The 143439-nt window shown below is 44.5% G+C and overlaps 2 protein-coding genes, 1 long non-coding RNA gene and 1 pseudogene across 6 annotated transcripts; 3 read left to right on the forward strand and 1 right to left on the reverse strand.

Annotated features, from left to right (window-relative positions):
* The first annotated feature begins 5583 nt into the window (after positions 1-5583).
* CEP78 (centrosomal protein 78) lies at positions 5584-61001 on the forward strand. 3 transcript variants are annotated; one of them, XM_084772278.1, is made up of 15 exons: positions 5584-5953; positions 8888-9060; positions 9152-9224; positions 10059-10162; positions 12293-12467; positions 14027-14140; positions 15531-15595; positions 15860-15971; positions 20812-20947; positions 21268-21313; positions 22422-22550; positions 29488-29565; positions 30964-31130; positions 32099-32267; positions 60706-61001. In XM_084772278.1, the coding sequence occupies exons 1-15, from the start codon at positions 5701-5703 to the stop codon at positions 60841-60843; spliced, it is 1932 nt and encodes a 643-aa protein (XP_084628404.1). In that variant the 5' UTR covers positions 5584-5700; the 3' UTR covers positions 60844-61001. The 3 variants fall into 3 exon arrangements, with proteins under 3 accessions (XP_084628404.1, XP_084628402.1, XP_084628403.1); XM_084772276.1 differs by lacking the exon at positions 60706-61001 and adding an exon at positions 32967-33588; XM_084772277.1 differs by lacking the exon at positions 60706-61001 and adding an exon at positions 32967-33588 and having other exon boundaries at positions 12293-12419.
* Positions 61002-63273: 2272 nt separating this feature from the next.
* PSAT1 (phosphoserine aminotransferase 1) lies at positions 63274-86872 on the forward strand. The gene is made up of 9 exons (XM_084800538.1): positions 63274-63447; positions 67655-67715; positions 69145-69214; positions 70799-71004; positions 71988-72160; positions 77048-77217; positions 81986-82114; positions 84749-84886; positions 85901-86872. Exons 1-9 carry the CDS (start codon positions 63388-63390, stop codon positions 86004-86006), a joined length of 1113 nt encoding a protein of 370 aa, XP_084656664.1. The 5' UTR covers positions 63274-63387; the 3' UTR covers positions 86007-86872.
* A 637-nt stretch (positions 86873-87509) lies between these two features.
* Positions 87510-111014, reverse strand: LOC311608193. The gene is made up of 3 exons (XR_014782869.1): positions 110570-111014; positions 110112-110177; positions 87510-90956 (listed from the first exon to the last, which is right to left on the reverse strand). It is a non-coding gene; the product is annotated as an uncharacterized lncRNA (long non-coding RNA).
* Positions 111015-119375: 8361 nt separating this feature from the next.
* Positions 119376-120844, forward strand: LOC311590419 (histone-binding protein RBBP4-like; annotated as a pseudogene). The gene has a single exon. The product of its transcript is annotated as a histone-binding protein RBBP4-like (transcript).
* Positions 120845-143439: the final 22595 nt, after the last annotated feature.

The following is a 143439-nucleotide window of genomic DNA, read 5'->3' on the forward strand; positions in this document are numbered from 1 at the left end:
TATCTGTGGGCTTCACACTGAAGACTGTCATGAGGTTCCTAAGAACAATAGGAAGTCACAGCAGACTAGAGAAAGGTGCTAGTGTGGAACACAGATTGAAAACTGCTTACAGTTAGGGGGAAAACAAGACAAGAAATCTGTGCCTTGTCAGAACAGGAACTGTCTTCTTGGGGTGAGAGAGCCGAGATGTGGAATGGAGCAGATTGTGAAGAGTAGGTGGAGGCTTGGGGTGACTGTTGTGAACAGTCATAAGGAAAGGGGTGGCAATAAGAAATGTGACCACATGCCAGTTAAAATAAGATGCCTACAATACAGTCCAGGGTGAACTTCTGTGACTGATCCAATGAAACTAATAAAACAAGATTGTGGAAAGTCAGAGATAAGCAACAACATTCACAATGTGTTTCAACAGAAACCTAGGCTAGCTATTTTGCTGGCTAGTTTTTGTTTTGTTTTGTTTTAAAGATTTATTTTGCATACAGCATTCTGCCTGAAAGCCAGAAGAGGGCACCATAGATGGTTATGAGCCACCACGTGGTTGCTGGGAATTGAACTCGGGACCTCTAGAAGAGCAGCAGAGGGTGCTCTTAACCACTGAGCCATCTCTCCAGCCCTTGTTGGCTAGTTTTATGTCAAGTTGATACAATCTAGAGTCATCGGGAAGAGAGATCCTCAATTTAGGAAATGCCCCAACCAAATGGGCATGTACTAAGGCTGTGTTGGATTTTCTTGATTGATGATACGTATTAAGCCCTTGTCTCAGAACAAACAAACAAACCAGAAAACTCCAAGCAGAAGTGGGAGCTGATTGTGAGCCTGGAGAACATGCCAGTACACAGTGTTCCTTAAAGTCTCTGCTTCAGTTCCTGCCCTCACTCCCCTCAGCTATGGGCAGTAAGTTGAAATAAACCCCTTCGTTCCCTAAGTTGATATTGTTCTGTCACAGCAATAGAAAGCAAACCAGGACACCATAGCATCTCCGGGATCCTCTGACAAGTCAGCATCAAGTCTGGCCCAAGACAAAGTGCCTCGGCTTCCTGAAGGTGTTTGATTTAAGAGTGGTATGCTGCTGGGCAGTACCAGGGATAAGCTCTTCTGGAAGTCCAGTGAGTGAAAGCTGACCAAAATACAGTAAAGTAACATTATCTTGTCTCTTATTCACTGTGCTCTGTGCCCAGATGATCATGACATCAACTGCTCCTGACTTCCTAACTATATTAGTTGGGGTTTCTATTGCTGTGATTAAACCATCATGACAAAAGTAAGGGAGGAAAGGGCTTATTTCCTCTTACAGCTTGTAGTCCATCATTCAAGGATGACAGGGCAGGCGTGGGTGCAGAGGCCATGGAGGGATGCTGCTTAGTGCCGTGCTCCTCACAGCGTGCTCAGCCTGCTTTCTTATAGAACCCAGAACCACCAGCCTAGGGGGTGGTACTTCCCCACCTCCCACATCAGGCACTAATTAGAAATATGCTGCATGGATGTGTCTACAGGCTTATTTGAAGAAGGCACTTTCTCAATTTAGGTTCCCTCTTCCCATATGACTCTAAATGGTGTCAAGTTGACAAAACAAACAAACAAAAACAAACCAACCCAAAAACGTAATAGCACATACAAAGAAGCAGCTTCCACTAACAGAGTACAGAGAAGATTGCCACCGGAGATGACACAAGTACAATCACTATTAAGCAAGCCACTGTCTTAGGGCTACTACTGATGCAATGAAACACCATGGCCGAAAGCAACTTGAGGAGGAGAATACTTAAGTGGTTTACACGTCTAGATCAGATCAGAGATCATAATTGAAGGAAGTCAGGACAGGAACTCAAATAAGGCAGGAACCTGGAGGTAGGAGCTGATGCCGAGGCCATGCAGAGGTGCTGATTACTGGCTTGCTGTCCATGGGTTGTTTAGCATGCTTTCTTATAGAAGCCAGGACCACCAGCCCAGGAGTGGTACCACCCACAACGGGCTGGGCCCTCCCACATCAATCACTAACTAAGAAAATCTCTTGGAGGCATTTTTCCAACTGGGGTTCCCTTCTCTCAAATGACTCTTGCCTCTGTCAAGTTGACATAAAACTAGCCAGCACAGCCATAATCTAACCAAAGAAGAGAAGAGTCAAGAAAGATTTCAAGAAGACCTCATCACACTGAAGATTAGTAAGCCTGGGAAAATTAATTTCAAATTAAAATGTTAAATCATTGATTAGTAAGATAAGTCCTACTCAAGCTATGTTTCCACAAGAGCCTGATAATGACTTGCAGAAAGCTAGAGAATGTCATTCTAATAATTAGAGTTGTCATCATTTCCCAGTACCAATTCTGTGCTAGGCAGGCATGACTGAGATGTGGTTCTTGCCTTGGAGGGGATATAGACTGAGGAGGAAGTACATCTAAATAGGCTAATAACTGCTTGTAGCAACTGCTGTGATACAAGCATGCCTGCGAACAGAGCAGGGGACACTACACAAGAGGGTTGGGGTGAGCAGAATTAAGGAAAAGAGCTTCCCAGGGATGGTGCCACCAGGCCAATGCTGGGCAATAGAGGGTGTCTTCACTAAGGTTTTACTGCTATGAATAGACACCATGACCACAGAAACTCTTATAAAGAAAAAGATTTAACTGGGTTCTATTCAGAGGTTTGGTCCATTGTCATCTTGGTGGGAAGCATGGCGGCATGCAGGCAGACATGATGCTGGAGAAGGAGCTGAGAGTTCTATATCTGGATCCAAAGGCAGCAGCAAGAGAGAGTAACACTGGGCTTGGCTTGAGCATCTGAAACCTCAAAGGCCACACCCAGCAACACACTTTCTCCAACAAGTGTACACTTACTCCAACAAGGTTACACCGCCTAACAAAACCATTCCCTATAGGGGCCATTTTCATTCAAACCACTTGGGGGGGGAGCGGGGGATGAAGCTATCCCACTAAACAGAGGAGCAGTATGTGCACAAGCGCAACAGGAAGGAAAGCATATTGAAAACTTCCAGCAGTGCTTTTTGTTCAGAGAAGACATACAGGGAGGAATGCAGCAAGAAACAAAACAACAAATATTCCAATGATGAGAGCATCTAACTGCTAAGCTAAAGAACACAGAGCTGAGAAGTCTCTGGTTTTCTACTTAGGATAGGCAAACAAGAAGAGAAGAGAAACTGAGACGAGACTGCTAGAGCATTAAAAATTAACTTCAAGAAGAACAGGGAGAGGGAGTCTTAAGAGAGTGATGGACAGTTACATTAAAAAAATATGGGCTTGGCGATGGGGGCGCATGCCATTAATCCCAGCGCTCGGGAGGCAGAGGCAGGCAGATCACTGAGTTCGAGGCCAGCCTGGTCTACAAAGTGAGTCTAGGACAGCCAAGGCTACACAGAGAAACCCTGTCTTGAAAAACAACAACAACAACAACAACAACAACAACAACAACAACAAAATTCCTCTATGCTCGCACACACAGTCCTACACAGCAAGGGAAATGAAGTGGAGTGCCCTGCGTCGACATGGATGAGCCTAGCAAAGAGAACAGTAATGAGGAGAAAACTTGATAGAAGGTCATGCATAAATGGCAGAAATATTAAGACACGCACTGCAGGGGGGCACAGTTGTCTCAGTGTTGGAGAAGACACTGTGGGATGGGAAGAATTGGGGTTTCCCATAGAAATGGTGATGTTTTGTCATCCCACACTAGCTGGTGGAGAAATGACGTCACTATTTTAATTTAAATATTGTACACACACACACACACACACACACACACACACACACAAGTCACTGGCCATCGATAAGGAGTTTTAATGGAGTGAGTGCCTGGGTGGTGTTTATGGTGTTGGTAAAAGTCATAGAACTCAGCTGGTAGGAGAGGAGTGTTATGAATGTTATTGTTCTAGAGACTGGATACAAATATAGGACATCAGGCCAGTTCTCAGGATGTTTGCTAACTTCACAATTCTTGGTCTTACACATCTGTAAAGCAGATAGGTAACAGTATATACCTTATTGGAAAAAGTAGAACCCTCTATATTTAAACCGATTAACGGAGTTTAGTGGTACCTTCCTATAATCCTGGCACTCAGGAAGCTGAAAGAGGGTGACAAAATCCAGACTAGGCTAGGTTACATAGCAAGACATTGTCAAAAATAAAATAAACAGTGCATAAAAGAACCAAAAAGTACTGGTTACTGGTGTCAGCCACAATCTTCATCATCCATGCAAAAGGAAGAAAAGCCAAGATAAAGTCGTGCATTTATGGAACACTTCTCAATTTGCCAACAGACACGCTAAAAACTACAACATTGATACAGAAGATTTAACTGTGGACATGTAGCCAGTCACTCATAACATTTCAAGTATATAGTATGCCCTATAAACAGCAGATCAAACTCAGACCTCAGAAAAATTTAACTTCTTTAAAAAGTATTTCAGAGATATAGTTTAGCACTTAAAGAGCACTTCCTGCTCTTCCAGAGGAGCTGGGTTCCATTCTCAGCATGTAGGCTAGGCAGTTCGCAGCCACCTGTAACTCCAGCTCCAGGGGATCTGATGCCCTCTTCTGGCCTCAAGAAACACTTGCACACACGGCATACATTCACACACACACATATACGAATAAAAATAAAAACAAGTCTTCTTTGTTTGTGGTTTTGGTTTTTTTCAAGACAGGGTTTCTCTGTATAGCCTGTCCTGGACTCTTTATAGAACAGGCTGGCCTTGCACTCACAGAGATCTGCCTGCCTCTGCCTCCCAGAGTAAAAAGAAGTATTTTTTTAAAAAAAAGTAACTGAAATGGGGATGGAGAGACATTCTGATGCCTTCTGGCCTCTCTGGGCACTTGCACACAGACGGCATACAGGCACATACCCATAAATGAATCCTTAAAAGGACAGAAACAGACTGCTCTTACCCAGAGTTCATTTTAAGGTATAATTAAATAACATGACAATGCCTAGGCATATGACTTGGAACTTAACCATGGCTGAGTGAATCCTAAGTTCACTTTCAATAGCTATTATGCCGAACATTAGTGACTCTGGTAAAGTCACAAATGATCTCTTTGTGATACAGGAGTCGTCTCAAGTACATTTAGAGAACTGACATTGAAAACCACCAATAGAGTTCCAAGCCAGCCTGGTCTACAAGGTGAATTCTAAGATAGCCCAGGGCTGTTACACAAAGAAACCCTCTTTCATACAAATAGATAGATAGATTGAAAAAGAAAAAAGAAAGAGAAAAGAAAGGAAAGGAGCCAGCATCAATGGATAATACTAAGCTAAGCTCTAGTTTTGTCTACAACGGAAGCCTCCTGGTTTGCATACGGACTTGGGAAATTCCTCCTGTGAATTCTCTCAGTGAGGAAGCACAAGCAGTTGGGTGCTTCGAAGAATCTTCTCGAGGCCAAGCCCGGGTTCTCAGGCGCATCCCTCCTGGGCACCTTATTTGCGGTACCCATCAGGAGCGCCTTCACTGTAGAGGACACATCCCAGCCTCTCAAGCGGACCCGGCGCAGGGCCTGGCGCGACCTGGTGGGCGTGGCCTGCACTCTGACGCACAGCGAACGTGCCGACGCACAGCGCCGTGTGCGCACGCCTCCCGCGGGGTCTCGCGGGCGACTGGAAAGGCAGAGCAGGCGCCAACCGCCCCGGGCGAGGCGGGAGGCGGGAGGGGGCGCGGGGCAGCTGGTAGAGGTCCCCGGGGCTGCGCGGTCATGATCGACTCTGTGAAGCTCCGGCGCGACTGCGCGGCCGACTTCTTCTCGCACTATGAGTACCTGTGCGCGCTGCAGGACTCGGTGCCGCTGCCCGCCGTGCGCGCCTGCCTGCGGGACGGCGTGCTGGACTTCAACGCCGACCGGCTGCGCGCGGTGGACTGGGCGCCGCTGCTCAGCACGCTCAGGGTGAACCGCGACCTGCCTCTGGTGGCCATCAAAAGCTCCTTCCAGCCGTGGCTCGGGGAGACAGGTCTGTGGCCCGGAAGGTGCGAGGGTTTTTGTCAGAAGAGGGAGCCCGGTGCAGCGTAAGCCTTGTGAGGCGGCCTCACCTAGCACCCAGCCACAAAGGAGTATTGGCCGTTGTCTCACTTGCAGGTTGCTGCCTCGAGCGGTTGGTTGTCTGGAGGAGTAGTCTAGATACGGCGTATGGCTCCCGATTGCCCCTTATCACAGGGAGAATGGCCAGCTATGCTCCCTGAAGGAAATATGCAGGATAATTTAGCTAATGGTTTAACCCACTCATGCTTTTGCCCCTGCCCTCTTCTTTTTAGGGCTTTAAATTTACAATCTCCCCTCACTCTTAATTGCAAGCGTAATACAGAAAAGGTGCGGTTGTAAAATAGAAAGGAAAAGAATATATATAACAAAACAAAAGTCTCCTTCAGGGACGTCTTTTAGGATTTTAAGAAAAATGTGTGTGAGTGTTTTGCCTTCGTGTATGTATGTGCACTGCGTGTACTCAGTGTCTGCGGAGTCTAGAAAAGGGGTCGGAACCCCTGGAGCTAGGATTGCACGCTGTTGTGAGCCACCGGATGAGTGCCTGGGAACTGAACTCGCATCCTTTTCAAGAACAGCAAGTATGCCTAACCGCTGAGCCATCTTTCCAGACCAAGGGACTTTTATTTTTAGCATCTCGTTGTAAACAGTTAATTCTGGTTATTTGCAGATAACGTGCGTAACTCCCCCCCAAACAAGTCATTGTGGTTCTATGGTCAATCATGAATATTTGCTTAGCTGCCAAAAATTTTATCATCCAATATGTATGTTCCTTACCGATCTGTGCATTTGTATGGCTGTGTATCTTAACTGTCGCCACATGTACACACACACACACACAGAAACCAGAAGAGGATGTTGGGTGTCCTCTGATCCCTCTCCACCCATTATTTTGAGATAGGGTCTCTTGAAAGTCCTGCTCCTGAGGCCTAGTTTATGTGGGTGCTGAGACCTGAACTCCAGACTTCACGATTGTACAGCAAATGAACTTTAACAGCTGAGCCATCTTTCCAGCAGCTAACCAATTTTTCACATCCTCTTTTATTTTTAGATTTGCAAATAATTGTGTGTATATGCGTGTGTGTGTGCATGCATGTTTGCATGTGTAGGCACATGTTCTTATGTACATGAGGCTAGAGGTTGAGAATGGATATTTTCCTCTATTGCTTTCCAATTTGTTGAAAACCAAGGCAGGGTTTTTTTTTGTTTTGTTTTTCTTTTTTCTGAACTCAGGGGACTTGCTGATTCCATTGTCTAGCTAGCTAGTTTGCCCCAGGGATCTCTCGTTGCTTCCCAGAGATTACAGGCTTTTACCTTGCTGGGGTTCCAAATTTGGTTCCTTGCATTTTCCCTTGCAAGCACTTTTATCAGTTTGGCCATCTCAGCCCCTAATTTATTTATTTCCTTTCTTCCTTCCTTCTTTCCTTCCTTCCTTCCTTCTCCTCCTCCTTTCTTTTTTAAAGAGTAATATGATGTAAGAAAAACAGGGTTGGTCACAACCTAGGGTTTGAATTTCTTATTTTAAACTCTTAATTCTCACACATATAAAAAGACATCGAAACAAGCCTGTCAGATGAGCATGGTGGTGCACACCTTTAATCCTAGCACTCGGGGAGGTAGAGGCAGGCTGATAAGAGAGTCTAGGACAGCCAAGGGTACACAGAGAAACCTTGTCTTGAAAAACTAAAACAAAAAACAAAGAAAGAAAAGAAAAAGAAGCAAACCTTGTTTCTTGACTTCTTAGAATTAAAGCATGTTTTTCATGTTAAGTGTCTGCAAGTGAATAGCCTGAGAGGGAAGGTGTGATGAAGCTGGGGCATGGTGATGATGATGATGGTGATGATGATGATGATGGTGGTGGTGGTGGTGATGATGATGATGATGATGGTGGTGGTGGTGGTGATGATGATGATGATGATGGTGATGGTGATGATGATGATGATGGTGATGATGATGATGATGATGGTGATGATGATGATGGTGGTGGTGATGATGATGATGATTTGAAAGCCCAGCCCTTTGCTAGGTCTGAGATAAGTATTTTGTACCTCTGAAGAATCCCTTGATTGCCATATTAATGACCCAGATTAAAGGGGAAATGAAGGTAGGTGCCTTAGAATCGAGGCAAGCGTGCCTGATCTTGCCTAGTATTTTATGTTGACTGTAAGAAGGCGGCCAGTGGACCATTAACCTTCAGACATTCTTCACAGCACTTCCCTGCCATGTATTCAGTGGGTCTAGGCTGTAGAATTTAACCTCCTAGACGCCACTGGTTTACCTCTCAGCTGTGTTTTGCCTGTTATGTTGAAGAAGCTCCTGGCTGGCTTTGCTCAGCCCGCGGTCTCGCTTAGCACAAGACTAGCACACACTGGCTGCAGTTTTTGCCTTCTTTACAGAGGCCCTGGAAAACGAGCTGTACTCCAGCCAGGCCTGCTGAAAGGGGTGCTTTTCCTAAATTGTGTGATTCAGGTACCTGTCTGTGTTCATTCCCTTTGTCTAATTGGTCCAACAGTTTTTCTAGCTCTGGTCCTCATCATTTGTGTTATAAAAGCCAGCTCTTGCAGACTTGCCTCAGCCTCTGAATTTCTCTCTTTTCTATCCTGAAAGGTCTAGCCCTCACACCTGCAGTATTTATACTGTCCAGCAGGTGTCAGGCTTGGATCCCTTTGCACAGTCAACTCCCACTCCCTCTTTCTGCTATATGCAAATTGAAGGTTTTCTTGAAGCCAACCCTTAGGTACTACTTTCTTGCCTCCATAAGAAACTCATACCATACATGGTTTGTGTTTCTATATCTCATGTGGTTTGAAATTTCTCTTTAAGGACATGGATCTGTGCCTTAGCATGAGGAGTTTAATACTAAGGTTGTTTGGCTGACATCACTGATTTGACAATGAATTTGTCTTAGGTTTGGATACACACAGAGTTTGCAGAAATCGAGTTCCTGCAGTAAGATTCAAAGACATGAGCTTCCAGTTGTGTAAGGCTCTTAAAGGCTGTTTAAGTACATCAATTGTGCTGAGAAATCTGGAGCTAAATGGGCTGCTGCTCAGAGAGAAAGATTTGACCAGTCTAACAAAGGTAAGCCTTGTTCATGTGTCCCACAGACATTTGACAGCTGGTTTTGGTGGGAAAATACTCAACATATATTTTACTTTTTCCCCCTGATAAGGGATTGAGTAAATCGGCCTCTTTGGTGCACCTGTCTCTTGCGAATTGTCCAATTGGAGATGGAGGTTTAGCAAGTGAGTCAAGTCATTACCTCTTGTCCTGTGGGGATCGGTCTCCTGTCTGTGTGTGTGCTGTGACGATGACCCTGTCTACCTTTTGGGGCTGCTGCTTCCCCTGAGCTGCCTCCTTCCTATGGCTGCTCAGATGCTGCCTGTTCTACTGGGAAGCTTATGCTTAATACTGCTGAGCTCTACTTAAGGTGATACGCCATAAAACATTTTTGTAGTGTTTGCTTATAGTCTATGGTTTTCCTTTGAGAAATATTTGTGGGAGCTGGGTGTACTGCTGCATGCCTTTAATCCTGCAGAGGCAGCTCTCTGTGAGTTCTAGGAAAGCTGGGCTCCACTCCAAAGACAGACAGAGAGAGAGAGGGGGGGGGGGGAAGAAAAATATTTGTGAGAAGGGCAATAGTAGGATGTAAAGAGAAGTTTAAGTCATCAGCATCTCCAAGTAAAAACAGCTGTAAATATAATTGTGGTTTGTTTTGTTTTGTTGTTTTCAGACATGGCCTTACTATGTAGCTCTGACTGTCCTGGAACTCACTGTGTAGACTAGGCTGGTCTCGAACTCACTGCACCCAGCTTTATAATGCAGTTGTAATGTCCATATATCAATAGGCAATATTTAAAGTATTCAATTTGGGCAAATCAGTAGAATTAAGCCTGTGCTATAATCTAGAACAGTACTTTGTTACTGACAAATTGCAACCAACCTATTAGTGGCCAGGAGGGTTGTAAGGTTTTAGGGATACATCTCTACACCAGCATAGCCTGAGACAGTGACTACACCAAGACTGCCCACATGGACAGGCGCTTAGTCTTACTGTGTTTCTTTTTTCTTTTTCTTAGTTATTTGTCAAGGTATAAAGAACTCTGTCACTCTCAAGACCGTCAACTTCACAGGATGTAACCTGACGTGGCAAGGAGCCAGTCATATGGCCAAGATCTTAAAGGTGACCATACGTTCAGACTTGAGTGAGCGATGTGACTGGTGCACGTTAGTACTCTGGTGTGGGGTGGCAGGGATTTTTGTGCTATCCGTACAGAGACTGCAGTTTTAGTTTCATCGCATGGCGTGACCATTGCTTGTTTGGCTTGGGATTCTGACCCTTAAGGATCCACTCTAAATGTTAGAAATACGACTTTAAAGTGTCATACTTCATGAATACTACTTCTTTGTTATTTTAGTTGTTGAAAATGTTGCAGCACCAAAAGACACTTTATACTATTACAGTATCCAGTTACTGACGTCAGCCTAACTACTGTAATTTATAAAATAAAACTAGAACATTCTTTATAGTTCTTAGAACTACTGTGTTAGGGCTAAAGTCACCTAACAGTTTGACATGAAGCCTTTTTGTGACTTTGTGGTCCAGGCTGTGCTTAGACTTACTGTATCACCCATGCTGGCCTAGAGCTTGCATCAATACCCTCCCTACGGCATCCCAAATGCTAGTTTACAGATGTTTGTCACCTCAGCTGGCTCATTTTTATAGTTGGTGGCACAGATGAAAGATAGAACTAATGCCCGTAGACCAAATCTAGCCTATTACATGTTTTTGGCAATTAAGGATGCTGAAGACCACAACCCTACCTAGTTGTGTGCATGTAACTGGCTACTTTTGTCTTACATCAGAAGAGCTAAGCAGTTGGCAAAGGAAACTGACCCACGTGGGGAGGTGAAAATATTTACTTTTGGAGCTTTACAGACTATACCTCCAAATAGTGGTTAAGAGCATAGGTTCTATTTTCTGGTATGGTGATTCAATCTTGTGAGGTTTTTGTCATCGTTTTGGCATGTGCATGCATGTGTGTGTGTGTGTGTGTGCCTGTCTGTCTGTCTAGGGTTGTTTGTTTTTATACTGGGGGTTGAACTAAGGCCTCACACTTTAGGCAGGTGCTCTGCCACTGAGCTATATCCCAGCAGTGTTTGATGTTTTTGTTTTGAGACTGGTTCTCTGTAAGTTCCCTGGGCTGGCCTTGAACTCACTCTAGAGCCCTGTCAGACTTTGGGCTTGAGATGTTTCTTCCTCACCCCATTGTGTAGCTGGGATTATAGCCCTCACCACTGGCCTAGCTAAGTTTGTGGATGCTGAAACCAGATGGCCTAAAATACGGCCCTAACCCATGGGTGATATGCTGCACCTGTCACTTCACTCTGAGGCTCTCATGTGCGCTCTTCCCTTTGCAGTGTCTGCCATTGCTTGTTGCTTTTATGTGGTTGTTCTTAATTGAAAAGCAGCATCAACATTACTCGTTTTAATGTCATTTCATAGCTGCTTTGCTTTTTTGATGGTCAAGCATTTAATGTCAGTGTCCCATGTTGGCAAAACTTACCTAGTAAATATAGAGAATTGGTTATAGTCTTAAAGGCTACAACTGCAATTAAAAATGAAATCTTTTTTTTTCTAAGGCATGTCCGACTCTTATTTTAGGACTCTAAAGATAGTATATATGTGTGAGCCATTTGGGTAAAAGATGATCTTACATCTTCTGACTATATCTTCTTATCATCTAAAAGTTGTACCTGTTGGCCTGACAGTTCAGTAGTAGAGCACTTCTTTGCATGCCCAAGGCTCTGGGTTTACTCCTCCATATCACACACACATACACACACACATGCACACACACATGCGCACACACACTCACACACGCTTGCATAACCCCCACCACCTGCATACACAGATTCTGTTATTTTTGTGTACATAAAATACTTACAACTTATATAGCTTTATATAGCTTATTAATAACCATGATACATGTTAAATGTTTAAATTGTATTGGAGACCTCTAGACGGCAGGATAGAGTTTAGAAATGTAGCAATGTTAAACTAGTTCTTTAGTGTGGCAGAAAAGGAAAATAAAATCCCTGAAAGTTTGGTGACTCGCCAGCTTACTTACCTGTTAACAGCTGTCACTGGTGGCTGTTCTCACAGCTCTAGCCTCACTCTGGCATCTTCTGAGGGCAGACTGCTGCCATATTTGTACTTAGTGGGTGTGGTCTATAATGAGCCATGCCTAGTTTCCCTTTAGGTTTCCCATTTCCTTCTCCAGCATCTGATTCCAAGCTGTTACTTTTGAAGTACCAGACCATGAGAAGGCATGAAGAAACCTGGGCTGAGAGCCTTCGCTACAGGAGACCCGATCTTGACTGCATGGCTGGCTTAAGGCGCATCACACTGAATTGCAACACACTGATCGGTGACCAAGGTGCAAGTGCTTTCGCAGACTCTCTTAGTGAGGATTTATGGCTTCGAGGTTAGTTAAATGAGCGAGGGAAATTGGATCCTCTAGTAGCTTTTATTGTACTTTTAACCTAAGGTCACGTATTCTCCACGGAAAGCAGTGGTACTTGTGATCAAAACATCTAGAAGTAACTACTGTTCGTTTTGACATATTTCAACCTTAAAAAAAATAGCTCGCTCTGTACACGTAGAGATTATAGCCATAATTCTAGCAAACTTGCTGTTTTGTAACCCTACTGTTTTTATTTACAGGTATGTGTTGGGGGGGGCGAGTTTGGTTAGTTGGTTGGATCAAGAGGTATCTTAGTTTGGGCAGCTATAGAATGCTGCAGAATGGTGGCTTAAAGAGCAGGAGCCTGTTTCTCCTAGTTCTGGGGCCTGCGGAGTCCAGTCAGGCACTGGCAGATCACCAGCTTGTGCAAGGCTGCCAAAGCACAGCATAGTGTGCTTTCTATTGCTCTGATCAAAGACTTACTGTCTTAGTTACTGTTGCTGTGAGTACACCGTGACCAAGGCCATGCTTAGAGAAGAAAGCACTCAGCGTGGAGCTGGCTTACAGTTTCAGAGGCTTAGTCCATTATCAGCGTGGTGGGGCGCGTGGCAGCACACAGGCAGACATGGTGCTGGAGCAGTAGCTCAGAGGTCTATATCCTGACCTGCAGGCAGCAGGGGGAAAGAGACTGGGCCTGCCATGGGCTTTTGAAACCTTGAAGCCCGCCCCCAGTGACACAGGCACACATACGCCCGCACAGGGCCACAGCTCCCCCTGGTGACTAAGCATTCAAATCTTTGAGCCTGTGCGGCCGTTCTTACTCATACCACCGCACTTCCCCAAACAACTCGGGGAAGAAAGTTTGTCGTTCTTGTTTTGTTTTGTTTCACCTTATAGCTTACAGTCCTTTGTAGGAGAAGTCAGGGCAGGAACTCTCCTTGTATTTAACGATACAATGTTTTGTCTGTACATATGTCTGTGTACCACAGTCATACCTACTTGCCCACAGGAGCCAGAAAAGAGCACTGGATCTCCTGAGACTGTAGTTAGAGTTGGGAGCTTCCATGAGTGTTGGGATGGAACCAGGCCCCCTGGAAGAGCAGCAGTACTCTTAGCCATTTCGCAGCCCTTCTTTTCTGGCTGTGAGCCTATCCTTTAATGGCTGAGCCGTCTCTCCAGCTTCCCCTTCTCCACTTTAAAGTATAGTTTTCTGAGATTCCTTTGGAATTCAGCCTTTTGAGTCCAAAAATTAAGCGCAGCATTTACATTGCCATTAGCATCCTTGCTAATCATGAACTCTGACAGTTGTTGTGATATTTTTTTCTCATACTGTAGGGAGTTACTCTTTTGCATGGGGGTAAGGTAAAGCCACTGTAGCACATCATAAAAGGGTTATTATTATTACTATTATTATTACTACTGCTTTTATTGTATATTCTTTTCTGACCTTTTTTTTTAATGCCCAAGATTTAAAAACTGCCATGACTAGTCTTGTTCAGGAATGTCCTAAACATGAATGAGAATTGTCTATATGTTAAACTATTGGAGTCAGTAGGTGACCTGTTGTCTTTCATCAAAAGCCCTTGACCTGCAGCAGTGTGGCCTCACCAGTGAAGGGGCCAAGGCTTTACTGGAGGCCCTGGAAACCAACATAACCCTGGTCGTTCTGGATGTAAGAAAGAATCCACTTATTGGTATGTTGTCTCTTTAAAAATTAACAAATGACATAACAAATCTGTATATTGAAAATTTTAAAAACTTAATGTGTTTATTTTCTAGTTTTGTAATTCTATGTTTTAAATGAATTATGCTTTGAAATTATTTAATTGAGTTATGCTTTGAAATTGTTCAAGTGGCTACCTATCCTAAGTGAACCCAGATAATAAGACTGATTTATCCAGCTCACTCCCCTACCTCCACCTGAATTTCTGGGTTCTTGGAAAGAACATTCCGTTTGCTTGCTAGTTTGTAATGAAAATTTAGATTTTGTATGATCATAGTCCAAACTCTGATCCAGATACTAAGCATATATGTAATAGTGTACCAGCTAGACAAAGTCAATCAGGGAGTTCAAGTGTAGATGTGTATGTATAATTCAAGAAGACTGATGGGGCGCTCCCCTGGAGGACTGACACTTCAGTGGATAGCCCAGTGAAGAGAAGACCGCATGCTGCAGAACAAGGAAGCACTGAGTGTATAGTACAAGATGGTGGGATGGTTGGAGGATTTGAAGAAAAAGAATGAGGCAGAGGCTGGAGAGATGGCTCAGTGGTTAGAGCACTTAGTGCAGTTGCAGAAGACTCGGCGTTGGTTGGTTCTCAGCTCCCACGTCAAATTACTTAGAACCACTTGTAAGTCCAGGACCAAGAGATCCAGTGCCCTCTTCTGGCCTCCACAGGCACCTGTATGCACAGGGTGCTCAAACAGTCAAGGAGACAGACACACGAACAAATAAATGAATAAATAGTGAATAAATTTTGTGCTGTGTGGCCAAACAGGAGCCAGAGACTTGATACTGTAAAGTCTTCAATGCCAGGTAACGGCAGAGCTATTCTAAGAAAGCTGAGGTAGAAAAGGGATAACCTGAGTAATACTTCAGCCAGGTGACCTTTGTGTGGCAGATATTACTGGAGCTGGGAAGAAGAGAAACGGCCATCTAGGAGGCTAACACAGAGCTCCAAGCCAGAGGGCACAGTGGCTTAGCTCACAATGGAAGGCTAGAGGCTGACAGAAGGTGTGCCCACAGGTGTCGGCCGTGAAGGAAGCATAGTTTTCAGATGTCTAGGAAAGGTGGTGGTGCAGCGCTGAGCAAGGGCGGCTGGAGAGGAGTGTTGCCGAGACTTAGGTTTGGCCTTTTGGGTGATGGTGGGATCGTTAAACTTTTGGTTTCCATGCAGAGGTTTCAAAGCCACGTCAGACGTAGAGTGCTGGTAAGCAAAGTCATACAGGAAACTAAGCTCTCGAAGAGGAGGAGAGTTCAGAAGCGGAAGTGTGTGTCGTCTGTTGTGTGGAAGAGCAGTGGTTGGTTTGCTAACCGGTCAGTCACTGGGAAGAGCCTTGAGCAGTCTCTCTCTCCTACTTTAGATCACTCTATGATGAAAGCAATTATCAAAAAGGTTCTCCACAATGGAAGGAGTGCACAGTCAGAGGTATGACTGGTTTCTGTCTCATGGGAAGAATTTCTCTGTAATTACAGTTTCTTTTGCTTTTAGTAAAACTGTTGATACTTTTCTCATGTCTGAAGTAAAATCAGGTGGCTTTTCTGTTTTGTAAAATATTATATCATTATTTAATTTGAGATCTGAGAACTGAAAATTACAAAGGTTTATTAGTGTACAATATTTTCCTCATGTCCAGTTAAAGTGGAGCCCTGTTGTTACCTGTGGCTGATGTTCCCTGGCTCTCTCTTCCAGTATCAGTGGATAACGTCCCCATCAGTGAAGGAACCGCCCAAAACTGCTAAGCATAAAAAGAAAACAATCGTCCTAGGAAGCAGTCGGAAAGGAAAGGCTACCATTAGAATTGGTAAGTGTCTCAGTCTGTCTTTGCTTTTTAGTGGCACCAAAACTTACACCTTCCATGTGTTAGGATGTTAATATTGAAGTCTCATCTCTTGGTCAATAGCCAGTGTTGATTGCAGCTATTCTGAAGCCTAGACTATACTTATTCTAATTCAGGTTACAAAAATTCATGGCGTGTAGAAATAGTAAATGAATCATTTGGAACGATTGCAAACATTTCTAGGTTTTTTTGTAAATTAATAGTCATTGTTGTTTGTTTTATATATATAAAACAAATATTCATCATCTTGACTATTTCCTGAATGGTGATTATTTTTCATAATTTGCAGTTGAAATCTGGAATGCCCTTTGATGCAGGTTTAGCAAACAGTGTTGGGGACTGAACCCTATGCATGAGAGGCAAGTGCTCTACCACTGAGCCACATTCACAGCTTGGTTGTTTTTGTTTTTGTTTTTTAAGTGACCGAACAAGTAACACATTTCAGTGATCTAAAAGCCGTAATATAAAACAGTGTTGAAGACAAGCTTTTAGCCCTAGAGCTGTAACGCTTTAGGAAAGCCTGCCTTTTTTGAGATTTGTTCTTGCTGTGTTGCTAGATTGACTGGGACTCTGATTCTCTTATCTCAAACTCCTTAGATGTGAATGCAGGGAAACAGCCACATGCTCAGACAGAAAAGCCTTTTTGTCTTAGGTAGTGTTTCTCTTGTGTGACAAAACACCATGACCAAAAGCAATTGAGAAGGAAAGGGCTTATTCTGGCTTACACTTGCACACGCAGTCCATCATCCAGGCAGGCAGGGCAGGGACTTAAGATGGCAGCGTGGAGGCTGGAGCTGCTGCAGAGGCCGTGGTGGTGGGGAGGGAGTGTAGTGCTGCTTATAGCCTTGCTCACCCTGCTTTCCTAGATGCCCTGGGACCACCCACCCAGGGGTGGTGCCACCACAGTGAGGTGGCCCTCCCCCATCAATATCAATCATTAATTAAGAACATGGTTTTTGGTAGGGGCATTTTCTCAGTTGATGTTGCCCCTTCCCAAATGATTCTGACTTTCGTCAAGTTGACATAAAACTAGCCAGCCAGCACATTCTTTAGTGCGTTATAGTATATAAATAAATGTATAAGTACTAGTTAATCTAAAATTTAGGCTGTCTGTTAGTTTTGTGATTGGGTACATATGGAAAGGTTCTTTTTATTAAAGAAGCATTTAGGGGTTGGCAGGTAGGTAAAGGTACTTCACCTGCCTTCAAGCCAGACCAACCTGGGTTCCACCGTCAGAACCCACATGATAGGAGAGAACCAACTCCTACACACACACACACACACACACACACACACACACACAGACACATAGACACATAGACACACACACACACAAACACTTACTCACTGTGACACATATACTCACACAATAGATGAGAATGTGATGAAAACTAACATTTTGTAACATAAACTTAAGATTCTTCTAAATATACGCATTTTATGTAATTTGGATCTGATATCTTTATATTTCTAAAAGTGTCCTTAGAGGATCTTCCTCTGGCTGATTTTAAACTTGCAGTGACTCTCCTGTCTCTGTCTCCTAAGTGCTGGGATTATACGCTCAAACGTGACAATAAATTATGTTCGAAACACTTTGTCTTAGTCTTGGCCCAGGATAGTTTTGAATTCACTGTGTAGCCACAGGTGACCATAAACTTGGGATCCTCCTGCTTTTGCCTCCAGAGTGCTGGGGTTACAGACTAGCATGATGCCCATTTTTACATGGTGATGAATATGAATGCAACTTAGAGCCTCATACATGCTGGGCAAGCATTCTTAACAGCTGAGCTTCAGTCCAGCCCAGAACACATTACCTTTAGCACAAATAACTGTTTTGTGATAAGAGGGAACAACAGTGGAAAAAATCCAGGTCTAATAAAAAAAGGGCATATATATATATATATATATATATATATATATATATATATATATATATATACACATATGTGTGTGTGTGTGTGTGTGTATGTATGTACATATATAATACATATAAAATGGATGCTTGGGACATAATGGTGTTGAACTTGTATACTTAAAGGTGGATCATACAGAGATTTTTAGTTATGTATTTAGTATAGTTTTAGAAAAGTATGCTTGAAGATTTTCTTCAGGTTTTACATAATGACATTAGCATGACAGTAGAACAGTTAAAGACCACCTCCAGGTCTATTATCCTGGGGAAAACCATATTTTCCTTTTTGCTGTTTTCTACAAAGTTGCACATGGCCCAGATGTGATTGGTGTCCTTTTACTGCATTCTGTGATCCTATATTGCAGGCTGTACTTTTTAATGAGCTCATAGGCTTTCACTGAGGTAATGGGTCAATATTTTAAGTTGTTGAAATACTGAGAAAAAATATTAAATAACTTTACAGACCAGCTGTACCTCCCACTTGGGAGTTCTTTGGTTTTCATCTTCTGCAGTGTCCTGTGCTGTACAGGACTCTGAGCCTGTCTCCTGCTTGGAAAGAGACTGTCTGTCCTAAATGATGTTCCCTTTACTAAGCATGAGATTTTCCCTCCTGTGCCTCTAATAGAGCAGAAACAATCTAAAAAGCCTCACTGTAAACACCCAGAGAAGTGCAGTTTCTTGTTTTATTAAAAGATAGATGTGGAGCCGGGCATGGTGGCATACACCTTTAATCCCAGCACTTGAGGGCAGAGGCAGGTGGATCTCTGTGAGTTTGAAGCCAGCCTGGTCTACAAAGTGAGTCCAGAACAGATAAGGCTACACAGAGAAACCCTGTCTCGAAAAGCAAAACACAAAACAAGCAAACAAAAGGTATATGTGGGCTTTGTGTGACAGTGCACACCTTTAATTTCAGTGTTTAGGAGGCAAAGGCAGGTAAATAAATGAGTTTGGGGCCAGCCTGGTGTACATAGTGAGTTCGGGGTCAGTCAGAGCTACAAAGTGAGACCCTCTTTCAAAAAAGAAGTCTATTTTCTTTAAGCAGTTTATTTATAGCAAATCGTAATGAGTATCCCGAACAGTAGCTGAATGCTTGCTGAGTCGAGGAAGCTGATCAGAACAGTGATTCAGCATCAAATAGAGCGTGTGGATGGGGACTTGGGGTATCATGCTATTTATTACCTAAAGTTTACGTTGTAAGTAGTGTTTCAGTTGGTGCTTGATACAATATTGTAAAGTGAACAGAATGGATGCGCAGTCTGTGCATTTCTGTTATTTTAGGAGTGACATGTGGTCAGGCATTACACAATTAGAAGAGCAAGTATGTACTTCTTAGGCTTGCCGGAGAGAGTGGAGCTGTGACTGCAGTTTACAGGCCACAGAGTAAGAGGAATTTTATTGCTTGGCTTTTTTGCTATTTGCCTCTATTATTTGGAGACAGTGGAGGTCAGCTGACCAGGGTCTTGCTGTGTAGAGTAGTGAGGACAGAGCTTGCATGTTAATTGTATCAGTTATGTTGGGTGTATGTAGTCAAGTATGATGAGACCTTTACTACAGCTTTTTTTTTTCAAGATACATACAAATTACTTTTGTTTTCATTAGAAATATGTTAATATAGCTGGGTGGTGCATGCCTTTAATCCCCACACTCAGGAGACAGAGGCAGGTGGATCTCTGAGTTTAAGGCCAGCCTGGTCTACAGAGTGATTCGGATAGTCAAGGCTACACAGAGAAATCCTGTCTTGGATTAAAAAAAGAAGTTAACATTTTTTGGAAATCAAAGAAATGATGTGTGCATACTGCTGTAGACTGGAATGTTTGTTCTGTAAAGATAATTGACTTACAAAGTGGAGGCACTTGGGAGGACGAGCCAGGAGGATCAGAAGCCCGAGGGCATCTTCAGCTACCTAGCAAGTCTGAGGTTAGCCTGAGCCACACCAGACACTGCCTTAACAATAATAAGAATAAAGTAAACAATGCAGTAGCACAGGATGAACAGGGTTTCTGTAATTTCATATTTACACTAATGTATGCAGAAAATGGCACAGGACTGTGTGAGTCACACTCTAACATACTTGGGCTGATGAGGTGGCTCAGCGAGTGAAGGCAGTGCCACTAACCCTAATGACCTGAGTTCAGTTCTCAGGACCCATGTGGTAGAAGTAGATTACTGACTCCTACAAGTTGGCCTCTGATTGCCACCTGCATGCCACAACACAATACAAATCAGTGTAATTTTTAAAACTTAGCTTTAAGTGAAAAAATGACCTATATTACAGCATGTGGTTTTTTGGAAACAGGATCTTACTAAGACTGGCCTTAAATCTTCATCTCTAGGGCTGTGATTAGGTAGAAGTGTTTTAGTAAACCTTTGTTATTTGTTCTCAATGATACTAGACATCTTGAATGTGAACTTCAGTAGAAGATTTATCCTAATAAAGTGTTAATATATGGATTTAGCTGTTATAAGTAGTTCATGTTTAACTCTTGGTGTTGACTTTAAGTAAGCCCCTCGTTTTATCCTTTTGTTTGATACAGTGGTGTGTGTGTGTGTGTGTGTGTGTGTGTGTGTGTGTGTGTGTTTCTCTAAACTCATGGGAGGACTGAAAGTCATCAAACTGAGGACAATATCCACTCAGCAGCTTTCAGCCCTTTGGCAGGGATTCCTGTAATCCACACACTTGGAAGGGGGAGTCAGGAGGGTTGTAAGTTCAAGTGTAGCCTGAACTATACGGGGAAGGCCAATTTCAAAAAGCAAGGTTTATAAATCACTCGTACTGTAATGGTCTTGGCATCATAGTCAGTTGCTTGTTTGTGTGCTGTTGGAAGCATGCAGATGGTAACCTGTGGAGCTTTAGTGCACCCTGGTTTACTTTTATCTCTTCCTTGGACCTAGGGGTAGCTACAAAGAAACCTGTGAGCAACGGGAGAAAACACGGGCTCAGTAAAGATTGCTATGCTCCGGAACCTCTGCCACCAGGCGTGTCTGGTTTCTTGCCCTGGCGCACGGCAGAACGTGCAAAAAGAAACAGGTGAGGTATTCTTTCTTGGGTCTTAGTCCTGACAGCTGCCATTTGGGAACTTGTATAACATAATTCTCCTGTTGACTCTGTAAGTGGAAGGGGGCCCCAAGGAAAGACAAGAAAAAAAGACTTAATATGTACGGGGGAGCCGAATGTGTATAAGTGGCTTGTCACAAAGCCAGTGTGCTCGTTCTGTTGGTTTTTTCTCATAGCTTATTTTGAGATATTCAGTACTCTGGTTTTATATGAACAGTGTACATAATACAAATAGGTTTGCATATGTAGTATGCAAACAACAAAACATAACTTAATTGTTGATATCCTTTTAGGGGTTTTCCATTAATCAAAACTCGTGATATATCTAATCACCTCAAGGTACGTACTTGTCATATTTCTAACATATAGGGGATAAGAGTTGGAAAATAGTGAGTCATTTGAAAGGATGTATGTAAAGCTTTTCCAATTCCTGTTCCTGTTCCACAGTGCAGGTCTAGGTATGTGATATATGCTAGGAACCTTTGTGGTTTCTCTGTAGATACCCCTTTGCTCCAGGCAACATATAAGCTGTTACTCACAATAGGTTTGACCATTGTTTCTTACTACTGTAGGCCTGGTTACTCAAAAATGTTCAGATTTTTAAGAAATGTTGCTTTTGGCACATGCATGCGTTAACACACACACACACATACCTCACATTCCACACATTAAAGTCAGGGCCACAGTCCCTGTCCCACTGCCTCCGTTTTGGAGCGTGCTGCATCCTCCTGTAGGCGTTCATGGAGGCTGCAGGTTCCCTAAGAGGGGAAGGAGAGAGTCTCATGTACCACCCTGGGTGTCAGCGCTACACCCAGAAATGTTAGGATGCCATCTTGTTCTGTCACCAAGGCTTTGCATATCCCTCAGAGTTGTCCCTGCACTGTTGCAGTCTGTGCATTTTCACTTACATTATGACCACGGCAGTTTTTAGCTAGAGGGAACCTCATCAAAACGTGACATGAAAATCACTCTCTCACTACACTAGTTGGGCTGCAGGTTGAAGAGAAGATGAGGTTTTACATTGGGTTACTACCAGTTGTGGCTATGTCTATGATTTAATTTTCAAACTGCTTTAGTATTTAATAGTTATAGTTAAGATGATTGACTTTAAATTATATTCTGTTCATTCTTTTCCTCCTAAAAATTATTCTTCCATACACTTCATGTCTCACATTAGAGAATAAACTTATCATGTTCGTTATAAGAATTGACCTGAAAAAAAGATTGGCAGTTCCAACCAGTAACCAGTCATATGTAGTATAGGATTTTGCAGTAACAAGCAAGAATAAGTTAGTGGCATTTCTGTTACTGGTTGTTTTAGGCTAAGGAACAGTGAGATACATTTATAGATAATAACAATATTTCAAACAGATTGATTTGATTACATGTCCTCTGGTGTGTAGTATTTGGCTTATGATATTAATAAGTCATGTCCTCTTTATTTAAGCAATCAGATTTCCCTGTGACTGTGACAGTAGAGAGTCCTTCATCTTCAGAAACTGATGAGGTTGAAGATTCTTCAGAAAGTGTCCATGAAGTGCCTCAGAAAACCAACATAAGACAAGAAACATTACAGGTACACAGCTACACCTCTCAGGGTGCAGAGACCAGTTCAAAGTGCAGTTGCTTCTTGGTGAAAGAAAGCCCAGGCAGCTCGTTGGAGTCCTGTTTGGCCTCTGTTCTAACTCTTACTTTACTCAGTGGTGAAGAGGAACAAGGTGAGATGAGAGTATGTGTGTACTCTACAAAATAAAAATAAAAACACAGGGCCAAGTTTTCCTCTTCTTAGAAAGTTAACTGTAAGGAGAACTTTAATGGTCATAAATTAAACTTAACGAAATTGAGTACTGTCATACAGCTGATTCAATGTTATGTGTGTGTGCACGTATACACGTGTACAATATATATATGCATGTGGAGGCCTGAGGACAATCTTAACTGTAATTTCTCAGCTGTCATCCACATTCGGTTTGCTGTTTGAGGGGGTTGTTTGGTTTTGAAACAAAGTCTTTTTCTTGCCCAGAATTTGCCAGTTAGGCTTGGCTGCGTGGCCAGTGAGCCTGAGATCTGCACACTTGCCTCCTGGGTGCTGGGATTGTGAGTGTGCACCACCACAGCCAGCCTCTTATGCTCTGAGGGTCACTTTAGGGCCTGACTTTGACTGGGCTATCTCCTCGGTCCTACGCCATTACTTTAAAGGCCAGGAAATTGACAATGTTAGCTGAACTCTTTTATCATGAGGGAAATACAACTTTGTTTTTAGTAAAAGTAAAATTGGAAAGAGGTTCTTTTGTTTTGAGATAGAGCCTTATGTAGCTCACGCTGTCCTTGAAGTCACTGTTCTTTAGGCTGGCCTTGGGTTCCTGGCTGCCTTCTCCTAGCCGCCCACATAAGCTACCATACCTGGCTTTGGAAAAACTTTTGCTACTGATATTCCTCATTCACAATATTAAAAATTTAAGAAACTACACTGTAGGCGCTGTTTTTTAACTCTTATTTCATTTGGTGTATCTTATACCTCTACCTCCCTTCCAACCGCCCCCCCCCCCCCCCCGACCCTAGGTAGGACAGAAAGAAGGTTAGCGGGGAGAGAGGGCAGGGTTGTCTTTAGATTTAGTTCTGACTGGTAGGGTCTTCGGATTCTTTGGGAAAATGCCAATCTCAGTTGTCAAGGTAACAACAGTAAATGCAGCAGGACAAACAAGCAACCTTCTTCCTCCTCCATCCATCTCCTTGAAGAGGCCTCTTCCATTCTCTAGGCTATCTGTCTCAGAGTCCTCAGACTTCTACTAACTCCAGCTGACAAAGACCACGCCCCTCTCCTAGCCACACAAGGCAATTATCAGCTGTGGACAAACTAAGGCAGTCCTATATCTCACACTTTGGGTTAAAACAAAAACCTATTTCTATAACATAACTGAGTTTTTAAAGAAATCAAAACTTCCACTACACTACACTTTATTTTAAAACTTGGCATCTAATGTCATTCCATTTCTCTTTTTGGGTAGGCAAAAAAGAAAACTAACTTATGTAGCAGATTTTTATACCTTAAAAATTAGTTTGTTTGGGCTTTAAATCAGAGCTGATTTGTAGTAAGTTCTTGGGAGACCTTGTCTTTTAGGAAGGTTGTCTTTTCTTGTGTGGTATGTGATCCGCACGAAACTAGGGGAAGCTGCTGGCACTTGGGTTTGAACTCAGTATACATGCTACCCCTGAGCTACATCACTAGCCCAACAGTGGCTGCTTAAAACTAGTACTGTCTTAGGATAGAACTTGTAAATCTAGAAGAAGCTGTCCATTTGTTATTTATCTCTTCATTGGTTTGGATACGCAAAATCAAGGTCAGGGCTTGTGTGTGGTTAGGGCCCAGATGTCTAGTTCACAGATGTCACCTTCTCAAAATGTCATTACATGGTTGAAGGGCAGTTACCTGTTTTTTAAATATGATTACAGCCATCAGTATTTGATTTTTTAAAATGTTAGAGCCAGCTAGGGGATACAGCTTAACGGCAAGCATATGTGGCCCTGGGTTCAGCCCCAAGCATTACCCACCCCAGAAGATAAATTGTGCAGCTTTATTTTTTTTAATAAAAATTCATAATACTTACACAGAAAATTCTTAAAGTAATCACTTAAATTATAGACTCTTAAGAGAAAGCCCGTGTGGACCATTTGGGAACACTTTTCATCTTGTAAGTGCAGTGCCTATGGTTTGTAAAATGCCTGAGTGATTTATTGGTAAGATGCAGAGAAAAGTACAAGATTTGGAGCATTGAACCTTCATCGTTGTTTTCAGTGTGTTGTGTTGGTTTCGTTCACCAGGAATGTGAGAGAGGTTGGTTGTTTCACAGAGTTGTTCTGTTTTTTCTTGTTTGTTTGAAGTGCTGGAGGCCATACTTTATGTATGCTAGGCAAGCTTTCTACTACTGATCCGTGACCTAGCCCAGGAGGTACTACATCAGCAGTGTCTACAGCCACTGAGGAAGGCCAGGGTTAGGAAGTGCCGCTGGGGAGTCTCATACTCAAGGTCTACTGAGGACCTCTTAGCATCTCTTCATTTTGAGAATCAGCTAAAGTATATAAGCCACAGTAAAGGCAGGAGGAGCAATTCTCACTTAACTAAAAGAAGATGGTGGAAAGAAACATATCCAATCCAGTACAGCGTGGGAAATTGTCACTTAGAGTAAGTGCTGGGGCAGCCTGCAACTTCAGGGAACCTAACCTGTGCTCCACTGTGCAAATAGAAATGTAACATATAGCAGTTGCTCCCTGGTGGTCCACGGGTGGTGCTGGGCAGTGTAGTGCTCGGGGGTCACTCCATGCCTCAGGTGTTGTCTGCCCTAGGAGGACATTGAATGTGCACGTGGGGACACACTGATTATGAGCCTGTCTATCCTAATTGAATTTCTATGTTCATTCATTTTGCACTGATGGACTATATATTCCAAGTGCTCTCTTAGTTTGTATGTGTTAATTCAGACAATCATCATGTATTCTACAGATGAGTAAACAAGACCTAGAGTTATAGAATTGCCAGCTAATGGGCCAGGACTTTGCCCCAGAGAATCTTCAGATTTTAGGGGGAAAAAAATTAAAAAACAAAAACAAAATGTAACTACTAACGGGTAAGCAAAGAAATGGAGATTAAAGCCAGGCGTGATTGATGCATGTATGTAATCCCAGCACTCATGGAGGCAGAGGCAGGTAGCTCTCTGTGAGTTCAAGGCCAACTTGATCTACAAAGTGAGTCCAGGTTAGCCAAGGCTATACAGAGAAACCCTGTCTTCAAAAACCAAAATCTGAAACAAAACAAAACAAAACAAAATTGGAGGAAGAGGACAGCTTCCTTCATTCTTTGTTGCCTGCTTACTTTGTGCTAGGCACAGGAGGTAATGAGTTAAATGCTTAATAAAACATGTTTCTTCCCTTCACATGTCTTGCAGTTTACATGGGAAAAATGAACCAGTAGTCATGATATACCAGAGTAAGTGACAGGTTGTCTCAGTTACGGTTTCTTTTGCTGCAACAAAAGACTATAACCAAAAAGTAGGTTGGTGAGGAAAGGGTTTATTCAGCTTACACTTCCACATTGTCATTCGTCATGAAGAGGAATTCAGAAGAGGAACTCAGAGGAGGCTGGAACCTGGAGCCAGGAGCTGGTGCAAGGGTCTTGGAGGGGCACTGCTTACTGGCTTGCTTCACATGGCTTGCTCAGCCTGCTTTCTTATAGAACCCAGGACCACTAGCCCAGGGAGAGCACCCCCACAGTGGCCTGGGCCCTCTTTCATTGATTACTAATTGAGAAAATGCCTTGCAGATGGATCTCATGGAGGCATTTTGTCAATTGAGGCTCTTTCTTTGATGACTCTAGCTTGTGTCAAGTTGACATAAAACCAGCCAGTACATAGGCCTTGTTGCTGGTAGCAATGTCAAGTCCTAGGCATGTGTCAGAAAGCTGTTAGGACACAGGTATTTCAGGGCCCTAAAAATGTTCATGTGATGTGTGCATCTAAACCAGGAGACTGAGACAGAAGGATGGGGTTTGAGGCCAGACTGCACTACTTAATGAGCCACTATCTCAAGAAGAGGGCTGAGCGAGGAACACTTCTTACAAATGTGACATTGATTCCTCCCACTAGGGGGAGAAGCTGATTCATGTCATTGCACTTAGCTGTGCTGTGGAGAGTCAAGCATGGAGCTAGCTCTGCTGTGAAAAGGACTACAGAGCAACGCTGTAGTTACAGCGATGTGGCAAGATTGTTGTCCATGATGGGGTGGAACTTTGCAGTGATGCCACTGTTACGGAGTCACCCATGCCCCTTTTAAGGAACCCTTCATTTGTGCCATGTAAGTGGCCCAGTAAATTCATTGGCTTGCAAAGAAAAGATGAAGTGTAGTCTCCTTTCTCCAGCTATGGTATGTTAAACCATTATGTGAATCAGAAATACAGTAGTTTGCAATGTCTTTCCCATAGGGCTTGATTAGTTTTAACATTAAAGAATTTGATTATGCTCTTGAGATGGCTCAGTAGTTGAAGATTTCTACTGCCTTGCAGGCCATTAAATGCACTAGCATTTTATTTTTAGAAAAGCTTAGTCTTGGACCTGCAAAGAGGGTTCAGCAGATAAGAGCATGAAGTGCTTTTACAGTGCTTGAGTTTGGTTCCTGTCCCCTTTATCTGGTGGCTCCCAACCCACCTGTAACTCCAGTTCCAGAGGATTCAGTGCCCTCTACAGGTACTGCACACACATGCAGAAATCCATCCTCACATGCACATAATAAAAGCTTTTTTAAAAAGACCAGTCTTTAAGCATTTGGTAATATTCAGGCATATATTCTGAGTGTAAAAGTAAACAATTTGTTGAATGGAAAACAACTTTGTTCACACACACTTAGATATTTTGTATTTCTGTTTTTCTTAAAAATATAACATTACTTCTTAAGAGCTTTTTAATAAATTTTATGTGTACGAATTTTTTTTTTGCAGTCATGGATGTGTGTGTACCACATGTGTGTCTAGTGTCCAACAAGGCCAGAAAAGGGATCAGATCCCCATGGGAACAGTTGTGAGGTGCTACGTGGGTGCTAGTAATTTAGCTACTGAGCTATCCTAGTGCTCCAATCTAAAATTTTAAATTAAAATTCTGTGTTTAAGTAAGTGTTCAGAAGTCTTTAAAATATAAACCCAGGGACTGGAGAGCTGGATCCATGTTTAAACCACCTGTCATTAAAGCTTAAGGTCAGGGTTTGGATCAGACCTCATGTAAACGTGTATAAGTCTAGTGTGAGAATGCAAAGGTGGACCCCTCAGAGCACGCTGGCTAGCAAGACCACCTGTGTTTGCGAGATCTGCCCTGGATTAAGGGACTCTGCCACAAGGAAAGGTAGAGCAAGCAATGAAGGGCACTTCCTAACATCAACCTCTGGCCCCCATGTGCACCTACACACACACACACACACACACACACACACACACACACACACACACAGAGAGAGATATAAAGCCAAGTATTGGGACACACACCTGTAATCCCAGGACTTGTAAGGCTAAGAGAGGACGATCCATGAGTTTGAGACCAGCCTGGCCTTTACAGTGTGACCCTGTCTCAGAAGAACTAGCTAAATATAAATATATTATGATGTTTTAATAAATACATATTTGGTTTACTATTATTTAGTCAACTAATTAAAAATAGTGGTTTATGACAATAGTAGTTGTTTTATTCCTAAGCCTGAAAATTGAATAATTTGTTGCTACAAGTTTGATGGCTTAATACATTACCATTTATGAGCTCACGGTTCTAAAGTAAACATCCAGGCAGGAACCTCTGCTCAGTGTCACGAAACTGGACCGTGGTAAGTGCCAGTCTGGGGCCATTTGGACTGCTGTAAGGAATCCTTTTCCAGGTGTGCTGATGTAGGCATAAGTCAGCTCTTTAGGGCCCATTTTCTTGCTGCTTGTCAGTTGGGGGACCCTCTCATCTTCTGTGGACCACTTCCTCTTCTGAGGTGGCAATGGAGAGCTTCTCTGGTGTCTTAACTCCTTTGTACTAAAAATCTTTTTCATGAGGAGCCTGATACCTTTAAATAGGTTCCCTACTTATGTCATACCCACCCTATGCTACGGTCATCTGCTGTGAAGGCCTTAATTATCCCCTCACAGCAGTCCCTGCTTTAGGGGGACACTCTCGCAGTAAGGAGTCTTAGGGACTACTTCAGGATTTTATCTAGGGCACATGGTCCCACCCCCACTGTCAAGGACCATAGCGCCCCAGTTTCTGAAAATGATGAGTGGGTTTGCTTATGGTCACGATAGATACTGGTTTTGGTAATGAGCAAGGTCAGCCCTTGTGCAACCAAGACTGCTCTGAGTTCAAAGCCAGCGCACGCCGCCCATGGAGGGTGTGTTGCTCCGCTTCCTCTGCCATAGCCACTACTCCTGTTTTTCTTGCAGAGGGCTGATGGTTAAGTTAGAGAGTGCCTAGAAAACCAAGAACAATGCTTGGTATATAGGAACGTGCTTTAAAAGTGTGAAATTTTTAAGTATGCATTTTTGTTGCAGTTACATGATTCAGGTATGTTGAGAATGTTACAGAGTTTTCTATTATTAGGAATGCACAAGTAAGAATAAAGTTTTCCTTTCATGGCTTTAATTTCTTTTTTTTTTTTTCTTTTTTCCTCCTTTATTAATTTATTCTTGTTACATCTCAATGGTTATCCCATGGCTTTAATTTCTTCTTGGTGATTCAGTAACTCCATTATAAGCATATACTTTTTTATGGTAAGCACTGATGTAAGGGATGTGGGATGTATGAATCGGTAATGCACTAATTTGGTACATTTTAGTAATTAACTGCACTAGGTGTTGTGTGTACAAGTACTGACTATGTCATACCGCTGCCTGAGGCTACTTCTAGCTCTGCCCCTCAGCTCTCAGTGGCCTTGTGTAGCTGGAGAGTTGGGAGGTCAGAGTGTGCCTTAATTATCGTGTTTATGCCATTTCTTCCTGCTAGGACAAACTGGAAGAATGCCTAAAGCAGCTGAAGGAGGAAAGAGTGATCCGGCTCAAGGCTGACAAGCGAGTCAATGAGGTAAGTAAGTCTTTTCCTTATATTTTGAGAGTTATTTGTTGGTTTTGTTTTGGTTTCAAGTTGTTCTGTAATCATAAACTTTAAAATACTTCAGAATGATAAGGTATAGTGTGTCATGAACTGAGTTGCATTCATCTAGTGTTATTTTACTCTATTCAAAAAAGTATATTTTTTAAAAAGTAAGAAGTAGCTTGCTCCTCCCCCTGTCCTTTGACTGCCATGTATGAAACCAATTTACTAGTCTTACACTGTGTATGTACCGTGAGTGGTGGTCAGGCTGCCTTCTTACAGGGAATTAGGAAAACAAATAATCTAAAAGTCTAAGGCGGTGGGCATTGTGGTGCAGGGCTTAGTACTGGTGCTTGGAAGGCAAAGGCTAGGGGAGTATGCCTGGCCAGACTCGGTTTTTTAAGAATTAGAAGTCCAAGAAAATGAAAAGCTCCTAAGAATGCCATGGGAGGTAAAAGTCTGTGCGGTGAGCACTGAACTAGACTATTAGGCTGATTTGCATAAAACTGACAAGCTTTACAAGTAGTGTTTTGGGGTCTTTTTTTTTTTTTAACTACAAAGTGAGTGTAAGGAAGAACCTTCAAGCCGTATGTATGATATTAAAGGACATTTGTTTATTCATTAAGTATTGAACACTGGATGACATAAGGCAAAAGTATATTATGTTTGCTTTGCCCTTCTGAGAAATACCAGGGTTGGGTTTGATGTGTTGCCTGAGTAGATGAAGAAAGCAAGAAGCTACAGAGAACTGCTCAGGAACGTGGAGAGTGGTAGCTGTGCACTTAAGATGTTAACGTAATCACAACATACCTGGGGGCCAGCAAGATGGTTCAGTGGGTAAAGGCACTTACTGCCAAGCCCAGCAGCCTGAGGTGGGTCCCTAGTTCCTACATGATGGTAGGAGGGAGCTGACTCCCAAGAGTCACTTGTCCTCTTGAGGCAGGCGGATCTCTGTGAGTTCGAAGCTAGCCTGGTCTACAAAGCGAGTCCAGGATAGCCAAGGCTACACAGAGAAACCCTGTCTTGAAAAACAAAACAAAACAAAAAACAAAAGATGAATCTTAGGTGGCTAGTTCTCTGCTGTACAATGGTCCAATATGAATTTAAACAGTTAAGGATGTGATCTTTGGAAAAATCATTAGTAAAACAGAAACTATTTTCATCTACTTGTTATATAGGAAATCTTACCAAGTGTCTCCAGATGGAGATTATTATGTGTCATGGTTATTGTGGTTATTGCTTGCATCGATTGAGGATTAGATTAGTTAATCAAATGCCAAAAAATGTAGTAAGTTAATTACTTTTTTTAATGTTTCAGTTTAGGTATTGGAAACTTGTCATTAGATAACTGTGAGGAAAATCACACTGTGCATTCTTGATCTTTTGTAGCTAGAACATGAAAATGCCCAGCTAAGAAATATAAATTCTTCCCTGTCCGAAGCCCTTCATGCACAGTCGGTGACAAGCATGATCCTGGATGATGAAGGAGTCTTGGGCAGCATTGAGAATTCTTTCCAGAAGTTTCACGCTTTCTTGGATCTCCTTAAAGATGCTGGGTATATCCGGAGGGTGGGCATTTTTCCTTCAATGGCTTTAATGGTAGTTGCTGAGGAACTCGACATTTCTTAGCTTCCACAAGGCATATTTTTAACATGTGATTACCAACAGTACATTTGATTTGCTTTTTAATAGAGAATTCCTTTTAAAGAAATAGACAATGGTCAACCGACCTCATTAGAAAGACCATCCCAAAAGAGTAACATAAAGAATACTTGTTGGTCCTGGGAAAGACTAAGTTAATGACATTGGGCGTATGAATTGTATACAGTTTTGTCTGCTATAAGTATGTCCTTTAACATGTTGTTTAAAGTCTGTTAAAGATCATTTTTATTTAAAATATTTAGACTATATTTCCTGCCATTTATTCATTTTGCTTGTTAAATGAGGTTGAGGTAAGTTCCCATCCCTCGGCCTTAGGATGTAGTTGATCTCCAGGGTTGTTGTGGACACAGGATTAGGTCACGGTTCTCACCTAAGAACAATAGTCACTCTTATCTACATGAAAGTTTTGAGCCCAGCTTGGCCTACAGGAGTCTCAAGACCAAAGCACAGTATGCTAAGAGCGAGCGCTGAAGGCGGCTGATGGAGCAGTGCACTCAGTGCGCAGGCTGGCCTAGAAAGGAGTGCATATTTGGAAGCCAAGGAAAGAGGGCATGGACATGGTAGAGGTTGAAGCTGTGGGAACAGTATTTAAAATGAAGCAGTGATGGGTGCTATGGAAAGTCAAGTGATATTTGATATATTATTGAGGGGAATGGGTGCTGAAAGGATTGGGCGATCTGATCCAGTGGTCTCAGATGGGTGGAAATCGGCAATAGGGATGGGGCTGTTGAGTGAAGTAGGCATTTGGTTGCTAAGATTTTAAATCTAGGTGTTCATTTGTGCATGTATTTCATGCTTGTAGTGTGGGTGAAGTTAAGTTGTTCTAAGTGGTGGCCTTTTCCTCCTTTCTTCCTGTCTGCAGGCTTGGGCAGCTTGCCACTATGGCTGGTATAGATCAGTCAGATTTTCACCTATTAGGTCGTCCCCAGATGAGTTCTACGGTTAGTGCACCTGCGGAAGAACAGATAGCACTTGAAGAAGAAAAACCAGACTGGAAACAGAGTGCCACAGAACAAATGCAGAATATCCAAGTAAGTGGACCCCACAGGCTGTGGTTCAAGCTACTAGCAAGGAGTTGCTCAGGCCAGAGAAAGTAATGGCAGTCTGTCTCTGGCAGCGTTAGCTTGTATCTGTCTCCAGTAGCCGCATTATTGTCGGTAAGAAAATGGTTTGGGCATGGTGACACACACTGTTAATCCTAGCCCTTGGGAGGCAGGGACAAGCAGGCAGGTCTCTGTGAGTTTAAAGCCAGCCTGGTGTACATAATGAAATTCCAGACTAGCCAAGGCTACACAGTGAGGCCTTATCTCACTATGATATATATATATCAATTTTGAGTCACATGGCATTGTATAATTAGGAAAATGAATGGCCATAACATCTTAATGGAGAACTAACTGCTTAATAAGATCACAGATACAGGGCTGGAGAGAGGGGCTGGCTATGGCTAAGAGCTATGGCTCTTCCAGAGGACTTGAGTAGAGTCCCTAGCACCTAGGACTATAGCTCCATGGGATCCTATTCCCATCTTCTAGTCATGCACACAGACAGACAGACAGACACACATACTCACACATACATACACACACACACACACACACACACACACACACACACACACACATAGAGACACTCTAAAAATAGTAAAAGTAAACTTGGGGGAAAAAATGACGATTTTAACTCTTTACTGGCTCACTTTGTTCACGTAAGCTTTGCTGTTTTCCTTGTAGTTCCAGAAGATTACAAGTGATGCTAGGATTCCTTTACTTCTCGACACCTTCCAGGGTCCAGTTTCTACACAAGAGGCATTGGTAGCTTCCAGAGACAACCTGGGGGTCGCAGCCCCTGAGCAGCAGGAGGGATCTGCAGCAGGATGCCTTGCTAGAACAGGCTCTCCGTTAGCAGAAGGGATATCTGGAGGCAGGAGCCAAAGAGAAGAGGCAATGTTGTCTAAACACAGCAGGTCTTCTTCAGATAAGGGGCCCACGAGTGAGCACTCCAGAAAGCACTCCTCTGAGAAACACTCTGGGAAGGACCTGCTTTCCGACTTGGATGCTGCTGGAAACTCAAAAAGCAAAGGAACTGGGGGGAAAAGGTCTTTGCTTAATGAGCCAATTAAAAGTGAATCTTTGAAAAAATGTATTTCTGTCAAGAAAGAAAATAGAATAGTGACTATCTCATCCAAGACTATCAAAAGTAAACCCAGTCCTCTAGAACATTCTGGAAGTGATACTATTGGGTCTGATTGTGAATTTCAGGAAAGTGTCCATTTGTCAGCACACCTGACATAGGTATAACCTTTTGAAATTATGATTTTGCCTTCAAATTTTAATAAATTTTCTTATGCTTTTATTATAATGTGTGAAATCTTAAAATACAGGGCCAGAAAGACTATAGGGCAATTTATACTTATTTAAAAATCATATTTTTTCTTTTCACTTACATAATCCATTTGACACATATTTATGGATGGTCTAGTTTATAAGACAGTTTCTGGGTGTGATGGCTTCCAGAAAATAAGAAAGTAAACCTTTTATCCTATGGAACTGCTATTGTGTGGAGGGGGAAAAGCAGTAAACCGGGGATGGGAGAGTAGAGGGGGAGAAACCACACACACACACACACACACACACACACACACACACACACACACACACACACACGGCTGGAAAGGGATTAGACTGACTTAATTGAATGGCTGCAACATTTAGTTAAGTGTAGAAGGAGGAGTCGAGTGGCCAGAAACCCCCTTGGCATATCGTAATTCCTAGCCAAAGCAGCGCACATCTTCCTGTGGTGTTTGCAACAGCTTTGGTGAGGGCATACTAGGCCATTTTAAAAATGAATGTGAAGAAACAGTGTGTGAATGGCCCAAAGTTGTAACAACTTAGAGATAGGTGACCCAGTTGAAGTGTTGACTGGATCCAATGTGCTGGATCATTTAATCATCCTGTTTCCCTGTTAGGAACAAGACAGCTCAAGGAAGATGCCAGAGAAAAGCCATTGGACACTAGTTTTGAGAGCAGGGCTGTCAGAGGCACACCTGTGCCCTGTGCCACCTAGGCTGCGTATGTAAGATCATGAACTTACCTCCAGTCTAACTGTCCCTCCCTGGGGGAAAAACAGATAAATCCTTTAATAAAAAACAGAGTGGGAGGTGAGAAAAACCCTGTGCGGTTGTTAAGGAGGCTATGAGTTGGTTAATCACGGGGAAGAGCGGCACAAAATGTAGTCTGCTCTTCGGCAGACTGAAGACACACAAGCAGGTGTCTTAGTGCAGTACCATACTCTGCAGCGGTGATGCTGAGAATTTAGCTGTGGAGGAAGGAAGAGGCCTAAAGAGAATAGACGTTGTATCTGTCTAACATGAACCTTACATCCTTAGTAAAGTTGGCAGACTGGTTAGATTCTGGTGACTAGGGAAATGAAGAGAGGAGGTACCTAAGACAGAGGTTGCCGCATAGGCAAGGGTACAGAACCACATGTGTTGTGCTTGGGAAACTACAGATAAAAGTGTTAGCTCCCTGGCACCATGCAGGCAGTGGCCAGGAGACCTCAGGAACTCTTAGAGTCCCTGCTGCCTGGGGGTAGGAAAAGTGAACAAAACCCAAAATTACATGTGTGGATTGCCTTGTATTTTTAGCCTTTTAGTGCTTGGGATCTTAGGGTTAAACTGAGGCCTCACATGCAAGGTTTACATTTTACATCCTCGGCCTTACTATGCCAGCACAGGTGAGTTTTCTTGCTTTTCTTTAATCCTGAGTGCTGGGATTAAAGGCATGTGCCGCTTGTCTGGCTATGAATTTGTCTTGTTTTATTTTAGTTGGAGCTATTTTATTTTGATTTTTGGTGTTTTTGTTTGTTTGTTTGTTTGTTTGTTTGTTTGGTGTGTGTGTGTGTGTGTGTGTGTGTGTGTCTATCTGTGTTGTCTGTCTGTCTACAAACGTGTTCTGGAATGGAGCCAGGGTTTATATAGTACAGTATGTACATACTCTACCACTCACCTGTGCAACGATCCTCTCCTGCCCCTCATCCTGCTGAGATTATAAGTCTATACCAACACACCTGTAGTTTGGTTTTGCTTTTTCAGTTTTCTTTGTTGAAAAAAAGATTTTAGATGTTTTTATTATGTGTTTGAATGTTTTGCCTGCATGCGTGTATGTGCATGAGTGATATTCACAGAGGTCAGAAGAAGACTGTGGTTCCTCTGGAACTGGAGTTGTGAATGTGGTGAGCCACCATATGTGTGCTGGAAACAACCCAGGTCCTTAACTTCTGAGCCATCCTTTAATTGTGTTTTGAAGTTGTCTTGGTGTGTATCCCTGGCTGTCCTTAACTTTGAGGCAGTTCTCTGCCATTTGAATACTGGGTGTAGAGGCAGGAGCTACCACATCTAGCCTTTTATTTTGTTTTTCTTATTTACAGTTTTTAATGGAGTAGAATTTAATAATTTAAAGCTTTTATTTTGTGGGGGGTGGCGGTTGTGGTGGTGGTGTTGGTGTGTGTGTGTGTTTGTGTGTCTGTCCATCCATCCTAGGGTGTCCATGTGCCATGCCCTGTGTGTGGCAGTCAGGACAACTTTGTGGAATCTGTGCACTACTATCTTTACATGGGTTCCAGGGACCAAACAGGTTGTCATGCTCACAATGATAAATGCTTTTACATGGTGAGCCATCTCATCTGCCCTAAAATAATTTAAAAACATTATATAATGTGTGTATGCTTTTAAAAAATTGTCAGGTGCTAAAGAGGTGGCCCAGTGGTTAAGAACACTTGCCACTCTTTCAGGGGACCTAGCTTTGACTCCCAGTACCCACATGGCAGTTCATAGCTGTCTAACTCCAGTTCCAGGGCAACAGATGCCCACGTGGTGCACAGGCAATAAAAGTAGGCAAAACACTAACAGTTTTCTTTTTTAGATTGTCATCATAGAGAACAATTCCCAGGTATGGCCTTACTGTCAAATTCTACACTTTGATCTCCTTGTGTGCTCACTCTAACAGCATATAACCATTTTTACATATTTTTCAAGATGACCTTTTCTGATTTTTATCTGTTTCTCAGACTTATTACTAGTCTAAGAGTTTCCAATGATGTCATGAGGTGAGTGGCCTCAAGATCTGTATCATCTGCTCAGTCTGATTTCATGAAATGGGGGAGGCAGTGTCATGCAGCTCACAATGACCTTGAACTTGCTTTGCACAGGCTAAAGTTGAGCTCATGGCCATCTTCCAGCCTCCACCTCCTAAGTTAGGTTCAGTTTAAAAGACAGAAGCCGGGGATCACAAGGGAGCTCTGGTGGGGCTAGGTACCATTCTTCATCTTCCCCTTCATCTCCGTCTGTCCTGGGTGAAGCAGCTGTTGTAGGGCATCATCGCCCATTGCCCCAGGCCCAGAGCTCCAGGTCCTGCTGTGCACAGGCCAGGGTTTGAGAGGCTGCAGCAATTTTTCAGTTCTTCCTTTCCTTTCCTTTTACTGTTCTCTTTGGTCTTTCGTGGATCTGAAATAATTCTATTAGATTTTACTATTCCTGAAACTAAGATGCTGAGGTCCCCACCGTCCTTTGAGATTGTTTCTGCTCTCTGAAGTAGAACCTAATGTGTGGCTTAGATTTTTTTTTTCTTTATTCCATTTCTTCTGTTTGCTTTTTAATTTTACATCTGTCTAAATTACAAAACATCTATTGCTAGAATTCAGACATTAAGAACATGATTTATTCATGTGTTGTGGCTTTGCTTGAATCATTCACAAGCGTGTGTAGAGTTATGGAGGTGATTTAAAGAGGAGACACAAAATAAAGGCAGGAACACTAGACCTTTGTTTCCCTTTTTTATATATTACATCCCAACTGCAATTTTCCCTTCCCCCTTTCCTTCCTGTTGTCCCCCCAACCCCCCACCCCACCCCAGACACACAAGATCCACTCCTGCTCTCACAAGAGGGCAGGCCTTCCAGGGATATCAACCCAACATGGCATATCAAGTTACAACGAGACTAGGCACACATCCTCATCAAGGCTAGACAAGGCATCCTAGTAGGAGGAAAAGGGTCCCGAAAGCAGGCAAAAGAGTCAGAGATGTTGTTGGGCTCCCACAAGAACACCAAGCCACACAATCATAACATATGCAGAGGACCTGGAACAGGCCCATACACAACTCCCTGGTTGTCAGTTCAGTCTCTGTGAGCCCTGTGAGCCTTGCTTAGTTGATTCTGTGGGCCATTTTCTTGGAACACCAGACTTTTATTCTGCCAGGGAACAAGCTCCCTAAACAAAGACCCCTCCACTACCCTTGTTTGGCGCTCCTGTTCTCTGTTGTTTTGTCATCAAGGAGCTCAGGTTAAACAGTTGAAAGCCATTGGCAAGGCTTCCAAACAAACTTCCTAGTTCAGCCTGCTGCGAGCCACAGACCTCAGCGTGAAAAGGGCAAAGTAGAGAGGGAATTTTTCTAGCCTTAAGACAGGAAAGAATGTTATTTTCTTACCTCCTGGCCAGCTCTGCCAAGTGTGTTACCAGTGATCAGAATCTGGGCTTGGTGTTCACAGGTTCTTGGTCTCTTATTCAAGAATAAAACAAATAAAACAATGAAAGCCTATATAGCCTGCAAAATAGCAAAGCCAAGAACAGATTCAAATACAGAGATCTGTCTCCCTGTGTTCCCCCACTCCCACAGCCTCCAGTGCTGGGATTACAGATGTGTGCAACCGCCACTCCCAGACCAAATACATTACAAAAAAGCCATGGAGTAAAGATACTCAAGGTCTCCAATTACTGTTTGGAGCTTTCTTTTGTAGGGTTTTAAAGAAAGGAGTTTGGTTATTAAGAACATGGTTTGGATAATTCTCTTACTTTGATTAACAGCCCTATCCCATAATGCATCTGCATTTAATCGTAAACACCCTCCCCCCAATTATTCACAGTCATAAGATGGCAAGTAGGGGGCTCTCCCTAAAAGTTCACTTTGAGACATAGTTTTGCATATACCCAGTTATAGCTGAATTGGCCGTCATACCCTGGACCAGGATGCATTGGGAATAAGCTTGAATTGGCACTGTCTGAGACTGAGCTGATGAGGTAGCTCACTGAGTAGATGATTCAGTCCCTAGAACCTACATGGTTCTGCGAGTTGTCCTCTGGTCACGTGTGCTGTGGCATGCCCCACTGCCAAGTAGGTGTTATAGATACGGCTCAGCAGTTTAGAGCACTTGCTGCTCTTGCAGAGCCACCTACGTCTAGTTCTGACACCCTCTTCCAGTCTAGGGACACTTCATGTATGTGGTGCATATATATAGAGAGATGGATAAAACACTCATAAAGCTTAAAATAATTGAACCCACCCTTGGAAGTGTGCCAGGTTTGTCGACCACTAAGGAGAGGAGAAACTTTCTCCATTGTTTGGAGTCGGTGGGTGTGCAGCACAGTGCAAAGGCTATAGTGCTGACAGGTTTCTACTTGCCTTACTCAGATGAACATGTATGGATAATGCGTTCATGTAAGGCTCTCAGGCCACATATGTTATTAATAACAATATGTGTTGTGCTTGCACAACCTATACATGCCTGAAAGTGACCATGCTATGTGTCTTAGGATTTCTATCACTGCAATGAAACACCATGACCAAAAAGAAAGTTGGGGAGGAAAGGGTTTATTTGGCTTACACTTCCATATTGCTGCTATTCATCATCTAAGGAAGTCAGGACAGGAACTCAAGCAGGGCAGGAACCTGGAGGCAAGAGCTGATGCAGAGGCCACTGAGGGGTGCTACTTACTGGCTTACTCCTCATGGTTTGCTCAACCTGCTTTCTTATAGAACCCAGGACCACCAGCCCAGGGAATGGACTACCCACAATGGGCTGGGCCCTCCCCATCAATCATTAATTTTAAAAATGCTTTACGGTTTGATCTTTGTTTGTTTGTTTGTTTGTTTTTTTGGGAGACAGAGTTTCTCTGTGTAGCATTGGCTATCCTGGACCCACTTTGTAGACCAGGCTGTCCTTGAATTTACAGAGATCCACCTGCCTCTGCCTCTCTGAGTGCTGGAATTAATACAGTTGGATCTTATGGAGGCTATTTCTCAACTGAGGCTCCTTCCTCTCTGATGACCCTAGTTTGTGTCAAGTTGACATAAACTAACCAGTACACTATGCAAAGGGGGAGTTTTGTTATTGGCAGGCTGTTGTATTGTTTTTGAAGCAAGTTGTACTTTATTACTTTTAGTTACTGTTACATTTATTTTAATGTATGTGTGTACCGTGGTACCATATGTATAGAGGTCCCTGAATTTCCAACATGATCATGGTGGATAATTTTGGCCTGTGCCGGTATTTTGTTTGTTAATATTTTATTGAGTCTATGTTGCTGTTGTTGTGTCTTCACCTTGTTTGGGCATTGAAGTAATACTGGCTTCATAGAATGAGTTTAGAGGTACCCCCTTCTGTTTTGTTGCTTTTTTTAAAAAAATAATTTAAGAAGGACTGGCTGTAGATCTTCTTTCAAAATCTATAGGCTGGCTACTCTTCATTATGCTAAAAAAAAAAAGAGTCTGTACAATTTGTATATCAAGAAAAGACTGTCCATACTTTTACTGGGTCTCAAAGGCATACACCTACTCTGACTGTCTTAGAGACACAATTTTAGCTTCTGTCCCTAGTCTATATTTGTCTCAGGTTTTTACCTGGCTAACAGACTCCATCCAGAGATCACCTGTGGCTTACAAGCTGCTGGGTCTGGACCTGCTGGAAGCTAATGTAAACCAGCCCCACAGATATGACTGCTCCCTGTCTCTTCTACTAGATCGGCTAAACAGATGCTTCTGATAAGTGCCCCATTACTAGCTTTTCACCCTTCCTAGGCCCTGATAACAGCACCCCTAATGTCAGCAGGAAGAAGTTTCAAAAGAGAATAATCTCACCGTTTTCTCACTTTGTAGACTGAAATGCTAAGCCAAGGGCAACTCTCTGGCACTTACTGACATACAAGAAAATAGGCCCTTAGTTCTGTGCCTCCCAGTCATGCTTTGTGCCCCTTATATAATAGACTTTATTTCGTGTTTGTCCATGACCACATTAATGCTATCAAAATTATGTTTTTGAGGACACAAAACAATCCCTTGTATTCTAGGCAAAAGTCATAAAATCAAATATTTGATTTAGGTAAGTGAGAAGGGGGAATGTGGAGTCTGACAAACTCCATTCTGTTAAAGGGCTACCAGACTCCATTGTATCACAAAAGACCTCTGACTCTAGCTCACAAAGAACTCCCTGGATGAGGTCAAGCTGACTAAGAGCCAATGTTTATGTTCTAAGGAAAAAAATTGTTTATACCTCCAGGTCTGGGTAAGAGTCCCTGCACCAGGTTACTTTAACCACAAAGTGAACCCAACCTTGCATTTCTTAAGTGCTCACCTAGCAAGCAACAGCCAATCATCTCGCTTTGGGAAAGCACCCGGAGTCCAAATATACTTTCTGCTTGTCAAGCTGACCACAAATAGTCTGGCACATAACAACAGCCTATTAGGGGCAGACATATTTGTCTGTCTGTTATGCCCAGATCACAAGATCCTCAAAGAGCCCTCAGGAGCCACGTCTGATGCAAACACACAAGGGTCTTTATTACAAGCTCGAGCTCCAGCCTACACTGTCGCCAACACAGCGGTTCTTGGTGTTCTGAGCCAGGGAGAGAAGGGTTTTTATAGAATGCAGCAAGCAAGCAAGCAAGCAAGCAAGCAAGCAGAGGGGTTTCCAGCTTGACAAACATCTCATTGGTTGACATTTGTGGGGGAATGTTGCCCTTTAAACTGATTGGTTTGAGTCCAGTGCCAAACCACAAATGGCTAACTTGTAGAAAATCTGAGGAAGCATCTGGAATTTTTGATACTTTACTGTTTCCAGGTGATTGGTTACTTGTGTTTGTCCTGAGTGTACATTTTGTGTTTTTTCCTGGAACTGGAGTTCAGGGCTAGGTCGCCCTAGTACAGGATGGAGGTTTTAAGCAAAATGGAGTCACTTTGGTCTGTCATATTCAAATGTCATCCTGTAAAACTCATTTCTTTGTCTAAAGCCTATAAGAAAAAAAAAACCCACACATTTTCTAAGCTCAGGGCTCTCCCTTCCAGTCCACTGCATAGATTAGGGAGTGAGTGCCTGCCCAGGCTTGAATAAATGACCCCTGTGCACTTTCATTAGAAGTGGTTCCTGGTAGTCTTTGGGGATCTCTCAACCTGGGCATACTGAACTCAGATCTGTTTGCCTCTGTCTCCTGGATTAAAGGCATGTTTGTGTTCCAGCCAGATCATACAGATCTAGAAGATTTTTTGTATGTTATCTCTTGCCAGCCAGGTCACATAAACCTAGAAGGTCTTTGGATGTGATCTCTTGGCAGAACCGCCATGTTCTTAATTAACATTCTACAACTTCCCCCTTTCTGTTTAAGCTAAAAATGGTATACAGTTTAAACTTTACAATAGAAATAATTACCAATCCCACAGTCTTAACAGTCAGAATATCCATTTGAAGATCCACTCAGCTACTGATTTGATAATCATCCATAATTGCAGTCCTGATCATCTGTCCTTCAGCAACAGTCCATCTCACCATCAAAGTTTCCAGTCTGCCAGTCTGATGAACTATCTGTCCCCTCTTCATCGGTTTTTTTAAGCCAGCTCCATGCAGGGGGCTCTGCTTTCTGCAGCATCTGCGTTGCTGTCTTTCTGCTTCTCTTCCATGACTTTGATTTGTAAGACTGTCTGTCTCTGTCTCTGTGTCTCTGTCTGTCTCTGTGTCTCTGTGTCGCTGTCTGTGTGTCTGTGTGTCTGTCTGTCTGTCTGTCTGTCTGTCTGTCTCTCTCTCTCTCTCTCTCTCTCTCTCTCTCTCTCGGCAGGGTTTCTTTTTGTAGACCAGGCTGGCTTCTAACTCACAGAGATCCACCTGCTTCTCCTTCCCTGAGTGCTGAGATTAAAGGCATGTACCGCCACACTCAGTTTACAACCCAATGTCTTTTAGCTAATCTTATTACCCTTTTCTGTTTCTCAAGATACAATTAGATTTTTATGAATCCACACATAAACTAGACATTAAAGTATTCTATTCTTATAGTCCCTGCTCCATGCCAATGAGTTGGCCTTAGTTGCACCGAACCAGGCTTTTTACCCATTATCAGTGGGCTGTCTACCTTGATCGTCAATTTCATTATGTACCATAGGTTCATAATTAAGCATTTTCTGTTCTCTTAGTTCCTCTGGCTCTGGTTTCTCATGTTTTTGTATTATCATAGCTAATTTTTGTTATATGACTATTATTTTCAACCATTTTTGAAAGGAAAATACAAAGATTGCACTTGACATAGTGAGGGGTTCACTCCATTGGTCACAATAGCAATGAGTGGTACAGTGGCTTTACCAAGCAACATTTCTATATCCTCAGCTCCTACCCTTGTTCTCAAGGGACCTGAAATGGAGTTTCTCATTGTTAATGCAGGAAAAGTCTGTCTATATAATGAAAGTTGTCTTTTGGGGTGGATTACTGTGATTCACTGTCTGAGAGGCTCCTGTGGGTTCCTTGCTCTGGGATAGATGGTCCCACTGCTCTGAGTCTCCCGAGTCTTTCTGAACTCAAACAACTGAATCTTCTTTTGAAGATGATCCCAGGTGAATTTCTCTTCTGCAGCTTTCTGTCCAATGTCCTCTGTTTCTGGTACATTTGTGGGCTTTCTTCTTCAATCATGTTGGGTTTTCTTACCAACAACATTGAGCACCATATGTAAAAGTAATTTTATTTTCCTGGCTCAATTGTTGTCTGGGAGGCTTACTGCCTCCTTCTGCTAATTTAGGCCTAGTCCTGGAAGCTTATGGCCTCTGTATAATCTATCCTAAGCTCAGAGTGTTTTCAGACACTGAGACTTATTGCTTAATAAGCTCAACCTTATTTGTTCTTTCTTAGCTCCTGGTTAGTTGGCTCAACTTAGCTGTTCTGGCTCAAACTCTTCTCCCAGCTGACTTACTTAACGTGTTTTGTCTCTCAGCCCGAAATTGCTCTGCTTGGCCTCAAACTAACTCAGCAATGTGCTCTACTCTTCTGGCTTCTCATTTTCCAGCTTGATACGTCTTGAAACTAGCCTGTGTCTTTTCACTAGAGAGTTGAGGCCATTTATATTTAATGTTATTATTGAAAGATGTGTGTTGATTGCCATCATTTTTGCTGCTTATGTTCTTATTTGTGCTTTCCATCTTATTAACTATAGCTTTATTTGGTATCTTTCTAGAGTCTCTTGTCTGTGCTTATTTCTCTCTTCAATTCAAAGTATGGCATCCAGTACTCTCTTTAGGGATGTTTTGGTGGGTATGAAACTTTTAGGCTTTTTGTGTCATAGAAAATTTTTATTTCTCCTTTTATTACAGCAGATAGTTTTGCTAGGTATAGCACCATGTACTATAGACTAACAAACTCCCCAGTACCAGACATGAGAAGTCTGCATTTGAACTGTTGGTTAGGGTAGTCCAAGCAACTCCAAAACAGTATAGGCTATTTCTGTTGCCGTTTGTTGCCTCTGAGAGGTTGAAAGCAACCCCCCATTGCTGAAGACACCACACACTTCAAATATAAGACTCAGAAGATTTGAGCTGGATCGGACCTGAAAGCCTCTTTCATGCAGTCTAATTTTCATAGTACCAGAAAGTACTATGTAAGCTGTCAAGGGATAGACATAATCCATATTCCTATACAGCTGTGATGCTTATGAACTACAACAATGACCAGCATGACAAGATGCCCTTAAAGTTGCAATAGTGGTACACACATCTTGGTGATAACCAACAGCTGTTAAATTGAACTTCATGCCCACTCAACAGGAAGGAAATCATGCCCAATACTAGAAACCTAGCCAGCTACCTGGGACCAGTGCAGTCAGGGATCTTAGAAGACAACCCACTATTTCAACTTTACTAGTCCAACATAGTTCCTAACTGCTTTTATAAAATGTATTCTTATGCCTACAGATAGGTGTAGCTCTCACCCCTCATCAAAGCAACATCTCTTTGGAGCAGATGAAAAAAATCATAACTGAGGATCCAGATATGGTGGCATATACCTTTAATCCCAGCACTTGGGAGGCAGAGACAGGTGGATCACTGTGAGTTCGAGGACAGCCTGGTCTACAAAGTGAGTCCAGGACAGCCAAGGCTTACCAGAGAAACCCTGTCTCGAAAAACAAAAAACAAAAAAACAAAAAACAAAACAACAACAGAAAAGAAAGAAAGAAAAAAGGAAAAAAAAAAGAAAAATCACAACTGGTCATAACTACTGGTCATAATGCAGAGATACATAGATTATAGGAAGCCCAGCTGCAAAGACCACATCTACAAGGCATTGCCTATACCTAAGGCTCAGGAAATATCTCTAAAGAGACTCCAAAGCTTGGAAGAGCCAGAGGACAAGGAAATCTGCTATGAGATTGTATCTCCTGGAAATGACAGGTAGGCTACACCCATGGTACTTCAACTACGTGCTTGCCAAAACAAGACCTGAACAGGGAAAGAGGAAATCTCACTGAATCCCATCCCTAGAATTCCCTAGACAAAGAAATACAGGCAGCTAATGACTGCTGAGAGACGGAGAACTGGCTTCTCCCAGGGCTTTCAGTAATTATCTAAGATCCATGACAACCTCCAGTTTGTTCCAGGATATTTGATCACACTGTGAACCCAAACATTGTGAACTGGAAAAACCTGTTTTGTTGTGGTGGTATGGTTCAGCCCTAGTATACACCTTTAACCCAAGAGCTTTCTGTAAACAAGATCTAAATAAAGTCAACCATAGGTCAAGAGGTGGAGCAGGCAACCAGTTGACAGGGAGTGAACATAAGAAAACAGAGGAAAGAGGGGCATTGAGTCAAAAGGTATTTAAGACAGTGTGGAGAAGGAGTAGGGGCTTTTCTCTACTTGGACATTGGCTGAGTAGGAAGGTCAGCTGGGTGCTTTGTCTGCCTCTCTAAGCTAGTAGACTTTTACCTCAATATCTGGCTCCTGAGTCTGTCTGTCTTTCTTTCTTTCTCTCTTTCTTTCTTTCTCTCTTTCTTTTTCTTTTCTTTTTTCTGAGACAGGGTTTCTCTTGTAGTCCTGGCTGTCTTGGACTTGCTTTGTAGATCAGGCTGGCTTTGGACTTACAGAGCTGATCTGCTAGGACACTACTGAACCACGAGAGAGCAGAGCTGGTCTGCTGAGACACTGTTGAGCCATGAGGTGAAGCTCGGCAGGGAACTGTTGAGCTGATGTATACCAACCTTGGCCATGTACTACTCTGCAGAAGATAAAGCATGAGCTTCAAAGTGTTCCTAAACAGACTAAACTGACAGTGCCACAATCAACTATATCTATCAGCTTGCATGCTTATGGCTCAAGCCCGTTTACATCTATCAAATGTATACTTTTGCCTGTGTGCCCAGAAAATAGCAAAAAATATACTGAGTGATTGGCAGGGCTTTCTCTGGCTGGAGGCAGCTATGTTGAGAGGGTAGAAATGAATTACTCAACAGTTGATTTATTTTATTTTATTTTTATTTTTATTTTTTGTTTGTTTTTCGAGACAGTGTTTCTCTGTGTAGCTTTTGGCTGTCCTGGACTCACTCTGCAGACCAGGCTGGTCTCAAACTCACAGAGGTCTGCCTGCCTCTGCCTCCCTGAGTGCTGAGATTACAGGTGTGTGCCACGAGCTGGTTGATTTCTTTTTAATGAGCTTGTTTTTATGTCTGACAAGTAAATTTGTAATTTCCCCTCATAGAAAATTTGCAAAATGTAAATATATAATCTGTTATTGTTATTCTCTGTGTTCAGCCTTTATGTTTCTCCTAGGCCCTTATCTATCTGAACAGAAATTAGCTTAAACCCTTTAAGAACAGCCAGGTAGTGGTGGCACACACCTTCAGCCCCAACACTCAGGCGGTAGGTGGATCTCTGAGTTTCAGGCCAACCTGATCTATAGAGCTAGTTCCAAGACAGCCAAGGCTACACAGAGAAACCTTGTCATGAGAAAAACCAAACCAAAACCAAAACCAAAACACAAATAAACAAAATCCTTTAAGAATTTTGGATCTAGCCGGGTGTGGTGGCACACACCTTTAATCCCAGCACTCAGGGGGGTAGAGGCAGGGGAATAACTGTGAGTTGGAGGATAGCCTGATCTACAAAGCAATAACGTGTGTGGCATGTATTTGCTCACATCAGGCCATTGCGGTATTGCTGGCTTGCGTCAGTTGGAGAAGTTTTATGCTGCCTTCTGAGTGTGTTGTGTAATCTCTGGGGAGCTTGACGGACTGTCCTACTCCCAAACATGTAAGGTGGGACACTGATTTGGGCAAGAGCTTTTAAATTAGAGCATGGCAGCCTTGAGTAGACTCGACCCATACTCTCTTCAGACACACTTCAGAGCCCTCAGAATCCACTCACTGACCTCACGAGGATTCTACACGGGGAGCAGCCTCTCGGAGGACCTGCTCACGGTCATGCAGTCAGCACCTGACCCGGGCAGGACAGCTGCGCCATGCTGTGCAGCTCCTGCTCTTCAGAGATGCCAGCATAGATCAGCAGCTGAGTGTCAGCATCCTCAGAGTTTGGGGAGCTAAGCTTCTCCACTCCTTCCCAGACTCCTGCTTTTCCTCCCCTGGTGGAGTGGCTCAGTCAGGCTGGTGGTGGTGGAAGAAGCAAAGGCCTTAATTAAACTCAAGGCTTCTCCATTTCTGCTCCTTGCTGTCCCCGGGGCAGCCTACAGTCTTCTCCTTTTTGCCTTTTTTTTCCTCTAGCAAAGTCACTAGTGATTTTTCTGTCTCTGTTGCAAGGCGGGATGTGCGAGGTCTGCCGTTGCCACCTAAGGAAACTCCATTAGTTGAGGGAAGAACGGGAAGACCGTCCTGGAGGAGGTTTCCAGTTTAGCTGACAATTTTCCCAAGTGCTGAAGGTCAGACGGGATCTGGAAGTCCAGTTGAGATTTGGGGCGACTCCAGATAACAGCTGTGTACTGCATACTCCAGTCAAAATGCATTCAACTTTTAAAAATATACAAAGATCCAAAGAGCATAGGTGTGGGGGCACACATCTGTAATCCCAGCCCTCGGGAAGGAGGCTGAGGCAGATGGATCTGCGTGAGTTCGAGGCCAGCCTGGTCTACAAATCAAGTCCAAGACTGCCAAGGCTACACAGAGAAACCCTGTCTTGAAAAAAACAAAAAAACAAAAACCCGTTTGGATCTATAGTGTTACTGGTTTTTGTTTGTTTGTCTTTTTTAACTGTAGCCCACAGTAAAAAGCCATGCTTTCTGCAGAGTGAAAGGTAGTGAAGGCTGGGGCTGTAGCTCAGCGCAGTGCTTACCTAGGCATAAGCATTTGATCCTGCCCTCCCTGTCTGTGTACACAGGAATGGAAAATTCCATCCAGCACGGCTGTGCATCCAGTGACTCACACAGTCAGGAGCTGTTCTAGTGTATGTCTTTAGAGGAAATCTGTTCACAGCTTACTGTTTCACAATCCGCCACAGGTCACGTCCTGCTGTTTGAAAAGAGAGTTTCCCACGTCTACTCTATGGACGCTGACAAGGCTGTTCCTCCTGCACAAGTTTCTTCCATTCTGTGGGCAAAAGGCATTGCTGTGCTGCTGTCCTGCCTGCCAAGCCTATGCTCTTGAGCTCTGTAACTCTCGGCAGGCCATTTTCGTTACATTGTCTTTTAAAATCCTTTCGTGGACGGAAAGCTTGAGCTTTCATGCCTAAGAGCTTTCAACTCCTGTTTGGACAAGACGAAGAAGAGTAAGAAGGCTGTGTGATGGAAGGCACTCACAGGGCATGCCCCAGTGCCCCACAGGCTCAGAATGTACAGAGTATACATTTTAAAGAATGAAAACACCCCCCCCTCCCATGACCTAATCATTAACTTTGTTCAGGAAGGCCTTTGGAGATAGGTTATTTGTTCAGTGTTTTAGAAAGATAGCCCCCATGACCTCTGACATTCAGGGGAGGCATTTATCTCTTAAAAAAAAAAAAAGCAGAAATCCTCCATAACAGCTTAGCAAAAGATCATCAGTGCTGAGGATCTCCCCACCCCCACCCCCACAGGCTGTTCTGGCCTCGCTTTGTAGACCAGGCTGGCCTCGAACTCACAGAGATCCACCTATCTCTGCCTCCCGAGTGCTGGGATTAAAGGCGTGTGCCATCACACCTGGCTCTGTGCCCAGGATCTTGATAAAATTTGAGTCAGGCCCGGGAATATTAAAATCAACTTGCCTACCGGTCAGGTCTGATTCCTTTGCCAAAAGTTCTTGTACCTGACTCTGCCACGCTGAACAGCACACGGGAGACAGCTTCTCCCTCTATGTCATGTCCCACTAACCTAGAGGAAAATATTCTCTTTGTTTTGAAGAAAAAAAAAAATGAAAAACAACAGGGCTGTTAGCAGGCTTCAGGGAAGCAACAGAGGCAGGAAAGGGCTGGGTTGACTTCCAGGCTTGCGGCTTCTCTGAGTGGCCCTAGGCACTCTTTCTCCCCCAGCAATGCACAGCAGAGCTGTGATCAGAGGCCAAGGCTGGGAGGGATGACCTGGCCGCAGCTGCTGCTTCTGATTAAGGGGAGAAAACAGCTCACCTGGAGAACCTATTGTTCAGTGGATGGACACCTGGGCTCTCTCTGTGGTAGCAGTAGTAGTAGTCGTAGGTGTACTGTGGATCCAACATTACTGTAAACCAACATTAAGACCTTTTATTTTGAGAAAGGATAAGCAGGCTACCAAGATGAGACCTGAGAGGCTGTGACCATATGGTGGGGGAGGAGGTCCCCTTCTGTCACAGACCTAGGGGAGGGAAATAGGCTGAAAGAAGGAGAGGCGGAGGACCAGGAGGATACAAGTGAAGGGATAACAATTGAGATGTAATCTGAATAAATTAATAAGAAAGACCTTTTATTTTATGTTCAAGTAGATCTGAATAAATTAATTTAAAAAAGTCTTTTTATGTTCAAGTAGAACTTCCAGATCTAAGACCTTCATCCGCCCTTGATTATTTTTTTAACGCCTCTCAAGTGATTGCTTTTATTTTTTTTAAGGACCCCAATTAATTCTTTACACAACCCTGAGATGAATCATTCTATAATTCGCAAAGATCATGATCATTTACAGGTTTTTTATTTCCATGTTTGGTTATGGCTTGAGAGCCATGATTTTTCTATACAATAAAAAGATTCTTAGTAGAGGAATTCTACTTCAGAACATGGCTGCTTGGGCAAGAGATCACATCCAAAGACCTCCCAGGTCTGTTTGATCCAGCTGGAATACAGACACTCCTTTAATCCCAGGAGACAGAGGCAAGCAGATCTCTGAGTTCAAGACCAGCTTGGTACAGAGCAAGTTCCAAGTAGAAAAAGGCTTAGGTCCAGGCATGGTGACACACACCTTGAATCCCAACACTTGGAGACAGGCATGCAGATCGCTGAGCTCTGGTCAGGCAGTTCAGATGATAGTGAGACTCCTGGCTTTCCTCCTCTGGTGGAGTGACTCAGTCAGGCTGCTGGTGGTGGGAGAAGCAAAGGCCTTAATTAAGGCCAAGGCCTCTCCATTTCTGCTCCTTGCTGTCCCCGGGCAGCCTACAGTCCTGTGCCTTTTGAATTTTTTTCTTTTTTCCCTAGCAAAGTCACTAGTGCTTTTTCTGTCTTTGCTGCAAGGCGGGGCATGCCAGATCTGCCATTGCCACCTAAGGAAACTCCCCATTAGTTGAGGAAGAACAAGAAGATCATCCTGAGTCTGTGTGTGCTGGTCCCGCCTTTCCTTGCTGTGTTCCGATGCTTCCATTTTGGAACTAGGTTACTCTAGCCCATTATATTTTGGAAATATATCATTATTTTTTACAGGTTTGTTTATTTTTATTTCATGAGCATGCACAAGTCTGTGTACCATATGCATGCAGTACCCATGGAGTCTAGACGGTATCGTTAGATCTTTTGGAACTGGAATGACAGTAGGTTTTTAGCCTCGAGAATGCTGGCAAACTGGAAAGTCTAGTTTTCTTAGAAAAGGAGAGGTGAATTTTTTTTTTCTTACTGACTTTTTCAAGCCAGAAAAATAAAACCAACAAATCTCAGATGTTCAGGTGACGAAATGGAAAGTACATTAAACATTTATTTACTTAGCGTGTGTAGATGAGGACGGCTGGGTGCCGCAGTGCTCCTGTCGAGGTTAGAGAGCAAATTGCACAAGCCGCTTCTCTCCTGTCATGTGTGGGGTCTGGAGATGGGGCTTAGGTTGCCAGGCTTTGAGGCAAATGCCTTTCGCTGCTGGGCCACCTGGCCACCCCGGGTGGTTATTTGTTTATTTATATTTGAGACAGGGTCTCTTGTGGGCTCTTCTAGCAGGCCTGGCCTCGAATTTCTGATCTTCCTTCTTCTGTCTGCCAAGTCCTGGGATTACAGATGTGTACCAGCAGTTTCAGCTAAGATGCATTTTTATTTTTAAATTAATTTTATGTTTAACTTTTATTTATTTTTATTTTTTAATTAATTAATTATTAATTCACTTTATATCCCAGTTGCAGCTCCCTCCCTCCTTTCCTCCTGGTCCCACCCTCCTTCCCTCCCCCCCACGTACTCCCTTCTCTACCTCAGAAAACGGAGGCCCTCCTAACTATCCCAGCAGCTCAAGTCGAATAAGATGTGGTTTTTTCAAATAAGATGTATTTTTAAAGCACTAGGAACAGATAAGAACGTTCTTGCATGATTTATGTTTTCTAGTAATATATTGTACTCTGAATTCAGCCACATAAGGTTATATGTAATTTAGAGGCATAAATATTTCAAATAAGACCTTTTTGCTTTTGTACCATTACCTTGCACCTCGGCTCAGTAAAACACGTTAAGTGCTGATTTTCTGTTGGGACTTGTAGCTCGGATTAGGTAACCTCTTCACATGGATAATGAATTTAAATGTCTGGGAGGTGGTGCAAATTGCTAAAAGTCCTCAAGATTCAGAGATGGGGTCCTGGTCAGAGCTGTGTAAAGAATGAGGAAAAGCAAAGTATACACATGATATAGTCCCTCCAGCCCTGGGTTCTTTCCCTGTAGACAACATCCCCTTTGAGGGCTAGACTACTCCAACCTCTTTCTGATACTGTAGTTCAGTGGGCAGTGCCTACCCTGTCACTAAGCACTGTTGGGTGCTGGAGTGAGTGAGTGACTCTAAGGCATTGGAGTCCTTCCAAGATGATTTCCAATCCAGAAACAAGGAAGAAGAGTCACTGAGTGACAAAGATGGTGCAATCACTGACGCTGGTTGGCCCTTGGAGCAACTTCCAGAATGTGTGACTGAAACGGTCTGACGACAGTAAGAAGGATTGCATTTAGGATTTTTATTTAGCTAGTCCCTCTGCTCAGCCTCACCTTAATCCACCTAGACTGAGGTTTGGTTTTGTGAATATCGTTTTCTATTACTTTCCGTTAAGAGTCTAGGAGTGCACCTCAGGGCTCTGAGCACAGGCTAGCCAGAACACCGATGAATAAAGAAATAGAAAATAGTAATAATGAAAATAAAGAGTGTCAAAAAAGTGTTCTCCTTGCCCACTTTTGAAGGACAAGCATTCCATTGAGAAGTAGAGTCACAGCTCCCTACAGCAGGGAAGAGTTCTGAAGATAGGTTTCCCAAGAAAATAGGTTGCCTGCCATACCCTTAGGCAGTTACCCATTTGTCAGCAATCACAGAAAGACTGGAGATCAGGGGAAATGCCATCATTAAACCTGGTGATAACCACATGAGCAGAAGTGGGAATCAGTTTGGAATAAAAAGACTTCACAGATCTACAGAGAGAAATAGCAAGCCTTAGCAAAGCTGCAGAGGGCTCAGCAGATCAGAGCCCATGGCTATCAAGACTGCAGGGTTTTGTCGGGACCAGAGGGAGGCCTCGGGAAGCCTCTTCCACACCTGGATCCTTCTACACCTAGCTTCTGTTGGAAAGGATGCACTGAGCAAATGACTACGGTCAGGCAGCAGAGTGAGGCAGCTGTCCTGTCATCCCATGCTGGTTCAACGGCTTCCTCTGCGCATGCCCTTCTTAGACCTTATCTGATCATACAGGTTCAGCTTGTGTTCTGCTGAACTGGCTTCCTGCCTGGGAGAGCTGAAATGGCTTTGCTGACAGCTTTAAACCATTTTTGAAAGCAAGGCAGTGTGCATAATGAAGGGCCGTGTTTGCTAGAACAGAAATACCACGATCTTATGTCCCTTCTTTGGTTCAATGACTAGAGGCTTGGACCCTGGGCATGTCCTCAATTTGGGGGGCTAGGGATGTAGCTCAGCAGTGCAGAGCTTGCCAAATAAACATGAGTTCTTGACTTAATCCTCAGCACTAGAAACAAAGCAAAACAGAACAAAACACACTTAATTTGAGGTCACCTTTTCCTTCTATGGTATACAAGAAATGCTCTGGTGAGACCACAGGGCAGGCCTGTCTACTTTGCAGTTCCAAATTATCCCTTTGGGACACTTTCTAAAGTGAAGAAATTGGCCTAAATCCCTGTATTTGTGACCTGAATTAGTTCAACATCAAATGCTACACTTACAGTTATATACAGTACACAATGAAAGAAACTATTTCAGGGCTGGCTAGATGGCTCAGAGGACAATGCATTTGCTGTGCAAAGCTGACGATCTGAGTTCAATCCCAAGAAACCACAAAAAGATGGAGGGAGGGTCACATATGTTTCTGCGACACACACCTGCTACCTCAATAACAGTGAGTAAAATGTATTAAAATGAAAAGATTGATGGTTTGGCACTTGAAAATAGTCCTGTATTGCTTGAGGCTTTTTACTTGATTTTTCATAAGCATCTTCATCCATATGTGACTTCAGAGTTCTGAATATACCCAGGATGAAAGTGAGAAAAGGGAAGGGAAGAAATAGAATGCATGCAATCATACCTGTTCCTGAATTATACATGGTCAATAAGTCAGGTAAATAAATGAATAAATGGATAATATCCATTATTCATCTAACTTTCCAAGAACCTTTATTTGAAGATTTGAGCACCTAACACCAACTACAGGTAGCGTTCTCTGTCACCTAAGTGTGACCACTGTCATACAGTTAAAGGACGCTAGAACATACGGAGCTAGTCTTTATTTTATTTTATTTTTTAAATTCCCCCTTCCATTTCTAACACCTGCGGGCCTCCTCCCAGATCTTCATCCTGTCTTCTGGGAATGGCTTCGTGCTGACTCACAGCAGAATGTGACAGTTCCCCTTCAGTGCTCCAGTGCAAGGCTGGGAGAGGGGAGCTGTCAGACCAAGTGGGTAGATGTCTCTAAATGCCACTCCAAGACCCCAGCCAGCTCATCCCTTCTCTCCTTACAGTACACATCCCGTCTTCAACCCGTACCATCTAGAGAAGTCGGCTGTAAACTTTGCATGGTCATGCATCGTCAGAGATCATGACTGGACCCTCGTGCAAGTTGACTGAAGTGAATTCTTTGGCAGAGCCCTGCGTGTAGCATCACCATCAGTGAGTTCACCATCCTACAGGTCCAGCCCCCCTGGCAATATGCTAATTCTGGGTGAAATACTGAGCCTCAGCAGAAATGAGGAAGTGCCTGGGCAGCCATGGGCTGCAAAGGGCTACCCTGGGCTCTTCAGGTTCTTGGCTGATCTTAAACTTAGTTGTCACCTCAGGCTTTTAAATAACCAAGCTATGAATGTTTCCTAAATTCTAAAGAAATAATTTAGAATAGTTTGAACTGACAACTTCTCACTGTAATGAAGACTATTTTTTTTTCACTTATTTCTATAGAAAGAAAAAAGAGTTGGAGTATAGCTCAGTGGTAAGTGCTTATTTTGTATGAACAAAGCCCTGGTTTAACTCTCAGAATCACAATAAGTAAGTAAATAAACACGCTTCCTCCTATCCTGTTCACCCACTCAAGAAACACCAGGCTCTGGGTGGTGATGGTGCATGCCTTTAGCCCTAGCACTTGGGAGACAGAGGCAGGCAGATCTCTGAGTTCAAGGCCAGCCTAGTCTACGGAGTGAATTCCAGGACAACCAGCTAGGGATTCACAGAGAAACACCAGGCTTCTAGTATGTAAACTGCTGTGTACTCAGGTGTAAAGAAGCCAGTGTAGCTCGCCTCCCCGCAACTTACATGCCATGATAAGGTGGGTAGTAAGAAGTTATGAGAGAAGTACGTAAGAGCTAAGCTAAAGAGTTCAGGCCAAGTACAATGAGGAGTCTGGTTGCTTGCCTAAAGGCTTTAGGAGCCATTGGAGTGCTTTAAGGAGAATTACATGGTCTACTCCTTGGAATCTGGAAAGTTGACTGTGGTTGCTGGTTGGATATGTAAAGGAAAAATAAACGTAAGACCAAGCCCAGAAGGAACTCAGCCTGGGCAGGCGTGGTGGGAAGAGAGAGGTCGCTAGAGTGGAGGAGACTCATATAGAGAAGAATGGCTATAAGGCTAAGGATGCCCAAGACCTCCTTGAGAGCCAGGCGTGATGGTGCTGGTCTGTAATTTTAGCACTTTGGAGGAGAAAATAGGAAGCTTAGGAATTCAACGTCATCTTCTCCTACATCATGAATGTAAGGTCATCTTGGGCTACATGAGACCCTGTCTCAAACAAATAGAAAACAAAATCTTGGAAACCTTCCTGAATGGAGCTTCAAGTGGACCTCCCTCTGCCTTAGGATGATTACCCAATAGATCCAATGTTCTCAAGTTCATCCCTTCATTCACTCCATTGTAAGCCTGCCCAGGGCTGGTCACCTTGCTTGATAAACCAAATGGAAGAACCTCGGACCCTCAAGAGCTTCCTTCCACCAGACAGAGAGGTAGACAAATGTTGCATGAGGAGAGATGATTCATGTTAGGAGAGAAAGAAGGCTCGGGGTGATGAGGTGGGGCGGGGGGTTGGAGGGAAAAGGAGGGGGAAGGGGAGGCTTAAGCAGGGTATTGCACAGGCCTCCCTGAACCTAAGGCAGAACACACACACACACACACACACACACACACACACACACACACACACACACACTGATTCTACATAAAAATGCCAAAAGGCAGGGGCCATACCTGATATTTTCTTTGCACTTAGTGGGAATGTGGTATTTGCTGAATCAACACACCAAATTAAATGAACAAATCTGATTGCGTTTATTGCTGTTTTGGCTTGGGACCATAAATTTGAGTAGAAACTGTAACTTCAAGGATGTAGGCAAAACATACATACATATAAAATAAAGTAAATCAATCTAAAATATAAATGCTTTAAAATTGTGTGTGTGTGTGTGTGTGTGTGTGTGTGTGTGTAATGTATGTTCGTTTGTGCGTATACTTGTGGCAGTCAGCGGAAGCCTTTAGCAATCAGTTCTTTCCCTTCACTGGCATGGAAATCAGGCTGTCAGGCCTGTGAGCCAAGCATCTTTATCCCCTGAACCATCGCACTGACCCAATTGTCTATATTTTAGTAGCAGCATCATTAGTATTCAGTCTGTGTCACAATGATGAGAAGGCAATACTATATTCATTTAAGATCTCATATAGAGCACATTTCCACCATACTGAAAAATACTCACACATAATATTATTGAAATCACCATCATCATCATCATCACCATCACCATCATCATCATGATGCAATACTGGGGAGTGACCCCAGGGAGTTTTACATTTAAGCTAAGTACTCCACCACTGAGCTACATCCCCAGATCTTCTTACTTTCATTTTGAGACAAGGCCTCACTAAATTGCCTGGGCTGATCATAAGTTTACCCTTAGTGCTGGCAGCTGGCAGGCCTTGAATTTAGAATCCTGCCATTATGGTTCTGTGACACCATGGCTTTGTTATTACTGGGCTTTTCTTTTTACAACTTCACACATGAACAGCATACAAAGCACAGTGCTTTTTAACAATGATACAGGAGCATGTCCCATCCGTACTCTGTGACATATTTAACTAGCCATCCGACATTCTCCCATCCCTGCTGCTGATCGTCCTTAATTTCATTTTTATAATTACAGACATGCAGGGCATCCCTGGCAGCGTTGGATCTTTCTTTAAATTCTTCTCAAGATTTATTTTTATTTTACATGTAAGGGTGTTTTCCTTCATGTATGTCTGTGCATCACATGTGGGCAGTGCCCCAGGAGAGCAGCAGAGCACACCGGATGCTCCACAACTTGAAGTTACAGATGGTTGTGAGTCACCATGTGGGTGCTGGGAATCGAACCCAGATCCTCTGCAAGAGCAGCCAATGCTCTTAATCACTGAGCCAGCTCATCTTTTATCTTTGGGTTTTTCTTACCTTTTTTTTTTAATCTTTATTAATCCCTGACACTTTTCAGTATCAAACATAACTTTTGGCTGTCAGCGTAGCCTTTGACGCTTGAGCCATTCCTCTAGGCCCAAACATAACTCAAGAAATACAAGTAAAGAGCAACCCACTGTTTATTTCTGTGGTAGTGTAAGTGGTCTTTGGAGATGGGCGTGACAAATCCGAAGAGGAAGCGGGGATTTTTCAAATCTTGAAATGGATTTCACCCACATTATGTGTAGATTTGCTGTATCTCTTTGCTTTGTCTACGTATTTTCCTGGCCCCACAAATAAACAGAGCAAAACAACCAATAAATGATTAACTCTACAAAAGTCATCCTATAGCTAGGGCTGGGTAGTTGTCTACAGTGGGCATATTCAGACTTGTAGAGGCAGGAGGACCATGAGTTTGAAGTGAACTTATGCTACATAGTGAAACTTTGCCTAAAAATGAAGAGTAAAGTATGAACACATCTTCATGTTTGTTTGTTTTTTTAAACACCCTGCTGTGGGGGCTGGAGAGGTGGCTCAGCTGTTACAAGTACTTGTTGCTTTCCCTGAGTTTGTTTCCCAGCACCAAGGTTAGGCTGCTCACAACAACCTTAACTGTAACTCTAGGGTATCTGACGCCCTCTTCTGGCCTCAGTGGGCACCTGACTCTCCCCCATCCCCCTGCCCCCCCCCCCACCGTCACCCACACACACACTTAAAATAAACCTTGATGCTAACAACAGAAAGATAAAAGGAAGGAAGAAGAAAGGAAGAAGAAAGGAAGGAATGAAGGAAAGAAAGTAAAGAAAGAAAGAACCTAAATAATATGCAAATTAGGAGACTTCACATAAAAACCTGGTGTTCTTTCTTTTCTTTCACTCCGGACAGTAGCTTGTACAATCTTCTTTGCCCACCTGGTAACAACCAGATGAATCACAACTCTAGCTCCCAGATATATAACAGTCTGTTAATTGGGATAGCTGGTGCCACTATCTCAAAGAACGCTTTTATCATCAGAGACACCACTCAAAAGGAGCTGGCCAAAACCCAAACCAAACACCAAAACCAAAACCAAAACCAAAAAAAAAAAAAACCAACCAAAAAAACCTAAACCCCCAAACCAAAAAACATCTGAGCAAGCTGGGTGTGGTGGCATACACCTTTAATTCCATCACTCAGGAGGCAGAGACAGGCAGATCTCTTTGAGTTTGAGGCTAACCTGGTCTAAAGAGAGAGTTCCAGGACAGTCAAGGCTATTACACAGAGAAACCCTGTCTCAAAAAACAAAACAAAACAAACAAAACAAAACAAAATCTCAAAAGGAACTGGCTCTTATGTGTGTTCCATGGTGTGTTATGGAAAAGGACAGGTGCATTTAGGAAAACAAATATGTGACCAAGTCTGTCACTCAAAGCAAAGGGCCACACGAACTATTTGCCTTAATAACCAAAGGAAGCTGCAGTACTCCAGACAGTTCTGGGCAGCCACTTCCTGATGATGACTCCATTCTGTGCATGAGGAGTACAGATCCGTGGTGGTCACTATGAACCCTGCCACAGATGGCCATATGTCACAGACATGAGGACAAGTCGAAGAGGCTTTGCTTGACAAGGTTCCAGAGACCTCTGGCTGTCCAGCATGATCTCTAGACATCCAGAACAGCTGTTGAGCCTTTGTTTGACAAAGTTCCAAAGATTTCTAGCTGATCACCACTGCCCTTAAACAGTGTGTATGGTCCAGGTGTAATGTGTAAAATCTGCCTTTTTTCTCCTAAAACTGCTGTTTTCTCTTTGTTTCTTAGCCCTAAGGAAATTCATACAGGGAAAACTTTTTTCCCACAGAGAATGTTGAAAGAGGGCATTTGGCCAAAGGCTTGAGACAATGATAGAGTTTTTGTTCTGACTGTGAGCACAAAGGAGAAACTGCATGAAAGAAAGTTAAGACTTTGGCATAGCAGTACCTGGATAGATACTGTTACCTGTAGAAATGTTTCTTTAGAATCTGCTTTGAGAGCAATAGAAGGTGGGCTTGGAACGTAATGTTTTACAGATAGTTTACGATAAAGGACCCCTCAGTAGTGAGCCTAGGATTGGATAGGTTTGGGACTGGGAGGAAATCAATTTTTTTCTTTATTAGAGAACATTTAGCTCAAGCTATGTTGCTATGACAATCTTGTAAACACAATGGCTTTAGCCTGGGGAAATTTATGATTAAACTTTCCCCAGTATTGTTTAAGAAATAATAATCAGGTTATGCTGACCATTGCTTGGAAATTGATGATTTTTGCTGTATGCTTTATTGTAGGTTATACAGAACTGTTTGTATTTCCATGTTAGATTGTTCTCTTTGTTGATTTTTGAATGCCTTATTGATTGTAAAAGATGAGAAAAATTATGATGTGCTCTGTAATGAAAAAATTAAACTTTATTTTAATAAAATACTGGGCTTGGCCCAAGGAGAATGGCAAGCAAGTAACAGACATGAGAGGGTAAGCTAGAGTGAGGCATGATGGCAAGAGAGCTAGAGAGATGGGGACAGTAAGAAGAGAGCTAGAAAGATGAGGAACAACGAGCAAGGTGTCAGTCAGACAGCAAGACAGAGACGGAGACAGACAGAGAGCCAGAAAATAAAGTTCTCCTGGGCTTTAAGACCCTCAGCTTGTACCACATATTCCTAAATCTCCAAGTATTTTTTTTTTTCCTCTGTTCCTCAACCTCTCCTCAAAAACTGGTTCCTCTAGCTAGTTGTTCAACCAACAGTTGGTTTCCCTTAACCAACCTGCTCAATCCTCCCTACTGCAGACCCAGCTCTCTTCTCTCCTCTTCATTGTTCCTGGAGCAGGTCTTGCGGAGCAGCAGCCATATATACTTAGTTTGCCCCCAGTCCTTCTCTCATTTTTTTTTTTTTTTTTTGGTTTTTCGAGACAGAGTTTCTCTGTGTAGCCTTGGCTGTCCTAGACTCACTATGTAGACCAGGCTGTCCTTGAACTCACAGCAATCCACGTGCCTCTGCCTCCCAAGTGCTGGGATTAAAGGCGTGCGCCACCACGCCCTGCTCCCTCTCTCATTCTTATTCCTGTGTGGTATGTATTTGTGGCTCAAATGCCTCTGCCCTAAGGGTGGTGGATAGACTTTGAAGAAAGATAGAAGGGGGCAGATTTTACTTACAACAAAAAAGACACATGTTGTACAGGGAAACATTTAAATTTTAAAACATTTAAGTGTTAGAAGACTGATTGAGGTTTTCCTGGGGTGGAAGGAAGGCACACAAATCAGTGTGGGATCAGATTCCAGGAAATAAAGTCTTGGAAAAGGCAGGCCCCTGGGGAGGAATGGCTACTTAGCATATCTTAGCATATGGAATGTTAACCAACTGTGTGCCTTATAAGGCCCAAGAGTGGTAGGAAACTAAGAGAGAGAGCGGGCATATAAAACTGGACAGGAAGCCGGGCGTGGTGGCGCACGCCTTTAATCCCCGCACTCGGGAGGCAGAGGTAGGCGGATCGCTGTGAGTTCGAGGCCAGCCTGGTCTACAAAGTGAGTCCAGGACGGCCAAGGCTACACAGAGAGACCCTGTCTCCAAAAACAAAAACAAAACAAACAAACAAACAAAAAACTGGACAGGAGAGGTAACAGCCATGTTTCCTGGAGGCAGAGGGGAAAAAATGATTGTGTGGTCATTTTTTTCCTGTCAGTGGGCGGGATATGAGCCCAGCATTGCACCAGCCTGAAGAATCCCTTCTCACTTAGTGACCTCTGGTCAGATAAAGCCAGAGTGTGCAGCAGCAAAACAATTCAGGACAAGTAAGAGAGAAGCAGTGAGTGAGTTTATTAACTAGTTACACAAAGAGACACGCTGAAGACAGGGATGTGGGCTTCCAAATAGATAGTCACACTTCGGCGTCTTTGCAGTGACTAAATATCTGACTCTGTGGCTTTAAATTGCATCGGTCACAGGTTGTGACTTACAATCAAGTTTAAAGATTGAGCAAAACTTAGAACTTTTAGTAAAAAATTAAGTAAACATAGGAGCTAGTTTAGTTATTTCTCTTAAAGGATTTCCTTTTGGTAATGGAAGTGTAAGGTTTTTTTGGGGGGGGGAGGTGCTGAGATTTGGAGGTGAGCAGTCACAGACATTCTGTATTACACATTTATTTACTTATTTTGCAGGGAGGTGCGGGTGCCATTGATCAGGTCATCAGGCTTGGTGGCAAGCATCGTTACCCACTGAGCCATCTCACTGGCCCTGCCGAGAAACGTTCTACCTCTAAGCAAGCTGATGCTGAGCACTTAAGCAGGGCGTCATGACAGCTAGGCAAGAGCTCTGCCCCTGAGCTCATCTCCAGCCCTGGTTGGTTGCTTGTTTTTAATACCCTTATTTGGGACGTCTTTAGAAAATCCCACTTTTTCTCTGTTGGCAATTTTGGCTTTGCCAACTGTGTAGAATAAAAAAAAAAAACACTTAGTTTTTATTTTATGTGTGTGGGTGTTTTGTTTGCACTGAGGAGGTGGTGTTTGCACTGAGGTGGGTATCAGGTCTCCTGGGATGGAGTTACAGATGGTTATGAGCCACCCTGTGGGTACTGGGAATTAAAACCAGGTCCTCAAGAAGAGAAGCCAGTTCTCTTTTTGTTTGTTTGTTTGTGTTTTGAGACAGGGTTTCTCTGTGTAGCCTTGGCTCTCCTGAAACTCTCTTTGTAGAGCAGGCTAGCCTGGAATTCATGGAATTCCTCCTGCCTCTGCCTCCCTGAATGCCGGGATTACAGGCGTGCGCCACTGCAAACGGCTCAGCCAGTCTCTTAACCACTGAGTTATGTCTCCAGGTCTGCATTGAGTTTCTTGATCCTCATTCAACAAACCCCAGTGTGGATGACTTCGAATTCTTCCTGTCTTTTTATCCTGCCTCATGCCCATTCACTCTCTGGGGCTAGGCTTGAGTTTAGAACTCAGAGAAGACTGAAGGCAAACACTGGTCTAGCAGATTAACTGCAGGAGTGTGTGTGAGTGTAAGTGTGTGTATGTATGAGTGTGTGAAGGTGTGAGTGTGTGTGTGTGTATGCGTGTGTGGTATTGTCTAAACCACTCTATTACATAAGATAGTGGGTATGTGATGAATCTTACTTTAAGGGTTGCTACTGACACTATCTGGTCAGTTACATACGTACTTTTCATTTTTCCTTTCCCTTTTTTGAGACAGAGTGTCCCCGTGTAGCCCTGGCTGTCCTGGAACATGTTGTTCTATACATCAGACTGTGCTTGAATTCAAGATAGCCCTACCTCTACCTCCAGAGTACTGAGATTAAAGATACCACCCATCTCCAGATATGCAATTTTCTAAATTAAGGTGCTGAAAAAAGGCTCTCTTCAGCTTTTTCTAACAATTTTGCTTTACTATACTCAGACTTAAAGTAGTGTTTCTGTTCTTAGCCGGTCCCTCCTACATCCTATAGTAAACAAACACGAGCCCAAATTCCCAAAGGCTGGATTGCAAACCTGTCAAACTGAGTGTTACAGATGCTGTGGTTGGTGTTAGCACGCAGTAGGCCTGCCATCCACTGCACAAAAGAACCTGGGAAAATGTTTTCAAAGAACCTGGGAAAACATTTTCATTGTAAGGAAATCTGGGTTAAACTGCAAAGTGTATGTGTGTGTGTTGGGGGGGGGGGGGAAGCTTTAAAACTGTTCTGAACTTCAAAAGAACTATCTTTGCATAGAAGGGGCCTTCTTGTTCCAGAATCTCAAGTGAGCCTCCAGCGTAACTCTTTTGAAAAGAGAACTTGTGTGGAAAAGTTTAAACAGATTTGGCTCTGTGCCCAGCTGGGCTCAGGGCCACATTCCTCTGGTCCGGGCTGCATTCGGCTTATTATTCTCCCGTTGATACCTCCTCACAGATTGAGGAGCTCTGGGCCAAGAGAGAGCCAAAATTCAGGTTCTTGCTCCTCGGTTCATGAAAGAGACAATGAGAGAATAGAGAGTCAGCAATTTGAAATAGGCTCTCCAGGATGGGGAGAGGGTGGGGCGGCGGGGAGGAGTGGGATGGGAGGGCAGGGGGTGGGGCGGCAGGGATGGGATGGGAGGGCAGGCGTGGGAATGGGAGACTGCCCACAAAGTTCCTAGCCACCTCTGTCCTTTTGAGGTGCAGCGAGCTGGAGCCCACGTGCAAACATAAAAGCTTTTAATGGTGTTTTTTTTTTTTTTTTTTTGAGACAGGGCCCCTCTGTGTAGTCCCTGGCTGGCTTCCAAGTAGCTATCCTTCTGCCTTTGTTACCCGCGTGCTGTGATTATCGGGTGCCCCGGGTCATAATCCTATGGCCTCACCCTCCAAGCCTTTCTTCACCGTGCACATCCTACTTTGGGTGGCCTGTCTCTACACTGCAGTATCTCTGAGGGTCCTAGGAAACTCTGGTGGATAATGGGGACTGGCTCTGGAACAAATGCAGGAGAGCCCGGCCCAGCAGGGGTTGTTGTTGGTGGACCATGTGCAATGCGTTTGCTCGCCGCCACCTCGCAGTTAGCAGGGCCGGGGGCTCATCGCCCAGAGGTGCACGAAGGCGGCAAGCGCCCCGCCACGCGGGCGGCTGGTGCAATCCCCCCCGCTCGCTTGCGTTGACGGCTAAGGCGGGTTGAAATTCTAAACTCCAGGAGGAGCAATTGATCACAGGCTCGGATGGTGAGCGCGGCCAATGGGGAGGCGAGCTTCTGGGTGAGAGCCAATCAGTGCTCCGCAGGAGACAGCGGACCAATGGGGTGCCGACTCTGCGGGTCGAAGCCCGCCCCACCCGTGCATAGGAAGACGCGGGCAGTTCGTGTGGTCTCTGCTCCAGCTACTTCCCTGGCTGTCGCCTCAGCATCATGGACGCTGCCAAGCAAGTGATTAACTTTGGGCCCGGGCCTGCCAAGCTGCCACACTCGGTAAGATGGCGAGGGTTCGTTCGGGATCGCTGGCGTCGGGATGCTAGGTGTCGGGATGCAGCTGTCGAGATACAGACAACGGTGTGCGGGGTGTCGGGATGTCTATCGAGATGTAGCCGCCGAGGCCAAAGTGGGCTCCTGTGCAGAGACTCGGGCGTGAATTCGGCGGCGCGCACCTGCAGCCTCATGCCAGGCCTCCGGGCGAGGTGGCCGCACTGGCTCAGCGTGCACGAGAGCGCGTGGGAGTGTGAATGAATGGGCGATCGGCTGGAGGGCCAGGGGGCGAGCAGGTCTGCTTCCGGGGAGCGCAGGCTAAAGCTCTGGGTGCTTGGGAACACAGTCCTCAGAACTCTGGGAATTGAAAGCTGCGGGCTTCGCCCCCCTCGAATTCCACTCAGCCCCCAAGCCTTTCTCTTGGAAACCTGCTTGTCACTCTCGGGCTGTGAAAGGCTTTGGTCTGTTTGGCCAAGTTCCATTTGCTTGATCGGGATGCCATCCCGTCCCGTCCTACGCGGCTTCCTCCCGCACCCCAGCTGTGCGGAATGAGATGCCTCTCATGGCCTGGAGCCCGAGGACCAGCTGCCCAAGCTGCTATCTGATAACGGGTTGCCACAGTGCGCGGGCATGGCCAGGACTTGCACAATTATCTCTTGTTGAATCCTGGCGATCTCCCCGGAACACCGCGGACTCTGTGGGATAGAAACAGGATCTTACAGTGTGAGAGGGGCACTTTGTAGGGACAGCCGCGCAAGCCGAGAACGGGGCTGTGGCCATTGCAGTTCATTTTCCATGACGTTCTGGAGTCCACCCCCACCCCCACCCCGCTCTGTTTTGGAGCGGGCTGTTTTTTGCCAGGTAGGATAAGGCAACATCTTAGTGCAGCCTAGTCCAGAATTTACTTTGTACTGCAGCCTGCTTTTGAACTATTCCTGTTTCCACCTCCCAAGAGAGGGTGTCTTAATTAAGGTTACTATTGCTGTGATGAAACACCATGACCAAAAGCAACTTGCGGAGGAAAGGGTTTATATCATTCAAAATTCCCAATAACAGTTCATTATCAAAAGCGTTGAGGGCGGGACCTGGAGGCAGGACCTGATGCAGAGGCCATGGAGGGGTGCTGTTTATTGCCTTGTTCTCCACGAATTTCTCAGCTTTTCTTCTAGAACCCAGGATCACCAACCTGCAATGGACTGGACCCTCCCTCATCAATTACTAATTAAGAAAATGCCCTACAGGTTGGCCAACAGCCCGATCTTAGGCAGACATTTTCTCAGTTGAGGGTCCCTTTACATAGATGACTGTAGTTGTGTCCAGTTGACATAAAACTAGCCAGCACTTTGAGACTACGGGCATGAGCTATTTCAATTTAGGATTTTTGTTTGGTTTTGTTTTGTTTTGTTTTTCGAGACAGGGTTTCTCTGTGTAGTCTTGGCTGTCCTGGATTTGCTTTGTAGACCAGGCTGGCCTCAAACTCATAGAGATCCACCTGCCTCTTCCTCCTGATTGCTGGTATTAAATTTGTGCACCCTCCCACCTGGTGTTTTTGTTTGTTTTTCGAGACAAGATTTCTCTGTAGCCTTGGCTGTCCTGGACTCGCTTTGTAGATCAGGCTGGCCTCAAACTCACAGAGATTCCCCCTGTGCTGGGATTAAAGGCATGTACCACCACATCTGGCACAGGAATCTTCTTGATTTAGTTGAATTATGAAGATTAAAGAAGCTTTCAAATAATTTGTGACTGTCATCCATAAAGAAAAATGAAAGTTATAAAATGCTATACTTGGGGCTGGAGAAATGGCTCAGTGGTCTAGCTTTTGGCTAGAAATATTTTTTAGAATAGTGATTTTAGTTATATAACATTTTATATTTTTAAAAATTATAGGTATGCATGTGTGTCTGTGTGGGTGTGCACATGAGTTTTCAGGTGCCTGAGGAGGCAAGAAGACTTAGAGGTAGTTGTGAGCCAACTGATGTGGGTTCTGGAGAGCAAACTCCAGATTCTTGGAAGAGCAAGAAGAATGTGCTCTTAATAGCTGAGCTATCTCTTTAGTCCTGCTAGTAAATTTATAGATGTGTTTTTAAGCAATGTGCTTAGAAAAATGCAGGGCTGGGGAGATGGCTCAGCAATTCAGAGTGGAGGACCCAAGTTAGGTTCTAGAAACCACTTTGGTCGGTTCACATCTGCTTGTAATTCCAGCTCCAGGGAATTGGATGCCTTCTGGCTTCTGAGAGTACACACAAATAAATTAGTAATCAAAAATTCATACACACAAACCAAGAATCTATTGCACTGTTTCTTCTCTCTGTCTCTGTCTCTGTCTCTCTTTCTCTTTGAGATAGGGTTTTGAGATAGGGTTTATTTGTGTAATAACCCTAGCTATCCTGGATGTGTAGACCAGGCTGCCCTCGAACTCACAGAGATCCACCTGGCTCTGCCACTCTAGTGCCGGGATTAAAGGTGTGTGCCAGCACCACCTGGCTGCAGGTGTTTCTTTTATTATATGAATATATTTACTCAAATATTTTTATAAATGTACACACATATATAATGTATATATTAAAAGATATATACATATATAATGATATATGTGTGTGATGTATATATCCCACACACAAATAGCATAGTACACTATTTCAACATATAACTTAATGATATCTTGGGTTTATTTTTGTTTTTGTTTTTGTTTTTTGTTTTGTTTTTAAGTTAGATTGCCAGGGTAGGATTTGGACCCTCTTTAGTCTTCCCCTAGTTAGGGTTGCAGAACTCCCATCTAGGCCAATTCTTAGCTAGTATCTCGTTTTGTTTGGTTGAGATAAGGTCTCATTATATAGCTTAGCTGATCTGTAACATTACTTAGACTAGGCTGGCTTCAAACTCACAGATATCTGCTTGCCTCTGCTTCCCAAGTGCTGGGAATAAAGGTGTGCTCTACCACACTGGGCCTTAGCTAGTGTCTTTATTTAGAGACAGGATCTCTTAAGAGAGCTGTGGCTGTCCTGGAACTTACTATGTAGACCAGACTGGCCTTGAACTCACAGAGATCCACCTACCTCTGCCTTCTGAGTGCTGAGATTAAAGGCGTAGGCCACCGCACCTTGCCTGAGCTTTTCTTTATTATGGACATCTGTAAGGATTCATTTCTTGTCTCAGCAATGTTCAACATATTGTTATGTAAGCAAACCGTGACCTCTCATAGAGTTTCAATGCTGATTTTTAAAAAATTTTCTGAATTAGATGAGAACGTATATCCATCCTATTTTCTCTCTCTCCCTCCACACTTCCTTCTGTCTCTCCTTCTGATTCCTTTCTTTCCTTTCCCTCTCCTGATTTTCTTTCTTTTGGTGTTTGGGATTGAACCAAGGGCCTCCAGTGTGTCCAACACCTTATACCACCGAGCTACATCTCTAGCTTCTGTTCTCCATTTCATTATAGGGGAATTGATATTGCTAATTTGACTTAATAAGAGAAATTTATGTGGATGATGTGTTTCCCAATTAATTGCATATCAATAGATCCCAATGGCCCTTCAAAGGCTGCTCTATCAGAATGGACTAGTTGTATGCAAAGTGAAGATGCATACACACAAACCAACTAAAAGAAACCCTTCTTTCACCGGGGGTTGAATACATCTCTTGCTCCTTCCTTTTTCCTCCACATATCCCCCCCCCCCCCCGCCCGCTTTGCTGCGAATTAAACCCAGGGATCCTATGTGCTAGGCAGCTGCTCTATCATTGATCCTCATGCAGCATAGCCCCAGCTCCTAGAGTTTATTCTAATTCATGGTAGGTTTCTGTCCATGCCACCTATCAGAACCTGGCGCTTCCCCAACCCCATGAAACACTAACCTGCCTGTATGATTTGAACAGAACTAGAATTTTGTTTCTGTTAGTCCCTGAACTGTGACCTTTATGTCTAATAAGTCAGCTTCAAGGGAGTGGTAAAGGGGATTTGTAGGGGGGGGCAAGTTTCTAGGGAACTGGTAAATTAATGCTTTGGGAAAGTATCTTGGATCAACCATGTTGTCTGATTTCAGGCCCAGCTTGTGTAAGTTGTAGGGGTGAGGCTCTGGGAAGTGAGGGAGGGGGCTATAGGCGGGACCAGAAGCCTGGTTCCCATGGGCCTCTGCTTAGCTGACAGCCTCCACCCCCCAGGTGTGTGTGACAAGGGGAAGATGTGCACAGCTTATTGAAATCTTTTCTTTTCCTAGGTATTGTTAGAGATTCAGAAACAGCTACTAGACTACAAAGGACTTGGCATCAGTGTGCTTGGTAAGATTTACTTTTGGATTCTGTTCCTGGGATCAGTTTAAACAGGAACAAAAATATGCCTACGGCTCAGGCTTTACCCTGTATAGTCTTCCTGTCGACTGTTACAGGCACATTTGACTCTAATGTCTTGGTGGAGTAAAGACTGGACACAGCCTGAGTGGTGATGAGAAGTTAGACATGGCTCACCGGTCCATAATTGGTTTTTAGTGATCACAGATGTGAGATTTAGTGGAGACTAGACATTTACATACAGGGGGCACCAAGCATTTGTAATATTGCTTCACATTCAATGTAAAGTTGTTTTTTTTTTTTATTATACTTATATAAAAACCTGTAGAAGAGCTGGGCATGGTGGCATAAGCTTGTAACCCCAGCAGCTTGGGGTGGCAGAGGCAGGTGGATCTCTGTGAGTTTGAGGCTACCCTGGTCTACAAAGTGAGTCCAGGAGAACCAGGGCTACACAGAGAAACCCTGCTTCGAAAAACAAAAACAAAAAACAAAACAAAAGCCGTAGAAGTTTAAAATTCACAAGTTTCTATGAAGATCTTGCTTAATAATTTCTTTATTAGACTTTTGCTCCTGTGTTGTTTAGGAAAAGAACCTCCCAGCTCTAATTTTATATTTATCTATATATTTTTCCTGCACATTCTACAGGTTGCACTACATGAAGAGACTCTAGGGTCAGCTGTCTGCCTTTTTGTGTTAACATTTGTTTCTGTGTGTTTGAGACATACACTTAGGTTTCTTGTTGCTTGTTTGCTCTTTTTTGTGTTTTTTCCTATATTTTTGAGACACGGTCTCTTTATGTAATCCTGTTTGTCTTGGAACTCACTATGTTGACCAGGCTGGCCTCAAACTCCTAGAGATCCTCTTATCTCTGCCTCCCAAGTGCAGGGTCTCATACTACAGTCTACCCTGGCCTTGACAGTGGCAATCCCCCTGCCTGAGTCTCCTGAATGCTGAGGTTATAGGAGAAACGTTACTTCATTACAGGGGAATTAGCAAAGCATGTTTCACTGCTTCTTTTCCTAGACAGAGTCTTGCTGTTACCTCAGGTTGGCCTTGACTCAATCCCCGGCCTCCTGCACGCTGGGACTGTGGGATGGTGTGGACGCACTGCTGCTCCTGCAGAGCCCTGCGTCTTCAGCTCGGGAGAAACAGGTAGAGCAGGGGCTCACAAGAACCTAATGGTCAGTTAATGTGCTACTTGAAAAACCAGTGTGCCGTGACTGCAGGACTGAACTGTTCGCAGTCTCAACACCAGTGAGAGTCGCCCCTTATGATAAGGAGCAGGTGCTGCCATCTGAACTCACAGCTTTCCTTATCTTATTTCTCCATAAATTCCACAAGCATTTTTTTGTTTGGCGTTGTACTCAATTTTATTTTTGTTTTCTTTTGTTTTTGTTTTTGTTTTTCTTTGCTTCCACAGAAATGAGTCACAGGTCATCAGATTTTGCCAAGATTATTAACAACACGGAGAATCTTGTGAGGGAATTGCTGTAAGTTTTGAAAAATATTTATTTAAAAATTTTTTTTTTGGTTTTATGTGTTATGTATGCCTGAGTATATATATATGTACATTATGTGGAAGCCTTCAGAGGTCAGAGTAAGTGGTAGATCCTCTAAAACTGGAAGTACAGACTATTGTGAGCCACCATGTGGGTGCTGGGGACGGAACCTGGGTTCTCTGCAGGAGTGGGAATTGTTCTCAACCAGTCAGCCAGATCTCCAACCCCATATTACTGTAAGTTTCTTAAATGACCAACTTGTTAGCTTTGCTCTGTATGCCATAAACCTGGGTGTTTATTACATTCTTTTCTGTGCTATCCACTCTGACAGAATGTTCAGAATGTCCATAATTATCTTCTGAGTACTCTCAAATTTATTATTATCATTGCATAAAACGACAATGAAATGTTCGCTATTGTCAGCATAACTAATTTAATGGTAGGCCTCCTGTCACTTTAAGAGTCACTTAGATGGGGTAGATATTAAAATTTAAGGGCAGCTCAGGTCCACTGAATTAGAATGGAGAAACCGTTCAACATGTCTGCTTGGCTTCTCCCACTCCTGTCTTCCTATTGGCTTCTGTGTCACAGTCACAGACCAGTGCCCAGCCCCCTCTGTTGTGCACTGAAGCTGGAATTCTGTCCTCTGCCTGTTCGTCTCTAAGCTGTGACTATTGTGAGGCCTGGGATCTGTGCAGCCAGCCTGATGATCTTTTTCACCCTGGAGTCAGAGCAGTTTGTTCTTAGTCCTGACTTGTGTTTGTTTTTTTCTTACTCAGCTAGACCTAGAGTTATCAAAGATGGACACCTCTCAGTGATGCCTGACTCAGTATGGTTACAGGTGATGGACCCAATTCCCTGACTTAAGCAAAAATGGAAAAGTTTATCTTGTGTAGGCAAAGGAGGATATAGGAGCCCTGTTGGCACCAGGAGGCTCTTTCTGCCCTGCTCACCTGTGTGCTAGCTTTGCCAGGAGGGCACCTGCATTTGCAAAGACTAGCACCCCTTTCATGTAATAGAAAAAAGTCATTGTCTGTGATTTGAGCAAAGATCTCAGCCAGATCCCACTGGCCAGCTTTGCTCACTGCTCATCTCTTGAGTTGGGGTTGGCCATAGTTGAATTCTGAGGGTTGGGCAGCAGAAGTAGGATTCCCTAAAGAAAGCAGGGCATTACTAGGAAAAGGAAGAAGTCACTATAGGCTTCTACCATCGTCACCAACGAGTGTCAGAGAAACCAGTAAGTAAATGACTAAATTGAGTTAGGCAGAGTAATAGTGAGATGTCACTGTATTTCCTTCTTTCTTTCTTTCTTTTTCTTTTTCTTTTGTGTGTGTGTGTGTGTGTGTGCGCGCGTGCTGAGAGGCCAGAAAAGGACATCAGATACTCTGGAGCTGGAATTATAGGCTGTTGTGAGCTGCCCAATGTCGGTGCTGGGAGTACATGCTCTTAATCACTGAGCCGTCTCCCAGCCTCTGTGGCGTTAGACCAGAAGTGTGCACTCTGTGGGGCAGCATTCATGCTCCATCTTTGATGTGGGAGCTTATATATTTACCGTCACTTGTTTTTAATGCCCAGAGCTGTTCCCAACAACTATAAGGTGATCTTTGTACAAGGAGGTGGGTGTGGCCAGTTCAGTGCTGTCCCCTTAAATCTGATTGGCCTGAAAGCTGGAAGATGTGCCGACTATGTGGTGACCGGAGCTTGGTCAGCTAAGGCTGCGGAAGAAGCCAAGAAGTTTGGGACCGTGAACATTGTCCACCCTAAACTTGGAAGTTACACAAGTAAGTTCTGGGGAGTGAGCTGGACAGGGAGGTGGTGACTGGCCATTACCCTTGCTGTCCTTTTGCTGGTCTCTTCCCGTCCCTAGTGATCTCATTTAGATTATGTGGCTATGGTGGTCTACTATCTACTCCTATGACTAATGAGAGTCTTGCTTAGCTAAAAGCCCTGGAGCCAGTCTGGTGTATTTATGGGGAGGTCAGGGCCCCCAGTAATGCTGCCAGTGCCCTAGTCACTCCTTATCTCCTCAATAATAGGTCATAGTCTGGAAAATAGTTCCTTTTTTTAGGAAGATGGCTGCTGTTGCTCTTTAGCTTGTTATAGTCTCTTAAGTTTCAATGCCCTTGCTGGAACATCCCAATAATAGTGTCACATGCCCTGCTGTGAATTAGTCACCTAGCCCTGCCTCAGTCTCATTTTACCCCTAGGGGTGTGGCTTTGATAGGCTCTGTTGGAACCACATGTGTCCATAATTGTGGGTAAGCACTGGGGTCCTAAGAAGCCAGTAGACAGGAGCAGGTGTAAGATAGATGGATTCCTGATGTCGAGAAAACTTTCAGATAACCACCATCCCTTTTGCTGGCTTGTTTTGTTTCATTTATTTTTCTTAAGACAGGGTCTTTCTGTGTACCTCTGGCTGCCCTGGTAGTCTTGATGTAGCACAGGCTCTAGTTTAACCTGGAGCAGTCCTTCTGCCTTAGCCTCCAAGTGCTGGATTGCACATGTGCATGGGTACATTTGGCCCCTCTATGCCGCATTTGAACGTTATTTGTGCCCAGTAAATTCAAAGGCTGTGATGGGTCCTCCTCAGCTGTTAGCAGTGACGGCAAGAGTAGGTGGAGAGATCCTTCTTGTCAAGTGCTTTGGAGTCAGTTTTCCCCTTAGGAAACTTAACCAGCCTCCTGGGTGACTTCATCTACAAATGGGGGTGGGGGTGGGGAAAGAAAGAAAGTATGCAGAGCCTCAAATTTGCCCTCTGTGATAGAAATTCCAGACCCAAGCACCTGGAATCTCAACCCTGACGCCTCCTATGTGTACTTCTGTGCAAACGAGACTGTGCACGGGGTGGAGTTTGACTTCATACCTGACGTCAAGGGAGCAGTGCTGGTCTGTGACATGTCCTCGAACTTCTTATCCAGGCCAGTGGATGTTTCCAAGGTAAAGTATGAAAGGTTGGGTGGGGGAAGCCAGTGACTATTTCTTTGCTGTGTTTTGATATATGTGCCCAGAGGAAAGACTTTTGGGAGTCTGAGGCCAGCAGAGCCCATTGCCAGGATAGATGTCAGAAAGTAGGCTGACGTCTGCTTATTTCATTACTAGCCATTTGAACATCTAAGTCTGATTGCTCATGGCCTACCTGTCAGGCCTTGGGGATCTGTCCTGCCTTTGAGAGGAACTTGCCTGCTCTTGAAAACTTCTTGACCAGAACACTGGGAGTGGCATGCTCCCTCCAAAGTCAGGAGCAGGCTACCAAGCCTAGAGGACTATGAAGAAACCCCCCTCCAATCCCTTTGCCTTTATCAGCCTCAACTCTGAAAGTCCATCAAGAGCACATACAGACTTTATGAGTGTCCGCTAAGGCTGGGCAGGTACGGGGTGGGGGTGGGGGCACTGTAGCAGGTACATGCAAAAAGAGGGATCTGTGAAGAATTTTATTTTATTTATTTATTTTATTTAAAGATTTATTTATTTATAATTTATACAGTATTCTGCCCAAATACTGTATACCAGAAGAGGGCACTAGATCTCATTGTAGATGGTTGTGAGCCACCATGTGGTTGCTGGGAATTGAATTCAAGACTTTTGGATGAACAGCCAGTGCTCTTAACCTCTGAGCCATCTCCCCAGGCCAGTAAAGAATATTAAAACATCATCCGAGCTAGCCAAATGGTAGTCTGCCTTGAAAATATCTTTCTTTTACTCTATTGTTTGGCATGTGCATGTGTATTTGTGCAAGTTTGTTCCTGTGTGAGCTTGAGTGAGGGAGAGAGATGCATGTGTAGAGGTCAAAGGGCATCTTTATGGAATCTCTTCTCTTTGTCTACCTTTATGTGGCTCCAGGTGTGGCATTCGGGCTACTAGGCTTGCATGAAAGTTCCCTTACCAGCTGAGCGTCTCCTTGCCCCTTTTTTTGTGATGGTGGTAGGGTTTTGATGATGGTCGTCCACCCCTTGTTTTTGTTTTTGTTTTTGTTTTTTGAGACATAACCCTAGAACTCACTGTGTAGACCAGGCTGGCCTTGAACTCAGAGATCCTGCCTATTGTGGGCTACTATGCCCAGCTATGCTCCCCCCTTTAATGTGGTAAAATATACTTAAAATAAAATGTATTATTTTAGTCATGTTTAAAAAAATATATTTAAGTCAGCTGGGTAGTGGTGGTGCTTGGGAAGCTGAGGAAGGTGGATCTCTTAGTTCAGGACCAGCCTGATCTATGCAGTGAGCTCTAGAACACCAGGGCTACACAAAAAAACCCTGTTTTGAAACAACAACAACAGAAATTAAGTGTGGTGGCACAAACCTTTAATCTCAGCATTAAAGAAGCAGAGGCAGGTGGACTTCTGAGTTTAATGGTAACCTGGTTTATATTTTGAGTTTCAGGCGAGCCCAAAGTATACAGTGAGATTCTATTTGTTGTACTTTTTTTTAAAGAATGTGTGCACGTGCGCGCGCATACACACACACACACACACACACACACACACACACACACACACACACACACACAAACACACACGTGTAAAAGTAACTTTTATCTCCCTGATGCAGTTGCCATCTTAGAGGCTTCCTGACTCAGTCTGTAAACCTAGGCTTAGTCCTGGAAGCTTCTAGCCTCCATACAATCTAATTTAGGTCTAGAATGTTTTCAGCCTCTGAGACTTACTGCTGAATAAGCTTACCCATTCTAGCTCTTTCTGAACTCTCACTGGCTGATTCAACCAACTCAGCTGTTCTGGCTCAAACTCCTCTCCAAGCTGACTGATTCAAACTGGATTCTCTCAGCTTCTGCTTGGCCTCAAGCTAACTGTAGCAGTCTGTTCTAATCTTCTGGCGCCTCCTCATTCTGTGGTTCATTTTGTCTTTACCTGTGTCTAGCTTGTTCTTTCGTCAACCTGCTTTTTTGTTTTTTGTTTTTTAAACACTCTTGCTCTTTAAAACTGCCTCTAAATCCGTGAACTGAACTGCCATGACGTCAACTCCACTGCACTGCCTCTCAGCTCACTGACTCAACTGAACTCCCTGACCAGAGCTCAGAGATCTGCATGCCTGTCTCCTGAGTGCTGGGATTGAAGATGTGTGCCACCATGCCTGGACCAAGTCTTTCTCTACTTGGAACTTGCTCTGTACCAGGCTGGCCTTGAACTCAGAGAACTGCTTGCCTCTGTCTCCTGGGATTAAAGGGGTGTCTGTATTCCAGCACGGTCCTAGATCGCACAGACCTTGGTCTTTGGATATGATCCCTTGCCACAGCAGCCATGTTTCTGTACGAAAATTCCTTTACAATTGTGGCTGTGCATAGATGCACTCTTGCCATGGTGTGTGTATGATTGGCAGGTTATTTATTTACTGGACCATCTTTTCTGGTTTGTTTGGTTTGTTGTTGTTTTGTGTGTTTGTTTGTTTTTGAGACAGGGTCTCTCTGTGTAGCCTTGGCTGTCCTGGACTCATTTGTAGACTAGGCTGGTGTCGAACTCACAGCAATCCACCTGCCTCTGCCTCCCAAGTGCTGAGATTAAAGGCGTGCGCCACCACCCTTGGCTCTATCTACTAGACTACCTTATTGGCCCCATTTTGGCTACTTTTAGGTGTGCAGTTCAGTGCCTAAATCACATTAGCATTGCTGCGCAGTCTTCACCTCTATCCAGCTCCAAGAACTTTCAGGTTTTGTACTGAAACTTTGCACTTGTTAAAATTTCCCACACCCTGCCTTTGCCACTTTATGAATTTGTACTCAAGGGACCTCCTGTAAATGGGACCATATTTGTTCCTTATAGCTTGGCTTAATTCACTAATGTCTTCACAGTTCATTATGGTACATGTATCAGAACTTCAGTTTTAGACTAGTATTCCATTATATAGATTTATGATGTTTGGTTTATAGCCATGCCCTGTGTTTTTATTTGTTTATTTGTTTATTTTGGTTTTTCCAGACAGGGTTTGTCTGTGTAACATCTGGACTCAATTTGCAGACCAGGCTGACCTTGAGCTAGCAGAGATCCTCCTGCCTCTTGCCTCCCTTGCATAGCTCAGCCCAGCCTGGCCTTGAACTTGAAACCTTCCTATCACCTTGGTACTGGGATTACACGTTTGTCCACTCCAAACCATGTCAGTTGTGAACCTGTATATCCCTGCTGAGGGTTTCCTGAGGTGCCACAGAAAAGGTTGTGTCCTGCACAACAAAATATCTTCAAGAACTGTTAGACATCGGTATATTCTAAAATTCTCCTTCAGGCGTCTCACCCACTCATGTTGTGTTGCAGCGGCCTCCCTCACAGCAGTGTCTCACCCGCTCATGTTGTGTTGCAGCGGCCTCCCTCACAGCAGTGTCTCACCCGCTCATGTTGTGTTGCAGCGGCCTCCCTCACAGCAGTGTCTCACCCGCTCATGTTGTGTTGCAGCGGCCTCCCTCACAGCAGTTTCTCACCCGCTCATGTTGTGTTGCAGCGGCCTCCCTCACAGCAGTGTCTCACCCAATCATGTTGTGTTGCAGCGGCCTCCCTCACAGCAGTGTCTCACCCAATCATGTTGTGTTGCAGCGGCCTCCCTCACAGCAGTTTCTCACTTCTCTAAATAGAAGTTTGTAGCAATTGATTTTGACCTAATTTTTTTTTTTTAGATTTAATAATTTTATTTTACATGTATGGATGTTTGGCCTGCATGCACATGTGTACACCCAATGTGTTGTCTGATGCTGGCAGTGGTCAGAATGTGAGTCCTGGGAATTGAACCCCGGTCCTCTGCAGAAGCAGCAGTTGCTCTAAACTGCTGAGCCATCTCTGCAGCCCGGTGATTTAACTTTTTAAAAATTTATATTCTAACTATTTCAATATTTAATGAAAAGAACAGTTGTACAAATACATTATTTTAGATTAAATGATAGTATTTCATTTTGGTTACTAAATATTTGAGGCCCCATTTTTATTATGTATTATTTTTCAATGTTGGGCATGAAGCCCAGGCTTTATGCACGGTAAGCAGGCTGTTACTGAATTATACCTCAATCCAGAGGGCCCCTATATAACAGGTTAGCTTTGAACTCACTATGAAGCCAAGCAAGGGTGACCTTGAATTCCATCCTCTGCTTGCATCTCCCAAGTGCTGGGATTATAGATATGTACCACTACGCCTGGACCAGAGGGCCACTTAAATTTAGTTAAACTTTTTTTTTTTTTTAAGATTTATTTAGCCAAGTGTGGTGCCACATGCCTTTAATTCAGCACTGGGAGGCAGAGGCAGGGGGTCGCTGTGAGTTCAAGGCCAGCCAGAGCTACACAGAGAAACCCTGTCTTGAAAAAGATTTATTTCTTACTATATCCGTATTAGTGTTTTGCCTATGTGTGTGTGTGTGTGTGTGTGTGTGTGTGTGTGTGTGTGTGTGTGTGCAAGCTTGGAGTCCTCAGAGGTCAAAAGTATTAGATCCCCTGATACTGGGGTTACAGATGGTTGAGTTACTATGTGGGTGCTGGGAAGCAAACCCAGGTCCACTGTAAGAGAAACGATTGCTCTTAACTGCTGAGCCATCTCTCCAGCCCTGAGAGGGCGTGTTCTAAGGACTGGTTGGGAAGTAGAACAAGGATTGTGGGAGGATGAATCTGTCCCAGGACGTCATAGAGCTGGGTGTGGGAGGCCCCTGCCTGGCAAAGGCCAAGCCTTGAGTCTCAGAAGTGCTGACTTGCTCTGTAGTATGGCATACTCCTAGGCAGGACTGGATCCCTTCATTTAAAAAGATTGTGCTTAGGGAAGAGCTGGATCTTGGTGTGCATGGTTTATGGATGACCGCAGGTGCTTCTGAAATAGCTGATGTTCCTTTCTTTCTGTTTTAAAGTTTGGTGTGATTTTTGCCGGTGCTCAGAAGAATGTTGGCTCTGCTGGCGTGACGGCGGTGATCGTTCGTGATGACCTGCTGGGGTTTGCCCTCAAAGAGTGCCCTTCAGTCTTGGAATACAAACTGCAGGCGGGAAGCAACTCTTTGTATAACACACCCCCATGTTTCAGGTAACTGGGGTGCTGTAGTCTTTCATCAGAGTAGAGGGAAAGCAGAGCATGCTTCATTGGCCAGTGACCCGGGAGCCCCAGACACACTCAGCGTCCTTTGTCCAGCACTGTTTGGTCAGCTTTTCTAGTTTTTGTGGAGATGACAGTCTTAGTTTTTGTGGGTCTTGATAATCTGGGTGCCGACTGTTGACCATTAACCCACAAGCTCTCCAAAGATAAAAGTGCCGTGTCCCGTGTCTAGGACAACCAGGGTGGCTGTTCCAGAAGGAACAGGGTCAGGCTAGGGTTTGGGTGCCAGAGTTCTCTTGTCTCCTTCCCTGTTGTAGAAAATGCCTCCCACACACACAAGAAAGGGAAGAGTTGGGAGTTAAAGTTCGGTTGGAAGTTTCTACTGTTTCTCTGTCACCCACGTGATATAGAACAGTCTCCTCTGTGTCCCCCGTTTCCTTAAGAGTAGAGTGTTTCCACATACCAGCCTCTGTGCCAAGCCTGCGCAGGCCCTGACCTGGCCCTGGGATGGAAACCCCCTCTCTAGGACCCCCCTGCTAGAGACTGCCGAGCCAGAAATAGCAGAACAGGAGCACTTTCTTCCTCAGATTGGAAGGGCGTCTCAGAGCAAGTCAGGGTGGTGAATATACTTAGATTGAAATTGAGTGAATGTGTGGAATGCGAAAGGTAAGGCTTGGTGTGTCGTGCCCACTCCCCCCAATTTTTTTTCCCTTGGTGTCCTTTTGTGGGACTTCACTGTAGTGCTTTAACATTCAAGGTTGGCAATGGCCACTGAGAGCAATCTCCTCATGGAGATGACGCTGTGAGCAAGGCAGAGGACAAACCTTCTCCACATCATGTGTAGGCAGTTAAGGATACAAGTGTGCCCTGAGGGTGGTCTTTGGTTTCCTTGTTTGGTCACAGACAAAAGACTGTGGGCCCTGGAACCTGTTTGGCTGTTCTGCATAAACTGGGCCTTGAATCGTTGCTCAGCAGCCTTAGGCAGGTGCTGGGCTGGAATAAAGGGCTATGGTGACATTCTTGTTAACCCGTTAGTAGAACACACTCAACCCTATTAGTGGGTGGAGGAGAGGATATTAAAGAGCCCTTCTAACTTCATAAAACACTTCCTACTTATGTACACTGCACTGTTTTTTATCACCAGTGTGAGGGGAAAATGTCTTTTATCCAATTATCTTATTTCACTTGGTGAAAATATAAGATATAGACATGGTGACATATGCCTGTATTCCCAGGATTTGGAAGACAGAAGAATCAGGCATTTAAGGATGTCTCTGGCCTTTTAGCAAATGCAGGGGCAGCTTATGGCCCATGCAGCGGCCCTTGGCAGGAGGGGAGCAGCTGGACCACGCAGGGTGTGGGGGAGTTGACCTCAGGGAGGCTAGCTGCATGAATGCTTTCACAAGCTTCTGAAACAGTTAGGACACCTAGTCCCCAGCCCAGGAGCTCACCTGCAGCCTGGACACTCCTGGTGACCTTTTCTAGACTCTGACACACAGGTAAAATTTATATTGTTTTAACTACACACACACACACACACACACACACACACACACACACACACACACACACACACATAAATAGCACCCACTCTTAAGCGAACTGTTGTTACCAGGGAAGCATTGCCTGCAATATCCACTCACCCTCATTAACCACCAAAGACTCATTCCAGGACCCCCAAGGAGTCCAAAATTCTTAGGTGGTCAAAACTCTTTTTAAAAAGGACACAATATATAGCTATGCACATCCTCCAGCATGTGTTAAGTCATTTCTAGATTATTTATAACATCCAATATAATATAAGTACTTTAAATAATTGATATACTGTATTGGGTAAGAAGTAATGATGAGGAAAAGATTTGTTTATATTCACTCCAGACACTGATTTTGAAATTTTTTTCTGTACAAGCTTGGCTGAACCCATGCTTGCCAAAATCATGAATTTGGGGAGGTCATCTGTATACTGTCATATATTTAGTTGTGTCAGTGAACTGTGAACTGTGCTGTTCAGACTTGTCTGGATCCTTATTTCAACCCAGCAGTGTACTGTGGGCATTCTGTTGTATTAGGCTAAATGCCTGCCCCTTTCTACTCTACTTTTCATAGCTGCACAATATTCGAGAGGACAGGCTTGCTGTGGCTTAATCACTTCAGGGAGGCTTGAATGGTGTGTTTGTAGGTAGCCAGTTTAGAAGTAAAGGCATCAGTCAGTTAAGCTCTGAATCCACATAGCATTGTAAGACGGTGGTTTCAAGAATTTTGGCTTTCGATGAGTTAGTGATAAAATGGAACTCCAAAACACCTTGTGATAAGCATTCACAGGGCCCAATGTAGTGCTTAGCTGGCTGCCGGGTGGGAAAGCAGGCAGGAGCTTCCTCTCCCCAGGGCTGTCTTTCTGTTTTCTGGGCAGCCTGCTTCCTTCAGATCCAGCTGCTGCTTGCTGAAGCATTGGAGACCCAGGCTAAGGCAGCTGGCTACAGGCTGTTGTTGGCCTCTGCTGCTTTGGCCGGCTCAGATCATAAGAAGTCACATAGAGAGTATAGGCAGCAAGCCTGAACACAGGCTCCAGGGTTGGTCCTAAGGCCTGGCTGAGACAGAGGTCCTTGCTGCTTTGGGTTTTCTTAAAGAATCTGCAGTTTTGAAATATGGGGATAGCAAAACATCAGGTGAAAGTAACTGTGGTGTCATTAGTGGTGGCTCTACTTGACTCTGGTCGTGGTGGCATGTTCCAGTGGTTCATGGCTGAGTAGGCTTCAGATGCCAGGTCAGAGCAGTTTGGGGCTACATCCTTCTGTAAGGTTCCTGTGTCTGGTGTTGCTTTCTTTTTGCCTTCTGGGAGGAAACCCCTAGGTTCTTGGCCCACCCAGTTGAGACAGCGAATGACCAACCAGTCAGTGTCAGAGGTTTTTGAGTGACAGTCCTTTGGCTGTCAGAGCTTTGCCTACTCTCCCCAGGCCCTGTGCTAAGCACAGGTTTTTGTGGGAGATAAGAAGTCTGAACACTTGGCTAGGAAAGGGGTGGTCCTGTGTTGTGGCTGGGCCTCCTAGAACCAGGGACACAAATCTACCCTGGCCCGCCATAACACATTGTGAACAGGAAGCAGCCTGGCTGGGGCATCTCTGACCCAGGTTTTTGCTCAGCCTTCCTTCCCATCAGACTTTTGCAGCTCCCGTAGATCACCTTTATCCCACACCTGGACACAGTCACAGCGAGAGAGAATGGAGCTGGGAGCTGGTGGTCCCCAGACTCTTCTCAGGGAGAACAGGAGACCTTCTTAGGCTCCATGCACTTTGTAGTGAGGGATATGTGGGACTTTTTAAAGGCAGTGAGAAGACTGTTGAAGCAAACCACCTGCCATTATTAAATTCCGTGTAATTTCAGCCTAGTTTGGGTACCTAAGAGCTACGATTTGTGTGGGCTTCTCTTGCCAGGCCCTGTGCCAAGCATGGGTTTTTGTGGGAGATAAGAAGGCGAACACTTGGCTCAGAAAGAGATAGTCCTGTGTTGTGACTGGCCTCCTAGAACCAGAGATACAAGGCTTACTCCATCTCTTTTCCACTTCTTTCTGTGGTTCATTTTGAGAACAAGGTCTTGCTATGTAGCTCAGGTTGGCCTGGAACTCTGTATGTAGCGCAGGCAGAACCCTCCTGCCTCAGTCTCCCATCCACTGAGGTCACAGGTAGATTGCTCTCCATTTCTGATCCTTGCTTCTCTAGCCAGGATGCTGGCTTCTCTGTTTAGTTAGAAAAGAAGTCTCCTACGGATACCGTCTGCTTGGGAGGCACTAGCCAAGCTCTGCCTTTCTCCACTCCCAGATGAGACAATCCCAGGGAAGCTGCTGATGGCTCTGGTTAAGTCTCATGCCCACCTCTTATGACCAGGGAAGCAAATCATGCCGCTGGATCTGTGTGCTGGATGTGGGGGTGGGGCTGAGGAGAGGTCGCCTACCAGGTGCCTACCACAGGTATAGCGACTCCTTGTTCTCAGAGGTAAAGACAAAGCTTTACCTTTCAGGGTGACTAGTCCTGTGTCGTGTGTATGGGCTGGGATGCAACCTCTGGTATCCATCACCGCCACACTGCCTCTGCCAGGAGGGAGGCCCATAGTGGGGGCTCTACAATAGAAAAGATCAGTGTGCACTTCCAGCCTTCGAGGATTAGAATGGAAGACATAGACATGCTCACAGAAGTTTAAAATAGAGGAATGAGCGGTAAAACAAAAGCAAGACCAAACCCCACAACCCTATATGGATCATATGAACGAGGTTGGGGAGACAGTCTAAAGAGATGGGGGACATGTGGTTGGATGTCATAGAACATGTTTAGCAGGGCCTAGGGCCATGGTTCTTAACCTGTGGGCCACGACCCCCTTTGGCAAACCCCTATCTCCAAAAATATTTACAGTACAATTCCTAACAGTAGCAAAATTACAGTTATAAAGTAGCAATGAAATAATTTTGTGTGTGGGGGGGCGCGTCACCACAACATGAGGAACTATGTTAAAGGGTCTTAGCATTAGGAAAGTTGAGGACCACTGGCCCAGAGGGCCTGGTATGTCATTACTAAAGTGTCTAGTGTTGCCTCTTTAGAATGCCACGTGAGCTCCAGCTGTGTTGGCCTAGTCCTTGGTGTGCTCTTCAAGTGGTCTGCTTTTGTCAGTTTGTAATGTTTTAGCGTGACTCCCAATACCAGTTTGTGTCCTTTGCTCTCCAGCTTTTGCAGAGGTGAACCTAACGGTGCTGTGTTTTATCCCTGTTTAGCATCTACGTCATGGGCATGGTTCTGGAATGGATCAAGAACAATGGCGGGGCCGCAGCCATGGAGAAGCTCAGCTCTGTCAAATCCCAGATGATTTATGAGATTATTGATAATTCCCAAGGATTTTATGTGTAAGTCAATGCATCGTATCTCTTGTGAATTAGCAACTAGTCCATGAAACTTACCTTTCCCCAGGACACTGGCATACCTGTGAGGGATGGTCCCATACCTCACGACATGAGGGTGGAGGTAGTGAAAGTCTTTGCTCTTGTACCTCACCCTGGGAAATCCCAGTCTGTAAGGTACTCAGATACTCTGATCCTGGGAAGTGTGCATCACTGTCTGAGGGTAGGACTCCCCCATCTCTTCTCCCTACTCCCTAGTGTCACTGGAAAAGTTGCCTACGGCTTCCTGTTGCTCTCTCATGCTGTAATCCTGGCTCCCCATATGGGCTTGTGCGCAGGCGTTTTGCTTGTGCATGTCAGACGACAGCCTCCTTGTCAGCCCTCACCTTCTATCTTGTTTGAAACAGGGGTTCTTGATGATAATGATCTTGGCCGGAGGCCACCGTGGCTCATGTCCATTTGCCAGGCTAGCGGTCCCTTGAGGTTCCGGGATTCTCCCACCTTACCTTAGAGGTGGACCTACAGATGCGGTCCACCCCGCCGGCTCTGGGAATCTGAACTTAGGCTCTCACACACTGTAAACAACTGGCCCCCCGCACCTTCCCTTTTATCAAGGGTCACTGCTTCCGCTGTTCTAGGACAGGTGTCCCCATCCTTGGCCTGCAGTCCCTATGAGATTGGCTATGGCAGGGATGACATTTATCTACTGACGTGTATCTACTCTCACAACAAAGGGATGGGTGATCATGTGTTGATCGCTGGCTGCCTTTGTTTTTGTGGATTACAGACTGTACAGATCTTATAGGTGTTTCCTGGGGCTGCTGTAACAAAACACTCATGAACTTGGCAGCTGAAATGGCAGAATCTCTCAGTTTTAGAAGCCCAGAGTTCAAGATCCTAGTATTCTTGGTTTGGCTCCCCCCAGAGATTCCAGAGAAGATTCTCTTTCTTCTTTTCCAGATTGTTCTTGGCTTAAGCTGCATCATCGTGGTCTCTGTCTGTAGTGGCCTTTTCCTTTCTTGTTTTTCTGTGTATGAGGGTGAGCCATGGGACTTAGGTACCCCCAATACTTTAGGATAGTTTTGTTGTTTTGAGACATGGTTGCAGCATGTATCCCAGGCTAGCCTCGACTTTCTATGTAGCTCAAACTGGCCTTAGATTTGCCTTCCTGCCTTCTCTTTCCCAACGGCTGGGATTATAGGCAAGGACTGACTGTGTCCCCCTTCTATGGTAGCCTGTGTCAAGATCATTGTTTGCAGAAGATAAGTTTTCCAAGTAGCTCAGACTCCTGAGTTCTGGATCATGAGAGATGGACACGTGTCCGTTATCTAACCTGCCACAACAGGCTTCTTGCCATAGTGGCAGATGGGCTGCACCTAGGGTCATGCCTGGGACTTAGAAGTATCATGGATAGTGATGACATTTGATCTTCCCTAGCTTGTAGGGTGGGTACAGATGTACACTAGCCATATGCCATGTGGTATGTGACTGTTGTGTATGCATTCAATTCCACGTATATACATAACATTTACATTCAGTAAGCAAGCCGGGACCTCTGTTTTCTAACCATTATGGATCTTTGAGGTTTAGACTGTTGTAATAGATTTATCTATCTGACGGGCACCCAGGCCTGGCCCGTGGAAGGCCTGCAGACACTCTTCTGGCATTGCACTGCATCCCTGAATGATGAAGGCTAGTGAGTTTGTACAGCAGTGGATCTGTGTTTTAGAATAATAGCTATGAGGGATGAGGAGATGACTCAGTCAGCCAGCTGCTTACTGTGCAAGCACGAAGCCTTGTATTCAGATCCCTAGAACCCATAGAGAGCCAGGCGTGGTGTTAGACCTCTGTAAACCCAGCTTGTGGGTGGAGAGCCACTGCAAGCCAAGCGTTCCCACAGGCAGACACAGGCATGTTAGGGTAAAGTAATTTGGGGGCATGAACTACAAGTCCAGATCTTTGATTCTTTTAAGTCTTCAGCCACATGTAGGCCCAGTTTGTCTGCAGCCTTGCATAAAGAGCTGTACACTTTGCTGTGTGGCTGACACGTGTTGGAAGCTATGCGTATGGCCGCATGACCTACTGGATTGTCACAATGTGAAACAGAGATATTGCTGTTCCTAATATTCAAGGGAAGGGACTGAGTCTTGCAGAAATTAGGTAGAAGTCATACAAGCGAATGCTAACCTACTGCTGTATGAATGGGGCTTTTTCCCTGGGTAAGTTATAACATTCTAGCAAGAGCTCTGCTTTTTTTTTTTTTCTGCCTCCTCGAGTGCTGGGATTAAAGGCATGCACCACCACCGCCTGGCTCACACTTCCGCTTCTGGGATTATAGGCTTGTGCCACTAGACCCTGGTTTATACTAAGTGCTTTGGCAATGAAATAGTTCTAGACACCTATAAATTTGCTGGGTGCGGTGGCTCACACCTATAACCCCAGTACTTGGGGAGGCAGAGGTATGTGGGTCTTTGTGAGTTCAAGGCCAACCTGGTCTACAGAGGTATCCAGGTCAGCCAAGGCTACACAGAGAAACCTTGTCTCAAAAAAACCAAAGAAACAACAACAAAAACCCTATAAATTTGTTTTTGACATTATACCTCTTAGAGCCATAGCTGGAATAACAAACCTGCTTTTCAGATGTCCAGTGGAGCGCCAGAACAGAAGCAGGATGAATATTCCGTTTCGCATTGGCAATGCCAAAGGAGATGAAGCTTTGGAAAAGCGATTTCTCGATAAGGCGGTGGAACTCAACATGATCTCCTTGAAGGGGCACAGGTAAGCACACCTGCTCCTCAGGCCTGTCAGAGGCAGAACAGCCTGGGGTGGTCGTTATAGACTTGCTGGGGCATAAACCCACTTCTGGCTGGTTTGTAGTGCATCTTACACAGGGGTTCCTCAGCGTGGAAAGTGCCTCTGGGAGGGCTGCCTGCCCCACCCCGGCGTTAGATCATCACTGGGCTCTGCTGAACATCAGATACCTTAACGATAAATGCCGTCAGGTCGACCTGCAGCAGCAGAGTGCTCAGTGTGTGTGGTTGGAATGTAGCATGGCCCAGTGACTGCTGTGGCCCCAAACCTATAGTTACCATCTTCATCTGACTTCTTTCCCTCCCCTCATTTAGTTTCTTCCTTATTAAAGGTGGAGAGTTTGGGTATGGTCAAAGTCCACTGTAGGCATATGTGGAAATGCCACAGCGAAACCCATTAGTTTGTGTGAGGAACATGTCAATAACTACTCTAAAAAATGTGACTGGGAGCCCATGACCTTTAAGCATAAGGGGTTTCCTAACGGCTTGGAAACTTCGTGCTACTTTTTGGGGATGGTTTTCAGGTGGGAGGTTGAGCACCCTAGGCTCAGAGCTGCAACTCTTAGGCAGGGTACTGAGTGAAAGTTGTGTTGTGCTAAAATAGGTGCCTATTAAATCTCACTTTTTTTTCTTTTCCTCGTGTTGTTGAAGTTCAGACTTGGAACCTTTTGTATGCTAGGCAAGGGCATTAACACTGGTATGCTTCCTCCTGATTCTCATGGTCTTTTTTTTTTTTTTTTTTTTTTTTTATTAATTTATTCTTATTACATCTCAATGGTTATTCCATCCCTTGTATCCTCCCATTCTTCCCTCCCTCCCATTTTCCCCTTATTTCCCTCCCCTATGACTGTTCCTGAATGGGACCTCCTCCCCCTGTATATGCTCATAGGGTATCAAGTCTCTTCTTGGTAGCCTGCTGTCCTTCCTCTGAGTGCCTCCAGGGATTCTCGTGGTCTTACTGGTTGGAACTTTCTTGTTCTAGGTCAGTGGGAGGCATCCGTGCCTCTCTATATAATGCTGTCACAACTGAAGATGTTGAGAAGTTGGCCGCTTTCATGAAGAATTTTTTGGAGATGCATCAGCTGTGAACACACTACTGTGAACAACATGCAGAGTTTAGAGTAACTTGGGATTGGCTACAGAAACGCAACAGACATGGATCTTTCCAGATATATACTTACTGCAGATTCCCCTTCAAAGATAAAGACTAAACACCTGGGGCTTGGCAGAGCTGATGAGACCCCCAGCTAATGGTCACCTTCATTTTCACTTGAACTGGAAGCATTTTCAAAGCTCTCCTGCTGCCTGTCTAACAAATTCAGCCTGTCATCTTTGCTGTTCCTCCCTCTAGGCAGATCGTTCTGCTGGTTCCCGCTAGCTCATGGGAGCGCATCACAATGAGGTTGGGAGGCCGGATGTACTGGATCTGATAGCAGTGAGATTGCTGGGCTGTGCAGCTGTTGGTTCAAGTCAACAGCGACTCTTGTGAGCATTTTCGATTTGTACACTGCTAGTCTCAAAAAGAGATAAAAGTGATCTACTGTGGGAGCGTTAAGTAGTAGGTAATGCTTCTAACACCATATGGTTTACAGCTGTGCCTTTGTATTGCTAATGAAGCGGTTCTGTAGAGGCTTTTAGAGTTTGCTCAGCCCATGACGTTGTGCGTGGCTGTCCTCTGCAATTGACAGCTACACTCTCTCATCTACTCACTTTTAACGCTGCTTCGTGAGAAAGATCTAGAAGCTCCCTGATGGTTGGTTCTTAGCTTTTCAGTTAGGCTGTTAAACAAAACTTAGTCGTTCCCTCCTTCCCACCCCCCACTATGTTAACATGGCTGTTTGTAGTTTGACCAGGGCAACACTATACATTCCAGATCTTTGCTGAGGTCTTTCCCGGTTGTCCATGTGTTGTTAGTGTTTTCGGTGGAGAACATTAAAGACTCTAAAGCATCTAAGCCATTGCCTGTGAGTTATTCTGCTTGCCTTTTAGACAGATGCTTCTTTTAAAGTCCAGACGGAGGTGTCAGGCTTCGTTCTTGTGCAGCTCAGTGCGCTGCTTGCCTTTGGCTTCTGTAACAGCGGAGTCCCTTCCACACAGCTGCCGGTGTACAGCATCCTGAACTCTGTCCCTGTTAGCCCAGAAGACAGGCAGCAGGGCAGCTCTGAGCTCTCCGTGTTTCATCTGATTGCCCAAGGGGAAGACACTGGTTAGTTGGTTCTCCTGGCTAGGTTCCACCATCTCACTTGTGGCATTGCAGGTCGCTGGTATTTAAAGCAAGGTCTCCTTTTGGGGTGTGGCAACTCACTGCATATTCATATGCCGAGAGCCAGGTCACGTGCAACACTAGTGCTCAGAGTTAACGGCCTTTTCCATGTGCTTGTGAGCCCACATTTTCTCTACTTCAGCCCTTCGTGTCAGAGCCAGCCCTGCTGTGGAAACCCTTGGATTATCTCAGCACCTATCTCCTCCCCATCCACTCCTCCCACGATAGCCACTTGGGCTGACTTGCTGCTCTGTTGCAGATGTGTGAATGATCAAGGCTTTCCAGTGTGGCTAAGATCTTCCTAACAGCTGCCCGTTTTCCTGTATGCTCAGAGTTCCTGCCAAACTCAGCAAGACCAGTCTTCACAACATCTGCTAGCCTCTTTACTTCTGTTCTCATAATTTTCTTTGTTGTTGCAAAGGTTGTTTTTTTTTTTTTTCAATCCTTAGGGCCATTTTTCTTCTCTTTTCAATGCTGAGGTGTCCACTTGTCCGTCTTGCACTTAGGAGATGTTCAGACTGCCTAATGGACAGTCAGTGCTTGGCTTTGTAGTATTGAAAACACCATGGGGCAGTAAAGGCAGAGTGCAGTCTCAGCATATGGGTTTTATAAAATATCAAAAGCTTAGTGCATAGTGCAGTTCATTTCCTGCTAAAGGATTGACTATGATTCTATGGTTGAGTGGGAAATTTAAACCTGTAAGAGGTTTCTAGGGTCATCTTTATCATTTGAAAGCTTTTGGAAGTAGCCAGTTGTCTGTCCATAGTAGACCCTGGAGCACAGCCAGAGCATACATTTTGACCTTTATATGCCACAAGAGATGAGCTGATGTCAGTCTGCGGAGCACATGGATGAGGGGGGGTGGTAGGGATGCAACAGCTGCCAAGATGTCGTGGTGAGAACCTGCTTCTTGTCACTGAAGTTTAGGAACAAGGCAATGGGAGCCCCCTTTGGGACCCCATGAGGCTGGGTGAAAGATTGCCCTGTGCTCTTGGGATCCTCTAAACTGCTTCTGAAGTTTATGTTTTATTCTTTTCAAAGTTCTTTATGATATGTTCACATTCTGAGGTCATCCAAGTGAGAAAAAAAACCTTCATGTGTTCCTTTAAAGAAACATTAAATATGAGTTTTTTCTATCAGATACTGTGAAACCTGTGGTGATGACAAGGAATTAAAATCTTTTCATGTCCTCTACCTCATAAGACTTATGCAAAAATTAAAAAAAAAGGTTTATTTATGATTATGTATACAGTGCTCTGCCTGCATGTACACTTATAGGCCAGAAAGAGGGCATCAGATCTCATTATAGATGGTTGTGAGCCACCATGTGGTTGCTGAGAATTGAACTTAGGACCTCTGGAAAAGCAGTCAGTGCTCTTAACCTCTGAGCCATCTCTCCAGCCTGCAAATGTTTTTTAAAATTTATTTATTTATTCACTTTACATCCTGGTTTTATCCCCATCCCTCTTCATCCCCCAGTCCCTCCCTCTGCCTCCTCCCTCCTCTCCTATTCCTCAGTAGAGGGGAGCCCCCCTTCCCATCCACCCCACCTCATCAAGTTGTGTCAGGACTGAGCGTGTCCTTTCACCCTGTGGCCTGGCAAGGCAGTCTCACCAGGGGGAAGTGATTGGAAAGCAGGCAATAGAGTCCATGTAGAGACAGCTTCCGCTCCCCTTACTAGAGGACCCACGTGAAGCCTGAGCTGCTCATCTGCTGCATCTTTCTAGGGGCCCTAGGTCCAGTCCATGCAAGGTCCTTGGCTGGTGTTTCAGTCTCAGCAGGCTCCTCTGGGCCCTGGCGACTTGGCTCTGTTGGTCTTGTGAAGTTCCTGTCACCTCCAGGTCCTTTTCTCTTTCCCCCCACCTTTACACAAGACTTCTTATGTATTGCACAATGTTTGGCCGTGAGTCTCAGCATCTGTTTCAAGGCGTTGCTGAGTGGGGCCTCTCAGAGGACAACTCCTGTCTACAAGCACAGCAGAATATCATTAATAGTGTCAGGGTTGGTTCTCTCCCATAGGGTGGGTCTTGGGTTGGGCCAGGCATTTGGTTGGACATTTCCTCAGTCTCTGCTCTGTCTTTATCCATCTTGTAGGCAGGGTGAATTTTGGGAGTAGATTGGTATTCCCATCCCTCTACTAGGAGACATATCTAGTTATAGGGTGGCTTCTTCAGTCTCTATGGCCCCTGCTAGTAGGAGTCTCTGCTAGAGTCCCCCTCACATCCTCCCGGGAGCCTACTCTGACTTAGGTTTCCAGCTTGTCACAGAGATGCCCCTGCCCGTAGTCCACAGTCTCTCTTTTCTCTGCAGGCCCTTCTGTCCTCCTACCCTGCTCTCCTCAGGTCTGATCTTCACCCTCATTTCTCTCTGTGCTCCCTCTCCTACCTTGTTCCTTCTTTTCCACCACTGCCTCTGTCTATTCTACTTCCCCTTCTGAGTGAGATTTAAGTATCCTCCTTTGGGTCTTCCTTGTTACTTATTTTCTTTGGCTCTGTGCATTGTAGTATGTTTATCCTGTGCTAAATGGCTAAAGTCCACTTATAAGTGAGTACATACCATGTGTGTCTGGGTCTGGGTTACCTCACTCAGGATGATCTTTTGTGGCTCCTTCCACTTGCCTGCCACTAAAATCAGGGACTAGACAAGGTTCTCCACTCTCCTGATAGCTCTTCAATATAGTACTTGAAGTTCTAGCTAGAGCAATAAGACAACCAAAGGAGATCAAGGGGATACAGATCAGAAAGGAAGAAGTCAAAGTATCTCTATTCACAAACAAAATGGTAGTATACCCCGAAAATTTCACCAGAGAACTCCTACAGCTGGTAAACACCTTCAGCAAAGTGGCTGGATATAAGATTAATTAAAAAACAAACAAACAAATAGTAGTCCTCCTGTATACAAATGACAAACGGGCTGAGGAACTAATTAGGGAAACTATACTAGCCACAAATAATATAAAGTATCTTGGTGTAACTCTAACCAAGCAAGTCAAAGACCTGTATGACAAGAATTTCAAGTCTCTGAAGAAAGAAATTGAAGAAGATATGAGAAGGTGGAAAGATGTCCTATACAAATGTTTTAATCCCCCTCCCCCACCTCACTACAACCCAGTAAAACCTTTGTTTACAGAAAGGCCCCACTATATTCTTAGCTTATAGTGGCTGGCCCTCCTCGCTTCATTTCTTGTACACCAGTTCTTTTCAGACTGGCCAACTGAATAAGATTGAATAAGGTTCAACCCCAGACAAGGGCGAAAAAGACACAATTGCCACCTGAGTTAAAATAAAAACCAAGTGCACTTCCTTTGTGTGCTTGTCCTTCGGAGCAGCCCCTTCCCCCCCCCCCCCCCCCCCCCCGCCTACTCTTACCCCCCCATGTCCATTAGAGGCCTCTTTCTCTGTGACCTCAAACTTTCTAACACCTGATACAACCTTTGCACTCAATTCTGTCTCCTACCGTGGTTCTGTTTTTTGCACAGCAAAGAATTGCGATCTGTCCCCAGCGCTTCACTCCCCTGCTAAATTCCTGTTTACTGGAGACATAGCAGTATCTTGTCATCAGCGCGTCACGGCCCTGGTGCTGGCGGGCTTGGCATGCTCTTGACTGACCTGTCTGAGGGAGTGATTCTTCTTCCCCTCTTTAGTGCTGAAACAGCCACTGAGACCATAAAAACAGACAAGTGCTACTTGACAGATGACGTGGCCACTCCTGCCACAGGCATGGCAGGCTCTGGCCTCATATCACTGGGTTTTGTTTTTTTTTTTTAATCTTGTTCCTGGGAAGGAAAATAAAATGAAGTTTTTCACATTTGATTGCAACGAACATAATTAAAAAGTGCCAGGCTATTCAGTTGCTAAGAAATCAATCACATTAATTGGAAAGAAGACTCCTTAACTCTTATTGGACTCTTGGTAATTTAAAATTCAGATCCCTGACAGTTTGTGATAAATTGTCTTCTTTTGGGCAGAACAAGTAAGAAATCCTAATTATCAGTGGATTATTCCAGAGTGGATAGAAAAATCTTGATCAAAGAGATGTTGGAGAGAGGGGGGGGGAGGGGGGTTGGCAGTGGGCAAAGATTTGTGGAAAACATTTTTAAAGCTAAAGGACAAATTCATTTGATGTGACAGAAATAAGAGCGTGTGTTTTTAATATCCTAGGGATGCAAATTGGATTTCCTAAGAAAATGGGGAACTAAGCATATTAGAAAAACTTTACAGGCAAGAAAGTTCTCTAGGCTAATGGAAATTAGCCCTGTTTATTAACTACTCTTGGAGCTTATTTGGGGGAAGACTCTGAGATGTATAGGTTGCTGAGATGGACTGTGAGTAAAGGAGCTTGTCACCATGCTGGACAGTCAGCGTTTGGTGGACTCAGGTGGGAGGAGAGAACGGAGTCTGTATGCACGGTCTCTTTCCCCAAATAAATTAGAGTTTTAAAAAATGTTTTGTAATTTAAGGCTTATGTTTTTAAGCAAGTACTCCACACTGAAGTTTAAGGAAAGCTAGCATGTTTTATCCAAATGAAAAAAAAAAAATTAGGTTACCAGAAATATAGACAGGCTAGTGAATCCACTGGCCTCATCTCTGTTGTTACCTTAGGTGGTTTTATTTCTAGTTTGCCTAAGAGCACCTGAGGTATAGGCTGATTGATACATTGGACTATGCATTTATTTTTAATTAATTAATTTTTAAATTTAAATTAACAAATGAAGTTAAATAAATTAATTTATTACCTGTAGTATCTATTGTAAAGTATATGTTAAAATTACATTATATAGTTATGTAGACAGCTTATAGGGTGAAGAACTGGGATATGCTTCACTCAGAATTGCCTCGCTGATGCTCCAGGGACTTAGGATTCTGCTTTTGTGTATTCACATACATGTGTTTCTGAGCAGCTAAGGCTGACATCCTAATTTGCTTTCTATTGCTATGATAAAACATTTTGACCATAAGCAACCTGGGGAGGAAAGGGTTTATTCCAGCTTACATATTCTGACCAGAGTCTATCATGAAGGAGGGTTAAGGCAGGAACCTGGAGGCAGGAGCTCATGTTCAGGCATGAGGAAGTGCTGCTCACTGGCTTCCTCTCCTTGACTTTTCTCAACCTGCTTTCTTAAATCCAGGACCACCTGCCCAGGGCTGGCACCCCCTACAGCAGCCCATATCGATCATTAATCAAGAAAATGTCCTTCAGGCTTGCCTACAGTCCAACCTGATGAAGGCATTTTCTCAATTGAGGTACATGATTCCTGGGTGTTTGCTTGTTGGCAAACAAGCAAGCAAACAAACAAAAAACTAGCTAGAACCAGTGAGTTGGAGGCATTGGTCAAAGAGATGATGGAGAGAGAGAGTAGAGGGCTGGCAGTGGGCAGCCTTCATGCGGATATGGTGTCTATTTGTAAGAACAAGGATATTACCTTATAGCACAACTATTATTTTTAGGTCTAGTTGGTGTGTGTGTGTGTAGGTACATATGTATGTGTGTATGTATGTATGTATGTATGTATGTATGTATGTATGTATGTGTGTCTGTGTGTAGGTTAGGACAATCTGAGGGAGTCCATCCCTCCTTTGGACACTGCAGCACCGTGGAATCAGACATTAACATATTTACAATTGACAGTTCATACTCAAGTTTTGCTATTCACCTTGCACATCCTTTATGGCTAATTTTTTAGTCCGATATTAACATCCCCCTGTCACACTTAATTGTCATCTAAATATGAGTTAGTTTGTCAACCTCTTATTTATGTTATCAACAGGCTGGGAAAATTTTGAAGGCTGGTTATAGAGTAGAATTTATTCACATAGTTTCCTTGTGGCTTCCTTCTTTAGGATGCATTTACTTTTATTTGTATGAATGCCTGCATCAATGCATGTGCACCACACAAGTGTGCCTGGTGCATGCAGAGGCCAGAAGAAAGTGTCGCATCACTTGGAACTGGACTGACAGTTGTAATCCACCATGAGGGTACTGGGAACTCCGTGAACAGCAAGTGAACTGTTAACCACTAGGCTGCCGTCTCTCTAGCCCTTCCTTGTGGCTTCTTCAGGTCATGTGTTTTGGCATGCCCAGAAGCTTGTCCTGACCTCCACACCATGCAGACACACACACCAAATAGATCTAATTGTGTTGCAGAAGTGATACTGTGTCTTCCATGCATCTGGCAAGACAGTCATGATGCTGGTGTCTTAGGCTTCGTTGATGTCAACTTACTACTTGGCCCTTTGTGAGAAGTAAGTTACTTATAGGGGATATTTTTTTAAAGACTGAATTTCCTTTTCTTTATTGAATAAGGGTTAAATTTCATGAAAAGAAAAGAAAATGCAAGGAGGCAAAGTGATACACTATTTATGCTTACACCTCTCCCATTACAACACTCAAGAATATAAGTTGAGGTGTGTAAAAGTACGTTTTGGAAGCCCTGTGCGAGCAGTTAGAAGATTTATATTGCAGAATTCCTGAAAGTAAACTGGAGAAGGTGAGAAAGCCTGTGTGTTCTGGCTTAGATTGGGAATGTGCCCACCTCATTCCCAGTGCAGCGGTGGGAGGCGACTGCCATGAGGACTGTGATCCCATCAATGGATGGCACATGTATGCATTGACACTGCATGACGCACTGTCTCCAGCCCCCTTCCCGCTCTGCCACTCATACTGTTTATACATGAGGTGAGTAGGTTTGTCATCCATGAGTCTGCTTCAGCACAGGCATAGAAACAATGGAGCCAAGTGGCCTCAGACTGCAAACTCTGAAGCCAGGGGCCCCAACTACCAGAAGCCAGAAGCCAGAAGCCCTTCCTCTAAGATATGTTGTCAGAGTAATGAGCTACTCAGGGCCAAGTGTGCTTTTGCTGAACCGGGAAAAGAATTCTCTGCTCAAGACAGAGGATCTGACTTTCCTTCTGTCTAGCACAAGCTTATTAGATCCCACTATTTTTAGGAGTGCAGCCCTCCAGCAATACGGGACTTTAATCTAATAGGCAGAGCATGAGCAACACCACCCTGTTATGCTTTGAAAGATGTGATAATAACCAAAAGTTAAAGCCAGTGCCAATAACTTGCTCAGCAGAACTGTCCCCAGCAAGTGGATAAAACCTTGGCCTCCATGGAACCAGGTAAAGAGTTGACAGTGTCTTTTTTTTTTCTTTTTCATGATAATAGTAAACCATTTTATTTATTTTTACTAATTAATTTATTCAGATTACAACTCAACTGTTCTCCCATCACTTGTATCCTCCCATTCCTCCCTCCCTCCTTCCTATCCCCACTCTATCGCCCTCCCCTAGGACCATGATCGAGGATGACCTCCTCCCCCACTTTATGGTCACAGGCTATCAAGTCTCATCTTGGTAGCTTGCCTATTCTTTCCTTGCGTGCTACCAGGGCTCCCCACCAAGGAGAGGTTGTCAAATATGGGGCACCAGAGTTCATGTCAGAGTCAGTCCCTGATCTCTTCATATCTGTGGAAATGTCCTGTCCATTGGCTAGATCAGAGTAGGGGTTCCATGTTTACTACTTGTATTGTCCTTGGTTAGTGCAATAGTTTGAGCAGACACCCCTGGGCCCTAATCCACCCATTATGATGTTCTTCTTGTGGGTTTCTAAGATCCTCTGGATCCTTCTATTTCCCCATCTCCTATATGCTCAACCATGTTCATAGCAGCCGTATTCATAATAGCCAGAACCTGCAAACAGCCTCAATGTCCCTCATCTGAAGAATGGATAAAGAAAGTGTGGTACATTTACACTATGGAATACTACTCAGCTAAAAAAAAAAAAAAAAAAAAAAAAAAAAAAAGGAAATCCAGAAATTTATGGACAAATGGATGGAATTAGAAATGATCATACTGAGTGAGTTAACCCGGAAGCAGAAAGACTCACATGGCATATACTCACTTATAATTGTGCGGTGTTGTAACTGTCTGAAAAGTGAGACTTAGTTGAAGTGTAAGAAATGTAGAGGTAAGGATGGGGATGTGGCTTGGTGGGTACAGTGCTATGCACACGGCTCTGGGTTCAATCCTCAGCACCGCACAAACTTGTGCCGGGTACAGTCAGGAGAATCCAAAGTTCTGGGCCATCCTCAGCTATAGTGACTTCGAGCCAGCCTGTGCTACATGAGATATTCTTTAAAAAAAAAAGTTACAGATTATCAGGAGTAATTATGTTGTCTGGGAGAATAACAGGTAGCCAGAGGAGGGGTCATTTCTTTCTGCTGCCTCTTCCCTGACTAAAACCCCTGATTTCTCAAGAGTGAAGTCCTTTATTGAAGCAGAACTCCTCAGGAGCCATTAGGAAGTGACATGTGGCCTACAGATAGTTGGTAGCATCCCGAGTAAGATATCTGCCCTAAAATGTGCTGGAGAGATACCTTTGCCTTTGGGGTGCATTTCAGTTAAAAACAAATTATGTTTTAAAGAAAATGGGTCCATCTGGGTGTGGTGGCATATGTCTGTAATTCCGGCACTCAGGGAGGCGGAGGCAGGCCGATTTACATGAGTTTGATGCTAGCCTGGTCTACAAAATGAGTTCAGGACAGACAGGAATCTCTTACACAGAAGAAAGCCTGTCTGAAAAAACAAAACAAAACAAACAAACAAAACAAAACAAACAAAACAAAAAAAGAAAGAAGGAAGAAGGAAAAATAGATTCATGTTGCAGCTCTTTTCTATTCAGCACCACCCGCTCTCCATTTCCCCTGAAGCCTGCTACGTGGCAGCCATTAAAGTCATTCTGTGTCTTCCACGAGCAAGATTCTTGTAGGTACAGCCAGTTATGAGGACAAGGTCAAGGTTTTGATTTTTTTTTTTTTTTAGGATTTTATTAATTACAATAGATAGAAAATTTGATGTAAACTGAATAAAACATTAAACTATAACTAAATAAAACAAATGAGAAACAAGTGCATTGGTTAATAAAACAGGAAACCCAGAGGCATGGTCTGCCATCCTGTCCTGGGAGCCCACAGGCATGGTCAGCCATCCTGTCCTGGGAGCCTGCAGGCATGGTTAGCCATCTTGCCCTGACAGCCTGCAGGCATGGTCAGCCATCTTGTCCTGGGAACCTGCCTTCCTGATTCTGACACCTATTGTCTTCATTCCCTTGTGATCCCTACATGGGAGCAGCAATTCAGACACTGTCATTGCACGGAGGCTGCTCAGGAGATAGCATGCCTGCCTTGGCCTCTCCTGAGGCACATTCTGACTGAGCTGTCTTAGTACAGGGTCTCACCACTGAGCAACTAGAGGAAAGAATAGTCAGTTGGCTAAATCAAGTCTAGCTGTTGTTGGAACTGAGCAGCAAGGCCAACCCTAGCTAAGCCTTATGGAAACTTGGTAGTTTGTCAAAATATTCTTTTTTTTTTTTTTGAGTCAGATGAAGTAGTGCATGTCACAGACATGAGGACAGGTCATAGAGGCTTTGCTTGACAAAGTTCCAGAGACATCCAACTGTCCAGCATGATCTCTAGACATCCATTAACAGCTGTTGAGGATTTGCTTGACAGAGTTCCAAAGATCGCCAGCTGATGAGCACTGCCCTTAAATATTATGAATGGTCCAGGTGTAATTTTGCCTAAAAACTACTTTGAAATCTATTTTTTCTCCTAAAACTGTCCTTTTCTCTATTTCTCAGCCCTAATGAAATTTACACTGGAAAACTTTTTCCCACAGAGAGTGTTGAAGGAAGGCATCTGGACAAAGGCTTGGGACAATGAGAGAATCTTGGCTTTGACTGGAGCAGTCAGGCAGAAACTGCTTGGAAGAAAGTTAGGACCTTGACACAACAGTACCTGGCTAGATGCTGTTAGGTGCTATTCTTTGAAAGCAATAGAACATGGGCTTGAAACATCATGCTTTACAGATATTTTATAATAGAGGACCCCTTGGTAGTATACCTGTTGGTTTGGGACTGGGAGTAAATCAAGTTTTTTCTTTATTAGAGACCATTTAGCTCAAGCTATGTTGCTATGACAATCATGTAAACACAATGGCTTTAGCCTGGGGGAATTTATGATTAAACTTTCCCTAGTATTGTTCAAGAAATAATAATCAGGTTATGCTGACCATTGCTTGGAAATTGATTGGTCTTTGCTCTATGCTTTATTGTAGGTTATACAGAACTGTTTGTATTTCCTTGTTAGACTGTTCTCTTACTTTATTGATTTCTGAATGCTCTATTGATTGTAAAAGATGAGAAAAATCATGATATAATCTGTAATGAAAAAAATTGAACTTTAATTTTAATTTAAGTAAAGTACTGGGGTTGGCCCAAGGAGGAACAGACACAGAAAAATAAAAGTGACAGCAAGCGAGACAGAGACAGACAGACAGTAAACATGTGAGAGAGACAGAAAAAGTTCTCCTGGGCTTTAAGGCCTTCAGTTTGTACCACATATGCCTGGGTCTCAGTATTTTTCTTCCATTCCTTAACCTCTTCTCAACAGCTGGTTCTTGTTATAGCCAGTTGTTCCCCAATGGTTGGTTTCCCTTAACCAGCTGTTCACCACCTGCTCAATTCTCCCTACCTCGGATCCACCAAGACTTTCTCTTCTCTCCTCTTCACTGTTCCCAGTGCTGGTCTGCGGGAGCAGCAAGTGTCTACATTTAATCCTAGCATTTCAGAAAGTTGAGACAGGAGCATCACAAGTTTGACGCTGTCCTGGACTACATGGTAAGATCTTGTCTCAAACAAAAACAAATTCTGACTTTTAGAAATTCAGTTACTATATTTTATTTAATAACTAATACTGGTTAAAAATACTTACATGGTTTCTTTTTTAAAAAGGTTAATTTTTATGTGTATGAATGTTTGCTTGTATGTATGTCTGTGTGCCCTGTACATGTCTGGTACCCACGGGGGTCAGAACTGGGTATCAGATCCTGAGGAACCAGAGTTATAGACAGTTTTGAGCTGCCGTGTAGATGCTGAGACTCAAGCTGGGATCCGCTGCAAGAGCAGCCCAGTGCTCGCAGCCTCTCAAGCATCTCTCCAGAGCCCTACGTATCTACTTTTAATCCCACAGTTTAGCATTTCTTTTTTTTTACATTTATTAATTTCATATATTACATCCTGACCAGTTTTTCCTCGTTCCACTCCCTCCAGTCCCTCTTCCTCCTCTCTTTCCCCCCACACCCCACCCCCTACAGATCTATTCTTCTTCTGTTTCTCTTAAAAACAAAACAAAAAACAAAAGAAGAGCTGGCCACCCAGGGGTATCCACTGAACATTCAGTTGTGTAAATGTACTCCCTTTTTGTTTGGATCCACTTTTTTTTGGATCCCTCAGTTGAGGGATATCTAGGTTGTTTCCAATTTCTGGCTGTTATAAATAAAGCTGTGCTGAGAGTTGTAGGGAAGGGGGCGGGGATGATACAGTAAGAGTGAGCACAAACCCTTGTATCAAGGCAGGATGAGGCAACACAGTAAGACATAAAGGGTCCCAAGTGCAGGCAAAAGTGTCAGAGACAACCCCACTCCCAGTATTGGGAGTCCTACAAGAACATCCGTAAGACACGCACAGGACCTAGCTGAGACCCACATAGGGTCAGTGTTTGTCTCTTTAGTCTCTGTGAGCCCCTATGAGTCCTGCTTAGTTGATGCTGTGGGCCATGTTCTCGACCCCTCTGGCTACTACAATCCTTCCTCTTCCTCTTCTGCGGGGTTCCCGTGGCTCTGCCTAACAGTTGGCTGTGGCCTCTGCATCTGCTCCCACCAGCTGCTGGATGACACCTCTCTGATGACGATTGGGCTAGGGACCAATCTATGAGTATGGGAGAATATCATTAAGAATTATTATCATTATTATTTTGCTAGTTGAGATGGGTCTCTGGGCTATCCTGCCTCTGGTTTGCAGCCATCCAGGCAATGTCAAGTGTCAGGCAGGACAGATAGTAGGTTGAAGGGTTTGTCCTTAGGTTGATGTCTCAGTCCCATTGCTTGGAGCTTCTGGTTACAGAGCCTTGACCAGTTCAGGTTCTGTGTCCTCGCAATACTAGAAATCTTCACTAGTGTCACCCTAGATTCAGTGACGCTGCCATTATACTGGGTTTCTATATCGCTGGTGAAATGCCCCCTAATTCTAGTCATCTCTCCCAGTTTTCTCTCCCTCCATCCCCCGCATTTATTTCCCCTTACCAGGAAGATCCTTGCATTCCCTCCCTCCCCCCACCCCGCCCCCTGTAACCTCTTTGTTACTGAGCCTCTCTGTAGACTGTAGCATGGTTATCCTTTAATTTAATAGCTAAAATCCACTTATAAGTGGACACATACCATGTTTGTCTTTCTGGGATTGTGTTACCTCTCTCAGATGATCTTTTCTAGTTCCATCCATTTGTCAGCAAATTTCATGATGCCTTTTTTTTTTTTTTAAACAGCTGAGTAATACTCAGTTGTATAAATATACCACATTTTTTTGTTTTGGGGATCCATTTTTTCAGTTGAGGGATATCTAGGTTGTTTCCAATTCCTGGCTATTATAAATAAAGCTGCGCTGAGAGTTGTAGGGAGGAGCGGGGATGAAAGGTCTGGGAGGGAGCAGGAGCTCCACAGGGAGACCATCAAGACCTGCGGATCTGGACAAATGAGGGCTTGCACAAATTGATGCACCAGGCAAAGGCAATGCATGCAGAGAACCAAGACCCTCTGCTCAGTTGTAACTGATGCTCTGCCAATTCTCCACATGGCAGGGAGGGAGGACTGCTGTTGAACCTCTGACATGCACTCTGGTACCCACAATTTGGTCACCACCCCTTGGCAAGACAGGCTAACGGGCACACAGAGGAAGGAGATGCAGGTTATTCTGATGATACCTAACAGGCTGTCACCAGACAGTTGAGGTAGGAGGCTTCCTCCCCCCATTAGAGGTCTAGGGGAGGGGAATAGGCAGAAGAGGGAGGGAGGGTGGGGATGGGAAGATAAGAGGGAGGGGATAAAAACTGGGATGTAATGTGAATAAATTACAATAAATAAAATATACATTTAATAAAAAATAAATAAAGCTACTATGAACATAGTTGAGCAAATGTCTTTGTGGTAAGATGGAGTGCCGTTTAGGTAATTGCTTAGGACTGCTATGTCTGGGTCTTCAGGGAGATGGATTCCCAATTTTCTGAGAAACCACCATACTGGCTTCCAAAGTAGCTGTACAACTTTGCACTCCCTACCAGGAAGGGAAAAATGTTTGCCTGCCTCTGCCTCCTGAATGCTGGGATTAAAGGCGTGTGCCATCAGTGCCTGTCCTCCTGTCTCTTTTTATTAATTTTTGTTTGAAGTTGATTGTGTTAGACCAACTTATTTTTTTTTTTTAGGTCCATTTCCTTGGGAAATCTTTTTCTAATCCTTTACTCTGAAGTAATGTTTATCTTTGAGGTTGAAATGTATTTCTTGTGTGCAACAGAAGGATGGATCCTATTTTCACTTCTGTTCTGTTAGTTGGTATTTTTTTATTGGGGAATTGAGTCTATTGATATTGAGAGACATCAATGACCAATGACTGCTAATTTTCTGTTATTTTATTGTTGTTGTTGGTAGTAGTGGGTGTGTGCTTCCCTTCTTTTGGTTTTGCTGGTATGAGATTATTTCCTGGTTTTCGTAGGTGTAGTTGACCTACTTGGGTTGGAGTTTTCCTTCTAGTATCTATTGTAGGGCTGACTTTGTAGATAGATGTTTAAATTTGACTTTATTGTAGGATATCTTGTTTTCTCCAACTATAGTCATTGAAAATTTTGATGGGTGTAGTAGTCTGGTCTGGTATCTGTGGTCTCTTAAGAGTCTGTAGGACATCTGTCCAGCCCTTTTGGATTTTAGAGTCTCCATTGAGAAATTGGGTGTAATTCTTATAGGTCTGCCTTTATATGCTACTTGGATCTTTTCCTTTGCAGCTTTCAATATCATTTCTTTGTTCTGTATGTTTAGTGTTTTGATTATTATGTGGCATCTCTATCATCTACATGAAGTTTGTTTTAAGGTTGCTTCAGTTGTATTCAGGGCCTGCAGTAGAAGGATAGCTGGGTTCTGGTGCTGACATTTGGCCATAGCTGTTTGTGGTTTTAAGCTGATGTTTAGGTATCTGGGTTCGGAGTAATTATAGGTCTAGGTGCCAATTCCTGAGTTTATCTTTGTTGGACAGGTGTTTCCCCCTTGTTTCCATTTCCTTTCTGGTGTTCTAGACTGAGTGGCCTGCAGTTCTGGTGGCTGATGTGTCCTCTGATCCAGCAAGGTGCCTCCACTGAGGTTCTGGCAGCTTGTGTGACCTATGGGGTTCTGGGTTGCCTGTGTGGCTTTTGGTAAAGTCAGGAGCTTCTGTTGGAGTTATGGACCAGCATATAGTGACCAGGAGGGAAGTGGCTGTTGGGAGTAAGCTGGGCAGATTCTCAGGGACTCTTGCGGGTGCTCTTATGGGATTCTGGGGGCTGGCCTGATCTCTAGTAGAGCATGAGGCTTCTGCCAGAGTCTGGGCTCCTGTGTGGCCTCTGGTAAAGCAGAGGGATTCTGCTGAAGTTGTAGGCTGGGATGTAGCATTCTTATTTGTTAGAGCACAGTTTTTGTTTCATAATGCTGTAGCTGTATAGAAAATTTTTTTTTGAGACACGGTAGCCTTGGGCTGTCCTGGACTCACTTTGTAGCCCAGGCTGGCCTTGAACTTACAGAGATGTGCCTGTCTCTGCCTTCCCAAATGCTGGGATTATAGGCGTGTGCTAAAATGCCTGGCACATTGTTTTTGTTTTTAAAATAATTTATTTTTATTTTGTATGTATTTTTTAATGCATCTGTGTTTCGTCTGAATGAGAGTGTATGAGGGTGTTGGGTCATTTTGTTTGTTTGTTTGCTCGTTTTTGAGACAGAGTTTCTCTGTGTCACACTGGCTGTCCTGGACTCTTTGTAGACTGGGCTGACCTCGAACTCACAGAGATCTGCCTGTCTCTGCCTCCTTAGTGCTAGGATTAAAGGTGTGTGCTACCATGGCCGGCCCCTGGGTGTTGGGTCTTGTGGAACTGAAATTGCAGACAACTGTTTAGTACAAAATTTTTACAATAAGGATTGGGGTCGGGGATGGTGGTGCTCACGTTTAATTCCAAAACTCAGGAGACGGAGGCAGCCAGGTCTATTTAAGACCAGCCAATGCTACATAGTGAGATCCTGTCTCATAGCAAGCAAACAAAATAGCATGATTAGGGAAAAAAGATTCTATTCAAAACAAAGCCTCTCTTATACATGTATTCCTCTGTGCTTTATTTTAAATACGTTAACTTAAAATGATGTTCGTCTTTTTTTTTTTAATCTATGGTAAAATACTAGGACAACATCTCTTCAAAATAAGGTTCATCACATATGTCAAATTTCCAATTAAAAATGATCCTTCAGTTTCCATTAAATGGAAAAAAATTCATTGTAACATAAATGAAAAAGAATTGCTAATTGTCATTTTAAAGTAAAACCAGCAAGTACGATAGTGGCTTACATTGCCCTTAAAACAAAAACTTTGAAAGAACCAGCTATAGTTTACAAAAGTTTAGTTGGTTTAGACCATTTGGCACCAGCAAAAGACCTGCTGGATACCAGCTCTGTGCATCACACTCTTTCCATCCTTCTCATGGCTACCACTGCCAACCTTTGTTGGTTGAATATACATGGCAGTATTGATAGCCATGGGAAAATAACATACATTCATGCCTAACTAATAGGTGAAGGTGAGATAAACCTGTTTTTTGTTTAGATCACAAGTGGGGCGTGAGAAAAAGACTTGTGAGAGAGCAGGTGATGTTTATCCTCTTAGAGGTCGAACCACTACGTGGAGGAGCTTGGTTGTTAACCAGCTGAAAAACATCCTTGAACAAATGCTAAGAGGAGGTATAAATGTGAGCCAAAAACAAGAAGGGGGGCTCTGGAGACTGGGGATAGTTTTGGCTTTTCATTGCTCCACTTCAAGGCGCTCCTAGAGAGAACCGCTGGAGGGAAGGCTTTGGGGCTCTGGGCTCCTGCTGAGGTTCAGGGTTCTGGTTCCAGCAGAAGAAATCCTGCTGATTATGCCAAGAGAATCGTTCCTCAGAACTGATATTCTTACAGTTTCATTATTGTAGTCTTTAATCTTCTTTTTCTATTGTTTAGGTTAGTCGGGTTATCAGTGAGGTACTCTCAGTTAATAAGTTTGTAATAAAATATATTTGTTAAGAAAATTGAGCCTACAAATAGGCATTAAATTTCCTGGGTGGAGATGCAACTCAGTGGTAGAGCACTTGATTAGCAATATAAGGTGCAGGGTTTAATCCCTATTAGTTTAAAAAAAAGAAAAGAAAGAAAAAAGAAAGAAAGAAAGAAAGAAAGGATCTACCATAGCAATTGGCCAGTGTTTCCCTGCAGCCTCCCTGAGCTCCTGGGGAATTGTTTCTCTAGAGACTTGTGGAATTGAAAGACTGAGATATTCAGGCAAGGAAATCTCAGCTTGGAGCCCTGATGATTCCAGTGTAGAATGGTGTCGTTGTGCTTGGCTGAGATGGTTTAATACTTATTCTTAAACAAAGAGCCTCATTAAGAGGCTTGGGAAGCACTGTTACTTCGATGTCTTTCCTGAAAGATGGAAGAAATTTAGGCATCTTGAGAGGCAGGCAGAGTCCCGCCCGTCTTCCTCTTTCTCTCTCTCCCTCTCTTCCTCCCTCCCTCCCTCTCTCAGTGGTTTAAATATCTTATATTCCACTGAGCTTATTAACACTACAAATGTATGTGGTGCTTTGATTAGGAATGACCCCGTAGAGTCATGCATTTGAATTCTTAGTCACTATATGAGTAGGGTTGGGGGGTATGGCCTTGTTGGAGGAAGCGTGTCATTAGGGGTGGGCTTTGAAGTTTCAAAAATCCATGCCAGGCCCAGTCTCTCTCTCTTTTGGCCCGTGGATCAGGACGTAGCTCTCAGTGCTTCTCCGGCACCTTGCGTGCCACCATGCTGTACACCATGAGAGTGGATTAAACCTCTGAAGCTCTAAGCGAGCTCCCAATTAAATGCTTCCTTTTACAAGAGCACAAGAGGCGCCTTAGTCCCAATGTGTCTTCGTAACAATAGGACAGTGACTAAGACAAAGTACAGAGAGCCTTGTTTCAGCTTGTGATCAGATTTAAGCTGTAAATAAGGAATTTTCAGGGCCTCAGAGATAGCTCATCCGTTAAGAGTGCTCACTGCTCCTTCAGGGGACCGGAGTTCGAGCCCTAGCATCCACACCATTGGCTCACAATTGTCTGTAAGTCCTCCTCCAGGAAATTTGATACTTCTGGCTTCCATGAGCACTGCACTTATGTGCACATACATAGACACACACGTGCATATACATAAATAAATAAATCTTTTAAAAAATAAATCTTTAAAAACACAAGAACTTTTCAAACATGAGTAATGCAGAAATGTCCTTAAGCAATCAGATTAGAACAGCTGCCTCTGAATATCACCTTACTCTGGAAGGTCTGGCCATATGTTTGAATTAAAATGAAGAATTTCTCAAAATAAGCCACAAAATTTAGAGGCTACTCTATATTTAAATTAAAGCAATCTTAAGTCCAGTGCCTGAAACACCCAGCCATTGCAACTCTTTAAATAAAATAATTTTAATACAACTTTCTTTTCCAGAGACAAGAAGGAAGACAATTTGTAAAATGTGGTCCTAAACACCTCATGGTAAAATAAGAATATATTGTTGAGTTCCACCTCCTTGAAACAGGCTACTTTCTGAGGGAAATCTTTAAGTGTCTCCCAGCATGGGGTTACCAAGGCCAAGTTCTAACATGATTTACAAAGGCTAAGCAGCTATACCTTGGAGGAATTTGAGGGAGTCTCACCAAAGGATGTAGATTCTACTTTAAAACTGAGGCAAGGAGGTAGGGATTTAGCTGTCAGTACCGTGCCTGCCTACAATGCAGGAATCCTTGGGTTATGTCCCAGCGCTGCATAGGCTGAACATAATGATACACACTTGAAGCCCCAGTGTCCCCACACTTGAAGTCGGGAAGTGTAGACAGAAATATTAGAAGTTGAAGGTCATCCTCAACCGCCTAGGAAGTTCCAGAACAGCCTGGGAAATATAATATCCTGTCTTTTTTTAAAGTTCTTTATTATTATATATAGTGTTCTGCCTTCATATGTATATCCACAGGCCAGAAGAAGGCATCAGACCATGTTATATATGGTTGTGAGCCACCATGTGGTTGCTGGGAATTGAACTCAGGACCTTTGGAAAAGCAGACAGTGCTCTTAACCACTGAGCCATCTCTCCAGCCCCCAATATCTTGTCTTAAAAATAAAAAATCCACAAACAGAAAAATGGCCACAAAGGCTGGAAATATAATCCAGCAATTGGGTGCCTGCCTGGCATGCACTGACACAGGGTATCAAGCAGACCCACTGGGCCTGGCATGCACTGACACAGGGGATCAGGCAGACCCACTGGGCCTGGCATGCACTGACACAGGGGATCTGGCAGACCCACTGGGCCTGGCATGCACTGACACAGGGGATCAGGCAGAGCAGCTGAGCCTGGCATGCACTGACACAGGGGCTCAGGCAGAGCCGCTGGGCCTGGCATGCACTGACACAGAGGATCTGGCAGAGCCACTGGGCCTGGCATGCAATGACACAGGGGATCAGGCAGAGCCGCTGGGCCTGGCATGCACTGACACAGGGAATCAGGCAGAGCCACTGGGCCTGGCATGCAATGACACAGGGAATCAGGCAGAGCCACTGGGCCTGGCATGCAATGACACAGGGGATCTAGCAGAACTGCTGGGCCTGACATGCACTGACACAGGGGATCTGGCAGAGCCACTGGGCCTGCTTTAGCTCCTGTTCTGTGCGGATCTCCATCTCCAGCGCCAGTGTCCTGCTCCAGGAGAGATCTTTTCCCTGCTGGGAGTTCAGTGACCAGAGCCCTCTGTTTGAATAATGGGGGACAGACTTCACAGAGTTACGATGGCTAATCTTGGTTTTCAACTTGACCTACCTGGGAAGAGTGAACCACAATGGAGGAATTGCCTCCAGCAATCCTCCAAAATCCCTGTGGGTGGCGCCATGCCAGGGCAGGTGGGTCTGAGCTGTGTAGGAAAGGTAGTTAGTTGAAGGGGAGCCTGTTGAGTAAAGAGCACTGTTCTATAGTTTCTGCTTTGGTGTCCCTGGATGATGGATTCTAATCTACACAATGAAATCCTTTCTTCCCCAAGTTGCTTTTGGTCCTGGTGTTTATTACAGCAAGAAACTCAACTAGAACAAGAGTATCTCAAAGCTGAGGACCAGAGAGATGGCTCAGAGAGCAAAGGGTTCTCACTGTCAGGCATGGCCTGAGCTTGATCCCCAGGGCCTAATTGGTAGAAAGACCACTACCACCCATACGTTGTTCTCTGACCTCCACATGTGCACTATGGCAGGTGCTCTTGCTTGTACACATACAATAAGTAAATGGCTAAGTAAATATAATAATAAGAAAATTACAAAATCAAACATGAACAGGCATAATCCACAGGTTCATGTTCTGGGTTTTCACCATGGGTTGGTAGACCTAGGGCTGGAGACCTTCATTCTACTGTAAATCACATCTAATGTCCATCCTATTCACTGCCTGGAGAAACAGGCACTGTATTTAACAACAAGACCTCCGTGTAAAACATTGCAGTGTTACAAAATATTAACAATATTGGGCAGACCAGGCGCATTCTCTTTTTATTCTCACTTTAATCAGCACATGCGAAATTGACGCTGACATGGTGAGGAATGGGTCCTTTCTCTATGGTGATGTAAAGACTAAAGAGGCAGAAAAGTTAAGACTTAGGTACTCAGGCGAGTTTCTGTGAAGGCGGGAGCTTTCACAGCAAAGCTTAAAGAGACCGGCTCTCCAGAGCGGGTCCTGAGATTATATCCAATTCTGTCTGGCAGAGGCTAACCTTTTCTATGTTTGGAGGTGAAATGAGTTCCCCTTTTGTGGCTGCTGCAGAGGATTGGATAAGCTAGACCAAGAATGGGGAAGTGATTGGTTTTCACCACAGGAGTCCCAACCCTGCCTCCCTCAACCCATCTGTACATTTGCACAATCCCCTCCAACACCAGCTCCTTTCACCACGTCTGCATAATGGAAGCTTCTCCCCATGGGAAAAAGCCTGTTATTTATGGCTGAAATGTGAAATGCTCCCCCCCCCCCCCCCGGGCTTAGTTTCATGTGGTGTTGAGAAAGCTTTAGAAGGCCACAGGATGGTGAGAAAGCTAGGAAGTCAATACAGCCGCCCGGGGCACCAGCACAGCAGGTGCCACTGCCATGCTGAGGACAGACTAGTAACCCACTCACCCTCCACATAGAGCTGAAGAGCGAGAACTATATCCCGCTTTCTCCTTTCTTTCCAACCTCAAACCTCTTGATGGTGCTTCTGATTGGCTGCCCCCAGTGAATTCTAGGAGGTGGGGTTTGCAGAGGCAGGGCATCCTGGGCTCCTGTGTCCCCTAGCACCCTACCAGCTAGACAATACACATCTCCAACTGTACACTCTAACCTCCCGGAGGTTGCCCTTTGATACTTAGGAACACGATTCCTGGACTCATTTGCCTTTTTTCTCTCAGATCTCATATGCGATTTGTGAAGGTCAGATTCTTGGTACATCAGGCCACAAAACCCCATTCATGATGACTGGTTTTTTCAGATAATCTCTAGTCTAATGTCCTTTCAGATAGTTAAGTGCTGTTTCTTTAAAAAAAAAAAAAGCCAGTATGTTAGCTGGCTTTCTTGTCACTGTCATCAACACCTGAGAGACTACCCATGGAGGAATGATGTGTTTTAGCTCATGGTTGTGTGGCCTTCTCTGGATGCATGAGCAAGTATAGGAACGTATGATAGAGGAGTTTGTTCACTCCACGGAAGAAAGAAAGCAGAAAAAGGAGGCAGGGGTGAGGCCCGGGAAGCACCTTTAGGAATGTGCTCTCTGCAAACTTGCTGCGTTTACAACCACTGTGGAAACACGCCTTGGGTGTCGACGAGTATGGATTTTCTTTTTTATAAAAAAGGTGGGTCCATGCCAAGGTACACCCCTGAGGATTTATTTCACATGACAGATCTGGTATAAGGAGGTTTCCTGGGGGGGAAGGGAGAGGTGTGAGGGCCTGGAGAAGGGGTAGAGGCAGACAAGTGGGCAGGCAGGCAGGAGGATGGACGAGGGCTGACCATGAGAGGACAGAGAGGGAGAGGGAGAGAGAAGCAGGGAGAGAGCAAGAGCGAGAGCGCGCACGCGCGCGAGAAAGAAAGAGAGAGAGAGAGAGAGAGAGAGAGAGAGAGAGAGAGAGAGAGAGAGAGAGAGGGCGCACTGGGGTGGTGGGCAGTCCTTTTATCAGGCCCCACAGACCTGTTGCACCTGGCAGTGGCAGCAGCAGGTGATAAGCATTTGCTAGGTTTTGGAGGGCAGGCCAGCAGAATTGCCTGCACACTATCAGAGACTTCATCCCGAATGTGGTCCTCACCATCTGTGGGCTGGAGTCCTGGAATGAATAGAAAGTGAAGAAAGAGCTTCCTGACTGCGGATGCGATGTGTGAGCAGCCACCTCACGCTCCTACTGCCACGATGTCCCCTCCACGATGGGCTGTTCCATCAGACTGTGAGACAAAACAAACTAATGCATTCCCAGTGGTCCACTTACTGTAGCTGGGATCCAGGTCCTAAAGTTCTCACACATCTTCAAACAACCTCAAACAGCTAAGGTCCCAAGTTCAACACACAAGCCTAAGACATTTCACGTGTACATCATAACAAGGGGGACTAGTTTTCCTCCAGCAGTGGGAGGGCTTGCTGTTTCTTTGACTTGCCCTTAAGACGGATGTTACTTAAATAAATTAGAAGGCATTGGTGATGACTCAGTGGTTAAAAGCACTGGTTGCTCATTCAGAGGACTCAGGTTCAATTCTCAGCACCCACATGGCAGCTTACAATGGTCTGTAACTCCAGACAACAACTCTCTGTAACTCCAGATCCAACAGCCTAATACAGACGTACATGAAGGCAAAAACCACCAGTGCACATGCAATAAAAATAAATTAAACTGAAGAAAAGGAAAGAAAGATGTTACTCATGTAGGGGAGACAAAAAATAAAACAAAACAAAAAGCGTGCTATCTTAGGACTGGGCCTGAAAATTCAATGGCCATGAGCCAAGATAACAAGAGAAAAATCACCCACAGGCAGCGTGTGGTGTGCCAACAGCTCACAAGGAAATGAAGAACAAAAGAGTGAGGAAGAACAAAGGAATGTCGGGGCCCCAGGTCTTCTATGTTAGGCTGAGCAAAGATGGGCGGAAAGGCTGACTGAACTCAGTGGGAGCTGAAGAAAGATAGGAATTCCGAACCTGTTTATGTAGATTTTATGTAGAATTCTGTCAGCTGTGGAACCCACAGAAGAGTGTTTTTTTTTTTTCCTTGCTGTAGGTCAGACATCTTCTATTCGGGACTTTTAGCCTTCTATTTTGAGGAAGAAGAGAGGAGATTGAAAGTCACTTGTTTTCCTTTTGTCTACTTTTGTCTGATGCTTTTCTGTGCTATGGATGGACCAAAGCCTCTCAGATGCAGAGCGAGTGTTCCATGACCCAGTTGTAGAACCAGTTTTAGACTGGTCTTCCTGCAACTTCTTCTTTAAAAAGTGTCTCCACAGCCCTGTCTTCCACCCGGTGGCCTCTGTTCACTCTCAGTCCATTCGGAGAGGGGTTTTGGTGACAGCTTGTCCTCTAGGAGTGGGACTCTGTGGCTGGAAATCCCTGGCTCTGTGCCTAGCACGTGTAAGGTCTGCTTGCCAGCCTGCAGCCTACATTTCCGTGTATGTTTGGAGAAATCAATTGCAAGGGTCTCTTTCCTTTCTCTCCCCTAGAGATGTTACAGGCAGTAAAAGTGTCCAAATTTGTGAGAAATTGGAATAATCAAGACTTACCTGGATGGAATGCTATTAAGGACAGAGATTCATGCCAGAACGCCTTTCATCGGAGACACTCAGGGTCTGTTAACAGATTAAAAGTAGTAAAAGACACCGGCCTAGAGATTTTCATTATCTTGTGCTCTGAAGACTCAGATTTCATTGGTTTGATGGGTCTGAAAACACATTTTTATTGCTAGGGGCATAGAAGCCTCGAGCAGTGTTGTTAATAAAGCAAGGTGAGTTATAAGCACTTGTCTGATAGAGGGTAAATGTACCATACTCCGTTTTAAGAAAAATATAATATAAAAGTCTTACCATGGAAGAAAATCTTTATATGATCTTTTAAGAAAACTTTAAGAAAAATAAAGACATGACACTATATTAAATTTAAAGCCAGTGACTTATAAGCAGAGAAAAGCAAAGGCAGTCTGATTAAGGCTGCTGCAGTGTTCTGACAGGTTTTTATGTCTCGCCTGTTCTCTGGCCTCCTTAGCTCATAAGCTTTTAGGGCACACAGGAAACTCCATTCCGATGTAGTACAGAGAACACGCACTGAGAGGTTCTCAATAAACAGGCATTAAATCCTGAATCCAGAAGGGACCTTGAGACGCCCTCTCTTCACTCCTCCCTCTCCTGGGAGGACTGCGTTTTAACCAGCCCAGAACAACAGACTTTTCCCCCTTTAAATCTCTAAAGTCAGAGACTTCATGACATGAATTAACTTCTAACATTTGCCTGGTGTTCTCTCATGGTTTTGTTTTGTTTTGTTGTTTTTTAATCATTTAGCTGTTTTAAGATGTAACGATAGAGGGCCAGCTGGATGCACAAAACATGTAGAGATCCCAGCTCTTTCCCATGTTGCTAAACTGACATTCCGCACCTATGTGGTGACTCCCACCCTCTCATTCTCTTCCTATCTCCCCATCCCCCGTAGACTCTATGTGCTGCTTCTATTTAGCAGCTTCAGGTGAGGTCATCCAGACTTGATTATTATGTCACCTGCTCGTTTCATTTACCACAGTATCCTTAAGACTCATCTGTGTGGTAGCAGGTGACATATTTTCTTCCTTTTAAAAGGGTGAGTAATAATATTACGTAGGTATAGCCCACATTCCTTTCGTTACCCTTTCACTCACTGGGAGATGTCTGGTCAAAACTGCCTCTTGAGTCCTGTGAACAGAGCCGCTGTCAGCATGCCTCTTTGAGAGTCGGCTTTCAGTTCTTCTCATATACCCAGATGTGCGGTGTAGCTATGGTGGGTAATCACGTGGTTGCCACCTTCACTCAGCTGGGAAGTGGGAAACCCAACTGAGGAACTGCCTTCATTGGGCCGGCCTGTGGGCATGTCTGTGGGTCAATGTCTTGATTGGTAATTGACTCATAAAGGCCCAGCCCACTGTGGGCGGTACCATCCCTGGGCAGGTGGGCTTGGGCTTTAAAAGAAATATGTCTTAGTGTTGAGTCTGTGAATAAGTTAATAGACAGTGTTTCTCTCTGGTCTGTGGCTCTTAGATTGGCTTCCCTCCATGATGGAGTTTGATGTGGAAGTGTAAGTCAGGGAATTCCTTTGTTTCCTGGCCCCTGCCAGGGCTGCTTTTGGTCATGTTTATCGAAGCAGCAGAAAGCAAACCAGAACAGCAGATCCAATGGTGAAGTCTGCTTTTACTCTCTTGAGCCCACCACACTGTTTCCCACAGTGACTCTAGGGCAGCTTTACATTTCATTGGTTGTGCATGAGAGCTCAGTTCCCTGCCCCCTTCCCCCGCCCCCTCCCCCCACCCCATTCTCTCTAAATCTTAGTATTGATTTGAATTTCACCAGCTACGGATGGCAGTGGACATTCATGTGTTGGTTATCTGTGTGACTTTTCTAGAATGTCTATTTGGGTTGTTTGCCAGCGTTATTTCAGATGGGCCATTTTTACGTTGCACAAGCTGGGACTAAGTGTTGAACTCCTGGAGTCATGGGACCCTCCCTGTTCAGCTTTCTGAGAATCTGAGACTGTGGCACTGGCCTTATCTAGCACATATGACTACTCTTCTCTCAACTGGGAAGGTGCCTCCATAAGAGAGGCCTGTTAGTAACTGTGTAGTACACTTTATTAATTAGAGATTGATCTGAGAAGGCTCAGCCCACGGTGGCGGGGTTGCCATTCCTGGCCAGGCGGTCCTGGGATGTATAAGAAAGCAGGCTGAGCAATCAAGCAAGCAGCACTCTTCCATGCCCTCTGCATCCGTTTCTGCTTCCGGGTTCCTGTCTTGAGTTATTGTCCTGACTTCCCTGCATGATGGGTAGATTACAAGTTGTAAGATGAAATAAGCCCCTTCCTCCTGCACTGTTGAGTCAGGCCTGATGTCTTAGTTAGGCCTTCTATTGCTGTGAAGAGATGTCATGACTACAGCACAGCAACTCTTACAAAGAAAAACAGTGAATTGGAGCTGGCTTATGGGTGCAGAGGTTTAGCCCGTTAGCCTCATGGTGGGAAACATGGTGGCACAGAGGCAGACATGTCAGACATGGTTTTCTCGAGAAGGAGCCAAGAGTTCTACATCTACATTGGCAAGCAGCAGGAAGAGTGAGTGAGCCACTGGGACTGTCTTGAGCTTCTGAAACCTCAAATCCCACCCCCCCAACCCCCAGTGACACACTTACTCCAACAAGGTCACACCTACTCCAACAAGGCCACATACACTAATCCTTTTAAATAATGCCACTCTCTATGAGCCAATGGGTCCATTTTCATTGAAACCATCACACTTTGAGTCTAGTTCCGGGCTGCGGAGAGTTATAGGCCAACAGTATGGGCTTAGAAACTCACTTTCTCATTCCCTAGTGTGCAACTTTGGGGTAAATCAATCTCTCTGGTATGTTTCTCCAGCAGCAGAATGGAAGACAATCAGAATCCCCTTACTCACAAGTTTGTTACCAGGATTAAAGTTGATTATACAGATATGTGCCAAGCAACCTCAGAGGAAAGCAAGCCCTTGCATGTGTGCTTGGTTTGTAAAGGACAAGCATTATTGGCACATGAGGCAAACAGCCGTAAGACTCCTGTGCTCTGAACCGACCAAAAGATATTAGTCTCCTTCCACCTGTAGCTTAGACAGTAGGCAGGAAAGGACGGAGAAGATCACCCCACACGTGGGATCTCCAGCCCACAGTGTAAGGTGAATTGCAGGTTGCTCAACACTGTCTCGACAGGCCTTCGCTCTGATGTCATCCATCCTGTGTGGGTGAATTCTTCCACAGCAAAAAGAGAGAGGAATCAAGCACAGAGACAGTTCTTTGTCACTTGGAGACATTCTAAGTATTTAAATAAAGCCATCTCCTTTTAGTGAGATATTGTAAATGGCCCTGAGTATATGCTAGTGTTGAAACACTGACCTGTGGGCAGGCATTGAGGGGGCCCCTTAGTGACACTTTGTTACTGTGTATTTTCTAAATAAGATAGCCTGCTCCAAAGATTGGGGAAGAGGACTGTAAAGTGAGTTGTTGTACTTATTGCTCAAGCAATAGGAGAAAAAAAATATTATTAACAACTAATGTCTGCCACACCTTAGTGACCCAACGAAAACATTGAAGAGGTCAGCGGGAGTTTCATATTCTTTCGTTTCTCTTTAAAATAGAGCCTGGTCCTTTTCCACACTCAACTCCAAATTTAAGTCAGGAAGCCCACACTTTTATGGTGGCATCAAACTCTTGAGTTCCCTTCAGTGTTTTAGAAGGTAGAAAAGTAAAAAGGAAAGATCAAAGGTGGGGCAGATTCACATCAGTCCCCCGTCAAGCTGAAGATGGCTGCTGTGTTCAAGTGGATAGACTGTGCACTGTGCAAGGGCTGGTGGGGGTGGGGGTAGGACGGGACATGGGGGGGGGGCGGCGGGGGAGGCGGGTGCTCTCCTAATGCATAGCATGTGTGGGGAAACTCCTAGTGTTGTAACTGTTTTACACATGGGTAGGGTAGAGAAGTCCCTTCCACAGAAGTAATTGTTTTTTCATCCTAGGGGTATATGGCAATGCCTGAAGACATTTCTACTCTCACAAGTAGGCAATGTGTGGCAGCCAGCCCCGTGAAGAATCCTGCTCAGAGTGGTGCAGCTGTGGAGGCTGGAAAGCCCTTCTACAGGAGGAAGGAAGTCTCCCTGGGTCACTTTGCCATCTTCTCTACCTGTCCTTGAGAAATCAGACAGGCAGTGATTTCTGATTCTGCTAACTGCAGTGCAGGGGCCCATGGGAGCTGGCCTGCGCAGAGCAAACCAGGCTACCTGCTCTGGCTGGGCTGGGAAGCAATGGTGTCATGTTGAGATGTGTCTGCTTCCTCTAGGCCTGCAGCAAACCCGACCAAGTGTCTCTACCACTATAGGCCTCCATGCTGAGCCAGTGGTCCTGGGCCCACAACTTTCTAAATTCCTACTCCTCGCCTCTCTGGAGTGGGAGGTGGTTTCCTTAGGCCTGTCTCAATGCCTCTGTACTACAGCATTGGAGGGTCTTGTGATCAGCTGCAGACGTGGGCAACAGTTCTGAGATTTGAGAAGAGAGCTTAGGCTGGCAACTGGCTCTAGTCTCAGGCTTTCCATGTGCCAGAAGGATAGCCATGGAAGTCTCTGAGCCTCTGTGCCTCAGTTTCCTCACTTGGGACCTGGTGTGATAGCTGCAGTGCCATTGTCCCGTTCCCACTGGTTGTATTTGAAGTCTGTTGTGGGAAGCAATGCTGGTACCAATAAAATCCTCTACAAATGTTCCCAGGAAGCTTGGACCTCTTCTGCTCACCCACTCTTTGGGTCTAGGAGACAGTGGCTCACTGATGAAACTTAGTAAGCCTGAGTCTTGGAAGCACGCACCAACAGATGTACACACAGGACATTTGTGTACAACTCATGAGGTGAATTATCTTAGACCATGTTCTGGCCTCATTTGGTACCCTTGATGGAGAGGATCATACTGGTGTTTAGTACAGCATCCTGTGGGGTGGGAGAATCTCTGGAAAAAAAAATAAACTGAGGGCATTTGTTTGTTAATCAGCCAGCAGACCCTCATCTATAAGAACAGTGCACGTGTTGGCTGGGAGAGACATGAAAAAATCAACATCTGCAAATAAGGCATTCTCAGTGGAGCAGGATGATGAGACAGTGGCTTGTATTTTGGACAATAAACTCTATTTATGATAGTCTCCAGGTCATTAAGTTGCTCTGCTGTAAGAGAAAACTGAGGCTATTAACTTCTCCAGACAGAACCAGGGGGAAGAGCGATCATTTCGTTTATAAGCAGAAGGGAAGGTTCTGCTCAATAAAGATCAATTAGACATCTCTGTTAAAAGGCTGCTTAGGAGTGGTGCCAATTGGAATTCCAGTCTGTTCAGGCTGTGTGCCTGTGTTCCCTCTACTACTGCCTTGTGTCCGTACCTCACTCTGAGGACGGTTTTAAGGGACTCTGGATTGCATAAGTGCCGAAAAGTGATGGTGGCTCTCCAACCTGTGACTAAACGGTGCTTGATGCTGGTGCCTGAACGCAGTTGGCAGCGGTGTTGCTGGGGACAGCAGGCAACTTACACACATGGCTCAAGGTTCAAATGAATAGCAGGGCACAAAGAATGAGCACAGCTGTCCCATCAGAGAGGTTGGTTGTCTGAGCTGTAAGTTCCCAGGATGCAGGAAGGTCCTGGAGTGTTGTAGGATAGAGACCACAGTTCAGAGCCCTGTACACTCTGCAGCAACACTTGCCACTTGAAACCTCTTTCTAGATATAGACCGTGCACTTCTCTTTCCTGGCTTACTGTGTCCTTCAGGCGAAGTCCATCTTGTTCAGAATCAGTTGCTTTGCTTCCCACATCCTTGGTGCAGTCTGCTTAAAGTTCGGATTCCATGGTTGATTTTCAAATGCCAGGATGTGAACTCCTTGTTTATCTTTTCCTTCCTTCTTAGTCATCCATCTCTGGTATCTGGGGTGAGGATCTGTGTGGCATGTAGGCTGGAAAGCACTTGCAGGTTGGTCTTGGATAATTTTTTTTTTTTTTTGTAGTTGGCTGGAGTTCTGGGTGAATCCAGGCAGAGTGAAAGCATATCTAATCCATTTGCATAAAAAAGAAGATATTGTCCATGACCCCCAGTAGTGAGCCAGACATCAAAACCTGAGGCTTCTCTACATAGTTTTATACTTTTATGTACCAAGTCATCACATGCTTATCAGTTGACTAGATTGTCATTTACTATCCCTACATTTTTGTAGGAAAAACAAGGCATACTACGAGTATATTTCCTGCTGTGCATGTGTGGTGTTGGCTGTGGCTCTTATCTGGAGCTCTTTGTCCACTCAGTCAGCCAACCATCCAGTCAGTCAGTCAGCCAGCCAGTCAGTCAGTCAGTCAGTCAGCCAGTCACTTTCTCCCTTGTTGTTAGTAGAACCCATTCCTTATGGACTTAGGAAAAGGCTGCATCCTTTAATGTTGCCATCGGAGAGTACTCAGCTCCTGGAGTCCCCTGACATTCTGTATCTTGTGGCCCCATAACTTCAAAACCAATCATGGACTCTTTCAGTTGCTGGAGTTGCTAGTGTCAGAGTTTGAGCCCTGGAAGCTCTGAGAAGCTAGGCTTAGCCAACTGTCCTCAAATGGGCAGTGAAATCCAGAGCAAGGGGATTTATTCAGTATGGCCACACTGGGAAGAGGAACAAAGTGGTCCAATGACTTCCCCCACCCAATCGTCAGGGCCCTGAAGTATGTAGGCTTAACAGAGGGAAAAGGAGTGTGTAATGGAGTGGTCCCGGTCAAGGTGTGATGCTGCCTATCTCTGACCTGTCCCTGTCTCAGCTCTAGTCTCTTCTGTGAGATGGTCTGTTGGACTGTGTGAAGACTTCCTGGAAGACAAACCCCCTCCTCTGGCTGGTAGTAAGCTTCAGCTTTTCTTTCTCCCAACTTGAGAGTCTGTGAACTATTCCAAGTTCTCGGGGACCACTGTTTCAATGGTTTGACTACCAAACACGTAAGTATAAGTGTTTAAGTAGGGTATCTTCATTCCTGCCAGCCTGTTGATATTCCTATACTGTCCTTCTTATGCTTAGATTCTTTCTGATTGGCTTGTCTCTGACCTCTAGACCCAGGTTTAAAGAGCCCATCAGAGCTGTATGATTGCATGACTGGAAGAGGGCATGTGACACTGGAAAGGACAGTCTTGGAGCTATTTTGGAATTCTGCTACCACAACCAATGTGATGACTTGAAAGCTTCGCTTCTGTCTGTGCTTGATCCACTGGTGTCTTCCTCCTCCAACATCCAGTGGCGTAGATGGGGGAGACCACAAATGTGGGTCTGACTTGGAAAATGCTGCTCCTTAAGAAGAGGAAGGAAAGTTCAACATTGATTTTGGTTCCTGCTGGGAGTGATGTGTTATGGTGTTTGTAAGCGTCCCATCTAGATCAACTGCCTGAGACATGACCTCAGCAAGTTGACCGCAAGCATCCAGGTCTTTTTTGGATGGCATTCTGAGTGGTCTGAGATAGGGAATCACAAATGACGGCCTGTCACCACTCTTTATAGACAAAGCATTGTTCTACAGCCGCTCCCTCTCACCTGTAAGATGGCTTGGCTGCCTTGGAGTCATTGGCATGGAGACCTTATGGTCAACACAACCCTGCTGCCTCGGGGTTAATGCTTTTCTTTTCCCCTCAGGTGATAAAAATCACTTGGAGGGCTGGGGTCATAGCTGAGTGGCAAAACAAGCCTGCCTCATATGCATATGGCCCTAGGGCCAATCCCTAGTTACAGCAAAAAACAAACAAACAAACAAACAAAAAACAAAAAACAAACAAACAAAAACTCCTGGGGCTAGCAAGATGGTGGGTTGCTAGCAGCACATAGAGTTGCCTATGGCTGAGCTTAATAACCTGACTTCTATCCCTTTTACTCACAGGCTGAAAGGAGAGGGACCGATTTTTGTCCTCTGAACTTCCATATGTGTGTACTGTGGCACACTCATGCCTCTACCCCCTTATCCAAAGAAATGACATGAAAATTTAAAAGAAACTCAAATTCTGATTTGGCCTAGCTCTGAATTCTGTGAAGAGTGTTAGAGCTATGTGGAGAAGCTTTCCAGGCCATCTCAGCTCCACAGAAGCGTTGTCTCAGGTTTGCCAAGGGCAGAGCCTTTAAAGAGAGTCATGGCTGTCAGGTACAGACCCTGCTCTTAAAGCATCTCTGGACCCATTTTGTTTCTTGGAGTTGGCTGGGGCTATATACAGAAAGAGCTTATTTAGGACAACCCTGTGCTCAAGAATGGAAATTCTCATTAAAGAGGCGCCACCATGTACACAAGGGATTCAGCCTATAAGTGAGATGGGCCTGGTAGGGCTTTGCTGATAGCCTCAGTGCGCAGGCGTCTTTCTCCACAAGGGGAGACTTCCTGTAAAGTAGTTTCCCATTATGTGGCACATTGGGGACAAAATCAAGCTCTTTAGAAATTCAGAATTCCCCGCAGATCACCGACTACTGCAAGAGGTCATTGCTGATTACCATACAACCAAGTTTGCAAGGGAATATTTAATTTTATGATTGAGAACTCTGGTACTTAGCAGGAAACCTCTACCCTCCCTTATTTCTGAGGTTAATGCTTTTAAAAATCATTGCCTGATGAGCTCATGCAAATTTGGCCATCTGTATAGCTGTCGGAGGAAAGTTTTTAGACAAATTGCTATGCCTTTGCCACATAAATCCTCATAAGACACAGGACTCCAGTAACACTTAAAGTTTCCTGGGAGTTTCATATTTTACTAAAAGGGGAAAAATCAATCTTGAGTCTTTTAGTCCAGTGACCAAAGACTCACTTGATTGATTTTGTTCCGCTATGCAGGTGAGCACGCAATCTATCCCCCTCTGAGCTTATCAGGGTTGAGGTTGACTTTTTCTGAGAAGTGTTAATTCAAGTGTTACACGGACAATCCTGTGATACCAGACCCTCTTTACAGCCACTTTACACAGCATATACAAACACCCTTAGGTACAGTCTCCTTGGAATGTTCTCTCCAATTCAGTTACTGTTTGTCCCACACGATTCTTCTTTTCAACAGCAGAGGGCGGCAAAGCTTTGTGTAATGGTGCCTAAGACCCAGGCTTTGGGAAGGGACTCAAATCATAAAATACATCCTTACCAGTGTGATAGGTATTTGCGCACGTGCACGCACACGCGCAACCCCCACAGACGTACACACACAGATGCACACCGAGTCACACACACAGACACACAGACATACAGACATACACAGAGACACAGACACACACACACACAGACAGACATACACACACACACACACACACACACACACACACACACACACACACACGAACACAAAAGCACAATTTGGAGATGAGTTCATTTTACTTCCGGTTTTTAAATGTACCAGTTGAGAACCAAGAACAAGAAATCTGTAGAGGGTAGCCTCCCCATCCCTCCTGCAACACATGACTCTGGGATCCCCCCAACCCTTCCTGGATTGCCTGGTGCCATGGTTGACTAAGAAGCAGCATTTGACAACACAGTGGAAGAACATGTGATCAACAAGGAATACAAAATATGGGAAAAGAGAGCACCCATTTTCTTTATGATTTGGTGGTGACCCATGCCCTAGAATGGCCCAGCTTAACTGCCCAGTGGCTTCCAGAGGTAAGCAAGCCTGAAGGGAAAAATTTCAGCATTCATTGGCTTGTCCTGGAAATGCACACATCAGATGAACAGAACCACCTGGTGACAGCCAGTGTGCAGCTCCCTAACGAAGATGCTCAGTTTGATGCACCACACTACTACAGAGAAAAAGGAGAAATTGGAGGCTTTGGCTTCGTCAGCGGGAAAATTGAGATAGAAATCAAGATCAACCATGAATGAAAAGTAAACAGGATGCGTTACGTGCCCCTGAATCCTTGCATCATTGCAACACAGACTCTAAGTAGTCATGTCCTTGTTTTTGACTACACAAAGCATCCTGTTAAGCCCAGATTTGCATCTCTGTGGACATCAGAAGGAAAGTTATATGCTCTTTCTTGGAGTCCAAATCTCAGTGGGCACTTGCTTAGCACCTCAGATGATCATACCATTTGCCCGTGGGACATCAGTGCAGGCCCAAAAGAAGAAAAGGTGGTGGATGTGAAAAGCATCTTTACGGGGCATACAGAGGCTGTACAGGACATTTCCTAGCATCTTCTCCACCAGTCTCTGTTTGGGTCAGCTGCTGATGATCAGAAGCATATGACTTGGGATACTCGTTAGAACAATGCTTCCAAGCCAAGCCGCTTGGTCAGTGCTCACACTGCTGACATGAACTGTCCATCTTTCAGTTCTTATTGTGAGATCATTCTTGCCACAGGATCGCCTTGTGGGATCTGAGAAATCTGAAACTCACGTTGCATTCCCTTTAAATCACATAAGGCTGAACTATTCCAACTTCAGCGGTCACCTCACAATGAGACTATTTTTGCTTCTGGGGATGCTGATCGTAGGCTAAACGTCTGGGATCTATGTCAAATTGGAGAATAGTCCCTGGACAGTGCACAGAATGGCTCACCAGAGTAGTTGTTTATTCATGGTGGCCACACTGCCAAAATATCTAATTTCTCCTGGAATCCCAGTGAACCTTGGGTGAACTGTTCTGCATCAGAAGATGGTACCATGCAAGTGTGGCAGGTGGCAAATGGAGAACTTTTATAATGATGAAGACCCTGAAGAAAGTGTAGACCCAGAAGGACAAGAATCTTAGACATGTCTGCACTTGTGATTTAGACTCCTCATGTCTTCCTCTGAATCCTTGAGATGGATTTGTTTATTTTTTATTTAATGAATTTATTTAGATTACATCTCAATTGTTATCCCACCTCCTGTATCTTCCCATTCCTTCCTCCCTCCCACTTTCACCCTATTCCCCTCCCCTATGTCTGTGACCGAGTGGGACCTCCTCCCCCACTATGTGGTCATAGGCTAACAAGTCTCATCTTGGTATCCTGCTTATCCTTTCTCTGAGTGTCACCAGGCCTCCCCACCAAGGGGAGGTGGTCAAATATGGAGCACCAGAGTTCACGTCCAAGTCAGTCCCCGCTCTCCACTCAACTGTGGAGAATGTCTTGTCCATTGGCTAGATCTGAGAAGGGGTTCGATGTTTACTGCAAGTCTTGCCCTTGGTTGGTGCAGTATGGGAGAATGGGGAAATAGAAGGATCCAGAGGGTCCTAGAAACCTACAAGAAGAACATCATGACGGGCGGATCCGGGCCCAGGGGTTCTGCTCAAATTACTTGAGATGGATTTAACATTGGTTTGAGACCCAGACTTTGTTTAGTTATTTGGCTACAGGAGGTGGCATCAACAGTGCTGTTAGCTCAAACCAGGAGTGTTCTCTAAATCTTAAAACTGGGGGACTTAGTTCAGGAAAGCTTTGTTGGTGAGCACCTGCCAGAGAGCTGAACAGAGTCTGTTTTTGTTGTGTGTAGGGCTTTATTTTTTAAATTTTTAAATTTTTTCTAGGGTTTTATTTTTTAAGATTTATTTATTTACTTTTTAAGTGCTCTATCTGCATGTATACCTGCATGCCAGAAGGTGGCATCAAAGGATATAGATGATTGTGAGCCACCATGTGTTTGCTGTGATTTGAACTCAGGACCTCTGGAAGAACAAATAGTGCGTTTAACTCTCCAGCCTGTGTGCATGTGTGTGTGTGTGTGTGTGTGTGCGTATGTATGTATGTATGTATGTATGTATGTATGTATGTATGTATGTATGTATGTGTGTATGTGTGCATGTTTACCTGGCAGTTGTACTACTGGTGAATTGTAAGGTTGAGAAAAAGTGAAATGCTAATTTGTATTTGATATTAAAATTAAATTAATCCTTGAGAAGAGTTGCTTTTTTAAAGGGTTAATCTTTGACCATGATAGTTTGATGCCATCTCCATTTTGGTTGGCCTGTCTCATTGTCAGGCCTATGACCCTCCATGACTAACTGTGTAAGTGCTTATAATTGAATAAATTTCCATTTCATATTTCAAATTTATATGAAATCTGTAAAGGATATGGGGAAGGATATCCATTTTGATGAAATTTGCTGTTGAGATGGTACCTGAAACTGGCTGGATGAAATATGGCTTGGTTGAATTAACATCCTATTTAGATGTTTAGGCCTCAGGCTGAGCTCCAGGTAATGGCCCTACAACTGGGGGCTTTTTTCCCCTTCTTTCTTCAGTAAAGGAAAAACCAGAGTTGCTGAAAGCTAGGGACAACATGCCTCTCATTTGTGACAGAATTTTGAAAAATGTATTATAGTTTATTCCGATTACATCCTGATTGTTATCCCCTCACTTGTTTCTTCTGTTCCCACCCTCCATCCCTCTTCTGCCCTCTTCCCCTCCCCTAGGCCTGTGACAGAAGGGGACCTCCTCCCCCACCATATGGCCACAGCCTATCAGGTCTCATCCAGAGAACCTGCTTCCCCTGCCTCTGTGTCCTGATTTTAAGGCCTCCTTGGCAAATGCCTTCATTGGCTGCCCATCCACACATGTTTACAGCTGGAATCAGAGAACCAGAGGCTTGTGGCCTTCGTGGAAGGCTGCAGTGAGTGGAGAATTCAGTGGCATCTGTTCTGAGCAGCCAGCAGCCTTGGCTAGACACTACCGGTACTCTGTGGATCTGACGGGAACAAACTAAGAGACACAGAGCCTTTGGATGGGCTATATGAACATTTGGGTTAGTTTCTCTCCAGAAATGGGATGATTAGGGAAATGAATTCAATACCAAATGCTTTTGCTAGCAGCAGTCATCATGAAGATTAACTGCATGGAGCTTGCCTGCTCCTGGCCCAAAGTGCTACCTTGGACAAGACGCCTGACCTCCCTGTTCTCTGTAGAATGGGGGGTGTGCTCTTATGTTCTGCAGAGACATCTCCTAGTGAAATGTATCTTTGAACTGGCCAAGAATTCTAAACCACGTATGTGGCAAATAGTGTCTGAGCTTGAATTGAAATGAAAGCTGACTGGGGCAGGAAGAACCAAGGCAGGGCAGGTCTAGAGCACAGCAGTCAGGGGAGCTAAGGCATGCAATTTAAAGAAAAGTCCTCCCCCACAGGGCATCTTGATGTCATCTCTGAGTGAGTGAGACCCTGGAAACCTGTGGCTCCTTAATTTTGTGTTCTAGGCACTCTGCTGGTCTTATCTATGGCAATCCTGCCCAAGAACGAGTAAAACTCACTCCTGCCAGAATCCTGAACGCAATGCATATTGATTATACAGCCCGTCTTTAGTTAACTTACCTCGGCAGGGGCAAGCACTGAAGAATTATTTCTTGGGCTTCCTTTTGCATTTTTTTTTTGCAACCTTAAACTAGTCTTGCCTGCCTTTAATGGACAGCACAGAAATATGTAAAGGAAAAACAAATCTGGTCTCCCAAACACACTGGAGGGTTCTAGACCTTCATCATGGCTTGGCTGTTTCTTTTGCTCAACTGCCGACAAGGCGTCACATGACAAACACATTCCAACCCTGTTTTACCAGCTTTCTTCTCTCCCGTGGTCCAAGCCTGGAGGTGTTTGCTGCAGTATCTGTCTCTTTTCAAAACTAGAGTTTCCTTTTCCCCCTGGTTCTGGTCTGCCTGTCAATCTTTATGATTTCTTGCTTTATTCAGTAAGGCAGTTTGGACACGCCATCCCTTAACAATCCCCCAGGCCATGGCTGGGCTGTAGCTCAGCAGTAAGGTGTTTGTCTAGTGTGCACAGTACTCTGGCTTCCATCCCTGGCACAGGGTGGGGGTTGGGGCACAGCCAACATAAGCACCTACCTCTAGTTAGTTCCATAAAAGGATCTGAGTGCTCCAGTCCTCATTAGGGATGAAAGAGAGGGTGTCAACACCTCAGGGGCTTCTCTTTGCATTATATACATACCCCGTGTGGTATGGTATCTTCCTCATCCAATATAACTGATATATGTTAACTGGTTAATCTGACTTATCAGTGGGTCTCGGGGATCTCCAGGAACAAAACTTGGATGCTAACCCCACTGCTTTTAATGTCTGCCTATGGTCTACAATAGATGGCATGATGGGCTCCTTCCTCACTAGTCAATGTCTGTGCTTCTCCCTTTCTCTCTCCTCAGTGCTCATCTTTCTACACTTTTGCATCATTATTATTTTGGGTCCTGGGAAGGAGGGAATATGCCCCTGCCATTATTTGAATAATCAATGTATGAACACTACCTGTTCCACTTAAAGTTTAAGAGCTGTTAAGTAAAAACTTGAAAAGCTATTTAGAAAACAATCCTCAGTAAAAACATAATGGTACAAGCATTACTGTTTGGGGAATACCAGCTCAGACTAATGAGGTGCTGCACTACTCCCCTGCTGTGCCACGTAAAAAATTTTTGCTCTACTCCCCGGCAACTTAGGCATGGTAATGCGGGGACTGTGCAGGTGTAGTGCCACCCAGTGGCTCTCTGGGGAGGCTGGAATTTTTTTCTGGGCCTTTTGCAAAGTCTCTGGGCATCCTGGAAGGGGCGGTTCACTGTAGGTAGAAGCCCTGTGTGAACAGCAGGGGAGATGCAAGCCAGTGACATTTCAGTTATTGTTAAAGTGACTCTGTGTGTTGCCACAGGCTGCTGCCTGGGGCAACTTGGGTTACTGTTACTTTTGAATGAATTTGCATTTTATGTCTTATGCTACCTCCACATATTAGGACAAAATAGTGGCAATATCCTGGGAGCAAGTCATTCGCTGTCCTCTAGGCAGTGCTTATATGACTTTGGGGAACCTCTGCCATAACTCTGTGGTCCATAAGTTGGGCACCACTGAGATGGGATATTGGAAAGCTGAGTGCAAATGAAATCATTAACTCAATGTCAGGGGGAGCATGCTCTTTAAAAGAATCCTGGGGTGAATTCTCGCCACACCGAAGACACTTCTGTCATTCTTACTCATGAGGCAGAATGACTCCCCGATGTAGCAGATCGACTTCTCAGGCTGCTTATTACCCCCCACCCCCCCAGCCCTAACCTGTAATGAGCCCTGTTTCCTACAGGCGCTCTCCTCCCTATCAGCAAACACTGCTTATTTCTGCCTCTAAATCTTTGTCTGTTTTTCTGTCTTTCTGAAATTCAACCTCTGCCCTTATTCCAATGACCTTCTTCAAGCTTCCAGAGTCTTTTTTAAAGCCAGCTGAGACCCCTGAGGTGACCTTTCCTTCTGTAGACTTTTGACACCGTCCCTTGAGGCCACACAGCCATTCATCCCTTGTTCTGGGTTTGTTACAGTCTTCTCAGGTAAAAACCTAAATTTTCTGACGTTGGTTATGCTTAGAGCTCCTTAGAGCAAGCAAGGTGCTAGGCAAACCGCAGTGTAACAGAATTTAACAGGCTGCATAAAATGGAAAAAATGAAGGTGGGGGCTTAATTATGTGTGCGTAGGCAAGGGTGGTGGTAGAAAATTTCATATACTGGATATTTTGCAAGTGATTTCAAGGATTCTCTTATCTATCGATTCGATACTCCCTATATATTTGGCTATCACTTTCATCCACACACTGTGAATTAAAATGATCTGAAAAATACCTGTATTACACATGTACAGTCTTTTCTTGTCTTAAATAAGGCAGTGCAAGGACTATTTGCATAGCCGTTTGCATGGGGTTGGGTATTGTAAATCCCCTAGAAGGTTAAGGTAGATGTGTGTGTGTGTGTGTGTGTGTGTGTGTGTGTGTGTGTGTGTGTAGGGTTATATGCGGACACTACAACATTTAAATTAGGGATGTAAACACCCTCAGATTTTGCTCTCCTTTGTGGGTCCTAGAATCAATCCTTTTGGTACCAAAAGATGGCTGTGTATGATGTTTCGGTTATGTGCCAAGCACATTCCTATTTGGAAAACTGAGGGAGAACTTTAGTTTTCTGGCAGTGATGAATGGGCTCCTTCTCTGGGGACAGGAGCCCTTGTGCTTGCTGGCAATGGCTTTGAAGACTCTGGGTTGTGTTTGTTCTCTGTGCTCTTGGTCCCCAGAGTTGGCCCTCTCTGCTCCTGCATGTGTCCTGTGGGCCACCACTCAGTGTTTGCAGGCGGACAAGGATTTGGGTCAGTATTTCAGTGGTGATGGACAGCATTCCCGTGAGAAGCTTGCTGACCAGTATGGAAATCTAGCCAGTTGCTTAGACAGCTGAGCTAGTATGTCTGCAGCAGGGGTGGAGGCCCAGGTCTTGCTGATGGCATAGCCCTGTGTTCTTGCCTCTGGGGCGTGGCCCGGGATGTCTGCTAGCTGAATGGCCACCTTACTTCTCCTGACGATGCCTCTACTTGTTCTGCTTTGGGTTGGCTTTTTCTATATGAACATTTTTTTTTCTTTTTCTGGCCTCTGGGTTAAAAGTAGTTATTTAATGTACACAGGCCACTGGGCAACTGGTAAATGGTAGAAGTTTAGGGGATTTAATATCTTGGGAGGATTTATGCCAATTACTTAACTGCCTGAGTACCAAGTTCTTCATATTAGCTTTATAATAAGATGCGCTGGGCTCCACATTTATCCCGAGAAGACAGGCTTACCCAAATCATCTATATTTCAGCAGGCAGTGCCAAACTTCAGGCCTCAGAAACACATTTTAGATAATTTTTGCCATGCCATATATTTTAAGTATCATTAAAAAGCCATTTTCTTACTTTAAAAATATGTGTGCAATATATTTTATGAAACCTATAACAAGTCTATGAAAAATTGATTATTTTTTCCACAGGGATACGTTCAAATGATTTTCATTCTGCTCACCCAGTGAAAAATCCAGTGAGCATTATGTCTTTTATCTTATTTACTCCCTCTCATGTGTATAATCACCGTGTTCCCAACAAAGAGAAACGGGCTTCTCTGTTTAGGTAGCCAAATAATTTCCTGTTGTCGGTGAGGGGTTGATGCAGATCTAAGCTAGGAAGCATGGCTTTTCCTTTCAAAAGCCGTATTTCCCTATTTTCCCTCCTTCCTATCGACTCCACGTGAACTGGGTCAGGGGGACTGGAGCGGGTGATGGGCAGTGTGCGCGTGAGCTGAACATCCGTGTGATGGAAGTGGGTCACTCGAAGGCCCAAGGAGGATGTGAGCAGCCTCCCAGACAAAGACACTCGCTGTTATGTCCTAGTGTGGGATATTGGATAGAGGTGCAAATGACCCCATTTACCTTTTTCTTTTTCTTTCCTTCTTTTCTTTTCTTTTTTCCCCCAGCTCTCTGGTATGTGAGCTCAAGCTGCTATGTAAGGCTTCATCCTGCAATGTCTGTTCTCTCCCTCCTCCTCAGGATGGAACATGGCAGGAGACACTGGTGCTCATCAGCACCTCAATCTCTTCCAACCTTGCTACCAAATCTTCTGGGTGGAGAGTCCTGATATCTGTGACACCCTCAGAACAGGCAAGCTAGGGGAACTGGGCAGCTTGGAGGAGTGATGGGTACAAGGGTAGAGTGGAAGTACAAACGACCTTGAGTGGCAACTCCTATCACCCTCCTGTCTCATACACAAGGACTCAGACCAGGTGGGTGGAGGTGCTTGGCAGGGGGAAGAGGAGAACGCAGGGAGCAGGATTCTCTACGTAGTAGGAGCAGCAGCGGGCATCACAATGTGCTGTGTGCCGGGCTCTGACCTGTGACCCTGCTCAGCTGCGACTGAAGTGGAAGGGCACAGAGGAACACGTAAACCAGGGCCACACCGGGGAAGGCCTCCTGGACCACGGCCAGGCATTTGACTTGATCGTAAACAGGTAACAAAGACTTCTGAGAGAGACCTCATCCTGAAGCTTTTGGGAGGCATCCTGAAATCTAGAAGCTAGGTGTTTAATGAGAGTCCTTGGCAGCGGCTAGGAGAAGGTGGGCACGGGAGGGTCTGGACTCTTGGGCCGCCTACTTGTAAAAATCATATGATGTAAACTTTAGCATCTTAGTAATTTTACTTGTGTGGTTCAGTGAAGCCCTTTGAAGCCACGTGGGAAACAGCTCCAAAGACTTCTCGTCTCGCAGAACCAATCTAAGCTGTGTGCACGACTCCCCACTCCTCTCAACCTTCTGCCTGTCTCCGACACCACTGTAATTTCCACTTCTCTGAATTTTACTACTCAGAAAGATTTATTTGACGAGTAGGCCTGCCACCAAGATGGCTCGGAAAACCACTCATCGGTCACCGCGACCGTCACCCTTCCCTCCCCATTCCTGCTGTGACAGGGAGGAGACTGAGGTGGTGCAGAGCAAAGAAATGGGTGGAGATGTCTAACGCACACTTCAGCAAGGTGGCTGGGCTTGCAATGTTAGAGACACTGGCTGTGTGAGGCACTGGTTTAATTCAGCGCCTCGTTTTCCTTGTTCGTGAGGGGGACCTGGCAGTAAGAGCTTCTGCAGTACAGCTCTGCGAGGACTAAGTGAGGGTAGGATAAATACGTAGCTTAAACGTGGCTGCCACGTACATAAGCCCTGCTGTCGTTACTGCTAACTGGCTTCCTCACAGGAGCCAGCTCCCTGGCAGAAATTTTCTCCTGTCTTCCTGCAGCCAGAGCCCTGCTGCTGGACTCTTGAGAGTTGCTCACGTAAGACCAAGTGGGTGGCTTGAACTTGTGCAGTCTTCCTCCTGCTCTACCTCATCTGGGGCACCCCACTGCTCTGGAGGTATTTTGGGGGCCTTGATGCTCCAGAGGAAATGAATACAGTGCATGTTATGCAGCCCAAGAAGGACAGATGCCTACAGTGCTAATTCATCAAAGACTGGCTGATTCTGTAAGGAGATGCTAGGGATGGTGAATGACACAGCCCCAGCCAGAGGGCCTGCTGTCAGGGAGGCCACGTTGGAGCAGCACACACCTTTGCACGCAGACGTTGTCATAATGAAATGTTTTCATTGGGCTCGGTACAGCCTGAGATGATACAAAGTTTTCCTAAAAGTGCTCAGGTTTGGGAATGGAACGTTCTGGATTTCTTGCTGGCAGTGCCTTTGAAGAATGGCTTGTAAAGAGGGTTGCTAAAAAATGGCGTGGAGAGATTGGTGCGTTCAGGAAGAGATAAATATATCGTGAAACTTGGTATCTGAAAAAAAAATGATCTCAAGTTCTTATTCAAGGGCCTTGCGTCTAGCACATGTGTTTAGAACTCGCCGAGGAGGACACAAAGCTTCTTCACTCACGCTTCAGTCGGGTGCCTGGAGAAAGGTGGGATTTCACCTGCTGTCACTTGTCCTGGACTTTCCTTTCCCGTTCAGTATGAGCAGGTGACATCCGGATGCGAAGAAGGTACCTATAATGGTGTGGAGATGAGTTTTGTTGGGGAAGAAGATGGGTAGTACCATTAGATTCTGGTAGACTGATGCTCACCTGTCACAGGATGGGGTGAGGTTCTCTGACAAAACATCCGAGAGGAGCAAGAGGGGGAAGGTGGATGTTAGTGTTGAGTTTCTGACCATCGCGGCGGGGAGGGCGTAGCAGGCTTGTTGCATGGCATCCAGGAAGGACAGAGCAGATCTGCACTCCCAGCTTCCTCCTCTTGAGTCTGTTCCCCAGGCGACCTAGCCTACGAGATGGTGCCACCTGCGATCAGGATTGGTGTTCCCCTCTGTAGTACATTCTTGTAGAAAAATGCCTCCACTGGTGTGAGCGGTGCTTCGATCACCCTGTACCAAGGCAATTCTAAGTCAAACGAACAAGACTAACCCTCACAAGGAGTGTGAAAGTAGGGCAAGAACTGAGTCAGGGCACTGGTGCTCCCTGCTCCCTCTCTGTGTCATGTGTGCTGCAACCACTGCAGTAAAGCATGACACTTCTTTAATTGGACCCAAACGGACATTCCTCCGCATGGCACTCCATAGCCCATGAGCCAAGGCTGACAAATGATCGGCACCTCATGTATCACCCAGGACTTGGATGGCCTTTAAAGCCACTACGAAGATGTAGCCAAGTGCTGGTTGCTATACTGCCCACCATTACATCACCTCTTTGACACTGAGATCCTTATTTTGTTCAGGTAGGTATTGAGAGCACTTCATCTTATAGAATCTTATAGAATCATGGCCTTAGGAAGTGGATTCGGAAGGCCTAGGCCAATTTTAACAACCCTGCTGCTGTCCTTTCGAGCTTCTCTTGCAGCTCAGTATGGCTTGGTAGTTGCCAGGCAAGATTTAAAAGCAAGTCCCAGGTAAGACAGAGACAGATGAGAGAGTTTTCATACCTACCCTTCCTTCAGTGTTGGCACAATAGGCTGTCTCCAGCGAGAGCCCCTGGTGTACAGCCTTGAGTTAAAAAAGGAGGAAAGAAAAAAAATTAAATTAAAAAAAAAAAAAAAGAAAAAAAAAAAACAGAACTACCCACTCCAAGAATCCCTGTTGATGTCTTTATCACAGTGCCTGCTAGCTGAGGAAGCTGCAGTGTCTATGAAACAAACTTACATAACACATGGCAATGTCAGCTTGAGCCTCAGTACAATGAGGTTAAGGAAGCGGATGTTGTGATAGTCACTAGACACCATGCTCATGGCGCTGGTGGGTGGGGAGGAGGGGAGAAGGAGGATGACCGAGTTCTGGGGTGCACTCAAATCCACAGGTCGGGAAAGAGGAGAACCTGGGAGGGAGTCGCTAGAGGTTAGAGGAAGAACAGGAAGCGCTAGACAGTGAGGGTTTCCAGGGAAAACGGAGCGTGCCACTGCGCCATGTGTTTCAGATTGCAGGAACGGGAGGACAGAGATCAAAGATAGTGTTGTGTGTGAGGTAAGCTGGCTAGAGACCACCACATGCACAGCCTTAAAGCTGAAAGGAAAAGGCTTTATTGCTCATGCGGCCCAGATTGTTTTTCCTTCCTTCCTTCCTTCTTTCTTTTCTTTCTTCTGTCTTTCTTTCTTTCTTTCTTTTTCTTTCTTTCTTAACCTCTTATTGATTCCTTGTGAATTTCACATCATTCATTCGAATCCCACTCACCTTATCTCTCCATATCCACCCATTGCCCTTCCAACCTTCTCCCACAAAAGAAAAGAACAAGAACAAAAACCCCCATTTCCCCCTAAAACACCTCAAAACCAAAACCAAACCAAACCCAACCAACAACAAAAACCCAACCAAACAAACCATCTCTCCATGGAAGCCATGGTGCGTCACAATGTGTTACACGAAACACACTTCCGTCCAAACAGCTGATGATCATCGCTACATGCCATTGAAAACCCACCATACTATCAATACCAGACCCTCATAGGGGCTCCTCTTGGACATCCTGTTGTACCAGAGAGATCCTACAGCTTTGGGTCTGTAGGACCAGCCTGCTCTCCCAAGTGCTGCAGCCTGTGAGGGGAGGGGCCAACTCCCTTGCACTACCCTGGCAGCAAGGGCCAGGGCCTCACCGTGGTCTCAGGAGGCAATGTAGGTTACTCACGCCAGGCTGTGCCTTCTCTTCACTGTGCACACATCATTCTGATTCTTTCTCTCCCATCTATCCACCACTTACTTGCTCATCTTAGTGGTGCCTAGGACTCTGTGTGTCTTCCACCTGCCTGTACCACATGGTGGCAGGTAGAGGTCATGTTGGGCACCCTTCACCCTGCCTGCTCTTTGTCTTTTATGCACAAAAACCAAATCCTGATTGGCACCCTTTAGTTAACATAAAGCAGAGCTATGGAATCCAAAATAAGGTTAGTCATTAGAGACAGCGTTTCTCTTTGTAGCACTGGCTGTCCTAGACTCTTATCGTCTGCATATTGTCTGGCTGTGGATCTCTGTGTTTGTTCCCATCTGCTGTTGTAGAAAGCTTCTCTGATGACTGAGCAAGCCACTGATATTTGAGCATAGAAGAACGTTGTTAGGAGTCATTTTATTGCTATATTCCTTAGCAGAATAGTAGTCTTTGGTTTTCCCCTACATCCTTGGCCTATCTAGTCTCAGGTTCTTGGACATGAAGGCAGTGTTAGAAATGAGCCCCATCTTATGCAGTGGGTCTTAAATCAGATATTGGTTGGTTACTCCCACAAGCTTTGTGCCACTATTGCACCATCGTATCTTGTGGGTAGGTCACCACTGTAGGTCAAAGGATTTGCAGCTGGGTTGGTGTTGTGCAGAGTACCTTCTAGTGCCTCAAACACTAGTCCATAGGGGTGAAGGCTCTAGGAAGGTACCAGCTCATCTTCTTTTTCTTTTCCAAGACAGGGTTTCTCTGTGTAGCCTTGACTGTCCTGAACTCTCTTTGTAGACTAGCCTAGCCTCGAACTCACAGAGATCCACCTGCCTCTGCCTCCCAAGTGCTTGGATTAAAGGTGTGCACCACCACTTTTAATGGCTTGTGTATTTTCTTCAGCAATAGGGCCTTACTGACAGTTTGTAGAGAGTAGCCAATAGCCTTGGCAATATCCTGGTTTGTTCCCAGGGGATCTCTTTGTCCAAGCACTCAGTTAGATAGTTAGTAACCTGCTCCTGGAACTGGAAGCTTCATCTGGTGATGAGAGATGTCCAGCTTAGATGTCGCCTCTGTTGTTTAGCCATTTCATGTAGATAGGCTTCATATATGTATATATATATACATATATATATATATATATATTTTTTTTTAGGAAGTCTCTACTGTATTAGGTTTCCATATGACCCTTCATATTCCTTTCCTCACCCTCCTCTTCTCTTCCTCCCTGTTACTCCTATTCTAGCCCTTCATCTTCCTAGTCTTTTACTCTCTACCTAGCTTCTGTGATTACATGGATTGTAGCTTATTTACAAATGACTTAACTAACTAACTGGGTCTGAGTTACTTCACTCAGGACTATTATTTTTCTAGTTCTATCCATTTACCTGTGAATCTCATAGTGATTACCTTTTTAAACGGGTGAGTAATATTCCATTGTATAAATGTAGCTCATATTCTTTATCCATTCATACACCGACAGACAGCTGGGTTGTTTCCCATTTCTGGCTATTATGAATAGAGCAGCAATGAACACGTTTGAGCACGTGTCTGTCTAATGGGCATACTAATGGGACGGGGAAGAAGGTCTCTTGAGAAAGTCCTCTAACTATGAAGCAAGAGCAGGAGGCTGGGGTGAGAAGACGCTTGCTCAGAGTTAGTCAAGTTGGATACAAGGCTCTGGCCATCTTGATTAACTCCTTAAGGAGACAAGGCAGTGCTGTGCCTTGAACTTGGAATGTCTCTTCGTATACTCATATGTTTGAACGTTTGGTCCCCGGCAGGTGGCATGGTTTGCGTAACCTTTAGGAAGCGGGACCTGGCTTCAGGAGGTGAGTTATGGGGGATCAGGGGATGTGTCCGACCTTGGTTCTATTGTGGCTCTCTGCCTGGCTAGATGTAAGCCAGCTGCACGTACTTGCCCACCGTGGAGTTGCCAGGGACCGTGCATTTCTGCCATGATGGGCTGTATCCTCCCATACCGTGAGCCCAAATGACTCAGCCTCCTTTAAGTTGTTTCCCGCGAGAGGTGAGAAAGCCAACACCGATGCCTGCATAACAACTAGACTCCTCCCTCTGCCTGCCTTGCCCCCGACCCTCAGGCCCACCTTTGGTCGCATGATGCTGCTTTTGAGGGTGCTGCAGGCCTGCATTCCCGGTGCTTCCCTTCTCTGAAGGTTCCTTCTCCATCCGCAACTCCTATCTTTTCAGCTCTTTCCTGTCTCCCTATGTGGGATTTACCCTGACAGCAACTTGCAGGAGAATGAACGGATGCCTCTGCTGTGAAGTCTTTGAGATGAAGTTTCTTTTATGTCACCATCTCAGATTTTAGGACCTCAGTTGGTGCTCTCTCAGTTCCTCATGGGCAGAAGCATATCTTATTCATCTCTGTGATCCATCTGAAGAGTAATGCTTGGCTCCTAGTGATCACGTGGGGGGAATGGGGGCCCATAGGTAACCTTGGTAACTCAGCTGATCTGTCATTCCAGCCTCCTAAAGGATGAATCTCACCAGCCAGTGGGGAAAGAGAGCATTTTATTTATACAGTTTGACAAGCTAGGCATCAGTCTCTATACTGAGTATCTGTCTCAGAGCAGCATCTCTGTCTGAGTAGTCTGTGTGATACACAAATGGGGTAATTGTCTATGTCTGCTTAATGACAAGGATTTAGTTCTGAGCATCTAAGGCCTCCTAGGAATGTGTACCACAATATAAGGTATATGTTGGCATCTCGCATGACCAAGGCTCACCTGCCCTGTGGCTTCTGAGCAAAGGTTCATGATCTTCCTGTCTCAGATGGTGCAGAGATAGATGGAGATGTTGGGTCAGTGCCAGCTTTGGGTTCCCAGCCGCACAGCACAAGGAGCAGAGTGCGGCACTCACTCAGCAATTACAGATTGACAAGTTGGTTTAATATCAGCTCCAGCGAGGACTTCAGATGCCAAGTTGCTGGACTGATTAAGTAATCCGGCACTACAGGCCCTAATGGGGTTTGGCCTGGAGGAAGGTTTCACAGGGCATGGGACTTGAGGGCTCAACTTTGGAGCTCATGAAAAGAGCTGATATTTTTACCTGTAATTGTGCCGGAGGTGGGTCACCTCTGATTATAGCTTCAGACCTTTGAATGTGGCTGTGGATTGGAGAAAAGCTTTAGAATTAGCCAAAGAAGTGAATGTGAAGAAAAAAAAAACCCAATAAGTGGTCACAGAGCTGCCAAGAGTGAAGGCGCTAACGAGACAAAATTAGTTCTTACTGACAACTTGAAATTGCCTGGAACATTATAAAAATCAATCAGCCTGTTCAAAGCAGACTCACAGTGACCACTGGATAGTGTGATGTTTGCAATTTGTCTGGACACAGATTTAGAGAAGCTAGGAGAGACTTAGCCTAAGACGTAGCTTTTGGCCGGTACTAAGTTTTGAAGAGATGACTCAAAATGAGCATCTAGCCCTGTTATGTATTTACAGCAATTCTAAAGCCAGAAGAACTGAACTAGTTGATTGCTCATCTCTCTAACCCAACCTACTGTCACTTTTCTGTATTTGCCAAGTATAAGATATACATTTTAGTGTTTTCTCTGTTGAATTTACGGTGGCTTATGACTCTGCTCTTATCTCTCTAGTGGCTTCTAATGCTATCGTTACCTCAGCACTTTGAATTCAGATAAGTATAGGAAAATATTAGCATACTAATTTTATTACTTAACAGACATGATGGGCACGGAAGAATTTGAGTCTTTTGGGAGAGGCAGATGAGTAAGTCTATAATTGTAGCACAGTGAAAAATGTGATGGGCAGGGTGTCTGGTCACCTGCAGCGGCAGCTGACTTGACAAGGCAAGTCCTTCATCTTTTCTAACCGGGCTGTAGTTTTTAATCGGTAGGGTCCCCAGAAGGCTGATGTAGCAAGGACTTGCTTTCCATCCTGTGATGTGTTTGGGAGTGGGAGGATCTTTGAGATGAGTGCCTTATTGGGAAGGAGTGAGATTACTTTTGGATAGACCACTGGGATGCTAATCTTCTCTTTCCTACCTAGGAAGCAACAGTCTGCTGGGATGTTCTATGCTTTCGTGAGTTCAAAACACCACAGCAACACCAAAGCTAATGCAAACTGGTTGTTGGAATTTAGAGCACAACTGGAACTTTGTAAGTAGTTGATAAAGGATTCTTCATGTGCACACACGCACACACACAGAGATATACACATACAGACACACAGGCAGGCAGGCAGACAGACAGACAAACACAGAGGAAGGGAGGGTGAGAGAGAGAGAGAGAGCACACCTAAGTAAGCAGAACTGAAGAAAGAGAGAAGCAAGGCAATTTCCCAAGGGTATGAAAACCAATGATATGAACAACCTGATATCTGAGGTAGCAGGACACAAATGGTCAAGGTGCCATAACAAATCTGGTCACCAAGGCCTGGGGTTATGTGAGCCCCAGGAAGTCTGTGGAAATTCCCACACCCAGAAGGTGCTTCCTTCCAAATGTGTATCACAAGGCTGACTGAGTGAAAGAGTAGAGTACTTCAGCTTAGGAAACCTCTGGTTAATGCGCAGCTTAGACTCCTCAGGAAGGGACCAATATAGAACATGCTTTTCAAATGATTACTTTGCTCACAAAGGACTTTTGGCAATGTAGTTGGTACGACATGGGGGATTGTTAGCTGCATATTATTGTAGGAGACAGAGGTGCTGCTTTACCATTCGGAGGACACAGAGCAACCCTCCTTCCCACCAGGAAATTGTGAGGAGAAAGACCTTAGAAGCGTGTGGGGTTGCCATCTTACTTAAATGACAACTGGAATATATAGAGAAAAAATGCAGTTTAACTATGTGCTTAGAGCTTAGCTGATATCTATAAGAGCCCCTCATTTACTGAGAAGCAAAAAAAAAAAATAGTAATAATTAGTTTAGTGTAGTTTAGAACTTGGTATATGCTAATAATCATAAGTCCCTTTAGATCAGCGGTTCTCAACCTGTGCGTCGCAATCCCTTTGGAGGTCAAACAAGGGTCACAGAGATGACCGTTGGAAAACACAGATATTTTTACATTATGATTCATAACAGTAGCAAGATTACAGTTATGAAGTAGTAACAAAAATAATTTTGTGGTTGGGGATCATCACAATGTGAGGAAATGTGTTAAGGGTCACAGCATCAGGAAGGTTGAGAACCACTGCTGTATCGAGTAAGCAGTCTTCAAGGCAATGACCTCATGGATCGTCCAGCATCCTGTTCTGATTTTCCTCATCCTAATTTACTACCTAAGCTTGTGGCTGAAGGGAGGATCTGGGTGCCTCATATGGCCTAATAGAGTGCACAGATTTCTTTGAGATATTCTGAGGCCACTGCAGGTAGATGGAATTGTCATGCTTTGGTTTTTCAAACACTCTTGTGACCCAGCAATTATTTTTCCTGAGGTATTTGGGTTCTGTGTAAGATTTCTAGAAAGGAGTCTTCTATTAAAACACTTAAATTGCCAATCAGAAACACCTTCCAGGCCCCCTACCTAGGAAAAAGAACTGAGGGTATAGACTGGTGTTCTGCCACACATCAGGCATTTTAAGGGTATCGTGACACCTGTTGCTAGGTTTTCTTGCTGAGAACTGGGCTGCCCAAACCTTTTAGTCATGTCCAATTTTGCCATCATTGTGTAGATGTGGGAAAAAATCTCTCCAGCATGGCCAATATGCTCTGTACAAATGTATCAATTTCTCCTTAAACTGCCCTCTGAGGGGAACATAATAGATTTCATGGCTCCAATGGAGAGGCAAGGTGCTAACTAGCCACATGGCTCAGAGTCCATTATTATAGGAACTGCTTCCTTTGAGGAATAAAGAACTGGCCCTGAAGCCTTAAAATTCCCTTTTTGTACCAACAAAAAGAGAGTTTCATACTTGTTCTGTGAATCAAGCATCTTCAGTAATTCTTTCCTGTATTGTTTGAGTTTCTTTGATAATTTCCCCCCTCATTTCCCATCTTACATGATAGGTTAGAAGGCTGTTAAATGGGAGAAGGGTTTAACAGGGCTGAGACATCTTCAGAATTAACACTAGTGATAATTACTATAAATATAGTAGCAGTCATATTTGTTAGAAACTTGGGATCTAAACATTGCTCGGGACATTTCTCATGTATTAACTCTAATCCTCACCACATTATGAATCTGTTCTCGGGTTGGAAATTGAGGCCCGAGGAGGTTAAGTATCTGCTCAAGGTCATACTTGGCTGAGTTTAAATCAAACCCAGGGCATCTGCTTCTGCAGTCCCAGCCTTTAACCAGTACGCCTCATAAGAATTGTCATTCTTTACTCCGGGCTGTTTTCTGGCCTCCAGCCTGATTGTTCTCTCTGCTTTAATGCTTTCTATGTGATGATCATCCATCTGCCTGCATTAAAAAAACATCTTGTCATCAGTGTCCCCAAGCAAAGATTTGGAACGTGTAGTTCTTTAAAAGCAAGGCATAGGCTGGGATGGGATATAGCTCTGTTAGAGGAGTACATGCCTCAGATCCACCAAGCCCTGGATTTGATCAGCTGCACCAAATAAACCGGGCGTGGTAGCTTATTCCCTAATGCCAGACCTTTGGAGATACACAAAGGAGGATAATAAGTTCAAGGCTATCCTTGGCTACCTGGGCCAGCCTGGGCTATGTGAGATCCTGTCTCAAAATGAACCGCCCCCCCAAAAAGTAAGTCAGATTATGGCCACACTGATGTTTAAGTTCATGGGGGTGTTGTGGGAAGTCTTCTATCAGGGGTCATTTCTGCTCACCATGTTGTCATGGACTGTTCGCCCTGGATTTGTGTGGCTGAGATGTGAGTTAATGGGGACATTGATTCTGTCAGTCATATATTTTTCAAATACCGAAAGTCTGTGATTGCTATCGTACCATACCAACATTTTGCCAGCCAGAAGGTTGTGTTCCTACCTCTCCATGACTGTTTTATGATGTGTTTGGTAAAGACAGGATGTGCTGTTGTGAAGCACCAGCTGTGACCCAGCTCTGTGCTCAGCCTTTTCCATGGGATCTTCTTTGAGTCTTTTGATTCTTTAGAGAAGCTGTCATCACCTCCACCTGATGGATGGAGACTGAGCTTCGGATGGCGTGAGGAACTCGCTAGTGATTCCACAGCCAACAGAAGGCAGAGCTAGCGAAACCCTGAGTACATCAGGGAGGACAAAACTCAAGCTTATTGTCCTCAAGCTTAGCAAACCTTGTTTCTTCTGATGGACCTCAGAGTCCACAGAAACGAAGCGCCAGTGAATTCTCAACTATTTTGCATGTTCTAGAAGATGTTCCTTGAAGGGGTTAGAGGCTGGTACATAGTTCTCTCAATGTCTGTAGAAGAATTAGTTCTAGGATTCTTCCCAGATGCAAAGTGCCCAAGCATATTATATAAAATGACAAAGGTTGTGTATATGACTTATGCACATCCTCCTGTGCATTTCAACTCAACCTTAGACTACTTATAATACCTAATGCAATGCAAACATCATGTAAATACTTGTCACAATGTATTATTTAGGGAAGAATGGCAGGAAAATGTTTGCATACATCTAGCACAGATGTAGCGATTTCAGTTGGCAGTTGGCTGAACCTTCAGATACACTCATATAGTTGCAGATACACATGAGAAGTGAGCCTCCGACTTCATCTTAGTTTCACATTTCAGCAGAGATTCACAACTCTGCATGAGACCCCTGAATTCTGCAGAAGAAAAGTTTTCTGTCCGCCTCTCAATACTGCCAGGAGTTTCCAAATTCCCAAAGACTGGAGAGCAACATCATACTGGCTAAAGAGAAAAGCTTGGGGAGGTAGAGGTGACCGGCAGCCACTTAACAGACTTTCATTTCCCAAGGGGCTGGAATATCCATGGACCCAGCTGGCATACAAAGTCCTTGGAAACCTGCTTCCATAGAAGGCTACGTTTGCTGCCTTGAAAAATATTACATAATTTCTGACTCACAAACTATAATGCTCACCCTTTTAAAGTGCATGCTAGTGATCACTAGTACGTTCACATGGATTCTAGAGCACTTTTATCACCCCCAAAGAAACCTTACACTTAACCCCCCTCCTATTCTCTCTATCTTGCCATGATGGCAACCAGTAGTCTACTTTTTTGTTTGTTTCTGGATTTGTCTACTTTGGATTTTTCACTTAGTGTAATGAATTGACATTTTATTGGTAGAACTTCTCTTTTCATGGCTTAGTAATATTCCATTGTATGATATATCTCCCATCACATTTAGAGTTTTGGAAAGATATGCAGATAGCTGTTGTCTTTGCATGCCCCTTCCCTTGCTTGGACACTTGGAGGTGTGTGTGTGTGTGTGTGTGTGTGTGTGTGCGCGTGGGTGTGTGTGTGCGTGGGTGTGGGTGTGGGTGTGTTAGTGGGTGTGGGTGTGGGTGTGGGTGTCTCAGGTAAAGCAGGTGGGCCTGGTTTAGCCTTTTTAAAGATTGGTTATCTTCAGGTATATGATTAAAATATTTGGGCTTATCAGAGGAGAGGCCTACTTCCTAGCTAGGGTGCAGGGGTGTCTGCTTTCAGAGAACCTTCGTGAGAGCAGGCATTCCATAGAGGTCTCTGACCAAGGCAAATCTGTTGACTTTCAGAGGTACTTTCAGCCAGCTGGAGCTCAGGTGGTCTGTCACACGGGCTATGTAGAGATCCATGCAGATCTCAAACAACTGGCTACCCAGAGAGTTGCTAAGAAATTCTGACATGATGTTTTTGAATGTTTTAAAACTAAGAGGATAGAGACATTGCTTGGGTGGCTCACAGAGTTTTAGACACAGCGCTGGAAGGAAAGAAGAAGGCCAGGAGTTGCATTCCCAGCTCAGCATCATGCAAGTGATCGGAGAGTGCGTGTGCTCCCACCCAGCTGCAGGGCTGAATCTGCTAAAAATCCAATCTCATTCTGTGAGAGAGTGACCTACAGCACCAGTCAGAAGTCCAGACTAGCAGCCCCCTTTCTGTTCAAGTATGCTTGTTGCTCGCAAGCTGATAGGCTCCTGTATGTTTGGGTGGGCTCTAGGAAGCCACTGATGAAGCTGGGACAGGGTGCTCTTCCTAGCAGGCACTTCTCACCTTGTGGTATCAACATTACTACCTGGCAAAGCTGTTGGGTCTCACACCTGGAAGGAATGGCTAACAGGTGCCCATTAACCTATCAAAGCAGAGACTATCAGCCAGTCTCTAAAATTTGCATAACCCGACCTCTCCCTTGAACTCTCCGGCACAGGAGTTAGGCTGGGCTTTCCCTCCCGGCAGCTTCTCTTCTCATGTAAGGCAGCCATTTTGCTCTCTCCTGGCTCAGCTGTGGCTTCTTGGCTTCTGGCTCTCCTCTCTCTACTCCTGCCATTCCTCCCACGACCCAGTCTAGTCTGCTGCTCTTGTTCAGTCTGGACCGGTCCAGATGCCTCTGCGGGTGCTCTCCCTTGTATCTATAATACAAACTCGAACCCCTCAAGAACAGTCATTTCCTGCTTTTTTTTTTCTTTCTGTTTTTCATTCCAAGTCTAAGAGCTTCCTTGAGGCAGGTGGCCTTCAGTACAATGTGGAGTCTCAAGACCTTCCTGCCTCTAGACTCTCAGTAGTTCTCAACCTTCCTAATGCTGTCTGTGACTCTTTAATACAGTTCCTCATGTTGTGGCAACTCCCAACCATGAAATTATTTTCCTTGCTGTTCCATAACTAACGGTAATTTAGCCACTGTTATGAGTTGTAATGTACATAAATGTCTGTGGTTTCCGGTGGTCTTAGGTGACCTTCGTATAAGAATCACTCAATCTCAAAGGGGTGGCGACCCACAGGTTGAGAACCACTGCTCTAACTAGATTTAAATCCCTACAGTACCTTAAAGGTGAGATACATGTGACCTTCTAGGAGCATATTATGCCCAGAAGAATGGTGAGTCATCTAGTTTGTATGGAGTCCAGGACATGTGGGATAAGAGAAAGGAACATAAATATGAATCAGGTCACATTTGTCAGTATGAGCCTACTACACTTTGCATAACACCATCTATGGTGAAACATTTGAGAATTAGAGATTTTTTTTTTTAAAAAGACTTATTTGTATATTTGTTACATATAAGTGTTCTGCCTGCATGTATGCCTTCACACCAGAAGAGGACACCAGATCACATGATAGATGGTTGTGAGCCACCATGTGGTTGCTGGGAATTGAACTCAGAACCTCTGGAAGAGCAGCCAGTGCTGTTAACCTCTGAGCCATCTCTCCAGCCCAAGAATTAGAGATCTTGAAATGTCTGGCCTCCATAGAGAATCCAGATTTCCCTTTAGGAAGCATTAAATATGAATCTTTTCTATCAGATGCTATAAAACTATGTCTAAGACAAGGAGCTAACATCTTATCTCACACCTTGTAAGACTTTTACGCAAATGTTTTAAGATTTGCCACCCTCTACACTACTTTAAAACCTTGGTTTACACAAAGACCCCACAGACGACTGGAGGCAGTGACCAAACCCTCCACCACCTTTCTCCTCTATCTCCTTTGTGCTGAGTCTTTTAATACTGACCAGTCTCTCAGTTCTGTTGTGAGCCTGTCCTTCACCAGCTCATCAACGTCTCCAGCCCTATATACTAATCTCAAAAACAGTGAGGTCCAACCCAACCCACGGGGAAAAAGTCCTTGTGTCAGAATAAAAATGCAACACACTTCCTGTCCCGTGAGTGTTTGCCCTTTGGAGTAGGCCCTCTTGATCAAGAGTAAAGTTTCACCTTGTTGAGACATTTTCATTGGAGCAATGGTCTCTTTCTTTGTGGCCCCTGAACTTAACTATGGCTGATGCAAAGTGTCTCTGAACTATCACTTATGATTCATCCAGTTCTGGTTATTTCCACTGAAGGTAGAATGAACTACGGGTTGGCTGGCTACTCCTAAGTTATTTCTGAACAAAAAGAGCTGGAAATGTAGAGTGAAGGGCCAGCAGGTCTATAGTTGTCCCCCGATCCCTGGACCTATTCCTTGGTTTTCTTTAATTCGTTACTGTGATATTTGTATGGTGCCATGTGTTTTAAGGAAAATAGTGTGGCCGCCTTCGCTCTGTTAATCTAGCCTTTGCCTTTTGCTGCCAGGATATGCGAACCTCATGGGTTGCACTAGCAAGTGTTGTTCTAAAGTTCTCCCTGCCTCAGTGAAATGCTATTCCAGCTTTCTTGTGGGGTACTTTTTCTTTTTTGTTATGAGATTTATACCACAGTTTATTGTGCATCTGAAGGTCTGAGAATACTCCATGAAGGACATTAGGGTGTGGAAAATGCACAGTTTTGCACAAAGTCATAATTATTTTTCCTTGTATTTAATTTTTTTCCATACAATACATTTTGATCATGCACCATCTTCTGTTCTCTGTGGAGACAAAAGTGGGGAGCTTACCTTACATATGCTAACATATGCTACCAGTCCAACAGGTACTAAGAATTTAAAAAAAAAAAATGATTGCAAAAGGGTGTTTGACCCGTGTGTGAGGCTCCACCTTGGGCCTGAGGCAGGGGCATGTCCATGGACTTCGGTTTCCAATGGAGAGAGGAACACACACGTGAGGCTGTCATGCCCATGAGGTATGTCGTGTGTGAGGGGAAGGACTAGAGTTGGGAAATGACTGCAGAACACGCTGTATGCAGGAGGAACACAACGCTGCACAAAGCCTCTCCATGAGTGCACCTGGTGTTTTTTATGACAAGAGGCCCCTGTTGTTGTGTTCTTGGATGCAAGAATTATAACACTTAGCATCCAGGCAGTCAACAGAGGGGTGGGAACAGGGAAAACCATCATGGAAGCCCTATGCTGGGGACTCAGCACTGAGCATGTGATCAATAGGCCCTGTTCAAAGGCCGTTCTGAAGCAGCCCTTGGGAGGTGGACGCAAGAAGATCGTGAGCTGGGAGCCATCCTGGGCTAGGCAGCAAGACCCTGTTTCCAATAGTCC

Source organism: Acomys minous (assembly GCF_964271855.1).
Source record: "Acomys minous genome assembly, chromosome: 2".
Taxonomy (NCBI): domain Eukaryota; kingdom Metazoa; phylum Chordata; class Mammalia; order Rodentia; family Muridae; genus Acomys; species Acomys minous.

Coding starts and splice junctions, on each gene's coding strand:
- CEP78 (XM_084772276.1), top strand. CDS start 5,701: ATGATCGACTCTGTGAAGCTCCGGCGCGACTGCGCGGCCGACTTCTTC. Junction 22,551..29,487: donor TAAGACAAGAAACATTACAG/GTACACAGCTAC, acceptor TCTTCCTGCTAG/GACAAACTGGAAGAATGCCT. Junction 31,131..32,098: donor GATCTCCTTAAAGATGCTGG/GTATATCCGGAG, acceptor TCCTGTCTGCAG/GCTTGGGCAGCTTGCCACTA.
- PSAT1 (XM_084800538.1), top strand. CDS start 63,388: ATGGACGCTGCCAAGCAAGTGATTAACTTTGGGCCCGGGCCTGCCAAG. Junction 77,218..81,985: donor AACACACCCCCATGTTTCAG/GTAACTGGGGTG, acceptor ATCCCTGTTTAG/CATCTACGTCATGGGCATGG. Junction 82,115..84,748: donor AATTCCCAAGGATTTTATGT/GTAAGTCAATGC, acceptor CCTGCTTTTCAG/ATGTCCAGTGGAGCGCCAGA.